The sequence below is a fragment of the Leptonotus elevatus genome, chromosome 19 (genome assembly GCF_054856555.1).
Source record: "Leptonotus elevatus isolate MCC_2025b chromosome 19, RoL_Lele_1.0, whole genome shotgun sequence".
Taxonomy (NCBI): domain Eukaryota; kingdom Metazoa; phylum Chordata; class Actinopteri; order Syngnathiformes; family Syngnathidae; genus Leptonotus; species Leptonotus elevatus.
Genome location: NC_141257.1, coordinates 14866613 through 15009606, shown reverse-complemented (window position 1 = coordinate 15009606; position 142994 = coordinate 14866613). Strand labels below are relative to the sequence as shown.

At 38.9% G+C, this 142994-nt stretch overlaps 11 protein-coding genes, 1 long non-coding RNA gene, 1 other non-coding gene and 1 pseudogene across 17 annotated transcripts in view; 5 read left to right on the top strand and 9 right to left on the bottom strand.

The window, feature by feature from the left end:
• The window catches only part of tspan13b (tetraspanin 13b), an 11190-nt gene extending 9393 nt beyond the window's left edge, over positions 1-1797 (bottom strand). The window contains exon 1 of the mRNA XM_086062399.1: positions 1532-1797. Within this exon, the coding sequence (XP_085918525.1) occupies positions 1532-1594 (63 nt within the window). The 5' untranslated portion in view covers positions 1595-1797. The remainder of the gene's footprint in view (positions 1-1531) is intronic.
• A 4422-nt stretch (positions 1798-6219) lies between these two features.
• LOC147158124 (ankyrin repeat and MYND domain-containing protein 2-like) lies at positions 6220-16691 on the top strand. Of its 2 annotated transcripts, none has more exons than XM_086062389.1 (10): positions 6220-6364; positions 6990-7054; positions 7607-7745; positions 9425-9523; positions 9593-9753; positions 12898-13112; positions 14019-14127; positions 14299-14427; positions 14875-14998; positions 15601-16691. In XM_086062389.1, the coding sequence occupies exons 1-10, from the start codon at positions 6298-6300 to the stop codon at positions 15753-15755; spliced, it is 1263 nt and encodes a 420-aa protein (XP_085918515.1). In that variant the 5' UTR covers positions 6220-6297; the 3' UTR covers positions 15756-16691. The 2 variants fall into 2 exon arrangements, with proteins under 2 accessions (XP_085918515.1, XP_085918514.1); XM_086062388.1 differs by having other exon boundaries at positions 14019-14154.
• A 3082-nt stretch (positions 16692-19773) lies between these two features.
• LOC147158123 (E3 SUMO-protein ligase ZBED1-like) lies at positions 19774-20630 on the bottom strand (annotated as a pseudogene).
• Positions 20631-31017: 10387 nt separating this feature from the next.
• On the bottom strand, positions 31018-33907 carry LOC147158122 (sclerostin domain-containing protein 1-like). The gene is made up of 2 exons (XM_086062400.1): positions 33670-33907; positions 31018-31970 (listed from the first exon to the last, which is right to left on the bottom strand). Exons 1-2 carry the CDS (start codon positions 33863-33865, stop codon positions 31570-31572), a joined length of 597 nt encoding a protein of 198 aa, XP_085918526.1. The 5' UTR covers positions 33866-33907; the 3' UTR covers positions 31018-31569.
• Positions 33908-35788: 1881 nt separating this feature from the next.
• On the top strand, positions 35789-40747 carry ilf2 (interleukin enhancer binding factor 2). Its single transcript, XM_086062391.1, has 14 exons — positions 35789-35888; positions 36295-36354; positions 36926-36968; positions 37290-37394; positions 37516-37593; positions 37687-37789; positions 37866-37931; positions 38037-38153; positions 38226-38304; positions 38392-38479; positions 39955-40016; positions 40094-40208; positions 40278-40368; positions 40442-40747. The coding sequence occupies exons 1-14, from the start codon at positions 35884-35886 to the stop codon at positions 40591-40593; spliced, it is 1164 nt and encodes a 387-aa protein (XP_085918517.1). The 5' UTR covers positions 35789-35883; the 3' UTR covers positions 40594-40747.
• Positions 40748-41472: 725 nt separating this feature from the next.
• On the bottom strand, positions 41473-44054 carry pex11b (peroxisomal biogenesis factor 11 beta). The gene is made up of 4 exons (XM_086062394.1): positions 43676-44054; positions 43112-43227; positions 42697-42898; positions 41473-42627 (listed from the first exon to the last, which is right to left on the bottom strand). Exons 1-4 carry the CDS (start codon positions 43936-43938, stop codon positions 42213-42215), a joined length of 996 nt encoding a protein of 331 aa, XP_085918520.1. The 5' UTR covers positions 43939-44054; the 3' UTR covers positions 41473-42212.
• Positions 44055-44842: 788 nt separating this feature from the next.
• On the bottom strand, positions 44843-55998 carry LOC147158119 (uncharacterized). Its single transcript, XM_086062390.1, has 3 exons — positions 55742-55998; positions 49692-50003; positions 44843-47571 (listed from the first exon to the last, which is right to left on the bottom strand). The coding sequence occupies exons 1-3, from the start codon at positions 55911-55913 to the stop codon at positions 46811-46813; spliced, it is 1245 nt and encodes a 414-aa protein (XP_085918516.1). The 5' UTR covers positions 55914-55998; the 3' UTR covers positions 44843-46810.
• A 3850-nt stretch (positions 55999-59848) lies between these two features.
• Positions 59849-63435, bottom strand: LOC147158118 (uncharacterized). The gene is made up of 2 exons (XM_086063360.1): positions 62793-63435; positions 59849-59856 (listed from the first exon to the last, which is right to left on the bottom strand). The coding sequence occupies exons 1-2, from the start codon at positions 63433-63435 to the stop codon at positions 59849-59851; spliced, it is 651 nt and encodes a 216-aa protein (XP_085919486.1).
• A 5878-nt stretch (positions 63436-69313) lies between these two features.
• Positions 69314-112345, bottom strand: smad10a (SMAD family member 10a). The gene is made up of 13 exons (XM_086062424.1): positions 112025-112345; positions 103498-103573; positions 94984-95227; positions 86440-86614; positions 86320-86343; positions 85980-86192; positions 81778-82032; positions 80268-80369; positions 78177-78230; positions 77567-77750; positions 76747-76915; positions 75368-75506; positions 69314-74401 (listed from the first exon to the last, which is right to left on the bottom strand). Exons 1-13 carry the CDS (start codon positions 112026-112028, stop codon positions 74190-74192), a joined length of 1851 nt encoding a protein of 616 aa, XP_085918550.1. The 5' UTR covers positions 112029-112345; the 3' UTR covers positions 69314-74189.
• Positions 112346-116202: 3857 nt separating this feature from the next.
• On the bottom strand, positions 116203-119179 carry snapin (SNAP associated protein). 2 transcript variants are annotated; one of them, XM_086062774.1, is made up of 5 exons: positions 119014-119179; positions 118822-118868; positions 118511-118629; positions 117698-117835; positions 116203-117000 (listed from the first exon to the last, which is right to left on the bottom strand). In XM_086062774.1, the coding sequence occupies exons 1-4, from the start codon at positions 119133-119135 to the stop codon at positions 117728-117730; spliced, it is 396 nt and encodes a 131-aa protein (XP_085918900.1). In that variant the 5' UTR covers positions 119136-119179; the 3' UTR covers positions 116203-117000; positions 117698-117727. The 2 variants fall into 2 exon arrangements, with proteins under 2 accessions (XP_085918900.1, XP_085918899.1); XM_086062773.1 differs by having other exon boundaries at positions 116203-117835.
• Positions 119175-126231, top strand: chtopa (chromatin target of PRMT1a). Of its 2 annotated transcripts, none has more exons than XM_086062771.1 (6): positions 119175-119467; positions 120084-120512; positions 121124-121274; positions 123751-123922; positions 124012-124158; positions 125561-126231. In XM_086062771.1, the coding sequence occupies exons 2-6, from the start codon at positions 120400-120402 to the stop codon at positions 125749-125751; spliced, it is 774 nt and encodes a 257-aa protein (XP_085918897.1). In that variant the 5' UTR covers positions 119175-119467; positions 120084-120399; the 3' UTR covers positions 125752-126231. The 2 variants fall into 2 exon arrangements, with proteins under 2 accessions (XP_085918897.1, XP_085918898.1); XM_086062772.1 differs by having other exon boundaries at positions 119176-119467; positions 120084-120173.
• Positions 126232-127770: 1539 nt separating this feature from the next.
• Positions 127771-130706, top strand: LOC147158113 (uncharacterized). Of its 2 annotated transcripts, none has more exons than XR_015091338.1 (8): positions 127771-127848; positions 128716-128764; positions 129037-129065; positions 129245-129303; positions 129595-129665; positions 129888-129928; positions 130284-130320; positions 130579-130706. It is a non-coding gene; the product is annotated as an uncharacterized LOC147158113 (long non-coding RNA). The 2 variants fall into 2 exon arrangements; XR_015091339.1 differs by lacking the exon at positions 130579-130706 and adding an exon at positions 130405-130572.
• Positions 129368-129506, top strand: LOC147158114 (small nucleolar RNA SNORA8). Its single transcript, XR_015091484.1, has one exon. It is a non-coding gene; the product is annotated as a small nucleolar RNA SNORA8 (small nucleolar RNA).
• Positions 130707-138068: 7362 nt separating the features above from the next.
• On the bottom strand, positions 138069-141348 carry txnipa (thioredoxin interacting protein a). Its single transcript, XM_086063276.1, has 6 exons — positions 140978-141348; positions 140806-140881; positions 140273-140420; positions 139834-140193; positions 139120-139404; positions 138069-139044 (listed from the first exon to the last, which is right to left on the bottom strand). Exons 1-6 carry the CDS (start codon positions 141228-141230, stop codon positions 138997-138999), a joined length of 1170 nt encoding a protein of 389 aa, XP_085919402.1. The 5' UTR covers positions 141231-141348; the 3' UTR covers positions 138069-138996.
• Between the last annotated feature and the right edge of the window lie 1646 nt (positions 141349-142994).

Below are 142994 nucleotides of genomic sequence, written 5' to 3'. Positions count from 1 at the left end.
TTATGCATTCACTTCTGAGATGCATTAACAAAAATGTAATGCACTTTTAATGTCACATGAGATGAAAAGCCTTTAAATGAGAGGCTTTGTGAAATGAGTTCACTCAATCAGTCCAGTTAGCTCTAAAAATAGCATTAGAAGGTAACACAAGCAATTGCAAGTCACTTGAAGTAAATATTATGTAACTTCTAAAAAGTGTATTTCTGGATGTCTCACACATTACCAAGGAACTGCAACATTTGAACAACAAAACAAAACGTGGCAAAGTTAGTAAAAAAAAAAGGTGTGATAGCGACAATAGAATCTGAAAGAGATAGAGGTAGCATAGCAACAAATTTGTTCCATTGCAATGTAGCTAACCTAACAATGAGGCTGGATTTCCACTACACATTTCTTATTTTAGTCTCCCATATATCCTGATTTGTCTGTAAAAAATTATGTAACATTCTTGTTTCTTAGCTGTTACATTTGTTCCCCGAGAACAATAATAATGTTCATAAGTGAATTTGACCTGTGGTGTGTAGAATTATCTCAAAGCGTCAACAAACCTTGTTTATATCCCAACATAAATCCATAAAACCAACCAAACATGAACTTCCTGACATTTTATTGCAAATACGTGAAAGGACCCATTTTAATTGTATTTCTTGAATTTTAAGACATGTGACCCACAACAGCCTTCTGCTCTATTGCATCATTGTGTGTCAGTGTTCCAGCTGAGGGTTCCCAGGCCTGCACCTTACTCACTCATAAGCAGGTGCAATGTCCACAACAGGAGTTCAGGTTAAGTCATAATGGAGCTCCCTTTGAACCGAGCAGCCAAGTGGCACAGTAGATACAAACGTCATGTATGTATATATATATGTATATATGTATGTATATATGTGTATATATATATATATATATATATATTTAAAAAAAGAGCAATGATGATGACATTTCCGAATGAACAATACTGAGCTCTTAATAATGAAAAAAGAAAAGGGAAAAAAAGAAGAAAAAAGAAAAAAAGAAAAAAAAAAAAAGATACAAACGTCATGCAGCTGTTTATTATCTTCCTGTCTGTTGACTTCTCAAGTTTTTCTCGGTGGATCAAGCTTATTGCAAGTCACGTGTCAATCAAGATTCTGATGTGATTTGTAGCAACTGATCCGACCTGCATTGACTCTTTCAAGCAAATTATATAGAAGGTGGGATTACAGACAAAGATAAAGACACAGGACATCCTCTGGAAATTCAGTTGAAAAAAAAGGGGCGATGGGAGGAAATGACCTAAAACGCTGATTCTGCTACTGTACTGTAACAGCAAACAAGCTGCTTTTTTTTCTTTTTTTGCTTCTTTAGTTACACTGAACACCTGACAAGGTTCTGTCGTGAATAATTCATTTAGCAAGTGTGTGGCCTGATCACAAGACGTTTTCCATTCCTACATTTACGCCTTCCCAGAAGAGGAAACGCACATCGTTTGAAACTTCATCGATTTCGTAAAGACATAATCCATATGGTGCAATGTGCTTTGTTGGATACTCACAACATAGAGGATGTTGAGCGCGCACAGGGAGTGTTTGGAGCAGGTGAATCCAGCGCAACCCATTTTGGACAGTAGGTCAAACTAATATAAATAAATAGGAGGAACAATCTTAAAAAAAATAAGTATTTAAAAATATATTCTATATCAGAAAAAGCCCAATGGTCTCCGGGGAATATTTCAGCAGCGATGGGAGGCAATCCAGCAGAACGTCCAACATAGAAACGATGGTCAGCGTTACGTCGCCTTAAAATGGGAGTGGATGGGAGAAGACAAGAAACGGAAGTGGCACAGTTACTTTTCAAAATAAAATATTGGAACAAATGATATATATATATATAGAGGATAGAATCATCCAACTGTAGTAGTTTCTGTAAGGGTTTAAATTTTCATGGTCAAAAATAATATTCTTACAAAGCTTTATATAAAAAGTACGATATGTCACACCTTAAAAACAAGACAAGATTAAATCATAATTCTAATGATTTTTGTTGTGAGCTTAATTTTATTCATTCAAATATATTTATTGTGCATTTATATTAATGTACCCCCCCCCCCCTTCCCCACGCACACACACACACACACACACACACACCAACACCAACACCCCACCCCCATAATACAATACGTACATTTTCCCGTCAAATAGAGAGCTTTCATTTTTTCAAGATAGAGCGTATTTCCGGTTGTAATGCACGTTAACTAGACGCCATGATAGCGTATGACTCGAACAGGGCGGAGCATCCAGTCCGCTTACTGGCGACCCGACAGGCCTGTTATTGTTATTGTTATTTCCTTCAAATATCCATTAAAAGTGCTAACGTGAAACATGTGAAACATATCTCCATCACTACGAGTCACATACAATTCATTGGGTTCATACAGGGAGGTAGACAAACGCAAGCATGCACATATTCTTTCTGTAATATATATTTGATGGATGGATGAATAAATAAAATATTCAAAAATATTTGAACTGACATCAGCAAAGATGAAAGAGCATAAGGCACATTTCATCTTGAATGTTGGCTCAGTTAGCCAGTCTGTGTGTGGGAAGTGCCTGGATGTGAGTTTAAGCCAATAACAGCTCTGGCATGAATGTGCAGTTGTGCATTCTGTTCCCACTCACTAATAAAGCATTTGAAGTGCACCACACTAAGCCATTACAGTATGAAACATCAGTTTGCATTCCATATTTGTTTTGATACTAAAGTGCTTAATAAATTCCATAATAATGAACAGTGGAAATATTTGTGGAAGAAAGTAATTATTGCAGACACGTAGTATAAGGCCACTTTATTCATATAAAGATGGTCCATTGGTCTTTTAAAGAGGACATGTAATAGAAAAATGACTTTATACTTGATTGTATAACAATAATTGGGTATCTGAATTGTCTGCCTTGCATTAAGTATAAAATTATTTGACCAAGTAAATCTTTCTAAATGTATCTATGAGGGGCCACTCAGTCTCACAAGCACCTCCTTCTCTCTCTCTCTCTCTCTCTCTCTCTCTCTCTCTCTCTCTCTCTCTCTCTCTCTCTCTCTCTCTCTCTCTCTCTCTCTCTCTCTCTCTCTCTCTCTCTCTCTCTCTCTCTCTCTCTCTAATAATTGACATAATAATAGTACCACCATTCGGTTCTCAGTCCATGATTTAGCAGCTAGGCTGGCTCATTTGCAAGTGTCAGAAGGTAAACAACGCTTCAGTGGTGGGCCAAGCAGATTAGCTTTAACCAACAGCATTATCAGCTGATAAGCGGTGAAGTTGCCGATATCATCCACGCTGACTAAAGCATGTGACAGATGTGATTTAGATACCTGTTCGGGGGGGGGGGGGGGGGGGGGGGTTTGTAATTTATGCCTTATTTAAAACATATCTGATAGAGAAGGGGGGGGGGGTATGAGGTCAAGGCCTCATATACAATAAACGCTTCCTCTCGTGTAATTTCAATGCTCCAGGTGGGAAGAGGTCCATGTCATTAGAGCTCTAGATGAAAACCCAGGCATGATAAATACTGCTGACAAAAGCTTTAAATGGAAGTAATAAAGTACAAATACTTAGTTACTGTACTTAAGTAGTTTTACTGTTACTCCCTACACTTATAGTTCTACTTTGTACTTCTTAATTTGTCAAAACAAAACAGTTACTTTTTTAAACCTTCATAATGACAACACCATGTAAAAAAATAAAAAATAAAAAGCATCAACCTTGGTTGAGATCTGGTCATGAGTAGAATAATTGCTTATGTACAAAACAATTGATACTGTTGAAACATTCTCGTGATGTTTGTGAACAAATACTGTGAGAATTCAGTTTGCTGGCACGCTTATGTGACAAGGAGAACAATTAAATTATCTTCCACTAGATGTCAGAAGGTGCTTGCTGTAATTAAACTGCGTGTTTTTATTTTGTCAAATCTTGGCTCAATAAAGGTTGGGAACGACGAGTAGGAGCAGCACTCACATCGTCACTGAGTGGGATAATGTGTCAGTGAACACAATTTATATTCAGGCTTGATGTGTTTTATTTATTTATTAAAGGTCTTTCACATACATAACAATTGCAAATCACATAATAAAGGAGACAATTGTTATTTCATTGTATTTACTAATTATAGACAGTTCTCAAAAATTCTAGAAAAAATATTTGCATATAGACTGGATCATTTTATTGAAAAACATAAGCTTTTAAGTGAAAATCAATATGGGTTTAGAGAAAAACGGATCACCTCAATGACAGTCATGGAACTCGTAGAACCATTTGATACTATAGATCATTCTATACTAATGAAGAAATTAGAAAGATATGGCATGAGAGGTTTGGCATATAAATGGATGAAATGTTATTTGGATAATAGAAATCAGTACTTACAGTTTAACAATATACAATCAAAACACTTGAAGATTACTCATGGAGTCCCCCAAGGGTCTGTGATAGGCCCCAAATTATTTATATTGTATATAAATGATATCTGTTGTGTCTCAAAAATATTCAAAAGTGTCTTATTCACCGATGACACAACTCTATACTGTTCAGGAGAGAACTTGAAGCAGCTTCTGACTACTATGGAGTATGAATTAAACACATTTAAAAAATTGTTTGACTTAAACAAATTATCACTAAACTTAAATAAAACAAAGTTTATAGTTTTTGGTACAAGATAAACCACACAACAGGTCAAAATTATGATAAATTCAATTGAAATAGAAAAACTATATGAAAATAAATTTCTTGGAGTAGTTACAAAAATTATGTTGGAAGTCACACATAGATAATTTCAAAAGGAAAATGTCAAAAATTATAGGGATACACTCTAAAACTAAGGATGTCCTGAATAAGAAATCATTATACACATTAGATTTTTCATTGTTATTACCATATCTGACCTATTGTGTGGAAATCTGGGGAAATACATATAAAACAAACACAGATCCTGTTTTCAAACTGCAAAAAAGAGCCATAAGAATTACAAATCAATCAAAATATATAGAACCAACTCATTCTCTATTTATTAAATCAAATACAAGGAAATTTTACGACTTAGTTGAATTTAAAATAGCACATGTATAAAGTACACAACAATCTACTCTGCCACAGTACTCAGAAGCTGTTTGAAATTAGAGTCCTGATAACATAAGGGGTACAAGTGTCTACAAAAAAATTCAAACAAGAACAAATATTAAGCAAAGGTGTGTTTCTGTATAAGGTGTTAATTTGTGGAATAATTTTTGGAACTGACCTGAAAAGATGTCAGTCACTTGCTGAATTAAAAAAAAAAAATGTTTAAAAGCAAAGTAAAAAAAAAAGAGTCAGACATGAGCTGTCAAAATTGTATATATACACTGTAATTTCTTTGGATGTATCGGAATGAGTGTAATGAAAACTGTATATGTGAGTATGAGGATATGATTCATAAATGTATAATGTTTTATGCCTATGAAGTTCATGTACATATGTTGCTGGCAAATGTGCGTATGTTAAAGTGCACTTGTATATATGATTAGGTTTTTACATTTTATTTTGTTGAAGTACATTAACCTTATCATTGTATTAACATAAAACGAATAAGGGGTAGGATTAGATACGTTTTTAACTTCCTCCTACCCCTTTTGAACATATAAACTCTTTTCTTTCTTCCTATTCTTGTTTTTCTTTTTTACTAAAACTTGTATTTTATACTTGTAATGTGTTTTGTGTTTTGTTTTTGTTTATATGTTCAATAAAACCATAAAACCAACCAAACCAACCAACAATTGCATAAATACACAATTCAATAAATGCTACACATGACCAGCCTTGACTGGATGTCATTGGACAAGGTGTAAAACGGTACATAGCTGTAAGTAAACAATTATTGAAACCCATACACAATATTATGGATAGTAACCCACGCACGTTATGAGACTTTAATGTACACTCAACCAGAGGAGATACATTCCTCCCTCACAAAGTTTTACTGACATAAATGATTCTTTCTATTGCCAAATTGCATAACCATGCAACTTTCACAAAACTGTAATAGTCTTAGTATTTTGCATGTACTGTATACAGACCCAATAAGGTATTAGTATCCATTACCAATGCAAATAACAACACACTGTATGACTCCCCCCCCCCCTTTTTTTTGTGTTAATGGTATGATCCAGGAATAGCTCGTCCTTCTCAAGCACACTTTTTTTTTTCCTGCACCAGCCCTTTTAGAACAGTTCTTACTAGAATTTGAGAAGAGTTTGTCCACATCGACTGAAGGGAGTGACCAGAATTTGAGAATGGCTGTGCCTAACAAGGGTGAACTTACAGCATCTGAGAGGAAACTTTTGCAACTAATTGAAGCTGGTGAGTAGAATTTTTGCACGTTTTCAGGGTACTTCCATATTTTATATTGAACATCTTGTTAGTATCATATATTTATGTTACCAACATATTAAGTCAATCTTTATTATTAACATGAACACTGAACATATATTGCTTCTCTTGGCATCAATTATATGCTATTTTAACTGATTGTAATATGTAGCAGTGGTCTTTATAGAATACAACAGCAACAACAATTTTTATTGAATTTACTATACAACTTCAAGCTCCTGAATGGAACAAGTGAACAAGCATGTCATCAATAGTTGCTATTTCCTAATTATTATCTGTAGCAGTATACAAATGGAGTGACATTCTGGTTTTTAAACCCAAGTCCAAAAATGTGAAAAAGGTGGGGAATTAATTGCCGATTTGTGACTATAACACAATAGCTGAACTCAGAGCAGGATTGGAGCAGGGCATATACTGTGTTAAGTATTAGTGCCTTATATAATTTCTTGCTTTTCCATGTACATGCCTTCTCGACTCCAGCTAGACATATAAGAATTGCATACATGTTATAATAATAATAGTTTATTAAATCTAAGCATTGTATATATTTATGTTGTGTGCACTGTATAAATTAGATATATTTTTTGGTCTGTAGGTGATGTGCAAGAGGCGGCCCAAATACTTACAAGTGAAGATGTTCGAGTCAACTGTTTGGACCAGGTACACACACACAGAGAGAGAGAGAGAGAGAGAGAGAGAGAGAGAGAGAGAGAGAGAGAGAGAGAGAGAGACTAATTTACTAAACACTTGACAATTTTTTTTAAAGGAAGCTTTTGTGATCTAAAATCTTAGTTGTTTAATGCACCATTGATGATCATATCTCAAACAAAGCAATACTGAAATCCAGCATCAACCACTGGGCTTTCCGGGGCCAATGACAAATTCTCTCGTCCAAGTCTCCCTGCATGCAACAGTTATGGCAGCTATTGTAATCGAGACATATGGAGATGACTCATGAGAGGCAGATGTCGCCCTCAGAGCTTTTTGATAATAGAATGGCTCCACTACACAGGCTCCTTCAAGCCGCCTGTCTGTCACAGGTGACAGAGTTTCACTCCCACATTGACAAAAAAGAAATGTGACATTATGTTAAGAAATTGAATTAATGTCCTTTTAAAATATGTGCGAGAAAATTGGAAATTGTTTTGTTAAATCAGATTTTTTTTAAACACATGCATCACCATTGTTGTATCTGTACCTTGTTTCAATAAGTGCGGGATGACACCACTGATGCATGCGGCCTATAAGGGCCAAGCCGATATGTGTTGCCTGCTGCTGCAGCATGGGGCTGATGTCAACTGCAACCAACATGAGTATGGATACACGGCTCTCATGTTCGCTGGCTTGTCAGGTAAAAAAAAATTAAATAAGAAATCACCTGCCATTTACCAGTATTTTTTAGAATGTTACTGTGTCTTGTGTAACAGAAATGTTTTAACGCTGAATGCTTTAACAGTGTGGAGTGTGGATATATATAAATATATATATATATATATATATATATAAAGTTTTTTCATTTTATTTTGTTAATGAAAATGTGTGTGTTTTTTTCATTTTAGTTTTTGTCATTTCATTTGTGTTAGTTAGTTATAATAACCTTGCTGTGTACACACGTTCGTCTTGTCACGGCTCGGTCAAGAAGCGGTGGGAGGGACCGGGTGGATGCAACGATTTGTGAGGCAAAAGTGGGGGTATGTATTTTTGTTGATAAAATATTATGTGTCGACCAAGTACTTTATGGTTTCAACATTTCTATACCTTATTTTAAAAAAAAAGGTAATACAGTAAACAGAAGGTCAAGATCTCTTACATTTTAATGACACTTGGATTTACTTTAGGGATGCTTCAGCACCCCCAAAAATGACACATCCAACTTTACATGCCTGTAGAGTTGAGAGGGATCATTTGGATGCAGAATAAAGCTGCGTATCATCAGCATAACAATGGTAGTTAAAACCGTATTACGACATAATATTACCCGAAGGGAGCATGTAAATACAAAACAACAGGGGGCCAAGGACAGAATGCCTGCAGAATATTTAGACAGACAATTATTAAAACCAACTCACTGGATTGTGTTAGAAATATAAGACAAGAACCATGAGAGTGTGATAGGGTCAATGCACATGTCGTCGGCTTTGAGGCAGCTACCAATGAGATCAGTTCAAAATGTGAGAGTGAACTGATGGACAAGGATACTGGAGCCCTGATCTGTCATATTGCTGAAAAGCTGCTGGTTAATAATTGAGTTAGTTTAGTCTTGTTTGAGGGATTTTATTATTGAAAAACTGAAGAAAATTATCTGCTGAATAGGGCAAATTAGGAACAGGAGTGGACTGGGTAAGTTTGGACAAAAGTATCAAACAGGAACCGATGATTATTGTTATTGGATTCAAGAAAATTAGAAGAGTATGTAGCCCTGGCGGCAGAAAGTGCACGTTTATAACGTTTAAAACCTTAAGTCCAGCCAAAGCGAAGAGACTCTAATTTTAATTAATTATTTTAATAAATTAGAATTATTATATTAATTTTGTTTGTTTATCAGGGACAATACCATATTTTTAAATGCTTCCACTTTTAGACCCATATTTCAGCCATTTGTGTTTTCTGAAAATTACGGAAGACGATTAGGGCCAGTGAAGAGGAAAAAAAATAAAAGGGTTTAACACAGAATTCTGACTTTAAAATGAGAATTCTCACTTTATTCTCAGAATTTTGACTTTAAAGTGAGAATTCTGACTTTGTGACGTAGAGCTATGAATTGTGGGAAGAAGTCAGAATTCTGAAAATAAAGTGAGAATTCTGATGTTAAAGTCAGAATTCTGAGAGTAAAGTCAGAATTCTTATTTTAAAGTCAAAATTCTGGCTATAAAAAATTAGAATGCTGGGAATAAAGTCAGAATCCTGCCAACTTTTTTCCCCCTCTTAACTGGCCCTAATCCTCTTCCATAGAAAATAGTCAAGCCACACAAGAGAATATGATGAAAATATTGCAATTTCCTGTAATGAAATGATTACTTCACCCTGCAGGGAAGACAGACATCACATCTATGATGCTGGACGCTGGGGCTGAGACAGATCTTGTGAATTCTGTGGGTCGTACAGCTGCTCAAATGGCAGCATTTGTAGGTGAGACAAGCACACAAGTCTAAAGTGCCAAAGAGGAGTCAAATACATCAGTGTACGTTTTATTGGCAGGCCAGCACGACTGTGTGACAGTCATCAACAACTTTTTTTCACGGGCAAGACTGGAGTACTACACAAGACCTCAGGGGCTGGAGACGGAGCCCAAGTTGCCTCCGGGGTTAGCCGATCCCCTGCACAAGATCATTATGACAACCAACCTCAACCCAGTCAAGGTGAGGCCTCTTATAACAAGAACATTTTGCCCCTAAATTTCAAGGCAGGGCAATTAAAATGTTCATCTAATCGCGCTTGTGTGAGCAGTACATTTTTGATGGTCCTGAATACTGAACATACATTCTACTTAACATTCTCATTTCATTATTCAAAAAAGTAAAAGCAAAAAAAAAAATGGATGAAGGAGCACATTTGTTCTAAAAACTAATTGTTAAATATTTGGAGTGGTGGAGGTTGACGTCATGCTCGTCCCTGTGGACATGTAGTGTTATGTTAGCTATCGTACGACGCAATTGGGATGGAAATTGAAAAAACAACAATAGACCAAATTCGAGCACAGCCCAAACTCCAGCTCAGATGCCAAGAAAAAAGAAGAAAAAACTAAGCGTGTATTCAAGCGCATGTACTCGCGCCATGCATGAGCTTGACAAAGAGGCTGCAGTTACACTTTACGCCAGAGGTGGCAGTCGCGAGTAAATAAAACTCCACAATCCACCAAGGTCACAGCAGGTGCAAGGTGTACAATAGAGTTTTAAACTGAAAAAAAATGTTCACGGCATTGGGGGACAAGAACATTCCTCCACAGTGGCTTACTGACTTTTGAACGTTTTTGGAAGAGAGTTCCAGAGGATGGTAACAGCTTTGGAGAAGGCTCTGTCACCCCAGGTCCAGGGCTTGGTTCTGAGAGGTGGAGACAGGAAGTTGGCAGCACAGGAGTGGAGGCTATGGGAAGGGGTGTGGTGATGATGACCAGACAGAGCATGGCTACCAGACTGCTTATGATGTTTGACATAATAGACGGATGTTTCTCTAGCCCGGACGCTGGTCACCGGGGCCCCGCTCTGGAGCCAGGCCTAGAGGTGGGGCTCGTTGGCGAGCACCTGGTGGCCATTGGCAAGGCCTGGCACATTCCGAAGAGGCACCGTGTTGGCGCCGTTGTGTGTTGTGGCTGTAGCAACTCTGGGCCACCACATGTGCAAGGTGTAAAATTGAGTGAAACAAGGTAATTCCATTTGGAAACAATGAAGCCTCCACAGTGGCTTACAGCCTTGAACTTGTGGGCCTAGTGGCAAAACAGAGCGTCTGCAGGTTACTTAATAGGATCTTGGTTGGAGTGGAGAACCAGGGTGTGATTGTATAGTGGTTAGTACTCTTCGTTGTGACCGCAATAACTCTGGTTCCAGTCCGGTTCATGGCAGGTGCAAGATATACAGCAGAGTTTGTATTTGCTGTTTACTGAAAAAAAAAAACTAGCTACATTGGGGAACAGAAACATTCCTCCACAGTTGCTTACAGAGCACTACTTGAACTTGTGGGCCTTGTGCAAAATGATCATGTATCCGACTACCACTCTAAGGTGGATCAACCTTAGTCTGTGAACACATAGTGATTAGTACTCTGCGTTATGGCCGTAGCAACCCTGGTTTGAATCCGGGTCGCAAGGTGTGCAATATTGTTTTCATTTGCAGTTGACTGAAAAAAAGTTAATCTATTGGGAGACTGGAACATTCCTCCGTAGTGTCTTTCAGAGCACTCCTGCACTGCAGGGTTAGTAGCGAAATGGATCATGCGTTTGACAATGGGTCAGGAATCAGCGACTAAATCAGTTGTCCTAAAAAAAAAAAAAGACAACAAGAAGCAAAATCAACAACAAATCAGTGAAAACAAATTCAGTACTGTCTGTCTATATTATAAATGCACTTATTTTTAAATTCCAGATGTAACGAGACACATACCTTCCAAAAAGTAAAATATTCGTCTCGTCAGTCCATAAAACATACTCTCATAAGTCCTAGGATATCTTTATGATGTTTTTGGTTTTCTAAAACTAAGATGGGCCTTTACGTCCTTTTTGGTCAGCAGTGGGGTTTCACCCTGGAACTCTGGGCAATAATCTCTGCCTTAGATGCTGAACTAAAAAAAGGTGAGGGAGGCCACAGTTTTTAAAATGTTGTCAAGGGTTCCATTGTGACCTGGATATGTCGTCACAGTGCTTTTGGGGTAAATTTTTGTAGGATGGCCATTTGTAGGAAAGCCAATTCACCACTGTTCCACAGTTTCTCCATTGGTGGATAATGGCCTGCGATTGGCTGGGGAACAGTTCAGGGTGTATGTACCTTGCCTCTTGGCCAAAGACTGCTCGGATACGCTTCCAGCATTGCCGCAACCCTAGTGAGGATAAGTTAGGAGAGTGAATGAATGGTTAGTGGCTCACATCAGGGTTCATTGGAATCCTGGCTTCGTCAACCCTTTGCAGACTGACAGATGACAGTGACTGTATTTCTCAGCAGTTCCTAAGTTTTTTTGAATCGTGACATTTTGTTGCAACTTTTTCAAATCTAAGGTCAACACTTCACACAGGACCAGGTAGCTTTGAACATATTTTTCATCCTAAAAAAATATTCACCATTTAAAAAATTCATTTTATGTCTACTTGTGTTATCTTTGTCTGATATTTACATCAAGTAAATCAAAGCATCAAAGTATGGAATTTGAAAAAGGCAAGGCAGAGAAAATACACAAGACCAGAAATCACAGTTGAACAAACACGGATGACAAAATTAACTATACTTGCACGGAAGCAGACGTAGGAACATACTAGAGTGTATCAAGGCAGGCAATAGGAATGGCAAGTGGCAATGTGCACTTTTTCTGGATCTTCCTCTTGTCTCCGGCATCTAAATACGCTGCTGATAATCATCAATTGGTGCAACGCAGGCAATGCCGCCAACTGACACACTCCAAGGACTGTAAAACTAAAGGAAAAGCCCCATAGCAATGAGAGAAAAAAAACTGGAAATTACATTTAATTTCACGGGGACACTGAAATGTGAGCCGCCAGGCTTCCAGTTTTGTTTGGGTTGTGACTGGGAGAATTGCCCTTTTAGTGTTCAATAAAGTAATCTGACTCTGAATCGGAACTTCCTGCTTCGAGTTGGATCTGTTGGGTTCCTGCATTGCCTGCAGCTCCGTCGGCTTTATCAGTTTTATACAATACAGCATATGACAGTACCTTTTTTTTTATTTTATGATTTTCTGACATCTGTAATCAATATCCAATATTACCATGAACGAGACTGTGGCAGTTGCAGATTAACATACATTACATGTCCAAATAGTTATCTAACATTCTGATCTGACAGATAGTAATGCTGGTGAGGGAGAACCCAGCTCTGGTGGACATTGGGGCCCTGGAGAAGTGTTACCAGGTTATGGACCTGCTGTGCGAGCAGTGTGTGAAGCAGCAAGACATGAATGAGGTTCTAGCCATGAAGATGCATTACATCAGCTGCGTGCTGCAGAAATGTGTGACCTTCCTACAGAAACGAGATGATAAGTTGGATGCGTTGGTGAAGAGGTGAGGCCTAACAAAAATTGTGTTCTTATAAGAATAGTACAGATATACTGACCAAATATACAGTTACTGGTCCACGGATAGGTTAGTTGGGACTAGCGATGTTTGATACCATTTTTTTTTAGGCTGATACTGATACGATACTCAAACCTTCAGTACTTACCGATCACATCAACATCGTGTCTGCCTACAGTGACTCGCTCTGTGATTGGCTGGATGGGTAAACATTGCCTTTCCGCCCAGAAACGTCCATCTTATGACAAAACATAACAAAATGGCAAAATACATGTTGTGGGGGAGAGGGGGGGGGGGGTGAGTCCTGAGGTGTCGATTGAGAAGGATTTCATGTGTATACATCCAGTGTTTATTTAGTGTTTATTTCTGAATGAAAACTTTGTACTCTACCTTTAAATTGTTGAGTACAACTGAAGACTTATGTGCTCTCTACAGGAGCCCCCTGTGGCGGTCAATAAATGCAAAATACCCATTTCAGCCTTTGATATTACTCACAAGAGTACTTACTTATTCTCAGTAAAGCACGCCGAAATAATGCTGCCGGAAGTAATGAAATGAAGTGTTACCTCATAAGGAGACATACAGGAAACGAACGAGACGGAACAAACGTTTGCCCCCCCCCCCCCCCCCCCGTCTTTCTGACAGTTTCTGAAGAAATGGCCACGAGCGCAGGCCGATACCAGTATCGATAGCCGTCGCGAGTACCGATACCATGAAATGTGCCTGGTATCGGCCCGATACCGATACCTGGTATTGGTACTGTGGTTTTTACAGTACAAAACCACAATCAAGCACCAGAAAAAAGACGGTTTGAAGAAGAAATACAGAAATCTGGACATAATCAATATCATGATGTCTGTGAATTTCCTTACATTTCATATCGCTGGACCCCAGCCTTCTAAGGGGGAGAGACAGTGATGGCTTCCCACAGTACCAGGAGAAATTCATTCGAGACTGCATCAGGAAGTTCCCTTACTGTGAGACTACACTGCTTCAGCAGCTGGTGAGGAGCATTGCGCCAGTAGAGATTGTAAGTGAAGAATATAACAGAGCGTTGAACTATGTAGCGTAAAATGTGTGCATTTTAAAGATCAACGAGTTGAAGATGTTAGAACTATTAGAGGAATTCCACTGCCATTTTTTTCCTGTTAAATGTCATTTGCTTTATTCTCAGGGCAACGACCCCACAGCGTACTCAGTGTTAACTCAGGCATTGACGGGTCAGATGGCGTTTGTGGATGCGGACTACTGTGCTACATGTGGAGAGCGGGGAGCTGACAAGCGGTGCTCTCTCTGTAAATCTGTAAGTAATGTTACAATCATCCACCCATCTAATAATACTTTCAAAACAGGGTAGCCGGTCACCAAATGCAAATGTGCAAAGTGTTGATTCTGATCTCTTGTACTTTTCCCGCTACACTAAAACTAAAAGCTCAATATAAGGCCAATGTATTATTGCAGGCAGTAGTAGTAGTCATAGTAGTGTTCAGGGGCGTTGCACTCATCGAGGTAGTGGGGTTCACAAGCCTTCCACTCAGGGACAGTGCCCTGCTCAAAGGTACCTAGTCAGTAAGCACATTAGCATCTCCAAAACAACTAGTTGCCTTTCTTACATTTGTCTTTAGCTTGACCTCCCTTAGCTCCAAAGTCCAAGTCCCTCACAGGGCCTAATGAAGACCTTGGGTCAGAATCAACCGATGCTAAGCTACCTGTGTGTGACATGACCTTATTATTTAATTTTGTCTTGAAGGTGACTTACTGCAGTTTGACATGCCAAAAGCTCCACTGGTTCACCCACAAAAAGATGTGCCGGGCTATGCAGGAGCAGAATGCAGACTTGGAAAGGGACGCCCCAAGGCTGAAAGAGCTGAAAGGTGCTCACTTGTTATTTCCCTTAAACTAAAACCATTTTAGCGACCGTCACAGGCCTCTGTAACAACTATCTAAAAGTAAAATCTAGTGGTTTTATTGCTACTGGAGAATTCTGTTGACAGTTTGGCTTTAGCCCTTTAGCCCTTATCGCTAATTGTGTCCATTGTTGTGCTAGCTAGCAGGTAAACAAGCTTGTTGTTTTTATTTCCATTTATATAAATTTTTTTAATTTAAATTTTGAATTATATTTTTTATATCTGTTTTTACTCACTTTTATTTATTTATTTATATAAAATTTTGACAGTTTTGGTCCTCCATACTACTCAACTGAACTGAAAAAACCCCAGATTTTTTTACAGAGCACGTTTCATTTTAAAAGGATAAGATTTGGTAGGAGAAACTAATAGTCCTCATTGATGTTTGTTATACAGGGACATTACTAACTACCTGCTGCACAACATTAATTACAGCATTTTTAGTGTTGTCTTTCTGAAGAAAAAACCCCCCGCAAAAATCTAAAATCTACTTTTATAATATTGTTATTGTTGTCATTGTAAACCTCGCACCCTTAAATACAAGTAAAACATGAATTACACTTTGTTAGAGGATGAAAGCGACCTGGTGATGGAGACAGCCAACTTCCTTCAGGAGTTGTGCCTGCGGGCTGAGGAAACGGTGGCTGCCGTCGGCGGGTGCCCTGCTGAGCTGTTTAGCTGCCCGTCTGCATCATCACAGAAACCGTCCAGATCCCAGGAATGAAGAGGAACCATTACAGGCACTGAGGATATTGTTTATGTGATCTTTTGTCCCAACAAATATTTGCAGAGAGACGTGTTTTCTGGAATTTCAGCACAGTATTCTCAGGTTAATAATTGTGGAGAGAAAAACAAGCTCCCAAGCTTGGCCTCTTGAGGGTGCTAGAGAGCCAAATGTAAGATACACAGGAGAAGCTAGGAGCACCTTGGGGTAGATACGTTTCCAACCATTACGTAAAGCTATTTTAAAAACCTGCCCTGATATAAGAGCTAAATTATCTGTATTGTTATATTCTGCAATATTATTTTGGCTTGAAATTGTTAGGCTATAATAATTCTGAGTATATAAATTTCAGGTCTGTGATCAGATAGAAACTCAGGTCTATTATTGAATCCATATACGGTCTTGTGTGTTTGCAAATAATTATCTTCTTTGTAGATGTACCGGCCACATTATTAAGAGATCCAATTGTAAATATGAACACTGATTTTACAAACGAAATATTAAGGCGTATATTTTTTTTGTAACATGCTACACACATTAAATAACTACCTCATTTAACATTTTTGATACGGTCTTAATGTGTTGGACCTACAGAGGTAAATCAAACTGGTGTAACAAATGTTTTGGCCCAACCATGTTGTAAGTTGAGGCTTTTATAGTGTTCGAAAACAAGAAATACAAATCTTCAAATGCACACGTCTTTATTTAGAATAGGTCAGAGTTTTGTAACAATGCAGACACGATGTAAACATTTATCGACAGAGTAAGCAGTTCCAAAAATTGATGGATGGATGGATGTTTGCCTACCTTAACTGTCAAAAGTGTCAGTGCATAAACAGCAGCAAGTTTACATTATGTGAACTCAACAGTGTTCATCTGTAGGCTACAATCTGTGAAGCGCATTTTAGATATGTTTGTTGTTTAAATGTGACTGGTGTTACAGGGTGCCTTTTGTTTTGAATCCAATAAAGTTTTATAGCACAGTTGTAGTTGTAGCCGGGTCAACACTTTTTACACAGCCACTGTACACAAGAGTATTCCTGTAAACAAAAACAAACCAAAAAAAAAAGAAGAAAAAAAAGAAAAGAAAAAAGCAAAGGCTCACTGTGGACAAGCCAAAAAAAGCTTTGGTGTAGCAGGTCATTGTGCTCCTATGACAGCAGAGTGCAATGCCAGTCTGATAACTGGGTGGAAGAAACTGTTACACGTGAGGTTGTGGACCATAGGCTCCTGCCTGAGGGAAGAGGTGTGAAACAGGCTGGTTCGAGGTCAGGGTGTGTAGGGTCAGCTTTTATCCGACCTACAGGTCCTTCTCAGTGTGCTACAGTCATGTGCCTTTCCTTGGCAGTGGCACCAGCAGCGTTGCACTGAAAGCCAAACTGTGGCAGGGTTTTTATGTCTGACATGTTACCTGCCAGTTGAGAAAAATAACCTGTAGCTAAAGTACACTCGCAGAAAAAAGGGTACGATAGGAGTCAATTTTTGTTCTCCAAGGTACAGATTTTTGTGATGTACCCTGTACAATTGAATCCCTAGGTACAAATAAGTATTGCTTATGGTTATAAACTGGCAAAGGGACCATTTCTGTACCTTTTTGTTTGCAAGTATGGGTACAAACAAGTGGTAGGCGTAGGCCTATGCAGACCCGTCGCCAGAGCCCAGGCTTCACACATGAAATGCATTGGGGGCCTCAATTATTATGAATACCCTACAGACAGCATTAACTTGCCCCATATATTTGGATATATATATATAGTGCTGCTCAAAAGTTTGTGAACCCTGCTGGCATGGTCAGATATTTTGTATAAAATATATATATTTTTAAACTTATTAAATGTTTGTAATACCCCAATCTACAATGCTGACTGATGTGTTTCAGTTGTAGGGTTTGGGGTTTTGTTTTATTTTGCTGGGTTTGTTGTGTTTGTCTTGTTATGTCTTATTACGTCCACCTGTGTGTCTTCCCCTTCCCAGTGTGTTTGACCAATCAGTGCCCTCGCCCTATTGCGTTTCCCAGGTGTTTCTCATTAGTGTTGGTGTATTTGGTCTGTTGTCGTTCTCCAGTTGGCGTGGGATCATTGTCTGTCAGGTGTTGAAGTTATGGGTTGCGGGCGATGGTGAAGTTTTGTTGATGCTAAGTGTGGAAGTTGTGTTATGTCTCGTCTCAGTTTAGTCTCCGTTAAGCTTCTTTTGTCACTGCCAAGCCTTCCTTGTCTTCACTGCTAAGTCATCTTCGTCTTCATCGCCACAGCCAACCCAGTCGTCCACGTCAGTCATCCAGTTAAGTCATCTTTGTCTCAGTCCCGTTGATCAGGTCACCGTTAAAGTCATCCTTGTCATCGTCCTGTTGCCAAAGTCACCTTCAAGTTCGCCGCATTCTACAAAGTTGTCCACGTCTCCTTAAAGTCCTCCACGATCTACAACATTGTCCACGTTCCGCCAAGTTGCCCACGTTTTGCCGGTTACAGTCAAGCCAGCTCTCGGTCACAGTCCAGTCAGGTCTTCCCCAGTCCACGTCCTCTCACCCATCCCCACTTGTTTCAATAAAGTTTCTCCTTTTGTTCACAACTCCTGTCTCCTCGCCTTAGGGTGCATCCTCTGCTATGCACCCCGACTTGAACAAAAATAATATTGTAATTCATTCTTGAACAAAAGTTGTTTATTTAAGAAAAACTGCAAAAGTATGTGAACCTCTCACTTAATCAGACATTGTACCTAATTTTGCTATGAGAACTTCATCCAAACACTTTCTTTAATGGCTTCTCAGTCTTTCACATCTGCTTTAGGGGAATTTTTGCCACTCTTCCTTGTAAAATGCAGCCAATTGCGAGAAGTCTAGCATAAACTGCCCGCTTCAGGTCCCGCCACAGTATTTTGAAAGAATTTAAGTCAGGATTTTAACTGGGCACATCCAGAACATGAATCTTGTTGTTCAGCCATTCCTTGGTTGTATTGCTGGAATGCTTTGGATTGTCATGTTGCATAATCCATCATCTACCAGACTGTAACTTCACAAAGGATGGCTTCAGGTTATGTTCCAGGATTTCACAATATTCCTCTGAATTCTTGATTGCCTGGATTATGTGGAGTTGTCCAGGTCCTGAGGAGCCAGCCCAGAATTTCTCACTCTCACGCTTCACTCTAGGGTGAAGGTTATTTTGCTGGTATGCAGTGCTGACTTTTCACCAAACATGATTGTTTTAGTTGTGAGCAAACAGTTCAATTTTGGACTCATCTGTCCACAGAAGGGACTTCCAAAAAGCTTCAGTGTTGTCCAGGTACTTGCTGGCAAAGTTGAGATAGGCAGCTTAAATCTTTTTTGTGAGCAGAGGCTTCTACCTAGCAAGCCTTCCATGAAAGCCTTGTTAAATAACTTTTCTGATGACGGATTGGCTGTGACAAAGACTTGACACACTAACTTCCACACATAACGTAGTCATAGACAATGCACCCACACTGACTGGACAAATCCCACAAACTAAATACACCTGCTAATTACTTGACAAAACACACCTGGGAAAGACACAAGTGGCTGAGGGCACTGCAGGTTGACACACAGGGGAGAGGAAGACACACAGGAGGACGTGGTTACACATAACGAGACAAGGGAAAAGACAAGGAACACAAAACAAAGCACTAACCACAGACAAATAGGAACATGAACACCCAAAATCAAACAAAAACCCAACCCCACAGAACCAAAACGTGACAATATTGTTGTTGGTTTGAACTTGCACTACCTTAATGTAGTGATGGTAAACTGAAGCATCATGAAGCAATGAGGCCTTCCATCCAACTGGTTCGCTCCTGGGCCGAAGCATCATGAGGCTTCATTTGTTCTATTGCGCCTTCATGTGGAAAATAAATGTCATGACAGACAGAGTGATTAAAATGATACCATGGATTTGATGGGGTCAAAGGGCAGGGAGTTGTGATGTGAATGAATGTGCGTGTGGTACTTGAAAGAATGATTGCTTTATTTTAGACATTGACATATAAACAAGGAACAAGACACCTTTCATTCATTTTTATTGAGGAAAACTAGCATTTCCAAAGTTTTTGGCTTTAAACAGTTTCTTTTTTTATATAGGATTTCTCCTGCTTTTGAAAAAAGTCTTTCGCAAGGGACGGATGAGGCCGGGGTACAGAGAAAGGTTATTGCTAGTTAGGTTTGGGTAGACATGTTTGTGCAGCTCCCAGTAGTCCAGGGGGTTTGACATCCTGCTTATGTTGGGTTCCCCCAGGTAAGTGTGGACCTCCACAGTCGCATCTGCGGTCTCACTCTGGGTCCTCCTCTGCATGACTGTGTGGTCCAATCGCCGCCACAGTTTGTCACTTAAGACACAACAAACAGACTAACAGCCAACAGGCACTTCTGGCTGCCCATCGTAGAGATGGGAGCAAAAGAATGCCTTATCCCACAATAATGCACTGCCGCTCATTTCCTATTGCTTAATTAACACCATTAGAATGTATCGAATATTACCTTGCGCCACAGGCTGGGAAGCTTCTGATGTGTCCGGTTATGTTGATGAAGATGATGGGTTGGAGGAGGAGGAGGAGGAGGAGGAGGAGGAGGAAGATGCCCTGTGCCGGATCACTGTCGCACATTCAGTGAGCCTCCTCTCAGCCTCTTGTGCTTTATTGGGGCTAAAGAAGCCTATCTTCTTGTACCTGTAAATGACAATGAGACTCATTGCAGTTGTGAACTGTTCAACAAGAGGCAGTTGCTCATTTGTTGGTACTAGTAGACAGATGAGAAAAACAGACAACTGATACAAACCTGGGATCCAGCAGTGTTGCCAGTGACATGATGCTCATGGCTTGGAGGTTGTAGAGCTTGTCCCTCAGTTGTTTTTTAAGACCATCAGCCATTGCTTTTGCTCCATTTGTATGGCTCCCATGTCATCCTCCAAGGTGTGGTGCAGCATGGCCAAAAGTGGTATGACCTTGGACCCAGACACTCTCCTCTCCTCTGAGAGCTCTACGGTGGCATCATTAAATGGGGACAGCACCTGCAGACTCTTAGACATGAGCCTCAACTGGTGCGATGTGAGTGGGGTAATGTTAGTGTGGAGGCCTGCCAGGGCTGCTCCTACGGCTTCCCTGAGGTTGTACATGTGTTGCAGCATGTGGAAGGTGCTGTTCCAGCATGTCTCCACCTGAAAATAAAAGGTCATTATTGTTTGAAAGGGGAGTGGAAGCAGTTATGGATGTCAACTTACCTCTTGAATGAGCTTCAGCACAGGCTCTGTAGGCTTCATTTGCTCCTGCACCTGTGTCAGCCTTGTCTATAAAAAAATTAAATAGGAAACAAAACATTATTCAAGTCATTCAGCATTAATTTGAATACTGCTGTGTAATAAAGGAATTCACATTTGCAGTGGTACTGCTTTTGAAGTAGCCAACTATACTCCTACACTGAAGACGGATCTCAGACAGCTCAGTGTTTTCTGCCAGAGCCTTCTTCACTATTAGATTTAATGTGTGCGCCACACAAATTGTGTGGCGCAGATGAACGTGTCTGGCACATGCAGCCATGTTGGCTGCACCATCTGTGACAAGGCAAGTTACTTTGGTGGCAATGCCCCATTGTGCCATGAGTGCCGATTTAACGGCAGCCATGTTCTCAGCTGTATGGCGGTCAGGGAAATGGAGCACACCTAACACAGCTGAGTGCAGAGAGGTTTGCTCATCAATGAAATGACAAGTGACTGCCAGATATGCATCTGTGTTGATGCTGGTCCACATATCTGCTGTTATGCTCACTGCAGAGGACTTTGCTACAAGCTCTTGGGCCTTCTCCTTTGCCTGCTGGTACCTCTCCTCCACCATGGCTTTCAAAGTCTAAAGGAAAGGAGAAAGAACACTATTGGAAGAGCAGTTATGGGGGAATGGGAAATAATGATTCATGTGCTCTCATACACACCTGCCTGGTGGGGAGAACATATGTAGGGTCGAAAGCTTGGATAAGCTTCCTGAACCTTGTGTCCTCCACAAAACTGAAGGGCTGGCAATCTTCAATTACCATATTGATCAATGCCTCTTCCACTGCATTCTTATCCACTGCAGTTTCACAGAAACAGAGTAGGCCTATTAATGATAATGTCATTCATTTCATCTGTCACATTTGAAATATACATGGTAGGCTATGCTGTTTTTTCATTGCATGTTAAAAAATGGCTTACCTGGGCGTGGTTCTATTTGAGTTGTCTCCTTATTTTCATGCAGGGCCCTATAATGCCTCAACATAGATGAAGTGTTGTCTTGGTACCCAAGTTCTTTAGAACAAAGTTTACACTTCACCTTTTGAAATATCAGCAAATAGAAGAAAGACATTAAAACGAGGGATACACTGTGTTGTCACAATAATTTACAATATATATTCACACTGGTTATTAGAATTTGTACCTTTTTAGGAGGGATCTGCTCAAAATGATCCCAGACAGGGGATGTTCTCTTCTTTTTCGTTGCGGGTGCGTCCATTGCAAAACGAATCCGATTGAGGTTTGAAGATGCGAGTTGGGTGTGTCAGTGTCACCTGTGAGCTCATTGTCGTCTCGGTGCGCCATTTTATTTTGAATCACCCGCGAAACTATGTGTTGGCGATGACGTAGGAAGCCCGTCTCGCGATGCTTCGGACGTAGCAACGCGCGTTCCGAGGCTTCGGGCGTGGCCACAAGCGTAATCAACACATGCCTCGATGCGCGCTTTGCAGATTTTTTCCCGGTTTACTCGGCGCCTCGGCACAGTAGGGCACATCACTACTTCAATGTGACTTTTGTGATATTTGCATGAAAGTGCATGTTGTTCAATAAAGCATATTTAAAAAAAAAAAAAAGAAAGAAAAAAAAACTCTAAAAAGACATTAAACAGGATCAGAGACCGAAGAGATGGGTTTTCAGAAGACAGAAGACTTATCGGCCTTTCTTTGTGCACAATGAACGTCCTTCGGCGATGCCATGGATTTCTATAGAACCCCGTCCCCCAGACTACATTGTTCTTCATCTTCCCCAGCTCATGCTCCCATGGGAGCCAGGTGACCCTTGTCACAAGGGTGCTTCATATCGCACAGCGGCACAAAAAGAAAGCATGGCTGCTGTCAGACTGTCTGTCAATAGAGTCATAACTCTTGTGTTATTCCCTATCCTCTCACCTGTGAATCACACTTACTCACAACTGCTTGGAGCACCATAGCTCAAGTTCAAATTTCCGGTTTGTGAGATGTAAAAAAATCAAGAAAACATTCTGTAGGATCAAATGACTTGAGATAGTCTTCTTTCAAAGACCCTCAGGTCCTCACTCCCCTCGTGCCCCTGTCCCCGTTTTTTTTTTTCAACCAGACTGCTATTATCTAAACTTTCTCTGTGATGACGGATTATGACAAAAAAATGTTTAGGTAACTGGAGATCATTTTAAGGGTGAAATTGAAAAACTGTGTAACGATAATGGCATCAACCACATAGATTTAGAGTGGATTCGTTTTCAGTGGTATCAAAAGGGGAGAATGAGGCGACGTTGCGTGAAGTAACTGTCAGAGGCCTGGGAAAGCATCGTAAGGAGACACCTTGGGTCACCTTTGGGCAAAGTTTTCAGCAAGATGAAGGTAGAGCGGCTTTGTCTGTCTAGTGTATGATTTGGATAATGGACACACACATACACCCATAATGATGAGCACATCAGCACCGCTTGGGCTTACAAACATACTGAAGTGTCTTTTAGACTCACCCATGATTTCACAATATCGCTTCATTCCTTCAGCTTAGAACCATTTTTGGACTTAATATCCCTGCCTCCTTCAGTAAGCAGTACAAGTAATACCAGAGGTGTAAGATGAAGATTCTCTCTCACTCAATCTTCATACTCTTGCTTCAGCTCTATGTGTCTGCCATTCTTCCGCCACAGCACTAAAAACAAACAAACAAGGGTGTTCTATTTTCATGCCTAGTGTAAGTCTAGTGCGAGGCGCTGTCAAAATCTGCGCAGGGATGGGATAGACTGGGTTTAGTAAGCAAGAAGGAAGAGGACCTCCACAAGCGGATAATGTAAAGTTTGCCAGGGCGATCGCCACTATGAAATGGGTATTTGGAGACTGTCTTCCACCACAATTGTACAGTACGTGTCTGTGTGTTAGGTGAAATGACTAAAGCAGCGCTTGGTCTATATCTGAGGCAATGATCGGTTAGCATTGCTAACAGCGTTATCCACTGAGCCATTATCGATACTTTGTGAGAATGTTACCTTAAAGAGGAAATCAACCATAAACATGTATTTACAATAATATGTTATATGTGACCTCACTTGTCTAAACATAACATTCTGATTAATATTACATTTGTGGAATATGAGTTATAAAGCAAAATCCAGCCATTTTATCCACCTCAGTGGGCAGCCATTTTGCCACTAGCTGTCGACTGAAGATGACATCACAGTTGCAGTCACAGCTCAGCTTCAGAAAACAGGTGAGCTGTGATTGGTTGTTACCTGAGACCTGAGCAACTGTGATGTTATTTTCACTCAACAGCAAGTAGTAAAATGGCCCCCTGAGATAGATAAAAACTGCTGGATTTTGCTGCTGAACTCATATTCCACTAATGCAATATTAACCAGAATACCGTATTTAGACCTAGTGGGGCTGTATGAACATACTATTGTCAAAAATATTTTGGGGGGTTCACTTCCCCTTTAAATGTACTGTACTGTAACATTAAATGTTCAAAATGGCAACCAGCTTCTGCTCTTCAGCCCACCTGAATCCAATCTTCAACCACTCTGCTAGGTCAAAATAATCAACCCAACTTTAGAAGGTTGGGTTAAACACCCAGCATTTTTTAGTGTGTGTATGTTGTTGTTATTTTATTCATTGATAAATTTTCTCAAACAAAAAAAACGGGACCATTCAGGATGAAAATACATCTAAAACAGAAAACAAAATAAACATACATATCAATACTGAGTCCTGTGGGCATCATGTTTTGTCTTGGTTTTAACGGTAATTCAAGAGCACTAGAAGTATGAGATCATTGTTAGTAACAAGGCTATCAGATGCACTTTGAGCTTTTCTGCGTGTTGCCACCTAATACCTGATGAGGAACAAACAGTGCTGTTGTTTTCTGCTCCTGTCTGCAGGGATAGCGGCTGTATTACAATAAGTCAGCCTCGTGGATAGGAAACCCTGTATCCTTAATGTGTGTCGTAATGGGCAACCTCAGTCTTACCTTTACTTTTTACCAAATTTTCCTGTCATGATCAGTGTGTGATGATGTGATGTGATGAATTGTGTCTTTGAAACGCTTCTCACATTCACTTCACAAGTACGCTTGCACATTACAACTCTTTTTCAAAGGTCTAATATAAAACAATGAGCTGACTAAGCCCCTGTATTACACTGTAAACCCAAACGTTAAAAATTATCAAATAGATTAAGTACACTATACTCTAAGTTTTACAAAAAAGTACTACTAACATAACTTTGTCAAGTTAGTGTTGGAGCTTTGTATGCTTTTATGAGTAATTTGTTCTAATAATATTAGATTAAATTGAACTACACTAGTTTTTTGGATATGTATACCTAAAAAACATAAATTAGCTGTAACTGAATAAAATGTAGTTATTTTGTGGTAAAATCTTATTTCAATTGTTTCAAAAAATTTAACATTTAGGTAAAATGTATTTATATAGCACATACTAAAAATACAACTAAATGTCAAAGTGTTTTACCAAAGTAAGTAATCAATCCTATAAATAAATAAAAATCACAATCCATCCATTATCTGCCGCTTATCCGGGGTCGGTCTCTCTCCCCAGCCACTTCAACCAGTTTCTCCTGCGGGATCCCAAGGCGTTCTCAAGCCAGCCGAAAGACAAGTCTCTCCAGCGTGTCCTAGGTCATCCCCGGGGCCTCCCGCCGGTGGGACCCACCCGGAACACCTCTCCAGGGAGGCGTCCAGGAGGCATCCGAACCAGATGCCTGAGCCACCTCAACTGGTTCCTCTCAATGCGGAGGAGCAGCAGCTCGACTCTGAGTCCCTCCCTATCTGTAAGGGAGAGCCTGGACACCCTGCGGAGGAAACTCATTTCGGCCGCTTGTATCCGGGATCTTGTTCTTTCTTTAGGAAGGTAGATCGACTGGTAAATCGACCTCCTTCACCACAACGGACCAATAAAGAGTCCACATCACTGCAGACGCTGCACCGACCCGCCTGTCGATATTTTCTGTTCCCTCCTGCCCTCACTCGTGAACAAGACCCCAAGATAATTAAACTCCTCCACTTGGGGCAGTATCTCATCCCAGACCCGGAGAGGGCACTCCACCCTTTTCCGACTGAGGACCATGGTCTCGGATTTGGAGGTGCTGATCTTCATCCCAATCGCTTTACACTCGGCTGCGAACGCTCAAGGGAGAGTCGGAGATTACGGCTTGATGAAGCCAACAGCACCGCATCATCTGCAAAAAACAGATACTAAGGCCACCAAACCCGAACCCCTCAACGCTTCGGCTGCGCATAGAAATTCTGTCCTCCTCCTCTCCCCTTCTCTCTGCGGCCCTGCCGCTGCCCCTTGCCCTTCTTGTCGTCTCCTTCCCCCGTCCCTTCCACCTCCCCTGTCCGCCTTCCTTCCCCTCCACTGGGCCGGGGGCTCCATCCGTGGCCTGGGTCTCGGCGCTCCGGGGGCCGGGAGGGTAGGTGGGTTTGGTGTTGTGCCCGCCCTGCTCCGGTGGACCTCCTGGCACCTCGATGGTCGCTCCTCTTAACTCACTGCACTAGTTTTGCACAATACACTTTTATAGACATATAGGGCACATAACACACTTTGGGGGGGTGGGGTAGGGTGGAAACACCGTCTACGCCCTACAACTCCCCTCTGGGGGTTTGGGGGCCTGGGGGCGGCTGGGGCTGGGTTGGGGTGGATGGCGGGGGTGGATAGGGGGCGTGGGGGGCGTGGGGGGAGCGGGGGCTGTGGACCGGTGGGGTGCCTGGCGGGCCTGCAGTGCCCCGTCCTGCTGCGTTGGGTTGGGTGCGCGGGCCGTGTTGGGGTGGGGGGTGCTCCTGCTCCTGGGTTTGCTCTGCGGCCGGTGGCCCCGACGGGGCCCGGGAGTCGCCCTTTGGCGCTGCCGCGGCCTGGGGGGCCCTGAGGTGTTGCGCTTGCTCTGTCCTGGCAGGGGTCGACGGCCCCCCTCTTTGGTGGAGATTTTCATGCATGCCAGATCCACCACACCAGCATCTATCGAAACTCAGACACAATCTGCTTCTTCCTCAGGTCATTGAATCGGTGGAGGCTGGTGTCTGTGGATCTCACTCTGCTTCGTCTGTCCTTCCTTCCTTTCCTCCCCTTCCTTTGGTCTCTTGAGGTCTCCCTGATTTGTTGGAATTTAGATGTTTCTGGGGTTGGTGAAGGACTCTGGTTGGTGGCCCGGTGGGTGGTGTCTGGTCGGTGCTGGATTTCACTTTCCTTTCTTTTCTTTGGTCCTTTCTCGGGTCTCCTGACGGCGGTGTTCGGTTTAGGTGAACGGTATGGGATTTTTTAATAGGTTTTTGGTGAACTAATGAATACACACACACTCACACGCACACACGCACGCACACACGCGCATCCACATCCACACCCACATACAAAATAATAAAAAATAATAAAAAAAAAAAAAAAGAGAGCAATGATGATGACATGTCAAATCGGTAAAATTACCGAATGAACAATACTGAGCTCTTAAAAAAAAATATTAATAATAATAGTTCTGTCCATATAAGTTATGAACAGAATCGGTGACAAAGGGCAGCCTTGGTGGAGTCCAACCCTCACTGAAAACGAACTTGACTTACTGTCGGCAATGCAGACCAAACTCTGACACCAGTCGTACAGGGACCGAACAGCCCGTATCAGGGGGCTCGGTACCCCGACTCCCCGAGGGACACGGTTGAATGCTTTCTCCAAATCCACAAAACACATGTAGACTGGTTGGGCAAACTCCCATGCGCCCTCGAGGATCCGGCCGAGGGTGTAGAGCTGGTACACTGTTCCATGGACGAGGACAAAAATTATAATCCTATATTTATTATTATTATTATTATTGTATTATATTTATGGTTAGTGAAGATTTCAATCACCCACGAATCTATAGTGAGTATAAGCGGTTTGAAAAATTACATTATAGGTGACAATTGTGCATGGCTTCTACAGTATGAGGGCAGAGGGGCTTTTTTTTCTTTTACATTTTGAGCGTTTAAAAGCATAAATACATGTTCTCAAACTTTTTTCAACACTGGTGTGAATTGTTTAGTAATATAACAGGTGAAGTGGAGACAGATCAATAGTATCAATTTGAAAAAACACATGAAATAGACAATATTTGGACATGATGAGCTGAAGCCTATCTCAGCTGACTTTGGGAAAGGAGCAGGATACACCTTGTTCTTTTAAGAAGAGAAAACGGGGGTGAGGAGAGATGTACCCCACTGTGTCGTTGCCATGATGTAGGCTAGCATTCTATTTTATTTTTTATCATTGTAGCTGTTGTGTAACAGGCGTGTCTGCAGGAGAGAGCTTAAGCACTCCTTGGCGACTATTTAAAGCCATTGATCGCATAACAAAATGGTCCTTTGTATAATTCTATTTTGGCTCTCAGTTTGTTTGAAGAAGGGCAATTTCTGTGGCTTTTTCATGTGGCTTACATCCTGTCTTTGATGCATTGATTCTCCAAAACAGACTACTTAATCATGACTTTTGTAAGAATAGTAGTATAAATGTCATGGTGGCACTATTAGACGAACTTTTCATTATTAATTACTTTCACTTTATGTGAAGGCAAGAGGTATGTTCTGATTCCGTTGTCAGTGAAGATTCATGATTTGAGATATTTTTAGAATTGTTCAGCTAGAGTTAGAAGAAGTCTGCGCCAGAGGTGGCAAATCCAGGTCCAAAAAGTCAAACCCTGCCACAGTTTGACTTTAGCCCCAGGTGCTAGCTCGCTAGCTAGCTCCCATGGTGCTTGTTTACCTGCTAGGGAGCTAGCTAGTGTTAGATTATTAACATTGTTTTTCTGTTTCAATTTATATTTTAATCGTTTTTGATATTAGTTAGAGCTGTGTAATAATAAGACAACAGTTAATTCATATGTTAGTCAATCTATAGTCTTTGTTCTCTTCCCTGGGAAAGTAAGGTTTCTGATTTATCTAAATGAGGGGATGTTTGAAAGTGCAAGCAGAGGTCTGTCCATAAAAATCCCTGGTGCGAGGAGGCGCCGGGGGCCAATTGTTACCCACATCTGGAGTGGACTAAGATAGGAACTGAAGTAGGATTATCAAGTTGTGTATTTCACTCTGCTGACAGGACAAGATGACAGGGGGGAGTAAACTGTTTTTGTATAAGTGAGGGAGAGCGGAAAGAGAGGGCACACTTCTAGACCAGATGCTCTTTAAGCAAGGTTCTAAAGTGACTTCAGAATTCTGAATTAAGCTGGCAAAACTTCTCCACGAGATCTCAACTGTGAGTTTTATTTGAACACGCAGGAAATCTAAAGAATGATTTCTAACACTAGCTAGTTAGATAGCGAGCATCAGGGGCTAAAGCCAAACTGTGGCAGGGTTTTTACTTTCTGGAACTTGATTTGCCACCTCTGGTCTGCGCTTGACTGAGAAATTAAAGTAGTCGCTACCTTCTGCTTCAACCCTATTGGAAAAGTGAGGCCATTGTTACACCTTTGTTTTTGCTAGAATAGAATGGCTGAATGTGCAGGATGTGGTGTCTGTTCAAATTTATTTTAAGTTGAAACATAAATTATGCAACTTTTGGCCCTTTCAACTTTAGAGGTTCCATTGTAAAAGTAAAACATTCCTGAGACTTTTCAAGACAAGTATATATTGCATAAACTAATATTTTTGACTCTGGCTCTTGTCCTGTATAGACTTGAACACACACTGAGGTAAATAACAACCTGCAAGTGGGTGACACAAACTGCAAAGAGATCAGATCACAATGCTTTTTCTCCTTCGCAAGTAATGCAAACATCCTGTTGCTATCCGGCGCAGGTGATTCTTTTCACTGTGTACCATCACCCACAGCTTTCAGAGTTAGAAAAATGAGAGGCTACGCCAGACAATGAAGTCTCTTAACATGTTGCCGCAGCTGGAATCAGCCACTTCACTAGCCTGAAGGTGAAGGTATTCCCTTCACAAAGCAAAGTATGACATCTGCTGAAAAGAGCGTTTCATCAGTAGACTAACGCCTCTGTTATTAGTTTGTTCCTGTTTGGAGGGTTGGGTCTGGCTGGAACAGTCGGCCTGCAGAATTATCTCACAAACACTACTATGTCTTAGCTAACTCTTTATTTCAGTCAAACTATTGTATATGAAAAGGACTCTACATGGTCTTCATGTATAAAAATAAATTACACACTATTCACTAAGAAGAGGCATACAAACATTATACAATACAATACAGTTACACCACTGCTGGAGGCTCAAATTGCATTTATATTTCAATTGTATTTCTCAGACAACAATCGTTAATTTATGCTAAGTTAAGATACAAATTATTACTTGATTTCAGCGCTAAACAAATAAATTCAAATCGACATCGCAATGTAGTAGAATGAAAAAAAGAAAGGAAAGAAACTGCTTCACTTTGGTCAGTCATCAATGAAACAGTCCAAGCCCCAGAATCATATATTCACTGCCCATCTGCACTCATCCTCCATTAACCAACAAGAAGCTTGCTAATTAACGAACATATAAACAAATGTGCTGATACGATGTTTCTCTAATGTTTTTTCCCATCACTTTTTAGTGAGGTCTACACTCTATTCAATGACAATGAAAACAATTTCATCCACAAATTATCTCATTTAACTACCGTAGTCTAGCACATACCAGCACTTCATGATCTAAATACACAAACAGTCATCTACAGAGAGAGATGCAGACTGATAGAAACATTAACCTGCATCTTTTAATCACACTCATTTATTATATACTGTATTCAAAAATAAAAAATAACCCTAATTGGGTAAAAAAAAAAAAGAATGGACTCAACTTTTTGAGTTATTAAATTATTAACCCAAAATGACATCCAATATTTGGTTGTTTTGTGGGTTATTCATTTGACCCAACTTTTTGGGTTGATTGACTAACCCATTTGAATTGGGTCAAATATTAACTGACTCAACTTTGTCTTAAATAACTCAAAACGTTGGGTGAAATTAAATTAATAAGTGGGTTATTAATTTAATTTCACCCAACGTTTTGAGGAACCCAATAATAACCCACGGAGAAACCTGTTTTGGGGGATTGTTTTTTTTGGTTTAATTTGATCCAACTTTTTGCATTAACTAAATAACCCAGTTGAATTTGGTAAAAAAATGAACCCAACCAGTTATTAAAGTTATTAAACCCAAAAAGTTGGGTCATAAATAAATTAATAACTCACAAAGCAACTCAAATTTTTGGAGTTGTTTGTGGATTATTCTTTGACCCAGCTTTTGGGTTAATTGAATAACCCAATATAATTTGGTCAAAAATGAACCTAACCAACGTTTTGAGTTATTTAACCCAACATGTTGGGTAAAATTAAAATAATAACCCACAAAGTAACCCACTTTTTGGGGTTATTTTGTGGTGTGGTTTTTTTTACCCACGTTTTTGGGTTAATAACCCAACTTTGAGCTTTTTGGGTTAACAATTCTAAAATTGGGTTGGCCCCTTTTTAACCCAATTTGTGTTATTTTTTTACCCCATAGTTTTTAGAGTGTATGCACATCTTGAGAACAGAGACAGCACGGGCTTTAGGGTATTTTCTTTTGTAGTTGCACTAATTGTCTAATTTACTCCTCGGGGAGTTGATCCCTCCTGTGTTTTCTCTTCTGTTTGCCACTGTGGACTGAAGTGTCCTTGTGTCCCGAGTCATTCTGCTGTCTGGAGTACCGTTTGCACTTGCAGGAGGTCACCACGGTTATCTTGTAGGTCCTGGCGCTGCCGTCCTGGCACTGGAGCCAGATGCGCTGTGTCCGGGTTCGGTCGATGACGCAGCGCCATTCCTGGGCCTCTCTACGACTCCAGTACCTTCCAGTGTAACCTCCGCCAATCCAGTTGGGCAGCAAGTGAGCCGGCAGACACTCGCCAGCGCAGACTAACTCTTTGATGGGGTTGATGCTTGTGCACTGGCCATCTGAAATATACTTGGTTGATCTCAACTCTCTGCAGCCAACCTGGCTCTGGTCTGGTCCTGGGGCATAGGGAAATAATTAGTTAAAATAAAGTTAATAATATGTTTATCATTATGATTGAAATCTGCAGGGATGCTAAATTTCACTGCATCATAGTAAGAAGATTATTTAATATTGTGGCAATCTTATTTAGCAACATATGAGGGTGAAAACATAAGAACCACTGCTCAGTGTGCTGTGTTATTCTGCAGTATTACAAAACACTACATAATATATGGCTAAATTACAATAGATATAAAAGTCTACATACACATATTCAAATGCCAGGTTTTTTTTAATGTAAAAAAACGTGTACTATATATAATAAACACCTAGTAATTGAACATTATCTTTGTAAGTGCCAAATTTTTAGTATTGAATCTCCATGTTGTGGCCTGCGAGTGTATCAGTTACTTTGCGATCAAAAATGTGTTGCTCATGCTATTTATAACTGGACACATTTTCAGTTAAGGGGATTTTACACTGAATGAGCATCTTTTAACTCAAAATGACACTTAGAAGAAAAAAGGCACAATTATATTATTATTATATGTTATATTAAAATAATTTATTTTATTTTTTATTTTTTTGGATGAAAAGTTGTGTGTCCAAAATTGTTCATTCTGGCGCATCCAAATCCAATGCTGTAAATATTAGATGTATAGCTACTTCCTGGACCGGTTAAAACAAATTGACACAAGTCTGATCCACACTTCCGAAATATCAATTTTGTAAAAATTGTCAATTTAATTTTGTTGGTAATTATTAATGATATTCATCTATGAAGACACTGATCATGTTTAATGGTGTCTCATAATAACTATAAGAGTGTAATTTAACAAGGTGGGAAACAGATATTTAAAAAAGTGACAATTTTGGAGGTACAAGGTTTTGGCCTGACGTCAGCGATATAACCCTGAAAACTGCTCAGACCACTGACACTGGCACAGGGTAGACAACTGGTCTAAATTGATGTAATTCATCCAGAAATATGTAAACAGGGGGCATCAAGATCTCTGAATCATTGTATTCTTTTTATTCTATTTTTTAAATTATTGTCCAATTAAGCAAATCATTGTGGGTGAGGAGTGGTTCCCAAATGTCCAATTCACAGCACAAATGTGCCTGTGCTGTGTCAAGAATCTAGTGCACGACTAGGACGCGACATTTAAAGAGAATGAAAGGAGCCTTGATTAAAGTCAGCTGTGAAAGTACAAACACTGGGTCTAACCAGCCTCTGTGCAGTTACACCGCACGCCTCGTAGGATTTACACCGGTCACAAAAATAGAGCCCCATATTTCTCTAAATCTTTGCTAGTGTTCAAATTATCACTTCTTCGTAAAAAATCACAATGTCCCATCACTAGTGAACATGATGTGAACTCATGCTAGAAGCTAGCAGGATCCTGTGAAATGGAACAAAAGATAGTATTTCATCAAAATTGCTTTAGAGTGTGAAAAGCTATGAAAATAGTCGATATTTTTTCTGAAACCCAACTTATGGCACAATATTGCGTATTTTCCAACTAATTCCAGCAACTACAAAATCACTATTCAAAGTCCAATTATTTTTGTTCTTTGTTCAGCCTGTTGAAGGGTTCGAATTCAGAGGCAATAATCTTAACATATTGTAACTCTTCATAAAAACAGATTAGACCAAACTACCAGACACAGTAATCTACTAAAACATTAGTCAGTACGTGAAGATCCATAACTCACCATTATTCGCCGGTTCAGATTGCCGTTTACCACCATTCCTTGCTTGGTTTGTATCTTCCTTACGTGGCTCGTCCTGCGTGATGTGGGTCGTGTGTGCACGGAGTGACTCAGTGGCGTCGTTGGAGAAAGCGGTGCAACTCCTGCTCAGCAATAGCAGAAGTGCAAGGAGTTGGACTGTGATAGTCAGGTGGGTCATGACTGCAGCACACTGACGTGATTGACTATGTGGAAGCGCCTGGTGCAGTTTTTGCTTTTACAGGTGTATGGCCCTCACTCCACTTTATGAATGAACAAGACACACCCACCTGCCCTGCAGCCTGCACTGGAGTTCAAGCTTCTTCTTCTACTTTTGTTTTAATTGAAATTGCTCCTTCTTCTTCTTCTTCATCTTCTTCAAATAGTAATATTTTTAACCACAGCTATACTAATGACCTGGAAACCCATATCTTGGTAACTTTAACTCACTAACTCATCAAAATCTTGACCCACTGTGCTGGGTATAAATAAACCCAGTATTGGCTTGGACCCAGTGCTGGGTTAGCTCTTTCACCCAATTTGGGTTATTTTTAACCCAGCTGTGGAAGTGAGCAAAATATCGTTTTAAGAAATTATATAGGTCATTCCAGAATTGGAGGACATTTGGGCTTTAAAATTCTTAGGAAATGTACCTTCACTTTTGGAGTAGAAGCTAGCTGTTTAGCGAGCGCTGTTATTGCTGACCAAGAGGACAAACTTATTTATCTAAATAAGTAAAGAAAAATATTTTTTTTAAATGACAATAATTGTCTTATTCTGATCATATGCATAACAGATTTGCATGAGGTAGAGTGAGACACACAATCAAGTCCTACTATATTATTTTAAAAAAAAAAAGTGACAAAAGTAGAGAGGACATACCTTTGCTCTATCCATTATTTTGGAAAATTGTTGATGAAGTCCAGCATATCATGTGTTTCACTGCTTTCTTCTTCGTCTACCATGGTAAAAAGGTTATAGTAACAGGGCTGCACGCATCATGTGGAACACGCTTCATGAATAATAATTATTATTTGAAATATTATGTTTATTCAAATGAATGTTCCTACAGTTGCAAGAGACAGCAATACATACACCAAAAACAAAAAAAACCATGACATTTAAATTTCATTTTAACTGCTTTATTTGAGATTCAATTTGATCATTAGCCTAATGGGATAGGACAAGACAAAATGGCATTTTAATGGTGTATTTAATTTAATTTAGTGTATTTATTTATTTACTTATGTGTTTGTTTGTTTATTTATTTATTTAGATTTGTTCTCAGGATAAGTACATTTACTCTGAAACGGCATGTTTTAGTGTTTTGTATGTGGATTGTTTAAAATGTAATGGGTGGGATGTAAAGTGTCCTCCAATTCTGGAATAGCCCATATGATTGGGCTTGCAAGATTTATATTTTTGATGAACACCATTATTTTATTATTATTATTATTATTTATTTTTTTTAGCAAATATCTCATTCAAAATTTTTACTTTTTTTGTGACTCTTTTACAAACGTTTAAAAAACAAACAAAAAAACAATCAAAACTTTCTTAGTAAATCAGTCAGCACTGTTGACTTCAAAGGCATTGGGCAGGTTACATTGACATGGTGTCACATAGAAGCTGGAATCTTGATTTTGGGGGGGGTCAAATCCATACAAATACATGTATTGGAAGTGCAGTCCAAGAGAAACACTACAAAATGACTCAATTTCACGGAAGAAATATTATAATTTAGGTTATAAATGGAGCTCAGTGCTTCTGATCGTGTTTAGGCCATCAGAGAAGGCCGTATTCGCTCTGCCAGCTCACCACAGTTAAGAAGATGTACGACAAATTGAATGTTGTTTCCTATAATATCTAAAGGCGTATAAGGCCACAACTAAAAGGAACAAAAATACGAGTATAAAGTTATAGAAGCACAGTGATAAATATAAATTGCCTGTTTTGCGGCTAAATAATATTAAATACTGGAATCAAATGTTCTCAAACATTTTACATCACATTAGTAACTGTACACGTGTACCACCCCAAACCAAGCAGTGGCAGTATTGCATCGCCAATGGTACTTTTCCGACATCTGTAAATTTCCAAGAACAAGAAAGGGGAAGTACCGTCGTTGCCGGTTATTTGGAGACGATTATCAATTCTCCTGCATTTGTTTGTCTTTTCATTGCCAAAACGTCGTACGCAATGAGGTAAGAAAAACATCGATGTTTTGAAACCTTGTATTTTTAAGTGATTTAGTGGAATTTACAGGAAATATGTGTATTCTCTTCGTAATTTTTGTTATCCTGGCTCCAGAGCAGCGCGGCCGTTAGCCTTGCCGAAAACTAGTCCATGAAATTATTATTGTTATTGAGATGTATTGAATGTTATAAATCAGATTTAGCTGGAGCGTCTTGATGCAACGGTTGCTATTGGACTTAATTTAATTCAGTTTATTGTAGATGAAGAACATACTAACATGTTCGCGCATGCGTTCACATAGCGCTGCTAGCTAGCTTCTTGATTGAATGAATCGATACCCATTCGATAGTTTACGTCCACAATTATCTTCAGGAATGTCAATCATTTTCGATTTATTTCTTTGTTTGTGTTCAGAGGGGACCGCGGCAGGGGTCGAGGAGGCCGCTTTGGGTCCCGTGGAGGACTGGTCCAGGGGTGAGCTACCTGATTGCTACGCTAATCATGCTTGCCACATCTGATGACCCCATTTCCAACCTAAATGATCGACTTTGTATTGATTTATCACCAAAAAGTCAATTGTCTTCATTTTGTAACATTTCCCTTGACTAGCAAGCCCTGGTCAATGTTTTTTTTATGATATATTTTGTCCAGAGTTCAGCCCACTGTGCTGCTATGCCAATCTAATCTGCCCAGGCCCTTCAGAAAATCTGATGTAAATTCAACCAATATTCAAATTGAGCATTTTTCTATCCTTTGATTGGTGTGCAGAACAAGACAAGTTCACATGAGAACACCAACCTGTATTTTTGTGGAATTATTTACTTCTGTGTTGTTTTATTGCATTTTTGTGCAGTGTTGTTTTTATTTATTTATTGATTATTTATCATTGTTGTTGTTGTGGTGAAATTAATGTCAAAGGCCCAGAGAGCAAATTCTAATACTGTATTAGGGATATCCCGCAGAATCTACCCAGTATTTGATGAATATGCTGCTTCCCTGTACTTTTACAGTAATAAATGAGTGTGGACATTTCATTCCTGTTTAGGTATCGTCCATTTGTTCCACACATCCCATTCGATTTTTATGTGGTGAGTAAAACTTTTTTTCTTTTTTCTTTTTTTGCAAGTCACTAAATATTCAATGTATCTAATTGTGATGTGGTATTTGCGTTATGTTGAAAGAAAAAACCCCCAATAGATATTCTTAAGTAGTCATATGAGAGCTTTAGGCTGTTGCCATGTACTAGATACTTTTTTTCAACTGAAGTAATGTTTTACCTAGACCTTAAGACTGAATTTAAATTATAGGTCCAATTATCCAATACTGATTTAATGCCTACAATATACCCATCTCTTTCTGTGTACTTTTCAAGTGACAATGATTAATTTGGAAGTTGTTGTTTTCGCCAGTGTGAGATGGCGTTCCCCAGAGTGAAGCCCGCACCCGATGAGAGTGCGTTCAGCGAGTGTCTACTGAAGAGAAACCAAGACCTGAGTCCGACACCTACCGAGCAGGTCAGTACAGACACATGAGATTATAATCTTCAGTATAATTTAAGGTTGTTCAAACATTTCACTTGCGTAACGCTAACTTTGTTATAATGGTCTGGATGGATCTGTATTTTCAATTTTACAGTCCTCCATCTTGTCACTGGTCACAAAAATCAACAACGTTATTGATAATCTGATTGTTGCCCCTGGTAATTTTGAAGTGGTGAGTCATATTTCAATCAATATTACTATTATGACTATCAAATTTTATATAAATTTTATATGTGAATATTGAGCGATGTGTGTTTTTTTGCAGCAAATTGAAGAGGTGCGTCAGGTGGGCTCTTACAAGAAGGGTACCATGACAACCGGACACAATGTTGCTGACCTTGTTGTGATCCTCAAGATTCTTCCAACATGTGAGTGTTTGTTTGCTGTCACTGTCTAGTTTTTGTCTAGAAAAGATGCTTTGTATAATGTCATTCTGTGTTTTAGTGGAGGCCGTTGCAGCTCTCGGCAACAAAGTAGTGGACACTCTTCGAACCCAGGACCCAAGTGAAGGTACCACTGAGGGATTTTAAACATACTTTCCAAACAAGCAAAGCTAAATAACATTCAAAGTAGGGTTATTACTAACTACTGCACGTGTGTGTCCATGCGCGTCAGTGTTGTCCATGCTGACCAACGAGACGGGCTTTGAGATCAGCTCAGCAGACGCAACTGTCAAGATCCTCATCACCACCGTCCCTCCCAACCTACGCAAATTGGACCCTGAGCTGCACTGTATGAGTCATACTCACACTTATAAAAACATAAAAGTCATGCCCATCTTAAGTACTTGTGTGTGTTTTGTAGTGGACATCAAGGTACTGCAGAGCGCCCTCGCAGCCATCCGCCACGCCCGCTGGTTTGAGGAAAACGCTTCTCAATCCACGTGAGGGGAAACTCCCCTTTTGCTTTTAGCGATACTTGACATTTTTGAAACACTCACCGAAATGTGATGTCACTTCCTGATTTTCAGGGTGAAAGTGTTGATCCGCCTCTTGAAGGACCTCAGGTTGCGCTTCCCTGGCTTTGAGCCTCTCACTCCTTGGATTTTGGACCTATTGGTAAGATAGAGAAGTGCAGTGAATCCTCCAAAATGAAGCAAAATTCATTCTTCAAATACCTTTTATAAAATTACTGTATCAAAGAACTAAAAGATATAACCACATTTGTATTTCGTAACCATATCTGCCCTCTTTTGTTAATTAACTAGTATGACAAACTTGGCGGAAGGGGGAAATTATTGTACATTTAGCACAGACATAAGATACAATTAATTTTTGATTAATTGCGAATTAGCTATGGAAATTGTCCTATTAATTATGATTAAAAATGTATTTATTTGACAGTACTAATATCTAGGGGTGTGCCAAAACATCGATTATTAGATTCATCGCAATGCAAAACTTGACAATTTGATTACGATTCATTAATGTTCAAAAACGATTATTTTCCACAATAACTTAATGACAGGAACACGAAAGTAAAAGACACGCCTGCTGCCCGCATAAGATGATGATGATGGCGGCAGCAGGAGTTACTGAGCGTCAGATTTTCTCGTCAGGATAAAAAGCTAGCAGGAAACGTGTAACAGCACCTCTTGCGTTTCCACCCCAGTTTCGCGGAGAAGAATCCGACGGTTGTTGCTGCTAACCAGCAAACAATAGAAGGACTGTCAAAACTTCCCCGCAGCTTTGAAAGGGCGAGACGAATGTCATCATCCACCGCAACCTTTAGTCCATATCGTTAAATAATCAAATCGTAGCACCCTAAATCGTAATCGAATTGAATCGTGGGGTGCTTTAGATGGCACAACCCTACTAATATCACCCTCTTAAAATTTTTTTGCCTAAATCATCATCTCGTGATGCAAATGTTTTATTTGTTTCCTGGAAAATCTGAAAAAAATGACTTGAGCGATTATTTTAAGTCGTCGTCAATATATAAAGTGGGTGTGTACACGAGTACTCCCTCTCGAGTTACATCGTAAGTGACCTACGTCGTTTTGACTTTACGGCGTCATCATTAATTTCCCACAGTAATCACGTCATTTTTGTTATTTAAAGTTGTGTTATCTCCAGCAACGGACGTCCATCGAGCAGGTCGAATTGTCATCAGGCGCGTCACATTTCCGTGTTTAAGTTTGAATTAGCTCCGCTCTGCTGTCCGCCAGCAGAGAATGTCCGCAGAAACACGAAATATTGGTTCTGTGTCGCGCAAATATGTTTTTTTAAATTACTGTACAAAGTATTTTGATGTGAATATCAACTTTAATGGGGAAATCCGACTTAAGTCGAAATTCAGGTTACATCGCCAGCGTAGGAACGGAACTCGGACATAACTCGAGGACTCCCTGTGTATGCAGTATGACTTGGGCATTAAAAACGGCACACATTCACTGCCACAGACGGCTATTGAAGTCAAAGATTCATTTTGACTAGGCTGGCAGTGAATGAGTTAAAAAGTATGAATTTAGATTTGCTGATAACCTGCAGAAACCCTGTTGAACAATTACATAGCAAAACCTCTGATATTCCAGGGTCACTCTGCAGTGATGAACAATCCATCCAGGCAGCCACTGTCCCTAAACGTGGCCTACAGGTCAGTTCATACTCTCCTGTTTTACACATCCATTGTTATTTAACACTTTTTTTCCCCCCCAACATTTTATTTTGAAGGCGCTGCCTGCAGATGTTGGCCGCTGGCCTCTTCCTGCCCGGCTCGGTGGGCATCACTGACCCCTGTGAGAGCGGAAACTTCAGAGTGCACACAGTCATGACTCTGGAGCAGCAGGTAGGTAACTTTTTTTAATATAAATTTTTTTGTAATAATAACTGTTAATGTTACGTGTGTTATGTGCAGGACATGGTGTGTTTCACAGCTCAGACACTGGTGAGGGTCCTGTCACACGGAGGTTTCAGGAAGATCCTCGGCCTAGATGGAGATGCTAGCTGTAAGATCCCGTCGTGAATTTACCACACATCTGAACAATGTGCTATGTAATTATTTTATTGATAATTTTGTAGATCTGGCTACCGAGATGTCCACTTGGGACGGTGTGATAGTGACCCCTTCCGAAAAGGCCTATGAGAAGCCCCCAGAGAGGAAGGAGGAAGAAGATGAGGCTCTGGAGGAGGGAGGGGATGCAGAGGATGACAGCATGGAAACCCAGGAGTGATATACATGTTAGAAAATCGTTCAAATCTGTCAGCTGGACAGAAACACCAGCAGGATTCCACCGTCACATTGCGTTCAAGAAAAAGATTGGCTACAGTTGTGGTTTTTTTTATGTTTTTATTGCTGTTATTCTGAATAAAACTTTTTTTATTGTCTTTTTAGTCTTGTTATGATTAAACAAACCCAAAACCCCCAAAATGGTCCAGTGAGAATGGTAAATATACAGGTGTAAGTGATTTACAATTGCAATGTAAATACTTTTCCTTTTGTAAATAGAATTGAGTTGATCAGTCTGTCAGATGAGAAAATGTTTCACAAATTGAATTATATACAATACAGGCCTCAAATGGACATTAAAGCTAATGTGCAGAAGGGTCATGTTGAAAAGTAACTGAATATTAATACATTCTCAATATATTCCAGTAATGGTGGAATAGTGCCACCAAGGCTTAATATGTTATATGCAAAATTAAAGCATTTCTGACGTGTACGACTTGCGAATGAGGGCCACGTATAAGTATATTTTTTTAGACGGTGGGGGCAATATTCCGTGGCAGATTTGCGGGGGGAGGTCTGAAATTTACGAGAAATACGTCGCGTAGCTATAGTCTAATGTGAGGATTCGTTGGTGGTTAATGGGACACTGTTTATAAAATGAAAAGGTAGACTGGAGACATTCATTCTTAATACTTTGCTCGTCATATACGGCAGCTAGAGCAACACTTCCTGATTCCCTATCAGCTGACTAACACTAACCTATCAGAAGCTAGCATACTTAAGGTAAATGCAAGTGAATGACAGAGAGCAGCAGATTCGACAACTTAGCTACTTATACAAAAAAATATCAAAATGTATGAATGTGTAAATAATTCTGCAAACATAAATGTACAAGTAAATATTTATTTTAACAAATTAACTTAAATGCTTGATCCTCAGTGTGTGGACCTTTGCAAAGCGAGGCATCTTTGTCGCAAAGAGCGAATGCATTCATGCTTAATGTCTGCTGAAGCAATTACTATCTCCTTATTTAAAGTCGAAAATGTGTGATTTTTTTTCTCGCAAATTTGGCACTTTATAAAGTGGCAAATTTACAAGTTTTTTTCTCTCTACTTTATAAAGTGGCAAAATTGCAAGTTTTTTTCTCGGAATATTGCCCACGCCCTCTAAAAAAAAATTATATATATATATATATATATGTATATATTCATACGTGGCCCTAATACACCATCGTATATGTCAAACAACATTTTCAATTACATTTTGTAACTGCCAAATATGCACTGGCTGAAACCTGACTTGCCATTGGAGCTCCTAACCTCCATACACACTAAACATGAACTACACATGGATGAAAATACAAATATTAACAAGCAAAACACATCTGTAGGGAACTGCACACAAGAGTATGATGTACTGAAAATGTTTTTGTCACATTTGATGAATATTCTAAATGGCTCCAGATTTTGATGATTAATTCTGATAGTGGTGGCATTTTGATGTATTAAGTTAGGTAAATCCATACTAAAAGCCCAAGTAGCATATGGACGACTCTTCACTGACCAAAAACAAAAAGTCAGTCGCCAAAACCTGAGATCCTGCTCCTCCTCACTGTCCATAACTTCATGGCTTAAGTTTAAGCCAAGGGTGGACAATAGTAAGAATTGATAGCAAAGATGAGGCCAGCCCACAGGCACCGACAAAGCCCGTCCCAGTGGGGTAAATGGCCAGTCGGTCCAGCGGGATGAAGATGTCGCAAGTGTTCTTCAGCAGATCCAGCAGCAGTGGCGGGTTGTTGTGTAGCACTGTCGCCAATAGGTAGAGCCGCCCGTGCAGCCACTCTGATAGGTAGGGTAGGACGGCTGAAGCAGCGATGGCCGGGGATGACGGCGAGGACAGGTCGGGGGCCATCAAGGTGGGGCCGGGCTCACGTGAGGGGGGGGATTTGGCCGCTCTGTGGCGGGCTTCTCGTTCCATAAGGAGGTGCAGTTCGTACACATCTCGAGTCAGGTTGAGGATCAGAGCAAATAGGTAGTACCTAAAACACACAGTATAAATAAACACACACATGATGGGGACAATTGACACGCAGTCAATGTCGACTCACTTAAAAGATCTCTGGCTCCATTTCTGTTGGTCTAGATTAGATATGAGGCCAGTCTTGCTCGCCCAGAGGACGTTGTCACAGGCGAAGTACATTGCTCTGTTGAGGTGGCTGACGGTCAGGCAGAGCCTCAGTATGCTGTCAGACAGATGAATAGCCCTCTTTGCCGCCTCCACGGCCTCAACCGAATTTCCCAGACGCAACACTGAGACACAAACACAACGTATTCAGTATTCACCATCTTGCATGACTTGGAAAAATACACCTATGAAGTTACACTTGAAGCTCAAACAAGCCAGACATGATTCTGGATGTGTGGTGGTTAGCGGGCTCCCTCTAGTGGTATGTGAAAGACTCAACCAGTAAAGTTTTGTTTTTTTCCTTATCAACTTGAGAGGTTCGACTACATTTTACTTACACTTTCTTGTCAGGCTCATGTGTGCTTCCAACTGACTAACAGTTCTGCGAAGTTGTGCCCCTGCACCACCTTTGTGCAATGTGTAGCCCAGCAGTGTGCAGGCATATTGAGCAGCCCTGTAAAGCACAAAATAAATATATGCAATATGTTTTTTTACTCTGCCATACAGTTGAGAGGATCTTGGTTCTCTGTATGGGGGTTCCAGTTTTCTTGGTTACCCCTGCAATTTCCAAAAAAACATGCATTTATGGAACTTAAATTATCCATGGGAGTGGGTGTATGTTTTTTTGTTGGAATTGGAGTGTTTAAAAAAAAAAAACAGACGTCCTATGACAGGGCCATTTATTTCATGAGATTCGCAGGGATTCTATTGCAGAATTAAACTTTTTATTTGTAACAGTTCATAAACATTGGCGTAAAAATGGAACATCTTACCCTTGCAAATCATTGTCTACCAGTAGTGGAGTTCAAATACCTGATTAGTTCCGTAGCATTGCTTAAAAAGTTGCTAATTCAATTTATTAAACATGAGCGTGCAGAGAACACATTGTGGCGTAACGTTACCGTATTAGCCTCTCCTTGGCTTGGCTCTGCGAATTGAACCGAACCCAGGAGTCCATTCTGTCGTATCGAAACAGCTTCCAGGCCCGCTGATCTGTTGCTAGTTTGTTAGTTTTAGCAGCTAAACGCCAGTAATCTGTGTTAGTGGTTTTCAAACAGCGAATATCCGATAATGTTGAAATATTTAAGTTTACGCATGTAGTGTTGTAAAATACGAGGAAAGCCCTTTTTAAAGTGCACGAACCACCGGGGCTGTGTCCGAACATCCACCCTTACCCCCAAACCCCTCATTTACCATAGCCTCGTACTTTAGCATAGATATCAAATAAGTAGAGTCGATGTCTGGTCCGTGCTGCTGGCCAATGGAATCAAACGTCCGCACTGGCGGCCATCTTGCCACAGTCACCTCGCTCCGCCTCTCTCATTCGTTACTTTAAAAAAAATGTTTTATTGAACAACTGTTGCAAACTAACAACAAACATCATCAAAGCGATCAAACTATTGCAACAAAAACACACACTAAAAAACACAACAAAAACACAAACCAAACAAACAAACGTTAAAATGCCAGGGGGATACTACACTCATAAAACAAAACAAAAATATATTAAAGAAATTTAAATGTCAATTTTCATCCATTGGCTATAACTTAAATCTTGCATTCAAAGTCCTCTCAACCTTTTTAGTTTGGCAGGCATTGACTGATTGCAAATATAACTCAAAGTCTTTATTAAATACAGAAAAAAAGTGGTTTGTGAGTTCCAAATTTACATTTATGTATGTAGAACTTTGCTAATATAATTCGCAAATTTACCATTAAAAAAAACTATTTCTTTGTCCTCTTTACAAAAAATCCAGACCCCATTTTTACAGGAATTGATAACCACAGATTTTCTAATATAATGGATGCCACAAAAAGTTAAATAACTGATATTTTTTTGTGCAAATTTATTTTCCAGAGACACACAGGATGCAGTACAAATAAGTCTCGAAATATTCTCAGCCGCTCAATGACAGATCTTGCTGCAACCATTGGTTAAATCTTTTTCTCATTCATTACTTTGCCCGTGTCCAAATTCACAAGGCTGGGTCCTCGAAGTTAGGACACACCTTCTCATGAAATGCATCTCTCTCGAGAGAGTGAGTGAGAGAGATACATTAGGACAGGGGGAGTGTACCAATGATCAATATTTATTTTCTCCAGCGAGACATAAAAAAAACCCTGATCATCACAAAGTGTCAACTCATCCTAACAAAACAATATTCCAAAATAAGGTAGTCTGTTATGAAAAAGAAACAACTTTTCTCCACGTTGGGTGGGTTTATTTGAGTCCCTCCAGTCCTTCTCCAACCCTACCTCAGTCTTCCTTTGCTCCTTTGTTCTCTCCTCATTGCAATCAGCCAGGCCTGCTTTAATCAAGGGGTCAAAGTGACTACACCTGTTGGTGTTGTGAGGCATCCTGGGAGATGTAGTGTCCAGATGGGCGGCCATTTTGGTGGCAGTCACTAGCTTGTGAAGAGGAATGTATCGTGCCTCCACTACACATCCCCTCGTGATGCCACAATACATACACTAATTATTCATACCTGTTTATTAAAATAAAAACTATAATTGTGTTGGAATATTGGTGTTTTAATTACAACTTATTTCATACTGATACATAGAGTACTACATATAGTGAAGACAGATGCTAGTGTAACACAATCAAACCAACACATGGATCAATCATTGTGTGTGCAGTGTTGTTTCCAAGTGGGGACATGACATGTTTTGGACCTGAAAGAAAATTTGCCTCAATGAAGATTCTGGACTGGCTTCATGATTGGAGGAACAACAGCAGTCACACATCATAAACATTTCGACTGTTTTGGTGGTAGGCTTTAGTAAAATGCCTTTTCACTAATGGGCAATCACAGGAAGATTTTTGATTTAAAAAAAACAAAAACAAAAAACACTTGCTGCGTAACTCATATTCCACCAACGCAATATTAACCAAAATACCATATTTGGACAAGTGGGGCTGCATAGAACATATTATTGTCAAAAAAATTTGGGGGGTTGGCTTCACATTTAAGATTGACCGGGCACATAGGGCACTAATGCCGAAACCTAGGGAAAATCAACCTTTATTGGGGTTAAACTCGCTGCCTACACAGTGATGGAATAGATTCTACAGCAAGCCTGGAAACAGCATACAGTGATGATGGACGAGAGGCAGATATACTTTGATAACGATTATTCTCTGGAGTTGCAGAGGAAACACGCCCAGGTCAGATACATCGTCAAACAGCAGATACGCCCGTGTCAAAATTTAGCAGAACTAAATTTAATAATAAAGCATATATTTGTGGAGACTAGGGTCAAGCTGTATTTTACAGTTGTAAAATGTGCAGAATTTCACAACTTAATGTTAATGATTAAATAGCTCCTAATATCAAAAGGAAAATGCACTGAGCTGTCACTAAAGTATTACAGATGCAACTATGCCATCTAGTGGCAGAAAAATGACCTCAACACAAATAATATTTCACTCGTTTTTACAGTACAGTACATTTTTTTAATTTTAACTCAATTTTATGAATTAGTATGAAATTACTATATATATGACTAAAAGATGCAGCCATATTTCTACTAGTCTAACATTTTCCCCCCACTTTTATGCTAACGTAAGTATGAAAACTTGGAAAAAAGTGTTATTGTACATTTATTTGAAATTAATTGTGAGGTACCCATTGAAGTCAAGCGAATAATTACGATTAAGAATTTTAATCGCCTAACACCCCCGGTTATAATTATAATTTATTTCTTTTTTTTCCCCTTCAAATGTGAATGTGTCATACAAGAGTGTCACAGTGATTAGCAGAAACAGGATTTTTGTCTTGTCTTTGTTCATGAACTAAAATGATCGAAGATTTTAGTCCAGTTTTTATTAAGTGGAGTAAATTGTCTTTTCATCTTTATTAGTCGTTGAAAATGCATACTGATTTAGTCCCAGTTATTGTTTATTAATGAGGCTTTTAGTCTAGTCTGTTTTTGTCCAGTGAAAAATGTGTTGACGAAAATATTTTTGTTTAGTTTTCATTAATGACATTAACACTCTTGTGACCAGAGAGAATTTCCTACCACAAACTGAGCAACTAAAGAGTTTCTCTCGTGTGTGTTCTCATGTGCCTGATCATATATTGTTTTTGAGAAAATTTCTTACCACAAACTGAGCAAATGAAGCGTTTCTCTTCTGTGTGTGTTCCCATATGTATGACCATATTTTGCTTTTGAGAGAATTTCCTACCACAAACTAAGCAACTAAAGGGTTTCTCTCCTGTGTGTGTTCTTATGTGCTTGACCATAACTTGCTTTTCAGAGAATTTCTGGCCACAAACTGAGCAACTAAAGGGTTTCTCTCCTGTGTGTGTTCTCATATGTCGATGCAATACTGACTTGTTTGTCAAACTTTTACCACACACTGAGCAGGGAAAACCCTTTTTCCGCATTTGTGTCATTTTCTTGTTGCCAATTTTCCCTTTTTCAGAGCATTTCAATTGCTCGTTGTCACCTTCACAGTCTGTGTCGCTCCTCAAATGTACTTCCATGCCATCACTGTCAGACAGTGGAGCTAAGAGGCCGACTGGTGGTGGTCCTCCACAGTGGTCTCCACTTGGGCTGTCATGATGAAGCTGTGACCACTCAAGTGGTTTGTCTTGGTAGTCTTCACTCTCCACAGAAACACCAGTCAGTGGAAATGTGCCCACTTGAGCATCTTCCTCTTCAACATGGCGGAACTGTGGAGCTGCAGCTTCCTCCTTAACGTGGAAGGGCTGTGGATCCTTTTGCCCCAAAATGGGGCTTTTCCCCTGCGGCTCAGTGGGAAGTTCTTGACGACCAACCAGTGGATGGATGCCTGCAGGACGTAAGTCAATTTTGTTACGATACCCACTGCCATACATTCAAAAATATTTTCCAACAAAAACATCATCATTGTGTGATGAAGTAGTAATCTTTCAGAGTGGACATATTGGTGGAGAGCCCAAGCACACATTCAGAACGTGGGACCATTTTAAACAAACAAAAAGACATAATTCCATACATTTGTGAAACACATACTAGATGGAAGTGAAGGCAGGGAAGTTTAGCGCTTTAGCTCAGCATCACCCCAACTTCAGTATCTTAGGGAATATTTGGCCATGGTTCATCAAACTATTCCATTGAAAACAACAAAATGGGGACTTCTGGCCAGACTCTGACATGGCGACAGTACAAGCTGCGAGCTCTTTGACACGGAGACTAAGAAAGGCCGATTGAACATTGGCAAACCACGCCCAAACACACACAACTCTAACATGTGGCTCGTAGCTCCATTGACTTCTATATTAAAATCGATCCACAAAATTGAGCTTCATTAAAACTAGACCAGAGGTCAGCTGAACGATGATCATTTATATATTTCGTGTTTAACTTTGCTCCTTGTGATGTTCATTGTACAGGACTTTGCTTTACACTTTCTTTTTTTGTAATATTAATTTATGTGTATTATTTATATTTCAGTAATTGTAAAATGTTATACCTTTATTTTTACTCCAGCATATCTGGCTCATTTGTTTTAATTGCCAAGTTTGATATATTGCAAAATAATTGTGGTGTGAGTGAGAGTGAGAGTGAGAGTGAGAGTGAGAACCAAGAATTGGAACAGAACCGGTTCAAATGTGAAAGGTACCCATCCCTAACGGTAACCATGCTGATCTTCCTCCAGAAGAATTGTTAACTGCTTTTGCCCAACTTATGCACTGGTCTTGTTGCTTTACAAAACAGTTTCCTTTTGCATTAAATCATTCATATCTTTAGCATCATAATTTGTTCAAGACATCTATTTTTCTGTAAACCTTTGTTTTTATTTATTTTACATTAGTGTTGTTGCAGTTGCAAGACATGCTAATAATTTTTTTAAGTTCGTTTTTCTTTATAAAAAAAAAAAGATAAGAATACCGTTAAGACACTGGATTGATAAGCAGTACCGTTAAGAGTAGTAGTATTGATAAAATCTTAACAATCTCTAATTATGACACTTCCAAACAAATTACATTCAGGCTACAAGTGTTAACAGGAAAACATTTCTGTAAGATTTCCAGCTGACTTAAAGTACTTTGTACTTAAAAATTGCTGTCTCACCCGGAAGGCAGAGCTTGCTTCCGCGCTCACATGGCTACTTTGCATATCGCCATCTTGTTTTCACCCGCTTAAAAGGACAGAACAGGTCTCGCTCTCTCTTTTCCTGCTCTCTTCCTCACCATCACGTTACTGAAACTACGCCACCCAAAATAGTTTATAAATAGAAATTGTAGCGACTTCAGATTATGAGCATTTGAGGATTTTGGTCGTTTGTTTGCTCCTAAAACCAAGCAAAGTCGAACATGTAGCGGTAACTGCAGGAATTACAACTTCCCTCAGTACCGTTGCATTTACTAGTCCGTCCTAACGGCATACATTATTACTATTATTATTAACTCTATTATGGGAGGACAATGCACATAATTTCAAACAGAAATCAAGGAATTCCCACATGCCACATAAACTGACGGAGAGGACTCAGACACATGTTCTTACTCGGATGAAGCTAACATGGGGAAGCAGCAAGTTAAAAACAATGCTTTTCTACCCATACTTTTTGAAAAAAAAATTCTTCCAAAGTCATGTTGTTCTTTTAGTCATTTAGTAAGTTAGGTTTAATTTCTTTAATTTGCTTTTAAATGTCTTAAATCATTTAGTTTCTAAATGCTTTTAAATGTTTCACTGTTAATTATGTGAAGCACATCGAGTTAATTTATGGATAAAATGTGCAATATAAAAACAACTGCCTTTCCTTGCCTATAAGAGGACATCTGTTTAATGCATTAAAACAAGAGCCCCAGAAATGGAAAGAACTCCACGTGTCTTGTTCTATTCTCATTTTGCGCAGATATTTTTTTTAACCACAAATTGAGCGTCTGTATTGTTTTTTGTCTTCACATGCCGGCCATTTCCTGCCTTTTTGAGATGTCTTCTTTTTGGAGCATTTCGATGGTCTGCCGTCACCTTCACGGTCTTCGTTGCTCCTCAAAAGCTCAATTTCTTCTTTGTCGTCACTTTGTGCAGGTGGAGCTTGGAGGTCTTCTGGCACTGGTTCTCCACGCTGATCTCCATTGGGTTCCTCTTTACACTCCTGCACCGCCGATTCGCCAGCCAGTGGCAACATAATCGCACTGGCCTCCTCCTCTTCCTTTAGGGGGCGCTGTGGATGCTCATGCAGCTGAGGCTGATGAGCCTGATGAGCCTGATGAGCAATGAGCCTCTGGACATCTACAGGATGTGAGCAAAACAAATATTTCAACTCACATAGGCTAAATATGATATGTGGTATGAAGTCAGACTGCTCAAAATTATGTTTTTCAAAGAGAAATACTGTCACTTTCAACTGGATTAGACACGCCAACCTAAGCAGTCCAGAGGTGGAACTAAGTTAAATTTTTGCAAGTCCCATATGAAGCTCAAATCTTAACCTGAACATTTCAAGTAAGTCCCAAGTTACTGTCCCGACAAACAAGTCAAACTGCGTCTGCACTAATTTCAAGCTGGTCAAGTGTTATGCAAGTCAGACATTCTTGTGTAATTACAATCTATGTTTGCACTAAATCCTAATCGTGTTTTTATCACCATTTATTTGATGAACTTAGCTTCTGTAATAGAGTATATAATAAACCCATTTAGTAATCATTTATTTATTAAATGATCATTCATTAAAAATACATTTACCTTTAATTTTTTTATTGTGATATGTTGTTGTGAAGGAATGCAATTGATATCGTGACATGAATTCTGGGCCATATCACCCAGCCCTAACTCACGCTCAATACGTGAGTGATGACCGACCGCTCTGATTTAAGAGAGAAGTCACCATGGTCTATAACAGGGGTGGGCAAACTCAAACCTTGAGGGCCGCAGTCCTGCAGGTTTTGCATGTTCCCTTCTCAAACACAGCTCATATAGGATCAGCAAGCTCTGCATAAACCTGATAACGATCCTGCTGATTGGAATCAGCTTGTGTTGGAAGAGGCAAATCTCCAAAACCTGCAGGACTCCGGCCCCTGAGGACCGAGTTAGCCCACCCCTGGTCTATAAAGACAGTTATACAGCAGACGAGGCATTACATCTGCTTCAAAATACTTCTATTTCTACAATGCAACTCTTAATTTTCACAGCGTACTGTATTGCTTTTTCCTGTGCCTGGCATACAAACCAGGCATGTTGTTATAGTAGTCAAACAACATTTTATCACGTTTTCTAATCAAAATGATCCTAACAAATCAAATTACAACGATCCAAAGTCCAATTCTTTTCAATGAGCAGAGAGCATCGTTTTACCGAGGAAAAAGGCTGCATTCGTGGGAAGTGGTAAATCGGACTGATCCCACTCGTATTGTGTCACTGTGTCAGTGCCGACCTTAAAGCGAGGCAAATGTAAAAACAAGACATATGCTCACGTGACACAAAGTGATTTGGAATGACTGTGTTAACAGGAACAACAAACAATTTATTGGAATCAGCCATCTTTGTTGTTTACATTTGCCTCAAATGCCTTGAGGGCGGAACTGGGACACTCCAAGTGGGATAAATCCGATTTCAAACCCTCCTCAAATGCAACATAAGACTTGTGACAATTGTGACGTAATTTCGGAATTGTCATTAGCAAAATATTGGCTGTTAGATGTGATAGAGTGGACATATTTTGGGCTGTAGAGACAGTATTGACCATTTGCACCGACGTCACGTGATCACGTGACTGCCCTTTGACAGACGGCGGAAGGAAATGATTGTTGAATGCAAGTGGACGTGACCCGGAGCGACTTAGTGACTGCTATTTAACAAATTAAAAGTTAGTATTGCCCATAGAGCCATGGAATCTATTACTTCAACCGAAGGTCGCCTGTCAGTCGAAGTTGCACATTTAGTCAGGACTCATAGAGCGCGATATTTACTTAAGTTGGAGATCGCTAGTTTGAAAACAGCCCCTTACTTTCTGTTGCCTGCTGTTTTTACCAAGTTAATCAAATCGCAGACTTTGCCGGAATTCACAGCGCACGACCTATATCATTATGTAGTCAATGTCGTCTGTTCTCCTTACATCGGGGCTGATTCAAAAGTTTGTCGCTGGCTTTGTCTCTGGGACGAGATGGTACGCTCACACTGGGGGACAATATACCTCATAATGCAAAGGTAAAACTTGTTAACCATGCTAATTGACTTATTTTTACATAGTCCATTATATATTGAAACGCTGTGATGATGTTATGTTACTATGTTTAATAGCATGGAACAAATGACTATCGTAGTGGCAAACTATGCAGTAATTTCATGAATATGACTCTGGCTCCAGAGTAGAAAAACTCCAAGCACAAAGAGGAATCAAAATCAAAATAGTCAAATGCACTTAATAGTTTTAAAGAAGGTACATTTTAAAACTAAGCTGTTTGTTCCAGGGATGTGATTTGACCAAAGTGAAATTATCTGAAAATTTAGCCGGGGGTCTGGGGGCCGCGGGCACTCAGCTAGGTCCAGAGCTCATGGGTTTTCCGTGTTTTTAAGTACTTTCAATGCACTCAGATGACATAGAAACAGACAAAACAACAGCATAAATTTTCAATGTATATTGAACTATCCCATATAAAATTGCAGTTTTAGTCAACTCAAAATCAGTCACATTCAAAAACATTGGACTGCCTTTGCTTTTAAAAACTATCACTGAGAATATCATCATATATATTTACCATGCAATAAATAATTTAATCAATCATTCTTAATTTAATACATAATGCATAACAAAAACATAAAATACCTCATGCAGCAAGCTCTGGTAAAAACACAATCATGCATTCGTCGAATGCATGATTGACTAAGATCATCTCTGTAACTGCATACATCAAGACAGTCAACATATTGAAACCTGAAAAGTGCAAACATGCAGCATTCATTTGAGTTTGTGTCAATGATTAACCATGTTAAATATTTAAGGCCATTTTTATTACGTTATAATATTTTCGAAAATTAGATTTCGATTAATTTGAAAAGTTTACCACCGACCTCAAAATTCACGACTCTATCAGCAACTTGTACAGGTTGTTGGGGTGGATCACGTCTCTCTATTACCGCTTCCGATTGTGATGTCAATAAGGGATGGAGGCCGTAAAGTTTTGGAGTTTTCGTTTGGGCACCGAAACTTCCAGCGATGGAATAATTTGTTCTTGACTGGAGTTCTTTCACGTGTTTTTTGCTCTTTGCGTGACTTTCAAGAGCTTTGAAACCTCTCCCACCATAGTCAATGGTATCATGGCACCAAATGCAAAAAGCGCTTTCCCGGCACGATCGATCTTCCGAATAAAGTCACTGAACAAATTTGTCACAGTCTTCTTTCCAACATTTGTAGATATATCCTTCTCTAACCAGTCCCATCGAAACTTGTTTTTTACGATCTTGTCCATTTCCTTAACTCGCGGAGCATCTTTGCGTTCGATCACGGACATCTTTCTTTAAACACCCGGCAAAAACGTCTGAGAAATGAACAATGGCATACTCCTATGCCTTTATAACAAGCGCGTTTATTGGTCAACAAACAATGGCATACGCCTATGCCTTTATAACAAGTGCGTTTATTGGTCAACACGGAGACTTCAGCCAATCGCAAGATCCGTTTCATTTCAGTTACGGAAACACTAAAATGGAATGCTGTCGAGAGACGAAATCGGATTTTTTACCACTTAACTCTTTGACTGCCAGACGTTTTCAGAAAAGGGATGCCGCCAGTGCCAGCCGATTTAAGCATTTTGACTGATTTTCAAGGTCCACAGAAAATGTTCTGTTTGGACTATGGAAACACACGTACTACCAAATGAAAGATTGGACTTTCATCTTTCATCAGAAAAAAAGAGTTTGTTTCTACCTTATTCCGTTCTTTAGTAATCAACAATAGAAAATGGTTAGTTTGACCCAATTTCGCCCGTGTTGGACCAAAATACGGAGAAATCAAGCTTTTAGTGAAACGATATTATTTCATGCATTCTAGTGAATTTGACACTTCTTTTTGTCCATGAATGATGCCACAAACACCTAAATAGTGCTTTACTTCTATAAAACACTACCACCAAGAATGAAAAAGTGTTTTTTGATAGCAAAATACGTTTATTTACATTCAACAGTGTAACAATTTGACAACAATTTGGCAAACTATTTACAAATGTGTGCAACTGTGGTGCTATTTACAAATATGTGGATGTTTCAACGACAGTTTTTCTTTTTGTAACACTCTCCTGCGTGCAAAGAGACGCAACAGCATTTGCACAACAGATTGCCTCTTCGCGTTTCTTGCCGGCCGTTTTTTTCCGGGGAATAGCAAGTATATACTGCAGTGTGTCATCAAGTCTAATATCAGGATCATGCTACGGTTACGTTACGGTGGTGTTACGTCTCGCTTCCCCGTGTCCTTCAGTTGCTATACCGAGTGGTAGATGTTCTGATCCATTTCATCCACTCCATTCATGGTGGCATCGTAGTCCAGAAACAGTGTCTTCTCCGTGATCAGACTGTACCCGCTCCTCCGATGAATATGCATTGGACTCGGGGTACTCTTCATTGTCCGATCGAATGTCCGCTTGTGCAGCTCCGCGTTTTCCGGCCTTAGCAGCGCTAGCCGCGCTAGCCGCGCTAGCCGCGCTAGCCGCGCTTTGCCGGTGGGGCTTACTACGTGTTCATAACAGTCACGTTGGCGTAGAGTCATCTTCATCATCATCATCAATCTGCATTGGTCGATGCCAACTCTCCATCGCCCGATCGAATGTCCGATTGTGTAGAAGTACCCGGCCGGCTATTGTGCGCGTTTTCCGGCCTTAGCAGCGCTAGCCGCGCTAGCCGCGCTTAGCCGTGAGGCTTACTACGTGTTCATAACAGTCACGCGTAGAGCTCGTTGTCATCATCATCGTTGACATCAATGCGCTTTTTAGTATTGATTGATGCTTTCCGTCTTTGAAAAAAATGCTCAAGCTGAGCTGCTTGTAACCGGTTGCTTGGTCAAGCCATTGTGGCTTGGATCAGCCATTGTCTCCTCAACACTCTAGCTCCGCCTCACGTCTTCTACTGACGCCCACGGTGGGCGGCCCATCCAACCTTGTGCAAAGAGAGTCATCGCTGCCCTCTAGGGGCCAAAACGAGTCTTTGACTAATCAGATCAGCCTGATTCTTTCAGCACAGCTGCCCAAGGCTTTCCTGCACCCGTTTTTGAAAAAAAAAAAAAAAAACATAGGGGACGTCTTTTAACGTCCTCGGCGCCCTTCCCTAGGTTTATGCTAAACGTTTTATAACGTTTATGGCAGTCAAAGAGTTAAAAAATTGTAACATTTTATTTTTGGAGATAAAAAAAGCGGAATTCCGCGAATTAGCGGAAAAATCACATCCCTGTTGTTCGTGCAGTTGGAGTGGATGCTAACTATCTGGCTTGTTAATGTGATTTGAAACACGCAATTGGACACCTCTGTTACAATCTTTGTTAGAGTGTACGTTTACTAGTAAAATGTATGAACATTTATCTACTAATACAACATTTATCTACTAACCTTATCTACTAACCTCGCAAAAAATGACCGCTGCAAATCCGTGAATACTTTGTGGGCTGCCAGTCCTTTCTCTTGATTGCTGCTACCAATCGACGTCTTTTGTCTTCATTAGTAGGTATGCGATAAAAAGCAACATTTTGTTTACTCATTTGTCTGTCTGTACAAACAACCGCACAGCGAGATATGACCATTTTATAAGATAATCGATTAGATAAAGGAATTTACACTGTACGAGATTCAATGGTTACAATGGTACAATACAGGCAAGTGGCTCTTTTGCCGTCCACAGCGTCCCCATGACCCTGACGTCACGTGCAAAAGGTCAATAGCCCCGAAGTACTGCGTGCATACATTCCATTAATGTATATATATTTTTAAATATGTATATACATACATACATGTATTCGTAAATGTTAAGTGGAAGTTTAGTGAACAGACCCTGCATGCGTGTGGCAACTTGAGTCTTGCAAACAGCTTCCACTCGTTGTTGCTCGGTCTCCGCTCTCGCTCGACAAAGTTGCTCCTCGTACGACGCTATCGCCGTTTCAAACATGCCGAAGATTTCGTCGGCGGCTGCAAGCAGTCGCTCCCTTACCAAATCTTTCAACATTTTGATGTTATAGGTGAACGCTGACACATGAATACAAGCTGAACCTCGCGCTTGACCTAAGACGGTGCTAACATCCGGAAGTTGTGTGGGCTCTTAACCGGAAGTGTTTAAAAAACGTTGCTATTTCAGTTTCAAAATGAAATGAAAGTTTTGTTTTTTTAAGAGAAAGAAAGAAAATACTACATTCTATTCTACAGATACTTGACTAGTGTAAAAAAGAAATACTAAAAGCAGAAGAATTGATTAAATCCCTGTCCATACATATAAAAAGCAGAAATTGCTCAATGGACTCTATGCACAAAATCTCATAACGCAACGCCTTTTCCGGTAATGCGATCGCTGTTTGTTTTCCTTCAGAGAACCTCGACCAGTTGTCAACGTTTTGGAGTATTTTTTCGTCATTTTTCTTTATGAGTGTGGTTGCGTGCATTTGTCAAGGCATCGAAGAAGAGGAGAGATGAAAGTACGCAGAGTGATCACCGCTGTGTACCCACATAGACAGGTTATAACTCTGCCTTGTTTTTTTCTCTTATGCTGACCACCAGAGACAGTTTGTTGTAACTTGTTAACATTCACAGGGATAACTATAGTTGTCGACCACACAGGGGCGCCGTTTGTGAACAACAGAGCTGTATTTTGAAGCTTAAACTTTGACGTGTTGTTACTCTGTTTACGAAATTATCTAATGTTTATGCCTTTCTTGCGTTTTGACTTTTCATGTGCCTGTGTGTATATTAATATGCTGCCATTTTATTGTATTAAAAAACATGAAAATATTTTTACGAGTCATTCTTGCACCGTTGACAACGCTGTCGGATTTCTAAAGCAACCACTTTTCAGCAAGGCATTAAGAGAAATGTCACCATGGGCTGACATTAAAAAAAAAAAACATAGTAGAGGCATTACATCTATATCTCAAAATATTGACGAGGCAGAGATCATCGGATCCCGTCGACGAAGAGGAGAAGACTTGGACGAAGAGGAGGCTACAGACCAGAGAGTTTTTGTTGTTGGCTCGTTGATTTATTGAACAAATTAGCCCGTTACAAATAAGTATATATAATTTGAATTAAGAAAATAATTAATCAATCATCCAATTTACATGTTCAAAAGGAGTAGGAAGCACAATAACGTGTACATATATATTTTTTTATCTAATAACGTATCATTAAAATAAAAAGGAAAAATCAAAAAGGAAAATGAACAGTTAGCTGGCAGGTTCCATCTGAAAGATCCGACACCTCAACCTTACCGTCTGACTGGTAGGGGGGAGGGGGGTACTGTGTGGACTCCAGTAGTCCCGGGAGAGGAGCTACAATACATAATTTACATTTACATTAAAACATTTAATAAACAAAATAGCTTTAGTAGCTACTCAAACGGCTTGTATTTACGTGTAATAATAATTTTAAGCAATGACATCATTACCAGAGCTCAAGACGTTAAAATTACGGCTCTGGGTGATCCTAATTCTGATAGACATAGTGTGGGTTAAAGATTTAGGCTTAGAGTTTTACATCACATCAACAGTGCGCTCCGCTGAAGTCTCCCCGCACCGGAAGGTTGGGTGCACTCATACATCGAATGCAGAAGTGATTTGTGCATGTAGTCCATAGCAGGGATAGACAAGCTCGGTCCTAGAGAGCCGCAGTCCTGCATGTTTTTGATGTCTCTCTCCTCGAACACAGCTGAGAGCAGGGGTGGCCAAGTTCGGTCCTCGAGAGCCACTATCCAGCCTGGGTTTGGAGGCAGGAGACACCGAAAACATGCAGGACTGTTGCTCTCTAGGACTGAACTTGCCTATCCCTGGCTTATAGGCTGGGCCGGCCGGCCCTGGAGGGGGGATGCTATAAAACATTTATCCTCCCTTGTTGTGTCATGTGTGTAGTCAAAGTGGACCTCCCAGCACAAACTAGAAGTGTTTCTCTCCTGGGTGTGTTTTTATGTGTGACCATATGTGAAATTCTAGACAATTTCCTACCACAAATAGAGCAACTAAAGGATTTCTCTCTTGTGTGTGATCTTACGTGCCTGACCAAATTTGGCTTTTGAGAGAATTTCCTACCACAAACTGAGCAACTAAAGGGTTTCTCTCCTTCTTGACGACCAACCAGTGGATGGATGCCTGCAGGACGTAAGTCAATTTTGTTACGATACATACTGCCATACATTCAAAAATATTTTCCAACAAAAATATCATCATTGTGTGATGGAGTAGTAATCTTTCAAAGTGGATGGACATATTGGTGGACAGCCCAAGCACACATTCAGACAGTTTGCTCATTGCTATTAGTTACTTGAGCCACAGAGAACGTGGGACCATTTTAAACAAACAAAAGTACATCATTCCATACATTTGTGAAACACATACTAGATGGAAGTGAATGGAGTAAGGCAGGGAAGTTTAGCGCTTTAGCTTAGCATCACCTCAACTTTGGTATCTTAGGGAATATTTGGCCATGGTTCATCAAACTATTCCATTGAAAACACCAAAATGGGGACTTCTGGCCAGACTCTGACATGGCGGCAGTATAAGCAGCGAGCTCTTTGACATTGAGACTAAGAAAGGCCGATTGAACACTGGCAAACCACACCCAAAGACCCACAGCTCCGACATGTGGTTCAAAGCTTTATTGACCTCCATATTAAAATCGATCCCAAAAACCTAGCTTCATTAAAACTAGACCGCGGCTCTCGAGCCGCATGTGGCTCTTTAGCGTCGTCCTAGTGGCTCACTGGAGCTTTTTCAAAAATGTATGTAAATGGAAAAAATCCAGGGAAAACATTTATGGTCTTATTTTAATATTGTTTCTATATGAGGATAAACATGACACAAAAATTATTAACCTACTCTTGTGCTGTAAAATGTATGGAATAAATATAAAATTTCTGTCAACAAAGATTTGCAACATTTGCACCTGTTTTACAAGTGCAGTACGCCGCCATCTCCCACCGGATCGGATCATCCTTGAAGGCACACAGCTTTACCATCGTTAAGGTATACACTGTAATTTGAAATACTACTTACTGGTGACCATATTTAAAGTAGCAAAAACTTGTGGCCAAAATGTAGCGAGCATTACAGACCATGTCGTGTACATTAAAATTATTAATTTGAACCCAATTATTCTCTTTGTTCACGTCATGTCCTCTTCCAACTGTCATGCAGCAGGCTTTACGTTCTTGAAAAACAATTGCACAAGAAACAAATATAACATTATTTATTAATTTATGTATTTACTGTTTAACTTTATTCCTTGTGTTGTTTATTGCACAGAACTTTGTTTCACACTTTGTTTTTTGTAATATTAATTTTGTGTATTATTTATATTTCAGTGATTGTAAATGTTACATCTTTATCCTTACTAAAGCCCCTTTGGCTCATTTGTTTTAAATACATTTGTTTTGGTACTTGTTAAGTTTTATATATTCCAAAGTAATTGTTAAATTGATTGAAAAAAAATATTATATTGTTAAATAAACAATGATGAACATTTATTATCTTTGTTGTTTACATTTGCCTGAAATGCTTTTAGGGCGGAACTGGGACACTCCGAGTGGGATAAATCCTACTTTAAACCCTCCTCAAATGCAACATAAGACTTGTGACGTAATTTCGGAATTGCCATTAGCAAAATATTGGCTGTTAGATGTGATAGAGCGGACATATTTTTGCTCTTGGTTTTTAGGATGTCACAGGACACAACATTTGTCACGAATCATTCTTCTCGCAGATAACAAACAAACAAACCGTTTTTAAGGCAACTACCATATAAGGTATAAGTAACAAGCCTATTTTGACAAAGTAAAGAGTGGAAAGTGCTTACTAATTATGATTTTAATACTGCTGGAGCATAGGTTAGTGATAGGCATTCCTAATCCTGACAGTGTGATAAATTTTTGATTACTTTGCAGCTGCAGGAACGGAATTCAGTTCAGGAAGCTGTAATGGAAATTGCAAGCAAGTCAAGAAATGAAACAAAGGAAAAATATGTCATAGCATATGATTGCAATACCTACATATACAGCTGTCAAAATTAATCAATTTATGGATAAGTAATAAATTATCAAATTAATGGAAGACATTAAAAGAAGACTTTAAAAAAAAAGTCAGAAAATTTATATTAAAAAGGCAGAACAAATGTTTAAAAAATAGCTATAAAAAAAAAAAAGGAACAGCGGGCAGAAAATGACCAAAATATGTCCATAATATTGACAAAAATGTCAGAAATTTGACAGAAAGTCTAAAAATGTATGAAAATAAAGTCTGAAAAAAATTACCCCAAATAAATTAAATAATAATAATAATGCAAAAACGGAAGACGAAAGGTAGAGTATTGGATGCTGCATATTTTTCTGTTATGGTGCAGCTCAAATTAGCTCCTGGGCCCTCAGTACAGGACAGACTAACACACAGTTTCGTTCATCACAATGTTCAAATATTTTGCGGCTCCAGACAGATTTTTGGATATTTCTTTGGCCTAAAATGGCTCTTTTGAAAGTAAAGGTTGGTTGGTTAATAGATTTAGAGCCCGTCTAACATTGTTGGTGCCGTACCGACCAGTGATGAAAACTGTTTGGCCAGAATTGATTAATTTCCAAATGTGTCTTTGTATTCTATCCGCCAACATAGAAGTCAACATTTTTTAAATCCTCCGGGATAATGTCACGATGTATTTGACCTGGCTGCGTTTCCTCTGCAACTCCGGAGAAAAATTGTTATCAAAGTATATCTGCCTCTCGTCCATCTTCACTGTACAGTTTCCAGGCTTGCTGTTGAATCTGTTCCTTCACTGTGTAGTTGGCGAGTATAACCACAATAATGCGAGGAGGTCCATTTTCCTTAGGTTTCGGCATTATGCGCCCGGTCAATCTTAAATGTGAAGCCAACCCCCCCAAAAACCTTGACAATAATATGTTCTATGCAGCCCCACTTGTCTAAATATGGTATTTTGGTTAACAGTGCGTTGGTGGAATATGAGTTAAGCAGCAAAATCCAGCCATTTGTATCCATCTCCATTTTGCCACTTGCTGTCGACTGAAGATGACATCAGAGTTACTCAGGGCTCAAGCAACTACCAATTACAGCTCAGCTGCAGAAAACAGGTGAGCTGTAATTGGTTGTTGCTTGAGCCCTGAGTAACTGTGGTGTCATCTTCAGTCAACAGCATGTGGCCTGTTTTCTGAAGCTGAGCTGTGATTGGTTGTTACCTGAGACCTGAACAACTTCCCATTATGCCACTTGCTGTCGAGCGTTATTGACATCACAGTTGCTCAGGTCTCATGTAACAAACCAATCACAGCTCAGCTTCAGAAAACAGGTATGCTGTGATTGGTCTTTGCTTGTGCCCTGAGTAACTGTGTGATGTCATCTTCAGTCGACAGCAAGTGGCAAAATGGCCGCCCCCTGAGATTGATAAAAATGGCTGGATTTTGCTGCATAACTAATCCACAAATGTAATATTAATCAGAATGTTATTTTTAGACTAGTGAGGTCACATATACTGTCATGAAATGTTTAAGGTTGACTTCCCCTTTAATGTCCACTTCAGTAGCTTTTTCAGGAAGCCCACCATGTCTCTCTCCTCGCCCTTCTCGCCCGGTTTTGGAGGTCCTCACACCTTTCCACGAGTTCCGCTTCTTGCCACAGTAAAAAGCTTCCCCGTGGATATCAGTGGTCTTTTCCGTGTTAGCTATGTGCTCCTCGGCATCAACAACTCGTTTTTCCAGCTGTCAATTGAGCGCTCAGGCCTTCATTTTGAAGTTTCAAGTCTCGTAATTGATTCCTTGGTTTGGCCTTTAAACTCCTTTACATCCATCCTCATCAGTGAAATGTCCTCCAGTATGTCACAGTTAGACTGGACGATAGTTTACAGCATCTCCTCCATGTTTTTAATTGTAGCTGTAGCGCCTTTGTTAGCTCGAGCCGCAACAAGTTAAGCAGGCTTGTTAGCGTCTGCTTTTTCCAGCGAATTCTCTTCTCCGTCTTTGCTTCTAAATTGATATCCAGCGAGTGTCTCGCTAGCGTCTGTCTTTGTAGTGTTGTTGGGCATATGTTTGCAGAGTATTCTTCAAATGTCGTTCATGAGTTGGGTTACTCAGCAGAGTTCAAAATGTTGTGTCTTACATAAGCATGGCGCCGCCGGAAGTCATATTTCTCATTTCACTTTATTATTTTTACTATTCTGTGTAGATCGCCCAAATAACATTACCATCAGAGCTCTTATCACTAGAAAACCAAAGTAGTTTCAAGTACAAACTCTGATTTTCTGTTTTGTGGTTAGTTTTTGTATCATAAGCTTAGGTACTAATTGTATGTGTTTGCAAAATTATAGAATTGTTTTTAATAATTTCTCTCAATTGTAATCAATGGTTTAATTTTGGGGAAATTATTTAATTGAATATTGTAGTTTTTACCTTGTAACTACCATTGATGATTTAAATTGTTACTTGGCATGTTTTTATGTATTTAATTGTAATTGGAAGAATAGCCATTACTCCCTCGAGGAAGTGGTAGCTAATGAGGATCCTAATAATTAAACAAAAGAACAACCTTCAGATTTAAAGAAACCCCCACCAAAACATTTCACTTTGAGGCTGTTATGTAACAAAATCGATTTTTATTAAGAGAAGTGAAGAAGCTTCATACTTTCACAACGTATATTACAGATCTTCACAATTACAAAATTTCCGAAAAACAGCATATGGTCTGCATCGGACAGAGCAGGATTGGGGGGAATACTATAAAACATTTATTTTCCCTTGTTGTGTCTTGTGTGTAGTCAAAGTGGACTTCCCAGCAAAAACTACTAGAAGTGTTTCTCTCCTGTGTGTGTTTCTCATGTGTGTACATATGTGAAATTCTAGACAATTTCTTACCACAAACTGAACAACGAAAGAGTTTCTCTCCGGTGTGTTTTCTCATGTGTACGACCATATCTTTCTTTTGAGAGAATTTCTTCCCACCAACTGAGCAACAAAAGGATTTCTCTCCTGTGTGTGTTCTCATATGTCGATGCAATACTGACTTGTTTGTCAAACTTTTACCACACACTGAGCAGGGAAAACCCTTTTTCCGCATTTGTGTCATTTTCTTGTTGCCAATTTTCCCTTTTTCAGAGCATTTCAATTGCTCGTTGTCACCTTCACAGTCTGTGTCGCTCCTCAAATGTACTTCCATGTCATCACTCTCAGACAGTGGAGCTAAGAGGCCGTCTGGTGATGGTCCTCCACAGTGGTCTCCACTTGGGCTGTCATGATGAAGCTGTGACCACTCAGGTGGTTTGTCTTGGTAGTCTTCACTCTCCACAGAAACACCAGTCAGTGGAAATGTGCCCACTTGAGCATCTTCCTCTTCAACATGGCGGAACTTTGGAGCTGCAGCTTTCTCTTTATCGTGGAAGGGCTGTGGATCTTTTTGCTCCAAAATGGGACTTTTCTCCTGCGACTCAGCGGGAAGTTCTTGACGACCAACCAGTTGATGGATGCCTGCAGGACGTAAGTCAATTTTGTTACGATACATACTGCCAAACATTCCAAAAATATTTCCCAACAACAAATACATCATCATTGTGTGATAGAGTAATAATCTTTCAGAGAGGACATATTGGTGGACAGCCCAAGCACACATTCAGACAGTTTGCTCATTCGCTATTAGTTACTCGAGTTGAGCCATAAAACAACGTGGGACAATTTTAAACTTGAAAAAACAACAACATTTGTGGCACATACGAAAGAAAGTGAATGGAGTGAGGCAGGGAAGTTTAGTTCAAGTTCAATGTTCAAGTTCAATTTATTCACATGTTGAAATACCACAGCTGGCATTTGTCATGAAAGCAATCTGAGTATACATTTACATGTAAAAGAGACACCCTTAGAAGCTACATAAAGATTATTTGATGGGTGCTTGGACCAGAAACGAGACAATAAACAAACTAAACAAATGTAAACAAACATACAAAACAAAGAACATCCTAACACAACACTAACAACAAACCATTTCAGTCGGTGGATTCAGCTAATTATAAACATGTAGCCAATAGTTCAGTTTTGAGTTTTCTTTTAAAGATGAGGAGAGATTGGGTGGTTTTGAGGTGTGTATCAAGCCGGTTCCAAATCTGAGGGCCATAACATGCAACATTTAAACTTGTCGTCTTGAGCCTTCGCTTTTTTCCCCCGTGATGATGCCTTTGTACCTGGTGTTATGTCCATGTTGGGAGGAACAAGTAGGAATAAGGTCGCTGAGATGAGGAATCAAATTATTAACAACTTGAAACATTAAACATGCGTTATGGTACAAACTGAGCTCAGGAAGTCTTAATAGTCGCGGGCGGGAGGGGGCATTGTATTCAGACCATGAAAAAATACACACCACCTTCTTTTGCAGAGCTTGGAGTTTCTTTGTAAGGCTTGGAAAAGTGTTGTACCAGATTACATTGCATTAATGTAAATGGGGTTCAAATTGAGGTTTGTATAATGTGAGGAGCGTCGGCTTTGGAAGAAAGTGTCTCAGTTTGGTAAAGAGGCCCACATATTTTGAGAGTTTTTTGACAAGAAAGTAAATATGATTTTTAAAATTTCGTGATTCATCCAAATGTATTCCCAGGAATTTGATAGAGCGTACTTGGGAAATTGTCTGTCCATTGATTTCAATTTGTATGTGTTTAGCATTAGGGGTGGGAACCTCTGGGTACCTCACGACACCATACAATATGCGATACAAGGCTTACGATAACTATTATCTAACGGTATGACGATACCGTGATTATCAATATATGGTCAGGTAATAAAGTCACAATAAACTACAATAAAACTACTCAAAACATAAATTGATGTTTTTTCAATTAGAAAATAGTTTTGTTTTGTACCATCACTGAAACAAAATATTAAAACTGGTGTCTTCTTCTTAGTGAGTATTTTTGGGTATTTAAAAAAAAAAAAACGAATACAAATGTCTTTTTAACAGAGACCACTTTCTGTGAACAAATTTGTGTCTTTCTTAAACACTCTTGTCATGCAACATGTCAGTCAGTTACATAGTGAATTGTTTCATTTTATAAACTGTGACCATTTTTGTGTGTAACATTGCAAAAGTAAATAAATAAAATTACTTAAATATTAAATCAATATTAATATTTCTTTGTGTGCTTCAAAAAGTTGAACCATAAAATATGTTTTAAAATGTTACGTATGCAAAACTGAGTTATTTGCTGGACAGATAATAAATGTGTTACACAAGTAAAAGTAAGGTCATGAGTCTTCTTTGCCTGAAGACTTCCATTCATTTCCCCGCCACTCTTATGAGGCGCTCCCTCTAGCGGCCTGCCAAGTATTTGCTCAATAAATAATGAACAATGGAGCCGTTATAGTGGCTGTTTATTAACTACAAGTATCGCGATACTTGCGTAGGCGTATGGATAATCTATCGGGAGACAAAGTATCACGATATCGTCACACTCCTATTTGGCATAATCTTGTTTTTGATAGGAGCGAAATATATAGTTGTTGTTTTTTGGACATTCAAAAAGTTTATTATATTTAAACCATTTGTCAATATTACAGACTTTTTGGTTTATGATTCGGTTGAGTTCAAATTAGAGCTGTCAAACGATTATTTTTTTTAATCAGATTAATCACATTTTAGAATTTTGATTAATCACGATAAATTGCTTAATAAAAAAAGGCTTTTTTAATCAACATTTTTCCCCGCCAAATTTGAAGAGCACCGGTTATGTGTTAATTCTTTTGACATTTAATGTTATGAAGACGTCTTCAACATTTTTTGATCCACTGCACACGCTCATTCTCCTTTTTCTAATCAGCTAATTACTTGCATAATTTAAAATGGAAAAAATTGAATACGGTATTTTGACATAAACAAATATTCTAAATGTGATACGCAAACATTCATTACATGCTTTACTTTAATGCATGAAATTATGTTTATTGCTCAAACACAACATGTGCTACCTAAACGTAGCCATCCGCTGTCACGCTAAAGGATAATCTATGGTCAAAATTAATAGTGTGATTAATCTGCGTTAATTAATGATTAATGCGTCGTCCGCGAATAGTACTTTGTGGAACCCTTTTGACGAGTTAGCAAAGTCATTGGTATACAAAATAAAAAGAAGTAGTCCTAGTTTGGATCCTTGTGGGAACCCATGTTTAATAATTGTATTTGATTATATGTAATCTTTAATAACTACATACTTGTAGAATTTTCTGGAATTCAGTAGTATTAAGATTGACCCTACGCAGGTACCGACCTGCTGCACAGAATGGTTGTATGTGCGCTCCCGTGAAGACGTGCTTGGTTTTTGTACTTTTTGTCCACTCTGGAATAAACGCCACGTTCTGCTGAAAACGCATGTCTCTTTTTTATTACTATCACACACAATACGGTGTCAGAAGGTCTCATAATTCTTGTAAGCGACTTCGTGTTGTGAGTTTTTTCATCGAGCGGGACCATCGTGCTACCGCGCAGATTTTTTTCACGACACGTAATGGCGGACGGATTCAGACGACCCAACCCGCTGATGTTCGATGGGAACATTGCCGAGAACCGGCGCAAATTTGAGCAGGAGTATGACATTTTCATCGCCGCAGCGCACTCCAATAAACCAGCACGGACTCAAGCTTACTTTTTTTTTTTAACCTGGCTGGATCCAAAGCCATCGAGCGAAAAAAGGTTTTTCGTTTAAGCCGCGGAGGTGTGTGACGACAGCGACGAGGGACGTGTCGTCGTTCCCGCGGAGTCCAAGGAGGACCCAGAATGCCTCAAAAGGAAATTCAGGGAAATGTGCAATCCTCAAAAGAACTTGACAATGGAACGACACAAGTTCAACAAACCTAACCAAAAGGCTGGTGAGACCATTGAATCATATGTGAGCGATTTAAGGATCAAAGCTAAGAGCTGCAACTTTGGTGAGCTGTGTGAAGAGCTTATCAGAGACCGACTAGTATGTGGCATAAATAACGACCAACTCAGAAAGACTCTGTTACATGACAGTAGTTTGACTCTAGCCAAGGCAATTTCAGTATGCCAGATTTATGAAATAACTGAAGAGCACAACAAAACTTTAATGTCCCCACATAGTGTTGTTGCTATGTGGATGCTATACAAACCAAACTTATGAAAAAAGCGAGAATATGACAAGGCGAAGTCTGGCAGTAAACCAAGCTCATCACTGCTAAACACCGACTGCAATAGTTGTGGTGGTAGTGATGCGGCAAAACGAAACAAATGCCCAGCTTTTGGCAAGCAATGTAATGTATGCAAGAAAATGAACCAATATGCAAAGTGCTGTAGATCTAAACCTCAGTTTGACAGGCGAAAGCAGGGATATTGGTCCACCAAGTTGACATGGGTCAAAAGGAGGACAGTGAAAGTCACAGTGATAGCGACAGTGAGACCTAGTATGTGAATGGAATAACACTGGAAATAAGAGTTGATTCAACTTGTGCACAGGCTGAGAAGAAAGAAGAGGCTTTCGCTTCTTTACAAATAAATAACAATTCAGTTGAAATGAAAGTGGACACTGGTGCAAAGTGCAATGTCATCTCTATAATGACTTTTGAAAAGATTAAAAGTAATGAACAAGTGAAGCCATGTAGGAAACCTACTAATCTTTTTGGTTATGGTGGTGGTAAAATAAGAACAAGAGGATTTGTTGACCTATGCTGCCATCTAAGGGACAAGTGTTATAAAATACCTTTTTTCATCATCAATGAGAATGTGCTTAGACTTCAAATCACTACGAATGGGACTTGTGTATGGAGGTAAATATGGTGCAAAACTAACTTGTAATATAAAAAAATTGTACCTGTAGAAAAAAGTCTAAATTTGTATCTGTAAAAGTCGTGATTTGTACCTGTAAAAAAATGTGTGCCTGTAAAAAAAAAAAAGGATCTGTAAAAAAAATGTGTACATGTAAAAAAAAAAATTGTATGTGTAAAACAAATTTGTATCTGTAAAAACAAATGTGTACCTGTAAAAGTCATGATTTGTACCTGTACAAATTTCTTTTTTGTATCTGTACAAAAAGTGTAAATTTGTATCTGTAAAAGTTGTGATTTGTACCTGTAGAAATGACAACTTGTAGTCAAAGAAGTCGCCACTAGGAGTCACAAGTGATTTTTCTGCTGCTGTCCAGTCACGTGAGTTTTGCACCATATATCTCGCTACAAAAGGTGCAAAACTGATTCGTACTTGTAGAGCGCCGTGATTTGTACTCGTAGAAGAAGAGGGCGGGCTCTGGAGGATTTGGGCGGGCTAAAGCTCAACCTCATTGGTTGAGCGAACGACAGTGGGTTGAACTCAAATGACGCCACGTTTTTATCATTAATATGCACAAAACCCGTAATTCCAAACAAACAGAGTTGCCGCCCACACCAGTTTACGTGTCATTTTGGAAGAAGACGTCCCAGGCGTGAAAATGTCAACATGGTTCAATATACAAACACCGTGTGGAACAGCTTAAACGTTGGTTGAGATGCAGAGCACTCCAAGTGGGCAGAAAGAAAGAAGTTTTAGTATGAAGGTAAGATTTATTGTACGAACATAGCTCGTAATCTGGTGCTAGCTAGCTAGCTCATCTCATGTTGTTGTCACGAAAACTGAACACATTGAAGTCACGATTTTTATTTCAAGATTTGAAGCCTACCAGTGTAAACATACGATCAATAGCTTGTACCTGTAAAAGAAAAAAGAAAAAAAAAACTCATAACCTGCTGCTTAGTGCTTAGATGTGAAAATTACTATAGAGCTACAGAACCCTATTGAATATTTTACAAGATAACCTAAACATATAACCAAAAGTGGACAGTACTCAGCTACTTGTATTTGATTAACATTATATTTAAGCATCTGTACTCTTACTATCATAATAAAATGAAAACAAAACGTTTTTACTGCGAGTGGATCTTTAAGACGCTACAGGTATTTTAACCTCAAATCTTTATCCTCTGTATTTAATCATTTTATTTTAAATATTACAATTTATTGATAAATGTCAGTATTTTGCAATGTATGCTTTGCAAACAGTTAAAATATTTTTCAATTGCTATTGTTTGGTTATGGTTTATAAGTTTGTGCTGTTGATGTGTAACTGTTTAAAAATTAATAAAATTGAATAACTGATAGATTAATCGACTCTAAAAACAGAAGCGTATTCAAAAAAGCTCACTAATACTTTTTTAATTTTAACTTTACTTACCATTAATTAAATCGTCCATTTCCTAATGTTTACTAACATTTATGGGCCCAATGAAGACCCAACCTTTTTGCAGAATGTTTTTCGCCTACTATATTGGCGATGCAGTAGCCTACCTACATTATGATATAATAAAACCGTATTGCACCCTTCATACATAAAGTAAATAAAAATAAAAACTATAACTGTGTTGGAATATTGGTGTTTTTATTACAACCTATTTCATACTGATACATAGAGTACTACATATAGTGAAGACAGATGCTAGTGTAACACAATCAAACCATCACATGGTTCAATCATTGTGTGTGCAGTGTTGTTTCCAAGTGGGGACATGACATGTTTTGGACCTGAAAGAAAATGAGCCTCAATGAAGATTCTGGACTGGCTTCATGATTAGAGGAACAACAGCAGTCACACATCATAAACATTTTGACAGTTTTGGTAGTAGGCTTTAGTAAAATGACTTTTCACTCTCAGCCAAACAAAATACTGAGCCGTTGATCAGAAATAAATAAAAACCTTAAAATGGACATTGTACTGATTCCCTTTAATTGTGGAGAATACATATAAAATTCCTAAAAGCGTTCGGTATACAATGACACTGAAGGTTGGTTTTAGCAGTTGCAAACTGCAACTTTACACCAACATTGTTCCCCAAATACATAGTGAAAACACTCAGGAGAATGGTGATGTTAATGTGATCTGATGGCAATGGAAAAAAAAAAGATACATTTGATCACTTGCTGATGCGGATGCCTTCTGGAACGCTTGTACTTGCCTGAATAAGGGCAAAGTGTTTCATTGGTAAAATGAGCTCAGTTACATTTTACACTCACAAAAAAGACTAAGGCAATAAATTACACTACTCTGATACAAAAGGTACTCTCAATAATGTCTATATCTATAAAGCAGTTTGACATTTGATGATTTGAGATACCTGAGGGAACCACAAGATGTCATCAAAACTTGGTGAAAACCAAATCACGTCGTGCAACATCAGGAATGGTAAAGAAGAGAAGACAAACCAAACTGTGTTACAATCCAGTGTTTAGCGGCGCATCTACTGTTGACAACAAAAGGCACAAATCACAAAAATGCATATTATGATAGTGGGCTCATCTTTGAAAAACAGCTGATTTCCCAGCAGACTAAAAACCTCCTTTAATCAGCAAGAACAATAATTGGTGCAGTTAGTTACATTTGGACCAAGTGCAAGCAACAACGTAACCATGTGGCACTTTTAGCTTTGGAATTAGTCTGTACCCTTCATATGAATCTGGCAGAAACCACAACTGCATGTTAAGAGACAGAATCTTGCAACTCCTGCGCTTGGAGCAGTTTAGTAGAACTCTGATGTGTTTCCTCCATCAGGTAAGTTGATTGCCTCTCATGTTCTCATTGATTGTACATTCCAAAAACCACAACATCAAACCGGTAACATTTCGTTTTTGGCAATACAGTACTCCATCATGAACAAGTAATGCTAGCAATGTAGCAGCCTTGGCGTGCCGCCGTACATGCGCGATAGTGAGCTGGGAGCATTTCGTTAGGCAGAGATGCAGGGGGAAGTGAAGTGAGGCTACATTCAAATCTTGCCATCTGCTTCAAGACTGTGCAAACTCTACTTGAAATAGTACTTACAGTATATCATTGTTTACTTATATACAATAATTGTTCTACTATGTTTCTAATTACAGTGGACCCCATCCACATACTCACCATTCGGCGCCCGCGGATCCACATATTTGTAAAAAAAATATTTCCCCAATATGTTTACATTTTTTGGTGTACCAACAACCCGCCAAATTCTAAACAGTGGTCACGTATGGAGGACCAAAATTGCCAAGATAAAAAATAAATAAATAATGAAAAGTGGAAATAAAAATGGATAGAAAAAAAAAATCAGAAATTAAATCCCCAAAATAAATATAAATGAAAATAAAAACATATATATATATATATATATATATATATATATATATATATATATATATATATATATATATATATAAATAAAAGTAAAAATAAATCCAAAACTAAAAAACAAAATTCAAAAAAAATAAAATAAAAATAAATGTAGAAATAAATCCAAAAATAAATATATAAATAAAATTAAATATCAATCAATAAATAAACATTTATTTATTTCATGCTGCACACGCTGTGTCAGGACAAAATGTTATTCAAATAAGGAGGGTGGTCCTAAGCGTATCTTGGGTGTCAAGGATGTCTTGCCGGCTTGCATGGAGACATTGAATTATATTTATATATTTATTTTTGCATTTATTTCGACATTTATGGTCATATTTATTTTTACTTATATATATATATATATATATATACACACACACACACACACAGTATGTATATTGTTGTTTTTATTTCCATTTCTTATTTTTGAATAGATTTTTCATATCCGTTTTTATTTTCACTTTTATTTATTTAGTCATTTATTTTTCTAATGTTGGTGGTTTTGGTCCTCCATAGTCAAATTTTTCGAGATGGGAGCCGTAGGTAATACCAATTTCATTTAATTTGTTTTACTTTGACTTACAGGCAGACACTTACGATACGAGAGCTGTATATCAGCAGCTCAAATCACATGTAAAAAGACAATATAACAGTGCTCAGTCATTAATTCCTTTTCCTCCACGAAGAACAACTAATATTAGCTGTACTGATAAGCTGAGGACAGCCAGAAGCAGAAAGAGTAGTCAGTTGATGCAGTGTAACAAAAATAAAAATAGCTATTTAATTATACCATTACTGTATAATGTCTTTTGAGTTACAAGCATGGGTATGAAACATTAGAACGTTCATTTCAAGTCATGACTGTACTAGATGTTGTCCAATACACCATTTAAGCAAAGGAAACATACCAGAGTTCTAAAAATCTTGAAAGAAACACTCAGTTCGAGATAGTGTTGAGCTACAAAGGCACTGGTGTTACAAGCACATTTTTGGTAAGACAAGACAAGCACTCATGCTTCTGTCTCTGGTGTTGGCGGTCATTTGCCAAACATTATTTATCAAATTAGTACTCTTTCCTACGTCTGTGATGCTGCAGAGTAACGTTCAGTAGAAAGGAATACGAACACCCATATGAGAACAGTGAGAACTTTGTTGTTTAATTGAGCCATCCTGAATTTTGAAGTCAGTCAGTGATGAAATGAGAAGTTTTGGTGGGAAAACTAGTTATGAACTGTAGCTATGAGGTATTCCAGCTTTGGTGATTCACACCAAACATTTGGTTAAATACAGGGTAGCACTGGTTCATTACGAAGACCAACAACACCACTTTAAAGCTAAATGTTTTTGGCTTTTTAGACTTTTGGTATGAAAAAAATAGATATATACTTGAGCAGAGCGTACTAAGAGAACCAACAAGCTATAGAGTTTGGGTCAACAAACAGTGACAAGCACGGTACAAGTACAGAGGTGACAAAACACTTGCTTCCCTCATCCACATTTACACGTCACTTCAGTTGTTCGTACGACATCAAGAGAAAAATAACGCTGTTTGTCTTCAGACATCCATTTATAGAGGTACTCAATTGTGATTTGGACTCCTAAGAAGAATCCTGCATTATTCTATACCTTATGTAGTTTCAAACTGATGAAACTGCACGATGACGATCCAAAGAGAGAAAATTCTAAGTGCATAAAGGGAAATGTGGATTTAGTGTGGAGTTTTATAAAGCATCCATATTTTCAATATTTTCGTTCTGTGTTGGCGCATGTGTGTGTTCGTGTAGCATAGCAAAAAAAATAAAAATTGCAAACAGTTTGGAAAGAATGTATAAATATAACGTCCTATCGTCCAACTGCATTGAAAACTTTAAAAACAGTTGGGTCAAAAATAACTCAAATTGAGTCAAGAATGGACCGTCCCAACTTTTTGAATTATTTAATCCAATAAATTAGGTCGAATTAAATTAATAACACACAAAGCAGCAAATTTTCGTTGGGTTGTTTTGAGGATTATTCATTTTACAATTTGTTTTGGGTTACGGTAATTGAATAACCCAATTGAACTGGGTCAAAAATAAACTGGCCTAACTTTTTGAGTTATTTCACCCAAAAAATTGGGTCAAATTAAATGAATAACCCACAAAACCAGAACAATTTTAGGGTGGTCTTGTGGGTTATTATTGACCCAACTTTTGGGGTAAATTGAATAACCCAATTAAACTGGGTCAAGAATGGAAGGACCCAACTTTTCGAGTTATTGAACCCAAAAAGTTGGGTCAAATTAAATGAATAACATACAAAACCACACCAATTTTGGAGTGGTGTGGTGGGTTATTAATTTGACCAAACTTTTTGAGTAAATTAAATAACCCAATTGAACTGGGTCAAAAATGCACTAAACCCAAAAAGTTGTATCAAATCAAATTAATAACCCACAAAGCAAAATGGGTTGTTTTGTGGGTTATTCATTTGACCCAACTTTTAGGGGAATAACCCGATTGAATTAGGTAAAAATGAACCAACCCAACTTTTTGAGTTATTTGACCCACCTTTTTCGGTCAATTAAATCAGGCCAAAAATTAGCCGACCTAGCTTTTTCAGTACTTACGCCCAAAATTCCAATTCAATTAATAACTCACAAAGCAACCCAGTTATATGGGTTGTTCTACGGGTTAAATTGAACAACCCAAAATGTTGGGTCAGTCCCTTTATGACCCAATTTGTGTTATGTTTGACCCAACTGTTTTTAGAGTCTAATTTTGCCAGTCAACACCATATGACTCACCCTTGTGACACACATTTCACTGGAGCATAGGTATCTACAAAAATGGAGTGTGATACTTCTTGTCTCGTATCGTACTACGATACAGAATGTGTTGTGTGTGTGTGTGTGAGTCAGAGTAGAATGCAGTGTAAATTGATTGTTACAAGCAGTACGTGTTGTTGGTCATTTTAGTTTGTGTTTTGTATTTTCATTGGAATTCCTTTCTTGTAAAGAAGCTATTTGGTACAAAGCAAAAACATCTAAAGGATTGGATCTGTGTGCACATTCAAATAATCCAAATGTTAAATTTCAGCATAAAGATTCTCAGTTAGCAGGCCCTGGATCAGCTAATGGCATTGTATGCAACACCTCATCTAGTAGCTGCAAAGCACGGTGAAGGTGGACTTCCACCCAACACGGCGTGTGTTTGATGCTCTGCCTGGGATAGTCAGGCCCCCAGCCCTTGACAAAGCTGAGACGCAAGATACATAGTCGTCGAAGGTCATCCACGCCAATCCCTGCTGCTGCAGACAGACCTGTAAGTGAGGAAATGTGTTATATTTTCCAGATTGGTCAATAAAGTTCAAATAAAAAGTTTTAATACTAAGGATATTTTGGTGTGGGTTGGGAGGGATTAATAGTATTTCAATTCATTTCAATATGGATAATGGGTTTACTCTACAGTAAACACCCCCACCTCCTCCACCCCACCCATTCCCCCTATCATTGCACGTTCCAGTTTCACAGTCCTGCTATTTCACTGATCCCCCCCATCTATTATTTTTCTTCTATTTCAGTTTTTTTAACGCTCCAGTCTATTGGGTGCACTGTAATTCCACATTCAGTCACTGTATGGCGGTACTTTTTTTTTTTAGTTTTGAGACCATGAACAAAATCACAAGTAGCCTACTGTATTTCAGCACAGACTTGTTTTTGTTGAAGATTATTGAGTGTAATCCAGTTATCTGTAATTATGTTTTTTATACATACAGAAAGTGCCAGCAATAGATTCATTTTATAATGTAAATCTTTGGGCATGATTATTGATGGATATTGTGAGGTGATACGTTTTTTTTGGTGGAAAAACGGGTATTTGTATACTGTTAACACACAGGTATTTGGTATACTGTTGCAATGTTTGTAAAATATTACTGGATTTTTTATCGCTCTTGCGCTCTACATGTACAAGCATGTACATTAATTTACGAGCTTGGTTATGGAACAAATTAAACTTGTAATACAAGGTACACCATCTTATCAGCATAGTTTAGAGTGTTTAAACATAAATTACATTATGTAGACAAAACAAAAATTCCCCCTGAATATTATTTCTTCAATATTCTAAGACAAACATCTTTCATGATTACGGGCAACTGTGCTCACAATGGATTGGAGAGGTAATTGGCATTTGTAGATTCAAGGGTTTATCCATTTTAAAAATGTAAAATTACATCTAAATGTATATTCTTGTGTCTGATAGCAGAAGGTTTGACAATACTCACTGACTGCAGGTGCTATGCCCCCAACACTGCCTGGTCCAGGTATATTTCCTGCCACTGCAGCGGCCTGTGCAGCAGCGGCAGCCTGAGCGGTCGCAGCCTGCTGCTGCATTTGTCTGTGGCACTGTCGTAGGTCAAACACCTAACACACACAAGCAACTATGTATTAATTTGACACCACGCACATTCACACTCACTTGGCTAATGTTGCCCCGATTTCTGATCCGAAGATTGTGTTGCGTTGTGTTGTGTTGGGCTTTGCAGCGAATGGCAAATTATTCAATACAACAGACCACTTTCACTTGTGGTTCATTTTAGCGAGCATGCTAGCCAAGCACTTAGCATAAACTGTATTCAGTCACTAGACAAAGTGCAATTTCTGCAGAAATTGCGTGGGAATGCTGAAAAGCTTAATGCTATTAGCTGAATGCTAAGATTTGAATGCATGATGTGCTTATGAAGTAAATTGAAAGATAATTTATTTGAATTATTATTTTTTTTATTGTAGTCAAATGACAAATGAATAAAAAGAAAACTTCAACTGCAATTGCGGTTGGAAATTATAATCCATTCCTGATATGATAGTCAGTTGGTATCGAACCATCGAATGTACTAAAATGTGGTCCAAGCGGGGTTTGAACCCAGGTTCTCCGTGGTGGGAGGCAAATGCGCTAAGCACTGACCTAACTTGACTTGTTAAAAGTCATGGCTAATGGCGTATTTATTTTTGAAAAGTGTCATCTGATGCTGAAAGCTAACATGCATTTAATCATTTCGGTGAAATTATTATCCATTTCCTGATATGACAATCAAATAACAAATAAATAAAAAGAAAACTGCAATCTGACTAAGGTTGGATTTAATCAATTCAGAGAAATTATAATCCATTCCTGCTATGATAGTCAGTTGATATCAAACCATCGAATGTACTAAAATGTGGTCCAAAGGGGTTTTGAACCCAGGTTCTCCATTGTGGGCAATTGCTCTAAGCACTGACCTAACTTGACTTGTCCAAGCTCATGGCTAATTTATTTTGAAAAGTGTCATGTGATGCTGAAACCTATTTAAAACCATTTAATGCTCCAGCATTCCCACAATTAAGATCACCTTTTGACATTTACACACAATAATTACGGTTAGGGAATACAGGGATATTGTAATGGTGAAGGAGACTACACTTCTATTAGTAACTTAACTCTAAATTTAGCTTAAAAAATAAATAAATCTAATAACTATTGTGAACGCACTGGCTTACAATGACAATCGTATCTATGGTGCACCATTGTGGGAGCCCGAGTATGTTCATAGTTGTTCGTAACGAAAACAGAAGCAGCAAACGTGTGAATAAAAATGTGACATGAGTATAAAAGCCTGATTCAGACCTTGATGTAGGCTCCAGGGTAGATCTTGTGCACAGCATCACCCGGTGCTCGGCCTGCCTCCCTGTCAAGATAGTAGCTCTGTACAAACACAGCATGGTCACTCATACACCGCATCCACACATCGCCTTCGCCACGACACTCCAGCTGCACCCCTTTACCGATGTGCAACCTGGAACAAACAGGAATGAAAAAAATTAAAAAGCTGAAATGGCTGTGAATGGCCGCCTCCTGATATTGATAAATAAAAATAAATAAATAAACGAGCTGAATTTTGCTGCTTAATTCATATTCCACTAACGCAACATTAACCAGAATACCATATGTAAACTAGTGGGGCTGCATAGAACATATTATTGTCAAGAAATTTTTGGGGGGCTGACTTCCGCTTTAAAAAGGAAACCAACCCCAAACATTTCTTTACAACAACCCGCCCCTACTAGTCTAAAAACGGCATTCTAATCAATATTGTGCTTGTGGAATACAAATTGAGCAACAAAATCCACCTGTTTTTATCCATCACATGGGGCGGTCATTTTGCTACTTGAGGCAAATTAAATGAAAATGACATCGCAGTTGCTCAGGGCTCTGGTAACGACCAATCATGGCTCAGCTCCAGAAAACAGGTGAGCCGTGATTGGTTGTTAACAGCAAGTGGCAAAATGGCCTCCCCCTGAGATGGATAAAAACAACTGAATTTTGCTGTTTAATTCATATTGCACAAACGCAGCATTAACTAGAATTCCGTGTTTAGACTAGTAGGGGCGCATAGAAGAAATCATTGGAATAACACAACTAGTACAGAGTAATTTTATGCACATACCGGGCTCTCTCACTGGCATCTGTGCGATGAACATTACTCAGCTGACCGAGACAGAAGCGGTCGCCTCCCGATGGGTCGACATAACCATCCACCGTCACAACAGGGCAGCTGGAGAGCACCTTAAACATCTCCCCAACCTGAACGTCCATTTCAAAATAGGAGATTGAGCACCAAAACTCTGGCCCTGCCCAGACAAAAAAAACAAACATATTGTCGCCTAAATAATGGCCTAAGTCATATATTAACACAAAAAAAACTTTTAAACATGTTCTGATTATGCTGGCCACCTATGCTGAAATTGCCTACATCCTTAGTTAAATAGATAGTTCAATTTTACCACTTAAATTAAATTAGTGCTAAATACAAAACAATTGGTATTTCATTCAGTTTTTTCATGTTTTCTGAAAAAAAAAAGACAAAATGTCTTGTCTTGGAACATTATTTTAGGAACTTGATGATATGTAACATGCAGTCATCAGTGACCTATTTACATTATATTGATGGAGAGGGACTGGATAGAAATTTTGTGTCACTCATAGAAAGGGCGTACCAAACCTTACATACTGTATATGCTTTATACTGCAAGAAGGGTATTGTACTTTTCTCTAACCTGGATGATTGGATACAGAAGGAGGGAAAGAGGTTGAACTATGATGCTGAGACCCTGTAAAGAAAAAAACAACAATTTTACAAGCAAGAAAACATGATTAATTAGCCCTGTGTGGTAGGTACTCTGTTATGATGTTCTAAAGCTATGCTGGAGATATTAGTGCAAAACATTTCCTTTTCTACAATAAAACAGAATAGAAACAGTTTTTCTACTATATAGAAAACACCTTGAGAATATGAGATTTTTTTTGGACAGTGTCATCCGATCTCTCTCTCTCTCTCTCTCTCTCTCTCTCTCTCTCTCTCTCTCTCTCTCTCTCTCTCTCTCTCTCTCTCTCTCTCTCTCTCTCTCTCTCTCTCTCTCTCTCCCTCCCTCACTCTCCCTCTCCCTCTCTCTCCAATTTAATTAAGCTACACAGTAAATTTTGACTCTATTTAGAGTGGGACCAAATCCAAATAGACTGTTTTAAAGTAATATTTACACTTGGAAGAGAGTAAAATAAAGAATTGAACAAATAACAAATAAAAGGCACTCAAGGGTTAAGGAACGAACTCACGACCTTCGGCTTGGGAGACAAACGATATACTTCCTGAGCCACGCAGCTTCTGCTTTGTGTTAGTATATCGCTCATGTCAGCTGGAATCTTCGTAACTCCAAGAGACCAAAACCGATGTTTTTGGTCTCTTGGAGATAAGCAAACAGTAGGAGGGGCATACCTCAGGTGGTAGTGTGGCAGTCTACCAAGCTGAAGGTCATGAGTTTGTTCCTCAACCCCTGAGTGACTTTTATTTATTTATTTTCCAATTCTTTATTTTACTCTTTTCAAAGTGTAAATATTACTCTAAAACTGAGTCTATTTGGTCCTACTCTAAATAGAGTCGAATTTACTGTGTAGTTTTGGACATTTTTACATAGGACAGAATTATTCATTATTTTTTAATCAACTATTTTATTTATATAACATTATTTTCTTGTTTCAGGTATTTCGGTTCATTAACATCAATATTTAAGTATGTGTTTGATATTTCCTTATGCATTTTATTCAATAATGGGTTTTTTTTTACATTTGCTGTTGCATTTTATTCAAAACAAAATTAATAAATCAAATTGTGTTTACAATAAATTATTGGTTTATTCTACTATGGTGGTACTTACAGTTAGCCTAGATGACAATCAGTGTCCCATTTAGTTCTGTATCAGATTAAATGAGTCCCAGATGAGTCACTGATCGTGTTGCTGAAATTGCTAACGTTTAAGATTAAAACATGACAGGCTTCTCTTTGGGGCTCTGTGTGGCCAGTAGGGGGATTTGCTGAATTTGCCAAATATTGCAGTACTTCAAAGATTTGCCTGCAAGTTTGCAAACAAGTTGTCTACTTTGATGGCCTTAATCATGGTGTGTTGCAATCTAACTACAACAAATCTCAGAAATAGCTTTACAAGGGTATTCATAATGAAAGAGTAGAACGTGAAATAAGTTTATAGGAGTAACCAATAATCATTATTATTGGCGGTAGGGGGCCCCAAAACCAAATTTTTCTCAGAGCCCCATTGAGGCTTGATTTAAGCACATTTGGGTGTCCTGAAAAGCACCATGAAACAGTTTTACTGTTTATATTGTATCAATGTAAAATCTAGAAAAAGCTGTAGGTTACACTACATGTCAAATCTGTGGTCACTTGTAATACATTTTTAATAGTCCAAGGCTTCCATAAAGCTGTTATTTAGACAAAATATCTATTTTCGAAATCATGAAATGCTAGCAAGGTGGTAAAAAGGTAAGCACGTTAGTTTGAATCTTCGTTTGAAAATCTCTGTGTGAAACTTGTACATTCTCTCCATTTTTGTTGGGATTTTCTCAAGGTTTCCTCTTATATCACTAAAACCTATTCATTAGGTTAACTCAGGATGCTTAATTGCACTTAGGTGTTAAAGTCAGTGTCTTTGTCTTTTTGTATGTGTCTTGTGACTGATTGCCGAGCAGTCCAGTGTAGTGTAGCCCACTTGCCCGTTGTCAGTTGGAATATACCCACAACACTAATGAGGATAAGCCCCACAAAAATGGTTGGATGGATTTGAGGCAAATCTCACAATGTTGGTTTGGATGGTGAAGGGGAGTTGGCTGATGACCACGTCCATTTTGCAGGGGTCCTATTGGAGTGTAGGAGGCTGTGCTGCTGCCTGTCCACACCGCTGCATTACAAGAAAGCAAAAAGCACAACATTGTTATTGATTAGTCAGCTAGTCACAAAACATGCACAATCTAATGACAACCAATCAACAATTCTGATCTGCTAAAGATAACAACTGAATATGTTTATAAGGGGTGGTGTCAATTAGAGATTTTCGCTATTTACTATAAAAACTAGGGATGGGCGACTACCGATACCAGCCATTGTATTGGGCCGATACCAGGCCACATTTCATGGTATTGGTACTCGTGACGGCTATCGATACTGGTATCGGCCCCCGCTCTTGTGGCCATAATTTCTTCAGGAACTGTCAGAAAGACTGGGGGGAACAAAAATATTATTCCGTCTCTTTCATTTCTGTGTGTCTCCTTATGAGGTAACACTTGTTCAATTCATTACTTCCGGCAGCGCCATTTCGACACACGTTACTGAGAACAAGTAAGTACTCTTGTTGTGAGTAATATCACCTATACCTGTGATTCAATGTGTGTTATATATGTTTGTAGCTCACGTAACTTCACAGAGTTTAATTGCCTCGTTTACTTTTGCCACACGCTTAATTGCCTCGTTAGTCTTTGAGCAGCTGTGCTAAAAATAGAACGGTGCCGTTTATCCCTGCATACGCTAATTCTTGCTCTTATTCATACATAATATTTGTAATGAACGAAGAACGTGAAACAGGAAACGGAAATACAGAGCAGCCTTCCAAATTAAAAGCATGGATTTCAAAACAAGCTAATTAAACACACTAAATAGCTTGAGGAATTCTTAACATAGGAAATATTATTAAATTGCTTGAAGCCCTGTTGTATTGAATTGAATTATTTGCACTTCACTGTATTCCTTAAAAAGAAGTTGTACAACCACATATTTTGATTGGGACTTTTTTTCTGGCCACTGTTTCAATTTGTTTGTTTCATCTTATTTATTGATTTTTTTTAAATTAATTTTATTGTGTGCTCTATGCAAAATGACTTTTATCAGCAAATTGAAAAAATATAATTGCCATTAATTTCATTCAATGTTAAGGAAATTAGCTGTAGCTGGGATATGTATGTCATTTAAATTTTTTTTATCTGTCATTGTTTTTTGGGAAATTTTATGTATCATAAGTACTAATGGTATCCGTATCGGTGAATACTGAAGAATTGAGTATCGTATTGGTAACAGTCTAAAAAATAAGTGGTATCGAACATCCCTAATAAAAACAATAAAAATACAACTATTGCTAAACCGCAGATTTCAGCAATTTAGATTTCTATGATCTACACACACTGACACACGCACACACAAAAATCAATACAGCGATATAGCAGGGGCATAATAGGTGAACTGTACGCCTAAAGTAATAAAGTCCCTGGTGAGTATACTGTAAATACATTGTACTATGTACATAATACACAACTCACTGTGGAAGGCAGCCTGGCTCTGAGAATGCTTGCTGCTGCTATATCCATTCTGTCCGTGGGATTGAGGAGGAGGTAGAGAAGATTGCTGCGGGTGGGGAGGTTGAGGTGCTTGGGGACCTTGTTGCTGAGATTGGGGCTGATTTGGAGTCGGGGAACGTGGTGCTTGAGTCATAACTTGAACCTGTGGAGAAGCAGTCTGAGGGCGACCATCAACATGACTGGCCTGTAGTGGCAGCATGGAGCCAGAGTTTGACACTGCGGAGGAGAATACCCAAGAACACACAATCACAAGTGTGACTAATACTAAGTATCATACTGGAACACAAAATGTGTGCCATCGTCAGTTATTCCACATCTTCTTCTTTTTTAACTCCCATAAGAAACAAAAAGGTTGTGCAGTTCTCAGGTTTTAGTGACTTTTCACATTGTGTGGCAACAACTGTTAATGTACACATTATTTAAAGTTTTTTTCTTTATCGACGGTGACATGATTTTCCCTCATTTACTTCTTCTGTCAAGTCAGACTCAGACTCAGTCAAATGGGGGTCTGTGGGTACGTGACATTTTACCTCCTTTGGACCCATAGATGATTGCAGTGGACATAACATATTTGCGTGTCTAAACCAATAAAAACGCATCATTTGGATGATGTCAACACTCCTGGTTCATGATTGCATCCTAGCTAACCAATTACAATCACAAGGTTATTTGCATGATGTTCATGTTAAAAATGTTACATATAAGCTTAGTAAGTTTACAACATGTTGCAGCCATACTATCCTGGCGTCCGCTATAACAAATAAAAACATGAAATAACCCCCCAAAAAATTCCCATGATGTTCTTATGTGAGGAAACAGTCAAAATCAGTAAAAAAAACAACAACAAAAAACAATTATAATAATACATTTTAAAAAGCCCAGTAGAAAAATGCAGGTCTGAAGGGGTTAAAATGGGAAAACTCTTTAGAAATAAATGTATAAAATTTTGTAAATATTTCAGGAATTTAAATTTAAATTCATAAAAATAATTTTATATTCAGTAGGCTATTCAATTTCATTGTCTTCCCCATAAAAGAATGGTTCAGCCCAACCTCTCATATGCCGCCTAGTATCACTGTCAATCATTTCAACAAGTACAATCTTCCACCCTTGCTCAATGCAGCAAGGACTGGTTCTCTGAAAGAACTCTTGAAAGTCACACTCTCGGCTCTGATGGATTGTTTTCCAGGGCCTGTGAAAATTCCAGAAAATTTGCCTGACCTCTCTCCAAGTGAGACTGCAGAAGTTCTGCAATGCCAGGGTGTGCATTGGTGTGAAGCGAATACAGGTCTTTACTCTCTTCCTGGAATTGGTTGCCAAGGTATTTTAGAGCTTGGGACAACTTATCAACCATCTCCTTGATTTTTTTCTGTGCCTGTTGAGTTTGCTCATGGTGGCTTCTGTGCTCACTGGCCTCTTTGGTTTGTGCTTCCATTTCATATTGGGACACCAAACATAACCTCAGGGCCAGCTACCATCCATCTTTTAAGTGCGGATGGGTCTTCAGTAAGGCCAATGGCACCACCGTCAGCCTTGATGGCAAGGGCGGAGAAATCCCTATTGGTTTTATGGAGAACAAAGTTGCCATTATTATACAGGAGGCAGAGCTGGAGGTGGCAGAGATGAAGATGTTGTGGTTCTCTTTGGGAGTGACCAGGATGGATAGAATCAGGAATGAGTACATCAGAGGGACAGCACATGTTAGAGGCTTTGGAGATAAAGTCAGAGACGCCAGACTGAGATGGTTTGGACATGTCCAGAGGAGAGATAGTGAGTATATTGGCAGAAGGATGCTGAGTTTCCAAATGCCAAGCAGGAGGTCTAGAGGAAGACCAAAGAGGAGGTTTATGGATGTAGTTAAAGAGGACATGAAGGTAGTTGGTGTGAGAGCAGAGGATGCACAGGACAGGGTTAGATGGAGGCAACTGATTCGCTGTGGCGACCCCCGAAGGGAAAAGCTGAAAGGAAAAGAAGAAAGTTGTCATTATTGAACTCTTGAGCCAGTTCTGGGTGTGTGTTCTCTAGCATGAGCATGTCCCTGAGGTAGATAGGAAGCATCCGTGCATAGTTGGTGGTGTTGTTGGCAAAGAAATAAGGTATTAATTCACTCACTGCCTGACAATAGAGAGCAAAAGTTGGCCCCACAGAAGGACCTGATGAGCAAGAAGATGGCTAGCTCCATAGTGAGCACCATGTGCCAAAACCGGAACTGTGGACTTTGCTTTTTGCGAATGTCACGCCACTCCTCAAAGCTCAATGTGTCATCAGTGTTATTTTTCCGAGCTGTACAGCTGATAGGAAAGATTCTGCAGTGCCAGAGGATGCTACATCTGCCTCCACCAAGGTCCCAGTCCAACCACTGTTGCAGAGAAGTGTGCCCAGGGACTTCAGGGCAGCCATCTCAATATGGAGATCACCAAAATGACGAGGTAGCCATCTTGGACACCATCTTGGTTTTAGAAGTTCATTTTATGATCCATATGAAAATAAAAAGATTATGAAAAGAAAATTTTCATATTACCATATTCACATACAGTCAATGTTACAAATGTCTTGTTCTCCTGAGTCTCTACAAGTATCTATATACTGTATTTCAAGCGCTGTAATGGATACAGACACATACTGGGTCCCAAAATATCCGTAATAACCAACTTTAATACGTTTTTTGGGGCTTAAACCTAATACATTTCGAGTTATTCAGGAAAAAACAAAAATTTCTGCAGATATCTTGGATTTTGTGGCCGCCATCTTGGAATTTTGCGTAATTGCGTAATTTTTGAAAAGAGTGGGGTTTGAAGAGCATATGTACCAAATTTCACGCTTGTATTACAATGTGAACGATTTCCACTATATTCAGTAGTCATCACTACCCGTACTAAGTACTACTACTAATAATAATAATACATTTGATTTATATAGCGCTTTTTTAGACACTCAAAGACGCTTTACTGATACCACTAGTACTTTTGATACTAGAACTGTCAAACGATAAAAATAAAAAAAATCAGATTAATCACATTTTAGAATTTTGATTAATCACGATTAATCTCATCAATTAAAAAGGCTTTTTAATCAACATTTTTTTGCCCGCCAAATTTGAAGAGCACCTGTCACATGTTAATTCTTTCTACATTTAATGATTTGAGGACGTTTTCAAAATGTTTTGTTCCACTGCTCACTCTCATCCTCCTCTTTTTCTAACCAGTTAATTACTTACATAATTTAAAATGGGGAAAAAATTACCCCAATAGTTCGACATGAACAAATATTCTGACTGTCATATGCATTTATTAAATGCTTTACTTTAATGCATGTAGTTATGTTTATTGCTCAAATAAAACCTGTGCTACCAAGCTAAAGGATAATCTGTAGTCAAAATTAATAGTGCGACTAATCCTCATTAATACATGATTAATGCGATATTTTTTTGTGATTAATCAATGAATTAACTCTTTATCTTTCACAGCACTATTTGATACAAAAAATACATCCCATATTTGTTTTTTATATACATAAAAATAATAAAAATTATTTGCATGAATTTAGTGGCACTTCTACTTCCTGATTGTAAAATCGCCACCAGAAGGCAGTCAATACTGGTATCAGCCATAGTAGTATATATAGAGAGAGTTTGGTTTCAGCAGGGTAACAAGATGTCATGTGACAATGTGTGACAATGGTTAGTCACATGACATATGGACGCCATCTTGTTACCCTGTTGAAACCAAGTTGGCCAAACTCTCTCAATATACGGCTCTGGTATCAGCTGCAATCAAAAGCACCGATACCTTGAAATAAGGCTGGGTATCGGCCCTTTACCGATACCTGATATCGATACTCGCCTATCCTTATTTTTTTTTTTTTATGATGACATTTGTTATCATTTTTCCCGCACCTTAACCTAATTGTGACTGGCTGAGCAACAAGTGGGTGTACCCATGCAAATGCCAGACGGAAGGGCCTGAGCCCGTATTCAAACCCAAGAACTGTGACTATTGTAACGTGCTGCCTCAGTTCCAACATCCATATTGTGAAAATATATTTTTATCAGGATATGAAACCAAATATCACTCATCAACAGTTTGTCAATGTTAAAAGTATCAATATCAGTACCATTGTCATATGTAATGTTTGCAATGTTAAAACTCCCTGGAACAGCCAACCTTTGGGTGAGACAGGCAGCTGTGTGTATCTGGTGACCGGTGGGGGTCCGTGAGGCTCAGACGACAGATGTGGAGGAGGCAGGGGTTGGCCATAGTGGTCTGGAGGAGGCATCTTTAGCGTTGCTTGGTGGTCAGATAGCGGCATACCAGGTGGGAGATCCATTTGGATGCAGTCGTGGATGTATTCTTCTTTGATCAGACCACCGGGCGCCGCTGTAGGATGGAACAGAAGGTTAGGTTAAATTTTTATCAGTGCAGTACGCATGCAAACACATACATTTTTTACAGTGTATTACTATATATGGTGGATCATAGTGTATTTGTGTAAGCTGGAATTTACCTGTATTGTGAAGACTGAGACCAACTGTCAAAGGGGGAAAATGGGAAATCAAAACAAGATTAAAGATATATCACTCAAATTTGCCTATGCCAATTTTGTGCTAAGATAATTTGAACCTACCAATGCCTGGAGAAACCACCCTCTCATAATGGTAGGGGTTTACACACACGTTGTCGTACTTCAGGTCAAAGGCATACTGGCAGAACTTGACATGCTTGAGTTCATTTTTGTGGAGGTCAGGCCAGCGCCACAGCCGTGCGTAAATCACATGAGGAAAGCCTTTCCTCCCTGCCACCTGAGAAGTAACACAATTAACACACACCATATATATCGACTCCAAAGACTGACAGACAACCTACTGCAAGCTACATTTGTGCTCCCCTCCCTCTACCTTAGTGTGGCATTCCCTCAGAGTAAAAAAACAAACAAACAAACAAAACGGTAATTTTCCAGTAGCTGGGGCACAAAAAAAAAAAGTGAAATAAAAAAAATTACTTCTCATAAATATACTTTTCTTCCATAATTAAAATACAATTTGTAGTTGTGATTTTAACAAGACTGTGCCTTATTTTCTGGTTGTTTTTAATGTTTAATTAGAAACATTTTCACAAAGAAATGTATTACCAATAGACCTTTTGCACCAACATCACGTGATCACGTGACTGCCCTATGGTGGACGGTGGAAGGAAATGACTGTTGAATGGAAGTGGACGTGACAAGGAGCGACTTAATCAGTTAGCGACTGTTATTTTACTAATTAAAAGTTATTATTGCCCATGGAGCCATGGAATCTACTACTTCAAACAAAGTTATCCTCTCAGTCAAAGTTGCACATTTAGTCGGGACTCAGAGCGCGATATCTACTTAAAGGTCTCATATTATTCAAATTTTCAACATACTACAATAGTTCTCAAATGTGTAAAAGACTTGTCTGTGACATGCATTCGTCAAAATTGACTTTGGATCTAATATTTTTGCTGTCCCTAAATCAGCCAAAAAATGCTCTGTTCAAAACAGCCTGTTTTAGGCGTGTGTCACTTTTATGTAAATAGCTGCACCAGGCCACGCCTAGGCCATATCCTTCTCTCTCGAAGGGGCAGTGATTTCAGTCATGGTAGCCATGTGCTAATGTTGTGAATAGAAACGACTGACCATGGGAGCAGAAGAAAATAAAAATACAGACATGTGTTTTACACATTTGAGAACTATTTTAATATGTGGAAAAGTGGCATAACGTTTTACCATAAGAAAAAGTAGTATAATGTTACTACAGAGAGTATGTTGTAGCGTTAGTTTGTGATTGTTTAGGCAATGGTTATTTTGCCGTGAATGTCTCTGATTTGCCGTGAATGCTTGTAGACATTTACAAGCGGTTATGAATAACACAAATGTGCACATTTAGGCCACTGCACGTGCAAGCCGTCTCATCGAGACCACTTAGCGGCCGGTTAGCATCACAAAGTCATGTCAACTAGGTAGCGAGTTGCCAGTCACGGTAATATAACCACCGCGGATTGTATCTTGACAAAACAATACGCAATCGCTCCATATTATCCAACCACCGGCTGCTTTATCATCTCTGACCTCTTGTAACCAAACAACCTCCACACGACAAATGTAGCTCCCACTTTAGGCACTAAAAATGCACCAGGAATATGGTAGAAAGTGCACATCTCTTATTAGAAAGGATAGGAAGTAAGGCTAAATAAAAAATGTTAAACTTACATCTTTCCCGTTTGCAGTCATGTCACACTATTGGGACGGATCCATTATGTTTAACAAAACAGTCCTGAAATGATGTCAGTACACGTCCTTCAAAAATAAAATTAATGACATTTAAGTTGGAGATTGCTAGTTTGGAAACAGCCCCTTACCTTCTGGCGCCTGCTGTTTTTACCAAGTTCATCAAATCTCAGACTTTGCTGGAATTCACAGCGCACGACCTATATCATTATGTAGTCAATGCTGTATATCTCCTTCTTACACCGGGGCTGATTTAAAAGCTTGTCACTGGCGGTCTCTGGGACGAGATGCTACGCTCACACCCGGGGGACAACATACATCGTAATGCAAAGCAAAGGTAAAACTTATCATGCTAACCGACTTATTTTTACACATTCCGTTCGATATTGAAACGCTATGATGATGTTATGTTATTATGTTGACTAGCATGGAACAAATGAGTATCGTAGTAGCAAGCTATGCAGTAATTTCATGATTATGACTCCGAAAGATTGAGCTCCAGAGTGAAAAACTCCAAGCACAAAGACCAAATCGCCATGTGTGCAGTTGGGAGTAGACGCTAACTATCTGGCTCGTTAATGTGATTTGAGACACCTCCTGTTACAATCTCTGTCAGAGTGTATGTTTGCTAGTAAAATATATGAACATTGATCTACTAACTTCGTAAAAGATGATCGCTGCAAATTCGCAAATACTTTTGAGGGCTGCCTCTCGAGTCGGGCTGCTACCAATGACGTATTTTATCTTTATCAGTAGATATGTGATAAAAAGCTACATTTGGTTTACAGCCTTTCGTGTCTTTTAGTACAACCGACCGCACAAGCAAGATATGACCATTTTAGAAGATAATCAATTAGATGCAGGACTATACGCTATACGAGATTCAATGGATCTGTACGGGGCAAGTGGTTCTTTTGCTGTCCACCGTCTGGGAGGGGGTCGTTCCTATGAAGGCTGTGAAGTCATGTGCAAATGGTCTATAGTAATGCTTAAAATTACAGGAATGTGCTGTTATTAGTTGTTTTTAATGACATTATTTTATGGAAAGAGGTTGTATAATAGTTTGTGTTTGATGTAATATAAATAATAAAAAAATAACTACTTTTTCAAAATGTCAAAAAAACTGTTGAAAAACAAAAGATATTGGGTTTAAAATTGCAACAATTTACTGTTATGGTAATTCATTTATAAAGTGCTTTACGAGGCTTTCAAACCTATTTACATTTTGACTACTCATTCAGCTTCTGATGACACAGCATCAGGTGTTCACTGTTCAGTATCTTGCTCAAGGACACAGCAGAGGTAGCATCCTTAAAGAGATACTTGACACTGAGTTATTTTCAGCAGTGAAAAGTTAATATTTTGTCCAGAATTAATTAGATGACTTCATTATTTTTCATGTACAATTAATACCTTTAAAAACAAATTTTGCCACTTGCTGTCGACTGAAGATGACATCACCTGTGCTGCGGAAGTAGTAACGACCAATCATGGCTCACCTGTTTTCTGGGTTTGGTCCGTAATCTGAGCCATGATTGGTCGTTACCTACTTCTTTAGCACAGGTGATGTCATCTTCAGTCGACAGCAAGTGGAAAATTTGGTTTTAAAGGTATTAATTGTACATGAAAAATAATAAGGTTATCACATTAATTATACACAAAATATTAACTTTTTACTGCTGAAAATAGCTCAATGGGCCTTTAAATTCAGATCCAATTCTTTGCTTTACATACTATTCACCCTCTCAAGCTTTCCCCTATCCTATATCTCTTTAGATGTCCTTTCAATGACAAGGAATGTTACTATCGAGGACATTACAGTAATTGTAGTTATTTTCAATAAAAACATTAGTCAATTAACAAATAATTTATTGTAAAATTAAAATTTTCAAAATATTATTACCTCTTCTTTTTTTAGTTTTTAAGTTGCATTTTACAGTTTATTCCAGTTGTGTCAAACATACGGCCCGCGGGCCGGATCAGGCCCACAAAGGGGTTTAATTCGGCCCGCAAGATGATTTTGTAAAGTAAAAGTTTTTTTTTTTTAAGAGGCGAATTAATCAGCCGGCCACAATCAAAGCAAATCAATTCGTAATTTCACAAGCAATCCTCAGATGAGCAATGCAACTGGTACACGGAATTGCTCTGGATGTCTGTATTTTACATCCAATTTAAAGTTAGTTTGTTTAAAAAAAAAAAACATGGACCAACATAAATCAAACACAAACATTCTGACTAAGAGACGCATTCAACTACACATATGAAAATAATTTACGTCCTTATAACTTCATTAACAATACCACACAATGCATTCTGTGAACAATATACAGGTATATGCATTTGTGTTATTTTTTGGGACAATATAATTACAGTTGCGCCTGGCAATTTAGGGCTGGCCCACAAATAGCAAAAAATCTGCGTATAATTGATGTTTTTTTTTTTCATTATATACAATGATTTTACAGATCTGACCCACTTGGTTATATATTTTCCTCCATGTGGCCCCTGAGCTAATATGAGTTTGACACCCTTAATTTATTCCCTTAAATAACAGACAAATATTTGCGAAATTAAGATTAATTTGTGAAAATATTGTAAAAAAAAAAATCCATAGGTTTGGCGCATTTCTTGAAACTGAGATGACGTTTTCAAAATACCATGGACAAATCCCTAAACTACCTTACAATTGGTCTCAACTGAATGCAATTTCTCATTGCTTTCATCAAATTGTCTCAATTGCCTCAGTGGATCTGTGCTAATGGTTGAGTACATTTAGCCTACAATTAGCACAATCTGCCCACATTTAGCACATTTTCCAAATGAATAGATCTTGCTGATCGAGCTGGATTAGTTGTTTTTCAGTCTAATGGCTATCCTCTCCAAAACATGCCAGCAGGATTTCAGTGTGTAAGACATAATATACTAAATCATCTATTCAATTGTCAAAATTAGTCCAGCATATCACAGGGGATCAGTGTAGAGCAGAGGTGGGCATCGAGGACCGAAGTCCTGCAGGTTTTGCATTTTGCCCTTCTCCTTTTTTTGTTTGTTGTTGTTGTTTTTTGTTGTTGAGCTCAGTATTGTTCATTCGGCAATTTTACCGATTTGACATGTCATCATCATTGCTCTCTTTTTATTTATATTTTTATTTTGTATGTGCATGTGCGTGTGCGCGTGTGCGTGCGTGTGAGTGTATATTCATTAGTTCACCTAAAACCTATTAAAAATCCCATACCTAAACCGAATACTTCAGAATCCAGCTAGAGTCGTGAGGTTGTCAGGAGAACCAAGGAAGGATCAAAGAAAAGAAAGGAAAGTGAAATCCAGCACCGACCAGAAATTACCTACTATCCACCGGGTAACCAACCAGAGTCTTTCACCAAACCCAGAAACATCTAAATTCCAACAAATTAGGGAGACCTCAAGAGACCAAAGGAGAGACTGAGGAAAGGAAGGAAGGACAGATGAAGCAGAGTGAGATCCACAGACACCAGCCTCCACCGATTGAACGACCAGAGGAAGAAGCAGATTGTGTTTGAGTTTCGATAGATGCTGGTGTGGTGGATCTGGCATGCATGAAAATCTCCACCAAGGAGGGTAGCCGTCGACCCCTGCCAGGACAGAGCAAGCGCAACACCTCAGGGGCCCCCCAGGCCACGGCAGCGCCAAAGGACAATCCCCGACCGAATGTACCCCCCCCCCCCCCCAGTTGTGTGGTGCATTAAAATTGGAGGGGAGTTGTAGGGCGAAGACGGTGTCTCCACCCTAACCCCCCCCCCCCCCCCAAAGTGTGTTACGTGCCCTATATGTCTATAAACAAAGTGTATTGTGCAAAACTAGTGCAGTGAGTTAACTCTTTGACTGCCAGACGTTTTCAGAAAAGGGATGCCGTCAGTGCCACCCGATTTAAGCATTTTGACTGATCTTTCAAGGTCCACAGAAAATGTTCTGTTTGGACTATGGAAACACACGTACTACCAAATGAAAGATTGGACTTTCATCTTTCATCAGAAAAAAAAAGTTTGTTTCTACCTTATTCCGTTCTTTAGTAATCAACAATAGAAAATGGTTAGTTTGACCCAATTTCGCCTGTTTTGGACCAAAATACGGAGAAATCAAGCTTTTAGTGAAACGATATTATTTCATGCATTCTAGTGAATTTGACACTTCTTTTTGTCCATGAATGATGCCACAAACACCTAAATAGTGCTTTACTTCTATAAAACACTACCACCAAGAATGAAAAAGTGTTTTTTGATAGCAAAATACGTTTATTTACATTCAACAGTGTAACAATTTGACAACAATTTGGCAAACTATTTACAAATGTGTGCAACTGTGGTGCTATTTACAAATATGTGGATGTTTCAACGACAGTTTTTCTTTTTGTAACACTCTCCTGCGTGCAAAGAGACGCAACAGCATTTGCACAACAGATTGCCTCTTCGCGTGCGCCACTTTCTTGCAGGCCGTTTTTTTCCGGGGAATAGCAAGTATATACTGCAGTGTGTCATCAAGTCTAATATCAGGATCATGCTACGGTTACGTTACGGTGGTGTTACGTCTCGCTTCCTCGCGTCCTTCAGTTGCTATACCGGGTGGTAGGAGATGTTCTGATCCATTTTATCCACTCCATTCATGGTGGCATCGTAGTCCAGAAACAGTGTCTTCTCCGTGATCAGACTGTACCCGCTCCTCCGATGAATATGCATTGGACTCGGGGTACTCTTCATTGTCCGATCGAATGTCCGCTTGTGCAGCTCCGCGTTTTCCGGCCTTAGCAGCGCTAGCCGCGCTAGCCGCGCTTAGCCGGTGAGGCTTACTACGTGTTCATAACAGTCACGCCAAAGCTTCCAACTTTGGCGTAGAGCTCGGAGTCATCATCATCATCATCATCAATCTGCATTGGTCGATGCCAACTCTCCATCGCCCGATCGAATGTCCGATTGTGTAGAAGTACCCGGCCGGCTATTGTGCGCGTTTTCCGGCCTTAGCAGCGCTAGCCGCGCTTAGCCGGTGAGGCTTACTACGTGTTCATAACAGTCACGCCAAAGCTTCCAACTTTGGCGTAGAGCTCGGAGTCATCATCATCGTCGACATCAATGCGCTTTTTAGTATTGATTGATGCTTTCCGTCTTTGAAAAAAATGCTCAAGCGTGAGCTGCTTGCAACCGGTTGCTTGGTCAGCCATTGTTGTGGCTTCATCAGCCATTGTCTCCTCAACACTCTAGCTCCGCCTCACGTCTTCTACTGACGCCCACGGTGGGTGGCCCATCCAACCTTGTGCAAAGAGAGTCATCGCTGCCCTCTAGGGGCCAAAACGAGTCTTTTACTATTCAGATCTGCCTGATACTTTCAGCACAGCTGCCCAAGGCTTTCCTGCACCCGTTTTTGAAAAAAAAAAAAAAAAAAAAACATAGGGGACGTCTTTTAACGTCCTCGGCGCCCTTCCCTAGGTTTATGCTAAACGTTTTATAACGTTTATGGCAGTCAAAGAGTTAAGAGGAGCGACCAGCAGCCCCCCCCCCCCCCCCCCAACCGGGCAGGGGCAGGAGGCGCACCCACCCACCAAACCCCCACCCACCCGGGGACCCCGGCGGGCATATGGGACCAGCCCGGCAGGGCGATAGGGCTCGCCCCCGGATACTGGGGCCCGCCCGAGGTGCCAGGAGGTCCACCGGAGCGGGGCGGGCACAACTCAAACACACCCACCCGCCCTTCTCCAACACAGCTGATAGTAAATTGTTGTATAAGCCTGATAACGATCCTGTTGATTGGAATTAGCTTGTGTTGGAAGTGAGACACCTTCAAAACCTGCAAGACTCCGGCCCTCGAGGACCGAGACTGCCTACCTCTGGTGTAGAGGATGGTTGAGACATTCACAAGGTTTTTTTCCTCGCTGCATTACAAGGGAAAATATCCGCTGCAATGTAGATGAAAACCTTTGACCAAACAGAGAGCAGCGTATGGATGCCCAAGAGAATGAGGATGATGTCCAAGAGGGGGAAGGCTAGTGAAAGTGAAAGTGTTACAGTAGTTGGTTCTTCATTTACGCTGTGTGCGAGATATGATTTTAGTTATTAGTTTTTAGTTTTTCATAAATATACAGAATTTGGCTTACACTTTCTTTTGTTGCACTCTAATGTGTAAGTAACTGTGAATAAAAACTGTTGCAATTTCCTTGACTGAGTGGAGTATGTCAAACCGCAAACTTTGAATACTGCTCTTGTAACCCCCCCCCCCCCCCACCCCCCAGTTTTATAAATAATTGTATTTTGAATGGCTGTTGTGAGAAAACATCTAATGATTTTGACTTGTGGTGCTCACAGAATGCCAAAGGGACGACGCATTTTGGGGGCACTGACTACTTGTATGACATAGAAATGTGATTTTGACACACAGATGAGCGGTTTTGGGAGAGACATGAGCTTTTGCAGATGATCCAAAGAGTTGTGCAAAATCATCCAAGTTATTTTTGGCAAAAAAACAAAGTGAATGCAGATGAGCCAAAGCAATTGAGAAAGATCTTTGCAGTTGTGACTGTACCGACTCTTTGTTTGGGAAAGGAACTTGGAGTGAAGCATGTGTGAGCAGTTTTGGGATAGATATGTGCTTTTGCTAATGAACTGTGCACAAATGTAAGTCTGTTTGGCCAAATGAGCTTGCAGTTTTGAAAATGTCATCTCAGCTTCAAGAAATGTGCCAAACCTATGGAGAAAAACTGTAACAACAAATACCTGTATATGTATTTCTAGCACTGTTCACAAGAACAGAAATATTGTGTGTTTTCACAGTTAAAGCAATTTCATGTTATTTTCCAATCCAACATACCTTGTAACAAATAAATGTAGTTCAAGTTTTAAAAAGTAGTACAAAAATCCAAAGCACTGTGAGGCAGTTGATGACTTCCTAATGACTGACCTGCAGTCGTCCATCAAGCGTCCTCTGAATGGTGACACACTTGCTTGGATGGACGCCATTGGTGGTGATAGCCGTGATGAGCGAGTCCAACTCGTCCTTCTTCTCCTTCAGCTTCTTGACCAGGCTCTCAATGGCCCGCTTAGCAAAGCCCTCGTTCTCCCCGCCCTGCCGATGGCACATGAGGCTGTGGACGATGCTGAGGCAGGCGTCATTGCTACTCGGAGGGTTCACTGACATGATGCTGCTGCAAAGACACAAAACAAATACATGATTATGGAGGACCAAAACTGCCAAAATTAAAAATAAATAAATGACTAAATAAATAAAAGTGAAAATAAAAACCGGATATAAAAAATATAATTCAAAAATTAAACACATTTTTTTTTTAATGGAAATAAAACAACAATATACATATATATCCCTAAATAAATCAAGTAAAAATAAATACAAAAATAAATCTGACAGAGCGTCTGCAGCATGAAATAAATAATAAAATATTTTTATTCATTGATTGATATTTAATTATATTTATATATTTATTTGGACATTTATTTTTATATTTATTTTTAGAATCTCGTTTTTTATTTATTTTTTTACTTGTATTTATTTATTCATTTAGGGATAGATAGATAGATAGATAGATAGATAGATAGATAGATAGATAGATAGATAGATAGATAGATAGATAGATAGATAGATAGATAGATAGATAGATAGATAGATAGATAGATAGATAGATAGATAGATAGATAGATAACAAAAACACTAACAGGGGAACTGGGTAAAACTCTAAATAAACAAAACCAACAAAGTTCTGAAAATACCAAAAATCAAAGTAACAACAAAACACAAGAGTGGTGACAGCGACAATGATCCAACCCAGACTGAATAAAACCTGCCAACTGACGAGACAACGAGAGACACCTGAACAAGACACAAGTGGCTGGGGGAGATTATTGGACGACAAGGGAACAGGATGACGAGTACAGGTAAGGCAAGACAGGACCCAAAGCCAAAACAACAAACCCAAGCATGACAGACACAAATCACGATCGATCGATAGATAGATAGATAGATAGATAGACAGATAAATAGATTTTTTTAATTGCCATTTATATAAAAAAAATTGTATATAATCTTTCAATAATTTTTTTTATCTGTTTTTATTTTTTACTTTTATTCATTTATTTATTTTTAGTTTTGGTCCTCCATACCATGATAAGGTAAAAAAGCACTTTGGACAAATGGAGGGTCCATTTGTCCAATGTGCTTTTTTACTCTATCTGTTCTATTCAATCTCAAAATGTGTGAAAGCCTTGAGATTTCAATGTGCTCTGCAGTGTTCTTTTCTTTGTACACCCGGCACAGACAAATTTGTTGGTAACCTTCAGCTTAAGAAAGAAAAACCCACAAACAATGGTTACTGAAATAACTGACGAGACTGGAATATGTTGAAATGCATATTGACAAGGCACAAAGCTGTTCACAGAAAGTTCCATTTACATACAAACAGTGTTAATTTTGACAAGAAATTAATCTTTTGACTAAAATCAATTAAAGTTGTAGTCATAATTTAGTCATCTGATTGTATTTGATTTTTAATTCAATTGTATCCATCCATCCATTTTCTTAACCGCTTGTCCTCACAAGGGTCGCTGGAGCATATCCCAGCTGTCTTCAGGCAGTAGGCGGGGTACACCCTGAACTGGTTGCCAGCCAATCGCAGGGCACACAGAGACGAACAACCATCCACACTCACGATCACACTTATGGACAATTTGGAGTGTTTAATTAACCTGCCATGCATGTCTTTGGAAATGTGGAAGGAAACCGGAATACCCGGAGAAAACCCACGCAAGCACGGGGAGAACATGCAAACTCCGCACAGGAAGGCCGAAGCCCGGACTCGATCTCACGTCCTCTGCACTGTGAGGCAAACGTGCTAACCAGTCACCCACCGTTCCGCCTAATTCAATTTTAGCCGATGAAAATAAAGAGCAATTTTAGTCAACTAAATTGATAATTTAGTTGATGTTTTCCTTCAGCATACATTTAAACTTCTATACAGAAAATTATAACACACCTATTTGTAACTGTAGTTTAACACGCAATGCAAGACACATTTAAAACAACAGTGTATTTTTTAAACTTAGTTTCAATGAAACATGTTGAACTGACAATAATACGCCATCAAGTGTATAATTGACAATAATCTTACAGCTGTACAATGAATGTAAATATGTTTAAACATTAAATAAAGTGCAGTGAACAGTTTCTGAGTGGTTCATTTCTCCCACAAGCGTTTCATTCTTGCTTCTGATTGGATTTTGTGAATTTTCGTCACTGTGTTGGTTTCGTTTTAGTCATTTACAAACTTGTCAGTCAATTTCAATTATTGTCACCGTCTCAATGAATGGCTTCTATTTTAGTTTTCATTTCATTTTCGTCTGACAGAAAATGTTCGTGACGAAAAATATGGCAACAATTTTTTGTTAATGAAATTATCACTCCACACAAATGAAGCATACATCCCACACATGGTGTCTTATGTGAAGGGAAAATTGTTTCACAAACTTTATATCGGCCCAATTTTACTTACCGTGTATAAAATGTACCCATGTATAATATGATACCCCGAATTGCTGGTTTCCTTTATCATCTGGTCACATTTGTCCAAGTGCATGTTTTTAATGCCCCCATAACACTTACTTACTTACTTACTTTTACTGTACATAAAACATGATGATTGCCCTCTTTTTTTTTACTGTTTAAGACAATCTTGGGGGTTTAATCTACACTCAGTCCAGTGCGTCAAATAAATTCTAAAATGTTTTCATGTACCCCATGCAATGGGCTCACATACAAGTGAATGTTGTTTGGTGCATTGAATGAGTATTTCTATGGATGTTTGAGATGTCCTACTCTGTGAGTGGTCTGTGAACGCACCTCAAAGTCAAGTACCGAACGCAAGTGAGAACAGTGAGCGCAGCTATCGTTTGTTGAATGCACTTTTTGCAAAGCCTTGTTTATAAAACTGAAAATCAAAGTTTACAGACGGTCGGAGTGTGCTCGGTGCATGTTTCCGATCGCGCCCCACATCAGCACAAAACAAGACTAGCAAGCAATATCTGTGTGTGCTCTTCATGACTTGCTGGTATTTTTTGTCCGCTATTTAGCATAGCAGCTTCTTTTGTTGTCAATAAACAGAGTTCACTGACTCGTTCCTGTGATCCTTCGATGACGTCGCTACAATAGGGTAACGGGTGTTAATACAGTGGCGCCCATGATACTCTTTGAGTCACGGTGAGCAAGAATAATCTTATATGATGTAAATTTGTAACATTAGACATGAACTCATTCACTCCCAGCCATTTTCACTGAAGCAACCTTCTTCCCTCCCGGTTGTTTTACTAGATTTTGACTGATTTTGCGAGCCCCACAGAATATTGTGTTTGATTACTATAAAAACATGCAACCTACCAAAAGAAAGATTAGAGTCTCTTCGTTCATCAGAAAAAAAATATGTTTTTATCTGTTTCCATTTTGCAGCAATTAGCATTAGAATATAGCAGAATAAATATTATAGAATATATAGAATATAAGTCTCATCATTATTCACAAACCTGTTGAAAGCACTGGAAAAATATTTTGTTGCAACATGGCCCTGGCTGATCTCTTATACTGTGCTGCTGCCTGCTGACCGTTTTTTGTAATAACTACCATTGATTTAAGCGAACTCTTCATGTCAGAAGCTGTATCAAAGCATTCTGTATGCTCTAGCATAAAAAAAATATATATATAAAAAAAGTATAAATATATTTTTGGAAGTGCAGGACAAAGTATTAAACTTTTTTTTTTTTTTACAACAACTAGGTCATAACAAATTTTTGTTTCATATAAACTACAGTGTCCCGTGTATAATACTCCCCCCCATGATTTGGGATAATATTTTTTATAGGGGGGAATGCGTATTATTCACAGGATTCACAAGGTTTTTTTCTCTATTTAAGCGCGACGTCAACTGTAACAAAACAGTGGCTTACAATAATAGTAGTAAACAGAGCTGGGCACTTCCATTAATCATCCATTCCCGTCGATGACAATGCGACCTTTTGCTTCTGCATTTTCAGCGAATGTTTTATGACGCTTTGCAAAAATACACGGAATGAGACCATCTGTATGGATGTAAACCTGCTTCAGTCGGTGCTCAGTCCATGTATTTTTATGAGGCTTCGCGTCATTCTGCACTCGCCGAAGTGACGATTAACGGAAGTGCCTAACTCTAGGGCTGGGTATCAAGTCTAATTTCCTGAATCAATTAGATTTTCATTCACAAGAGTTCATTTCGATTCGATTCACTTCAGTTCAATCCGATATTGATTAAATATGGAACATCAATTTTTCTTGAACAGGGTTTATCTTGGCTCAAATTGAGGCAGAGGTGGTACCATCCTAAACATAATGGGCGACTACCAATACCAGGTATCGGCAGTGACCGATACCAAGGCACATTTGCATTTGGTGGCCATATTTAAAAGTATAGAGTCATGGTTTTATGAATCAATATTGGGCTATGAAAAGGAATATCGATTAGATATATCGATTTTTTTAAACCCAGGCCTAATAATGATGATAATGATATCGATATTAATGATGATGATAATAATAATAATAATAATAATAATAATAATAATAATAATAATAATAATAATAATAATAATAATAATAATAATAATAATAAACAGCCAGCCAGCATCATGTTAAATATGCACAATATATATATATACAAACTACAAACATTTTGCATTTCCACCGTGGATGAAATATTGCTCTCATGACACTACAGGCACGCGAAGCTCAACGCGAGTGCAACACACCAGCAGTCTCATTAATTTTGGCCGCGAAGAGTCAACGGCTAATCGTCCTCACTCACCAGGCAGCTGAAGGATTCCTACGGTCTCTAAAGCTGCTATACCCGAAGATGGAGCCATGACCATAGCGGAGGCTCCGTGCTGCAACTTGGCTGGAGCACTGATTAAAGTGGATGGCTGGGTGTGCGTCGGCCGCAACCCGCGTTTTTTTTATTGTTTTTTTTATTACGATCATACATGCAATTGTAAATATTGTTCAGCGATGTAGTATTATTTTTATTGTATATACTGTGTTTTTATGACTTTGGCGATGGCTGGAGCGCGCCACCTCCGCCTCAAAACCAGGAAATAGCCGTGTGCAACGGTTGCTTCGTGACTTGTTTCTTCTTTGGTACAATAAAGTTTTTTTGTTTCTTTGGTTTTTGCTTTAAGTCTTTCTGGTGCACTGCTGTTGATATTGCGCCTCCATAATGGCACAATGCTGCAACTGCAGGTAAAATACGTTGCTGCCAAGCTGGAGCGCTGCGGCTGTGTTGAGCGATATCAACAAATTAGGTGGCGGCGGCCGCCTCCCAATTTTCTACATAGGAAAAACCCTGTTAAATGTACATAATAAAAACTCCACAAATATTAAGTGCCAAAGTGAATTTTGCAGAGGCAGTAACTGGTCAAATGATTTAGTTTTTTAATGTAAGTAGTAACACGTGTTATAATGAATTAAGTGTTACACGAACATTGACATCAGCAAGGATGAGATGAAAATATTTTCATAATTCCAATTTAATAATTGTAAATACAAACTTAAAATATTCTGAATTGTCCTAAAGAGCAATAAGTCAGGTCTTTCATAAATGTAAGAAAATACTTTTAAATTTATGTGAACAGTAAATTTCAAGAAAACAATTAGATACAAAAAAATATATACCGTATATATATTTTCTTCAGAATTTATGGGAACGAATGAGATATTTAAATAATCGATTCATAGTTTTATGAATTGATATTGGGCTCAAAAAGGAAAATCGATTCGATATAGATTATTTGATCTTTTAAACCCGGCCCTACCCAACTAGTAGTAGATATCGTTTTTAGTAGGGATGGGCGAGTACCAATACCAGGTATCGGTATTGGGTCGATACCAGGCTTTATTTCAAGGTATTGTTAGGCCGCCCCCCTATGGCTGTTTTATGATTAGGAACTATAAATTAGAATTTAGAAGTATAGAAAATTGCCATTAATTTCATGCAATTTTAAGGAAAAATGCTATAATGGGATATATAGTTTTTTGGCGGGGGGGGGGGGTGTGTTATGTATCAAAAGTACTAGTGGTATCGACACTTGGTATCATAACAATGACTACTCAAGAGTTGAGTACTCGTACTGGCATCGGTCTGAAAAAAAAAATGGCATTAAACAACCCTATTTTTTAGGTATAAAACTTCTGCTTAGGAACACTGACACAAGCCTTAGTCTTGCGTTTGTTTTGCTACTGTATTTCAGTGTTGGTCTTGAAGATAGTACTTTGAGAGCCAAGTCATTTTTTTTATTTTTAGGTGATACTTGGTGTAAAAAGTTTGGCAACCGCTGGTCTGCTTCATTCACCTCTAACAAACACACTGCTTATTTAAATACCACTGTTGACATGCTGTATATTACATTCAGACAAGATGCTGACTTATTTCCTGTTTAAGTTTATCTTGGTTCTACTGCTCCTCTAAAAAAAACGTTGACGAATGGTTTTCACGACAATGAACTCAACCATCATTCAAACAAATCCCTTGAGTTTAGGTCTATAGACAGTGATTTAGATGGCAAACTGAGATAAATGATGTGTTAAATGTAATTTTGGGTTAAGTCGTGTGCGGTAGTTATTATTGTTCCAGACGTGAACAAACCCAAACACATCGCAGACTGATAGGAAGGACACCAAACATAATCATCAGCCAACTGCACATTCAAGACACCACTGAGCATGCTTGTATCAAAAAAACTTTGGCATGCTGGCAAAAACTAACGCAGCAGAACTATAGAGAAGGTTACATTCGCTCCCAGACAATTTCTAATTGCAAATACATTTCCCTGTCAAAATTAAATCACATGAGTGAGTCACATGAACTCCTCCAAGTAAATGCTGAGCCTTCCTTTCCTTTATCTTGGTAAATATTTCAGTGAGCTGATTCAGGTTTCTACAAGGCCACATGCCCTTCCATAGTTCTATGGCAGTACACTGTAGTTGCAAAAATCTGGTCTCAATTAAAACCATTCCCAAACATTCACATACTGATAATAAAACAGTCTTAACTTCAATGATGAATGAACAACATAACAAATGACACAAGTGAATAAATCAGTGGGGGGAAAAACTGACAATTTAGAAATACCATCACAAAAATAGCACCCTTTGTGTGTAATTACTTTATTATTGGTACAAGTGCTTCTATGATTTGATTTGCGTGCGATAAGAAAGCATAATTCAACCACTAATTGTGGGAATGCTGGAAGCAGTCTCACATGTTATTGAGATTCTTTATTCTTAATTATTACAGTATTTTATTCTGCTCACTTTTTTGCCGTGTAATAACTACCACATTAATACATCCGATTTACACCGTTCGAATTTCAACTTGCTTCAAAAATTCCCGCCTTCCAAGGTATTTATCGTCTGATTGATTCCACATTACATACAGTATGGGCACAATTTAACGTTAAATATAAACTTTTCCCCATTCATTTTCAATGGGATTGACATTGAATATTTTCTAAGTCCCACTTTCCCCGCCCACTTACTTACATAAAACTGACCATCATTACAAGCTGTTGTATACTGCTCAGTGTCCAGTAACCAGGTCACGGGTTCGAATCCCACCTCCGGCTGTACATTGCAAATCTGTCCATGGCAATTACGCTATGGGATATAAATGTATCCCAACTGATTATCATAGTTCCACTTTTCCATGTAAATAAATGGAGGGTACTTTCAGATAACACTTTTCCATATAAATTTCAACTTGCTTCAAAAATTCACGTCTTCCAGATTCAAGTGTTCTTTTTATTCATTTATCTTTCATCTACAATTAATACTTTGTAATTTTGACATAATTTATCTTTCAATATGCTTCATTAACATTCAGCTTAGCATTCAGCTATTAGCATTCAGCTTCCAGCATTCCCACGCAATTTATGCAGGAATTGCACATAGTCTAGTTGCTTTTTGGAATGCCGAATAACATAATTTTCTGCCAAATGATGAATTCTAATTTATACACCTCTTCAATTTAAGATAATGGAAGTTGTTTGTTCATCCATTTTCTATAGCACATAAGCTCATGGGTGAGCTGCAGTCTATCATAGCTGACTTACATCTGTTATTTATTTGAATCATGGAAATATGGGACCTTACAAATAGTACTGCTTTAAAAGTGATATGTAGTCTGACAGTTAAGAAATAAGATGCATGTACAATCAAATCGCATCATAGCACGTGAAGTGACATGAGATTCCTCTGTCTTGTATATCTTTAGAGGTATATGTTTCTGAAAATGTTGAATTAGGAATTATGTAACTACAGGCACGTTTAACTTGACATAAGTTTAAACACGTTATTAAATTAAAATGCTAAAAATGCGTTTGTGGTCTTGCTTACCTGGTATTAAGTTGTTCAGCCAGTGAGTGACCAGAAGGTTCACTGGGATCATGATGGCCCAGTTCTGAATCAGTCCCTGTTAATAAAGTGGATGGAGATGCATCGTTAAAAGATGCAAGATAAGAATGCAAATTCTATTGGTATTGTTGCAATATAAAATATTCTTTGTATGTTCACATTTTGACATTTCACTTGCACTTTCACAGGCCAAAGTCAAGACCATTTCTATATTCACAACAAAAATTATCTCAAGGCTAGTCCACATGCAGGAGATCTAGAAGTGGTCATTTGTTCTGGCTGCTGAGAGCAACAAGGCTACAGCAACAAGTAAGGCAACAAGAAGAACAAGTAAAAACGATAGGGACAGAATGGCCACCAATTAAGGTGCATTTAGTCTGTATGTGAAGAGTCATGTCCCAAGCACATGCAATAATCTGACTCTTCACAATTATTTATAAGGGATGTAACGATATCCAAATGTCACAATACTATATTATCACGACATTAAACTCACGATACGATATTTATTACGATATTGTGGTGGTGTTGGCAATATATATATATATATAAAACAAGCTCATGATACTATATACAGGTGCTTGTCAAAAATGTTGAATATTCTCTAAAAATTTAATAATGTCCGTAATTCCATTAAAAAAAATCTAACTTTCATAAATTATAGATTCAGGGCCCACAACATAACTTAAGTGATTTCAAGTATTTATTTGTTTATTTTTACATTATTTGGGCTTCCAGTATAGTAATAGTAATGTATTACAAAATTAAAACAAGGAACACAAATACAGTACTATCAGGAAGAAAATGAGGGCCAACAGACCCAAAAAAAACAAACAGGCAATGCCACGGCGCATTAAGGCAGTGATTAAGGCAAAGGGAATCCAACCAACTATTGAAGATTGACATATCGTTTTGAAAATACCATCCATCCATCTTTTTTCTCATGCAAAACAATGGGAAGTATGCATGGTGATTTCTTCACATTATTCACATTTTTTGACATCCTGTATTCATGTTTGTTTGTTTTTTTAGCTGGAAGACCAAATAATGTAACAATTAACAAATAAATACTTGAAATCACTTAAATTGTGAGCCCTGAATCTATAATCTATGAAAGTTTGACTTTTTGAATGGAATTACGGAAATTATTCAACTTTTCGGGGATATTCAAATTTTTTGACGAGCACCTGTATATCAACCTCTGAGTTTTCTGCTATAAGTGGGTTTCATGTGACGTCACGACAAGCAGCCCAACCCCAGATGGGGGCAGGAAGTAATTTGCCCATAGGAAAAAGTTGAGAAAATGCTGTTTATGGCTGTACCAAGCAGTCTAAAAAAGCAGTCTAAAAAAAAAGCTACTTTCGCGCTGAATCGAATCGCAGACCCAAAAATCGGAAATGAATCGAATCGTGAGACATTCAAAGATTCCCACCACTAAAATATATACTTATACTTGAGCTTTGGTTCATTCACAAGACGTCTACATAATTACAGAACTGACTGATGAGTCACTGTTTGACCGTTTAAGTCATTTAAGACCAGTCGTAACAGTTAGCCAGCTAGCTTGTAGCCTGATGCCAGTGAAACGTTTGTGTACATTTGAGTTGAAAAGAGAATGATTCTGAATCATTTACTCACCCGAGCAAAAACAAGATGGCAGTCATTTAGTGCTTCTTTTGATCGGAGTTCGCTGACCCAACCACACACGAAATAGTTGTAAGCCTCCAGGCTTCTATACGCCTTCATTTGGCTAGCGGTGTAGTACGATGTCTGGAGGACAAGGTCGCTCGTGATGTCGATTGCATCCACACCAGGCAAATCCGACACGAGTTCGGAAAAATATATTTTCCTCAGAGTGTAAGGATCATATCCCACATATTTTACTATTTTTAGAGCGTACCGGCTATGTCCAGACTCAGCCAACGAATGAATTTATGGCAGTTTTGCATAGTCACTTTTCATCATTTTCAATGGGTGTTCCCTACTTTCTGACCCCCAGTTGAATTTGAATTGCGCGCCGCCGGAATCACGTGATTGCAACCCTCCTATATCCATGTATCCATGCCACTATGCCAACATGGTCGCTGCCCTCCGCCACCTTTAATTGCTTTGTAAACAATGCACAGCGTATGTTACTATTGGCTCAGCAGCACAAAGTATCATAGTCTATGTAGTTCATAATGCTGTGCTTGGCTGAAGCCGGTGAAAAATAACGTTTTTTGATGGACATTTGGTGCTTTAAATATTGTAGCATGACAACGACAATATTGTGACAATTTTAATATCGCGATATCACGATATTGCGGTTATCGTTACATTACATCCCTATTCCATTAGATCAATGCTCCCGATATAACATATCACATTCATGTATATGTTGACTTTGTGCTGTATCATTTTGTGACCATTGGGGGGCACTTTGGGTCCACGGGAAAATTAAGTCTGTGACCCTTTGCTCATCTGAGATCGCCCCGGCCATGAACTGACAGAGCTAGCAAGCTCACGTGTAGCTGCCTGATTGTAACTTTTGTGGATAAGACATTTTTACGAGTTACACCTGCTTTGGTGGTGGCACTGACTCTTTCCTTCGGCCCGCTTACCAAACTTTCGACAAGATACCCATTGTTAGGAGGACTGTTAAATCATTTCTAACAAGCTAGTTATCATTTTTCCGAACCAGTGGGTCAATGCACTTCGTACAACTTATCTTTGCAGAATGCCTCCAAGGTCCAACCAGACGGCTTTAGGAAGATTACATTTGTTCCAAACTTCCAACACAATGTGATAAACACAAGATAGCTCTCAATTTGACATACACAGCGTCACTAAACCCACATATTCCTTTAAATTCGCTGAGATACATCAGTAGCAAATTTAAATTAAATGTTCTGCCTTCAGTAGCTTTAATGCCTGTTTAAAGGAAACTAATGGAAAAGCGCTCCAATTTTTGGTGGTAAATGTTATGGTAAATGTAAGAATTATATATAGGAAAGACAGGTTTATTCTTTATTTTGATTCATTGGTTTACCAACAACTAGAATGAAGGATGGAAGTGTTGAATAGGTATTGTGAAAAGAAGTGACTAGTTGGACCAAAGCAAAGTGATTTCACACCCATCATTCTTCTTAAAGGTGGGGTCTTTAGTTTTGTCCGTTTGTGTTTGTAAACACAACCGTTTGTGTTTGTAAACACAACCGTTTGTGTTTGTAAACAACCAATTCAAAACTGACTCCTCTCATGGCTCAACCCCCACTCTTCTCAACATTGCGCCTGCCTTCAGCGACACGCCCCCCGCTCTGTGATTGGCTGGAGGGGTAAACATAGACTTTCCGCCCACAGACGTCCCTCTCATGGCAAAACACAACAAAATGGCAAAATACAGGCTGAGGTGGTGGTGGATGATGACAAAATCACCACCACACATTAACAGAAGCCCAGAGGTGTTGATTGAGAAGGATTACATGTGTATACATCCAGTGTTTAAGAAGTGTTTATTTCTGAGTGAAAACTAAAGATCTCCCCTTTAATGTATGTCAGCTTTTTACACTGATAGAAAGCCCACATTGTTTAGACATTTGCAATTATTAGCGTTTAATGTTTGAAATGTTCAACAGTATTCGAATGCAGCTTGCGGCTCACTGAACGCTGTCAATGTTTACGCTCCCGTTAGTGGCTAGTGGAAACTTGTGCCATATCATACAATGAATGATGATAATGACAGACTAAGTAACTAGCAGTTTCTTAGCGTCTTTAGGGCCCGACCGATATGCATTTTTTTAGGGCGATGTCGATACCGATTTTTGGCAGAAAAAAATACCCATTACAGATTAACTCTTTGACTGCCAGACGTTTTCAGAAAAGGGATGCCGTCAGTGCCAGCCGATTTAAGCATTTTGACTGATCTTTCAAGGTCCACAGAAAATGTTCTGTTCGGACTATGGAAACACACGTACTACCATATGAAAGATTGGACTTTCATCTTTCATCAGAAAAAAAAAGTTTGTTTCTATCTTATTCCGTTCTTTAGTAATCAACAATAGAAAATGGTTAGTTTCACCCAATTTCGCCTGTTTTGGACCAAAATACGGAGAAATCAAGCTTTTAGTGAAACGATATTATTTCATGCATTCTAGTGAATTTTACACTTCTTTTTGTCCATGAATGATGCCACAAACACCTAAATAGTGTCTATAAAACACTACCACCAAGAATGAAAAAGTGTTTTTTGATAGCAAAATACGTTTATTTACATTCAACAGTGTAACAATTTGACAACAATTTGGCAAACTATTTACAAATGTGTGCAACTGTGGTGCTATTTACAAATATGTGGATGTTTCAACGACAGTTTTTCTTTTTGTAACACTCTCCTGCGTGCAAGGAGACGCAACAGCATTTGCACAACAGATTGCCTCTTCGCGTGCTCCACTTTCTTGCAGTATATACTGCAGTGTGTGTTGCCATCAAGTCTAATATCAGGATCATGCTACGGTTACGTTACGGTGGTGTACGTCTGGCTTCCTCATGTCCTTCAGTTGCTACACCGGGTTGTAAGAGATGTTCTGATCCATTTTATCCACTCCATTCATGGTGGCATCGTAGTCCAGAAACAGTGTCTTCTCCGTGATCAGACTGTACCCGCTCCTCCGATGAATATGCATTGGACTCGGGGTACTCTTCATTGTCCGATCGAATGTCCGGTCGGTTATTGTGCGCGTTTTCCGGCCTTAGCAGCGGTAGCCGCGCTAGCCGCGCTTAGCCGGTGAGGCTTACTACGTGATCATAACAGTCGCGTCAAGGCTTCCAACTTTGGCGTCAAGCTCGGAGTCATCATCATCATCATCATCATCATCAATCTGCATTGGTCGATGCCAACTCTCCATCGCCCGATCGAATGTCCGATTGTGTAGAAGTACCCGGTCGGTTATTGTGCGCGTTTTCCGGCCTTAGCAGCGCTAGCCGCGCTAGCCGCGCTTAGCCGGTGAGGCTTACTACGTGATCATAACAGTCGCGTCAAGGCTTCCAACTTTGGCGTCAAGCTCGGAGTCATCATCATCGTCGACATCAATGCGCTTTTTAGTATTGATTGATGCTTTCCGTCTTTGAAAAAAATGCTCAAGCGTGAGCTGCTTGCAACCGGTTGCTTGGTCAGCCATTGTGGCTTCATCAGCCATTGTCTCCTCAACACTCTAGCTCCGCCTCACGTCTTCTACTGACGCCCACGGTGGGCGGCCCATCCAACCTTGTGCAAAGAGAGTCATCGCTGCCCTCTAGGGGCCAAAACGAGTCTTTTACTAATCAGATCTGCCTGATACTTTCAGCACAGCTGCCCAAGGCTTTCCTGCACCCGTTTCCAAAAAAAAACCAAAAAAAACATAGGGGACGTCTTTTAACGTCCTCGGCGCCCTTCCCTAGGTTTATGCTAAACGTTTTATAACGTTTATGGCGGTCAAAGAGTTAATCGGCCTATTATTTAAAAAAAAATATATATACATATATAATATATATATATATATATACATAAATAAATACATTTGTATTTAATTTGTTAATTATATTTTCACATTTAGTCATTTATTTATTATTATTATTTTTAATTTTGGCAGTTTTGGTCCATACTGCCAGGTCGAAATGTTATTCAAATGACGGGGCGCTCCTAAGCGTGTCTTGGGTTGGACTCAAGACAGAAAATAAAAACGGATATAGAAAAAATATAACTCAAAAATTTAATACACAATATTTATTTATGTATATATATTTATTTAATTTTTTTCATTTATATTTTTTACATTTTTTTACATGTAATTTTTAATTTTAATTATGTTTTTTTATATCACTTTTTATTTTAACTTTTAGTCATTTATTTATTTTGAATTTTGGCAGTTTTGGTCCTCCATAAAATAATCGGCTATTTGGCTCAATTGGCCGATTGTTTTGGCAGATGTTTGAAGGGCAATAACCGGCCGATTAATCGGTCGGGCCCTATTAATTAGCGATAGAATATGATTTCAGGATGGCGTTGTGTTGATGAAGTTGAGTGAGGACGCTAGCCGCCAGTTGAGCCGCTACGCTTCCATGCGCTGTGAGGATCAACTTTAAAATACAAGTCTACCAAAGCAATTGCATTGACGTTAATGTATTAGTTGGCTTCTGTTTTGAAGTCCTTCGCAGCACGTTCCACGGACTATGTACGACCAGAACCGTGGTACTTGATCCGTACAGATCATGGCTCAAAGATGAGCCGATGCACCACTAAAACATATGTACTCGTGCTGTGTGAACGGATGAAATCTTTTACCAGCACACACTGTCAAGTTGGCTGCATTTGCGGGTGAATTGGTCGCAGTGTCAAGCCCTGAAAGATCAGAGTCTTTGGACCTGAGTTGGATTATGTCTGACATAAGAAGTTCCATTATGTATATATTTGTATATCTATAGTCTTGTAACCATCCGGCCACAACATACACACTCAACCGAGATGCAATACAAAAGCTGTTTCTACAAAGATAGAGAGATTTGGCAATAAAATTTTGTCTGAGCTATGAATTTGTACTGGATTATTATCATGTATTTGTCTGTTGTCTAAGTAATATGTTCTTAAAACAGCAGTTATATCATAGGAGCCATTAAAACTCGATTACCAAAGATAACATTGATGTAATGTCATGTGTGTTGTATACAACAGTGCTTCCCAACCATAGGTACAGAACTTGTACCCCTATATGCAAGCACATTGCAGGGGGTACGTGGAAAGTGGAAACATTTAATAATTTATTCCCAAAATGATCAGTAAATAAATAATTTCATAAGCATGTCAATACAATGGTATTAGTGCGCAACAACTTGTTTCTCCGGGGAGACAATAAGCTGTGGCACAGCCGCATGTCAGCTCAAGGGTCTCATTAAACCTCAGTTAACTGACTCATAGAAGGATAAACTTCTATAGTGGGTCTTAATATTATTTTCATAAAGTGTTTTGTTTCTGTTAAAGGTTAAATGCCTGTTTAAAGCGAAAGTATTCAAAAGAGCTCCAGTTTTTGTGGTAAATGTATTTTAAATAACAAAGGAAGGTTTAATATTTATTATGATTTCATTGTATTATATTACTTATTTATTTTAAGGCAACATATTTATTTTTATGTTTAATCGGATTAAAGAAGAAAATGCCTGAGTATGAAATGTTAAAATTTAGGAGACACATCGTGTTACATTCTACTTTTGGAGAACTATCAACGCGTAAGGGTGAGTCTGAAACTCATGACATGAAAAAAAGGTTTGGGGTACACAAGACACTGGTAGGCCTATACAACACTAACAAGAACTTTGAAATCCGTACTGTATACCAGAAAATTACAGCTGTATATCGTAGCAGTCTACGCAACTCTACTTGACAGAGGAAAAAAGAAGCTTATTGATAACGTGTGCATGAAATACTAATTGGTGGCCCCAAAATACTTAAAATATGCGATTGAAATAGTAAGTTGCGCCCTTGAAGTAGCTGTGGCTCCGTACTGGACAACTGAGTAAGCAAATCAAGCGTACCATCTGTAGAAATGACAAGGTAGAAGTAAATGCTAGGGCTAAAGACAATGGACAGGTGACATTTATTTTAGGCTGAGGATGAGCTACAAAGACATTCTGAAAAACCTGGCATTGTAGGCTAGGTGGTAGGAGGTGCACTCCGTTTGCACGTCCAAGTTGTTTATGGAATTTAATATAATAATAATCAATATTTTTATTTTTGTGCGTGCTCTTTTGTGGCCACCAATTCATATATTGTGACCACTATTCAGTATTTTGTGGTCATAAATTATTTATGTCGTGGCATCATTTTTTCCATGTCATATCTGGGGCTCCGTAGCAGTCTCTACAGACAGTCACAGGTTTTTGTTGCTGCCCCCGCCCCCCTCCCCATCTAATACACTCTTCTGTATGTTCATCCTACAGGCCCTGAGCTCGACAGCTGGACGACCCAGTAGTAATCCAAATGAAAACTTAAACCAATAATTTCCAGTAAACATAAAGTGATACTGACTGTCACCTATCTGATCAAATAAATCTGTGTGTGATGTCCGGGTTTTTTCCCCCCATTGACTCCATAATATCGATATACACGCGTCACCAACATGTAACCGGCGCCGTCGACATCTAAATATATATATATATATATATATATATATATATATATATATACATACAGTGCTGTACTGTCCATCCATGACAGAAAATGTGCAGTCCGTTTAGTAATATTTAGTACTATGCCTGAAGTTTACCTGATAAAATACATGGCCGATTTGAAGCGTTCTAATTAAATAGTGAGCACAACATCACCTGGAATGAACCCGGGAAAGATTGAGGCAGCAGCGCGGCGTTTGCTCAACATAAGGATAACAATTATTTATCGAGCTAATAACACCAACTTCCACTTCCAAATCTAGGTTATATCTTCTGTTTGGAACGTAAGCGAAAGCTGGTGGAACAACGTTCACATTTAATTGATAATACTTACACATCAGACGGAGAGAAGAGAAGAACTTGAAGGAAAAGACCGCCGACAATTGCCTCAAGTCTACTGAGTGGTGTTGACCAGCTAGTATTAATGTTTACTCGTCTCTACATTAGCTTGGTTTTAGCACTGACTATCACACCAGCGATACTTCCATGAACTGTTGCTAAATGGTTTAAATGTCTCATGTGCGACACTGCGCTAGCTTAAGTGTCTCACACTAGCTTTATCATTTTATCAGTCTTGCTGTCTCCTCGTGCATCCTGCCCGTTCCTCACGCGCACAACACAATAACAATAGAGGGGAGACATCGTGCGCGTCAGTGTCGCGACATGCTTCAGCCAATAGCAGGCCAGCTCTCATACGCACGGTCGCTCTCAGCCAATTACAAAGCGTTTTTCACTGCGACGCTGCCAGCCAGGGTCTGTCTGGTTCGTCGAGATTGACAGGCCCGCGAGACTGTTTTCTTTAAGGTGGCGCCGCTGAGATTAGCGCTCCCCCAACATACATTTACATGGGCGCGAATTACAACTATACCACAAAGTGGGACAGAACTCAACATTTGCACATGCTTTTAACTTGATTCTCGAACTTTTCGGTCTATTATCGTGAATGCACTGATTAAACATAGCTATGTACCGTGAAGTGAAATTGTTTTTGAAGGTAACTAGTTACTAGTTAGTTAAGGTAAATGAATACTGCAGTATGTTTTGATAAAATACAACTTTAACAATCGACCAGGCATACAATAGCAGGTAAAACATAATTACATTTTCAAATGACCATTAAATAAATATGCATCGCTGTGATTTATTTTTCTTTTTTACATTGTTATGACGACAAGCATTAATGAAATGTTTTAGTTTTTAGAAAAGAAGGACACATGTAAGTCACCATTGTTGTTAACATGCTTACAGTAGACTGAGAATATTGGTTTTCAGTGATGTTTTTTTTTATAGTATGGACTGCAGTGGTCAAACTTTTGACATATTTGACACCACTTTACCAGAGATTTATGTCCTAATAAAGAAATCCAAACTGCAACCTGAGGTGATTTTAGTAATGAATTTATGAAACATATAAGACGATATAAGACATATTGGAATGTGAGAGTTGATCAATCAAAGGAGAAAATGTTTAGCTCATTCAAAACAAGTGATCAATTAGTTTCACCGCTCATTCACGTATTGGCTTCAAAATACTGGCATTTTTCTGCATGGTACGCAATTGTAAACTCAGTGTCAAAAACCTAAGGTACAGCAATAATGTCGCTATGGTCATTGCACAGACTTAGCACTTGAGATCAGATTCCTCTGGTATCATCACTCTACTGCTTGCAGCTCCCCGAGGGAATGGATGCATGGATTGCTATTGCAAACCCAGATTCCAATTAAGTTGGGGCGTTTAGTAAAACGTGAACATAAAAACAATACATAACTGATGTACAAATCCTTAACTATTATTCATTTGAATACTAGAAAAGATATTTAATGTTCAACCTGAACACCATTGTTTGTGTTTTGCACAAATTCTCTCATTTTGAATTTGATGCCTGTAACACATTCCAAAAAAGTACAGAGGCAACAAAATAGGAAAGTTGAGAAACCTGTATGGAGCATTCCACAAGTAAACAGGTAAATTGTAAACAAGTGAGTGTCATGCTTGGGTATAAAAAGAGCACCCCGAAAGGATCAGTTGTTCACAAACAAGGTTTTGGCGAGGTTCACCCCTTTGTAAACAACTACATAAGCAAATCCAACATTGTACAATTGCAAGGAATTTGGGGATTTTATCATCTATGGTCCATAACATCACCAACATTGAATGCCCATAACCTTCCATCCCTCAGGTGTCAGAATGAGAAATAAGTTAGAAATATTAAAAAATCTCATCTTTGTAGTGTATTCAAATGAATATTTAGTAGGTTGAAAATGTTTTGAAAATCATTGTATTCTGTTTTTAAAGGTGTTTAAAGGCACATTCAGTGATCCCTAGCACCTATATAGTGGTAAACTAATAATTCATTTAAAAAACCGACTGATTGCCAATAGTATGCACAAAAATATGCTGAATTGCATACACATATTTTATATATATATATATATATATATATATATATATACATAATCGTAGGTCTAGTAATCAGTAATTATATTACATGGCTGGAGTCTCACCTTACTAGAGCTGCCAAGTTTCGCCGCAATCTTCCTTTCAAACGTCCTTATTTCAGTTAATATCGAAATAAATATGCTTTAATCACATTTAAAATCAACCCCAAAGGCTCATGTATTAAATTAATTACCAAAGACGAAAACTAAGGACATTTTGACTATAATTATTAGTTTTAGTTAATTTTGTAAACGTAAAATGTAGATTCAGTGAGTTTGTTTTTTAAAAAGCATTTTCGTTTTCATTTTATTTCGTTAACGAAAATGTTTTTTGAATTTATGTTTTTGTTATTTCGTTGGTTTTAGTTAACTAAAATAACCTTGCTCTAAGCCACCTTATAGTATGTGTGCTTCTAATGCTATTCTTCGACCACTAGATTGTTCTAGGGACAACACACTGGGTCTTTAGGTTTTACATGTATATACACTGTATAAGATGTAGATTACAGATGTAGAAAGGTGTTCAATTCAGTGTCCCATTTATTTCTTTGGCCTTTTTCTTCTGCATCATAAATATTATTTGCACATTTATGGACAATTACATTTTGTAGTTCTATGAAAAAAAAAATTTGGGCTAAATGTAGCTTGAAGGTGCCTGAAGAAAAACAGTCCCAATGCATGAATCTTTTGGAATTCCGGCCAAAAAGTTCAACCTTGGTTTCATCAGATCATTATCTCACTTTTGGGATATTTCAAGTGTCTTTTTGCAAAATGGAGCCAGGCTTGTATGTTTGTTTCTGTTTTTTGTATCATAAGGCTTCCATCTTGCCATCCTACCCCACGGTGAGACATACTGTAGGGAGAAGACAGGAGATTGTTGTTACATATACTAAACAGCCAGTACTTACCATAAATTTCTGTAGCTTATTCAATGTTATTGTTGACCTCGTGGCAGCCTTAGTCTTGTTCTCGTATTTTCATCAATGGGTTACAGTTGGAGGGACATCCACTTGGGACTGACACGGTTGTGCCATATTTCCCCCACGTGATAATGACAAGTGTTTACTCTATTCCATGGTATATTTAATTTAATGTCTTTGAAATTATTTTGCATGTGTTTCCTGACTGGTGTTTGAATAATAAGAGCCCTTTGATGCTGTTAATGCTCTCTACAGACCATGGCTTGTGTTTTAAGATTACATGTGATTACAAAATGCCAGGAAAAGCCTACTAGAAAAGTTGGACTTTATTTTAGGCTAATCAGCGGCACTTCAAATAGTGTCAGGTGTGTGCAGCCTCACTCTCATTTAAAGCAGAGTTTAATATGAGGTTGGTTAATTCTGAGCACAGCCGCATCGCCTGTTTCAAGGTGTCCACATTTGTGCAGCCACATTACTTTAATTGTTTACTTTTGTCCTCTCAAACACATTTATTGTAATTTCTCAATGAACCCAATTTCCATTTATGATTGGTGTCAACTGTTATGACATTTTTGTAAATTAAGACTCTTTTTTTTTTAAATATCTAAAATCTTTGCTTTGCTAGACTTTTATTGGCGTAGTATTCCATTCGGAAAAATGTCATTTGCAAACAGGAAGGTGTATTTTGTAATTTTGTAAGCCATGGATTGTTTAAGGAAACTCAAACTCTTCTAACAAACCTGTTATCATGTTGTGAAATACAGCATATGTACCTAATATGTATCACCAGATAGTAACTCCAAAAAGTTGAGCAAGCAATGGGCTCCCTCTAGTGGTCCTTGTAAGAATCACTGCCTGAGTACAGTTCAGTTGTATTTAGCTTTGCATTTAATCTTTAAAAAATCTATTTTTAATAATTGATTCAGGTACAACTTCTATTTATTATTTTTAATTGAATAATAACATACTTTTCTAGTTTATATATTTAAACTCAGTGTCATTGTTCAGGCTGTGTCCATAAAAGTGTCTTTTACTATATTTATGAATAAAATGTATTTTTTAGGTCTACTACATTTTAACATTAATCGTGATGTGGTATTTGGAGTACACAATATTTTTGGGTGGTACTTATTGTAAAAAGTTTTAGATCCAATGGATTCGAACATATATTTTTATTAATATTCATTTTTAAAAAAAGACTCAAAGCAAACAATTGAGTGGACGGCTTCGGAGGAAATTCCAAGTTGCATGATCATTAACGTTTTATTTGAGTTTTGCTAGAGGCATCGTAACTGTTCCAACTTGCAGAACTAATATAGTTAATTCCAGAAGTACAGTATTTAGATAAATAACTTTTTCAATGTTGCCAATGTACATTACCATAATAGATTTGAAATATCGTTTTTGACAGGAATAACATTTACAATTCAAGAAAACCATACTTTTTAATGCTTAGCATGCTTTATTAGCACTGAAATCAGGTGCAAGACAAAGACAAATATTCAGAGTATTTGCCTTTGAAAAGTCTTCAGATGTTACTTGCAGTAATTCACAGCATGAGGAATGAAGTGGAGGATGGTTGAATGCTTAGTGACTAAAATAAAAAATAAAATAAAAAACAGGTCAAAGTTAATAATATGTTGTTCCAAATATGTTTGGATGCCTGAAAAAGAAATGTAACAAACAGATGACTACCCGAATAGTAAATCTCATGTACATGGATATGCATATGTGAAACCTCTTGAAGTAAAGTTGAGTTTTATTTCTAATCCACTTCTGTGGTGTGCAGGGGAAAACCACAAATACGCTGCCACTCTGTTAGAATCAATGTACATAAGTTATCCTATATTTACTCTTATAGTATTGCAAAGCATGACTGGTGCTCTTGCGGCTGCAGAACAGGAACTGTGCCCTTATCACAAGGACTGAAACATTTTGTTGTTGGAACGCCCTGTAAAAAAATAAATAAAAAATAAAAAAAATAAAAAGAGAGAGGGCTCGGGAGAGTGTGCCTCAGAGCAGCTAGGAGATTGTAACTGAGCACATCTCTGTCCGTTCTCCTCGCGAGCAAAAAAATGATCTTAACAAAGTCTCTTGTCTTCCTTCCTTGTATGTTGTTTATTAAATGTTCTAGGTTGCTTGAACCTGACACATTGTCAAGGTAGGTAGACATACTTATATAGATGGGGTTAGAATAACTGGAAACACACACTTCATCACAAGACAAAACTAATCAGATAACGCAGTGCAGGACATCCGCATATCACTAGAGAGCACGCTTCAGTTCAATGGAAGAGTTACCTTTCTCAAGGTACAACTTTCTGGGATGACGTGTCCTTCCTGACAATTCTGAACATTTCTGATATTTCCCCAATGCAACACAATGCAAACGCTTCCTTTATACGGTGAAAATGAACGGCGTATTGTATTGCTTTTGCCTGTGACTAGCATACAAACCAGGCAGATTATTATAGTAGTCAAACAACATTTACCGCATATTGAAATCAAAATAATCCTCACAAATCAAATGACAACGATCCAAAGTCAAATGCTTTTCAATGAGCGGAGAGCTTCCTTTCATCGAGTTCACCTTCATTTTGATTTTGATTTGTGACGTAAACTTGGAATTGTCAATAGATTGGGACAACCTGTAGTTGCTGTGTAGAGGGCGTGGCTGCTCAAGGCTTAGTGGGAGTCCGTGAGGTGAACACTCCTGAGGTCTCCAACATGGTCTTTCTCCGTGCTGTCTCTTTGGCTACATTATGGTTTAGTCTTCTTAGACGTTCCTGAAAACAGAATGTTATTCTTTTTAATGGTTGTTTTGCTACTTTTTTTACATCCATTTTTATCTGTACAACTTGTTTATAGTATCGCAAACCTGCCAGCTACTGCTGGAAAATGAGAAACTACAAAATGGTCAAACAAACCCTAATTCCATTATATTTCACAATTCAGAGCATCTGAAGATCAGCACTGGCATTTTCCCAAAATATGGCCTGCCACAAACATACACATCCAGGCCTTCAGCATTTTACACAAATGCCCAAAAAACTCAGTTCAGTTTTTAAAGCATTTTTGTCAGAAATCTTTTATAAAAGAGACAAATAGTTCGGTGTCTGAACAGGGTGATTTGATTACCTATCAAATGTGAAATTAAACAACCAAGTAAATGTCTTACTATCTTCCTATTTCTGACAGTGTGACTATAAGCAAGAATTCGTAATTTTGCATAGTGAATTGGCCCTCTAGGCTCCGCCATTGGGGTCAGAAACATGTAACAGTGGAGCAGGAATTCAGAATGTCTTGCTCACGAGGCACATTTTCAGAAATTGGCAGTTAGCCAAAAATTTACTTAGTTGTTTAATTTCACACTCAACGGCCACTCGAGAGAATTATTTGTACTCAAGCAATTAAACAATACATTTTACATAATATGTCTGCCAGAGACATGCAACACCGACCTGAGCATTCTGCAGTATGTTGTTTACAAGTACAACTCTTCGTCTTGCATTAAGAAGTTTCTTTACATATGGGTCCAAATCAAGCGCCACCTTTTGATGTTCATTTATTCTGCATAATTCTGTAAATAATACATGTCAAACACAAAGTCAAATATTAGTACAATAATGAATTCATGTTACATTCTTCACGGCTGTACACTGGGCCAAGTTACATTATAGTGAAATTATATTATGCTATCTTTATATGCGTATGTATATAATCGGGGAAGTCTCATTCAGGATTCAGCCAGGTCAAAAATAAAACTAATTACCTGTGGCAAGATTGTCTATGTGTTCCCTTAGTTCGACTTGGCTCTCTCTGTAGATTAGAACATAAATACACATGAAAAATAAATACTTAACGAAGATCCGGACATGGGTCACGAGACAGAAGTTAGCAGCAAGGTGATGCAGATGACGATCAGTTATCGTCAATTGAATTATTGATTATGATGCACGTTTACCTGACAGAGTGTACATGCAGGTCTAATTGTTGGATGGCTGGCTTTAGAAGGTCTAACATTCCCTCAGCAATAACATCTTTACCAGAGGAACTGTCAACAACTGCCGCAGAAGCCATTTTCATTGTCGAGCAGAGACACACAGGAAACTACGTCACCGTGACGTGTGACATAAAGCCTCTCCATTTTCTTCTCGGGATATATTCAGCTTCACAAGCAGCACCATTTTAAGAAGTCGCTTCGTCAGAGTCGCCTTCTCGTTTTCTTGTCGTAGTATATCAGAAAACAATTAGTACTCGCCGTTCTTTTTTTCTGCGCTTAGTTTGGTGGAGAAGTGTTTTTCTTCGACCTAAAGGGACAAATAAAAACACCCTCTCGGCCTGGTGGTTTTGGAACAAGCTAGCTCTTGACGCTAAGTTTAGCTAGCTGGTTCTTCTTGACCAATGCAACGTTCATTGTAAGTCAAATTATTAATTATTGTTTAACCCACTGAAGTTTAAATGAAGTTACGTGACTTACTACATTTTAATGCTGTTTATTCAGGGTGATCTGATAATGTATTTTGCTCAGTGGATTTTTTCTCTCAAATAAATTACGTGCTACTAAGCTCATGTGTTTTAGGGCTGTGTAAGACGTGGGCAAACGATTGAATGACAAAAACAGGTGGTGTTGGTTATTTCTGCTTTACGCCATAAGTGATTGAATTTTTGCGGTTTGTGTTTATCTGTGGGTCACGACTCACCAATAAGTAATCAGTTGGTGGCATTCTTATCCAAGCTGCTGAGCATACGTTATTTCCCCAGTAGAATTTATATTATGTTGGACCTTTTATATGGGTTATATTATAAGTGACATTTTGGTGCTCTCAACAGTTATCAGGGTAGTATGGTGGGTTGGAATGGTTCTACATGCTGAACTGTGGGGGCTTGTGAGCTTAGCTGAGATCTTGAAATGTCATCTGTGATTCATTTATATTCGTATAAGTCAGTCACATTGATCCTTTATGATATAGTCTCATTATTACCATTTTCTATCACTTTAACATCTTTCTTCTGTTTTCATTGTGTTTCCAGGAACCTGCAACAGAATCCAATCAATATGAGTGCTGCATCTTCTCAAAAAGTGGTCCTGAAGAGCACCACCAAAGTGTCCCTGAACGAGCGGTGAGGCGCCATGCACCCTGTCGGCAGTTTTAACACCAGAATCGAGGGATTTTGCTCCCTGAAGAAGGCCACTGTCAGCGACCTGGCCCAAAATGGATGCGGTTTTGAATTATCCGTGTGTGTGCACTGCTCACTCAGCTTTGTTGGACCTGTAAATATTTTTGGGTGCATAAGCTGAGTAAAGAAAGTTGCTAGGCACCACAGGAGCTTGCCCAGGCCGAACGCTATGTGTGAGCAGTGCACAAAGGGAGATGAAGTGGTAATACTTGCTAGGCCTATGATGGACCAGACCACTGTCCTGAAAATTCCATGGCACTCGCACTCCCTGTTATGTACACGGTACAGTATACATGAAGTATACACAATAGAATGGAGTGGGGATGTTGCACTTTATAAAAATCCCAAAAGTTTCTTTCACTCTCTCAAACCAGCTAAAGTTAAGCACATTTCCTCTTTCTGCTCTGTTACTCTTTTCTCTTTGTCTACACAAGTTCTGGCACTCGGTCCTCGCTTGGACGTGACTGCGCAGCCTTCCCCTGCTGCATGTCATCCTTGTCATGGTCCTTGCTGTAAGAGGCCGAGTAACCAAACGTAGTCCATGGCCTCTGCTACTGCAGGATGACCCAAAAAGCCAGTCAGCTCGAGGCCAGTAAGTGGCAATTGTACTCACTTTCTCTGTCTTTCTATTCTTAAAATCAAATCTTTCTCTATTCTATCTCTCTCTCTCTCTATCTATCTATCTCTACCGTGTTTATTATGCTTGGTTTGAGAAAAAAAAGTAGTGATATTTTTGAGAGAGAGAAGAGTGCCTTCAAATGGAATCTTAAGTGACATGAGCCACCACAGTAAGTGTGGCCGCATCCGTGACTTGAGAAATGACTTGATTTGGAACCCTGCTTCCTCCTCTTCTGTGTCCCATGTCCTCGTCTTTTCCCTCCCACCTTCCAAAGCTTCACTAACATGCTGAAGAACAAGCAGCCCACAGCGGTTAGCATTCGGGCCACCATGCAACAACAGCATATGGCCAGTGCTCGCAATCGCCGGCTTGCCCAGCAGATGGAGAATCGCCCCTCGGTGCAAGCTGCTCTGAGTCACAAACAGGTATGCGCCTTGAGGATCGTTGGGCTTTCTTATGGCATAGGGTGGTGTTGTAAACATACAGTGTCTGGTTGGTCAAAAAATACTTAACCACTGGTTAAGTCGATTTAACCGACCATTAACTTTAACAGCACCGTCTTATTGTTCAAAACTGGTTGACTTACAGCGGCCGCTAATACAATTTATTTAGTGGCTAACACTGACTTCATGGTGCCTTTGGGCATCAAAAAGTCTAATTATAAATCTTGTCATATATTATGTCAATTTCAAGGTTAGTAGTTAAAAATAGAAGTAGATTGCAAACAAGAGCATTTGGTTTTCCGACGTGGTCAACTATATAAAATTTGTGTCTAAACAATTTCACAGTAATTTGGGTATCTTTACGATCTATATTGCTACTTACAATCTGTTAACACTTGCCGAGTCATGCATAATGTCTATTCGGGATGTAACGATATCCACACATCACGATATTATCACAATATTATGGGGAGGTTGGCGATACAAAAAAGGTCACAATATTGTAAAGAAAAAAAGAGCTCATATAAAAAAAAACACAATATTGTGCTTTTGTATTTATCAGCAATACATATAAACAACCTACAATCTCTAATAACACTTAATATTGAGGCGCTTACTTGCTAATGCACGCACACATTGAGTTCCTCCACATATTGACTCACTTCACAAGCATATTATGTTCCCCTTGATCTGACCAGTAGCGTGGATTTTAAACATAGAAGGGCCAAAACATGCCTCGTGAAAATTAAACTGCCCCCCCCCCCCCAAAAACTAGCCATCAGAGGTGCTAGAACTGTACAAATGGAAATCAACCTGACTTTTTTTTAACAGATGTGCTGCTTTTAATATCGTGACTTGACGACGATATATTGTGGCAGTTTTAATATCACGATATTGCCGTTATCGTTACATCCCTCAGTATGATGCGGTTCATGGCATGACTGAGTTCTGGCAGTGGTGGTCCTTCCGATCTCTGCGACTAGATTCGGTGCAAGTTTTCTTGACCTTTGAGTCATGTTGGTCCAACAGTGGGTTAAGAATTTAACCAGCAGTTAGGGGTTAACCAGTGGTTAAGATAACCAAAAGTTGAACAACCAGGTCCTGGTTGTTTATAATGAGCGATGTTGCTCTGTTAGTGAGTGGTCTGTATTAGAGCTGTCAAAATTAATTGATTAATCGGCCAGTAATTGATTATCAAATTAATCTTCCAAGTATTTTATTAATCGAGTAATCATTAGGAGCCATTTTTTTTATTTATCGGCGTTGATATTTGGCTTATTATTTTGACGAATATCGTATCAGCCTCTTTTTTTCTTTTTTCTTTTTTTTTTTATGGGCCCATTTAAAACTGTTGACCTCAGGAAACAAATTTATTTAGGTTTTCAGTTAATTTTATAAGAGATGCTGGTGACCCTGGGAATTCTCTGCATCTTTTGTTTTTGTTTGAAAGTAAAACAAAGATACCTGAAAGTTTAACATTTTAGTTACTGGTATTTTTGAAATTTTCGGAAAAAAATATTTATAGTAGAAACGTATCACGTTCTATGATATATATATACTTGTTTAGGTTTTCATTTCATTTTTAAAGACATACTTATAACCCTGGGAGCTCCCTGAAGTTTTTGTTAGAATTTTAAAACATATGACGATTGTCTAAGATTTTAAATAAATAAATCGACATTTTGCAAATCTGAAAAGTTGTTCAATTAACATATGCTTTAAGACATTCCAACAAAGTTAAGAGTTGGAATTTATATTTCAATTAATTTAATTTTTTGACCGCCAATAATTTTTCCCTTGTACTGAAATTGAATATCGTCTCCAAATATTGGTTATCAGTCTCCTTGACTAGTAATAATTGGTATCATATTGGCCCTGAGAAAACCATATCAGTGTATCTCTAAAAACCTCTGATTTCAGCATATAAACGGTAATTATTCACTGACTTCTGTAGTTATTGATAAACAATAATCAGGAAATGCTTTTGTAATCCACTTTAATCTGAAAAGAAGCTACCTTGTAGTGAGGTTGTCTTGAATCTGTTCTTCGCAATTGCATGTGATTTGTAGGAAAATACTGTAGACCATGATCATGGATCAGTTGGTCCTTGCTTCTTCCCAAAGGTACTCATGTTCATGCATATCCAGTCTTTTTTCCTCCCCACATTATGTTGCTCTGACGCATGCATACACAGGCAAAAATGTGAGGTTTTCTTCACAGGTATCCTATCATTTCCTAGTACACCATAAATCTAAGTTGGAATATAACACTAATGGTGGGTGTTGCGGTAAATTACTGTATTTCACTGTTTTTATACATTAAACAAGATCTGTCGGTTCAACATCAAGATGTTTCTGCCATCTCCTGGTGTGTGACACAAAAGTCTGGAAAAGCAGCACAAGAGTGAACACTGACCTAAGCATCATCGGTTTAAACCATGTTTGAAATAATTTGTCAGAGCCTGAAGCAACGACTGGGGAAGAGCAACATCCAAGCCAGGTTGGGTCGGCCAGTTGGCATGGGGATGCGCGGAGGCGTCATCGGTGGCAGAGGAGGAATGCGTGGGATGACCAGAGGACTTCGCGGAAGAGGCAGAGGAGGAATGATGAGGGGTGCTCTTTCCCTCAGAGGTGCCGAACAAGTTTTATACGTATATTCAGATCGGGTGTCTTTTCAGTGCATGAAAGTGTCGTTTTTCTTCTTCTTCTTCTTAATGCAGGAAAGCGAATGGCTCCTGGTTTTCCAATGCGAGGCCGTGGCTCTGCTGGCCGTATGGCAATACGCAGAGGTGGCCGGCAGCGTGGGGGAATTCCTGGCCGAGGGGGAGCTATGGGGAGAGGAGCACCCCGTGGAGGAATATCCAGAGGTACTCTTTCTGCATGTGTTGATTGGGGCCCGACCGATATGAATTTTATTTTAATTTTTTTGGCCCATGCTGATACCGATTTTTCGGTAGAAAAAAAGTACTGATTACAGATTAATCTGCTGATTATTAAAAAGTGTGTGTGTGTGTGTGTGTGTGTATATATATATGTGTGTGTATATATATGTATGTATATGTGTATATATATATATATAATACATAAAAGTTGCCCCCCAATTCCTTTTCAATGGGTGTCTCACACAGACTTTCGCTATTAAGATTCTCTGCTTTGAATGACCTTATCAAAAATGTCATGAAGTATACAAGGTTATTGTGTAGATTTATGTGTCAATAATAAAACCATTCTTTCTTGTTTACAACTGCTGTAAAGCATTAACCTTTCCTTTTATATATTTTTATTTTGTGTTATTTTCACAAGTCTTGGGATTTATTGTGCTAACCTGGGATCTCGGGGGTCTTAATACGTGCCATGTCATGTGGAAATGTGTGTTAAGAAATCCTTAGATGTTTCCATCCTTGAATTTTGAGAAAAAGTATTTGAATTCTTGAAATATCAACTTTAAATATAACAAAATAAAACTATAACCAAACAATAAGAATAAAATAAACAAAAAAAAATAGCAACTGAAAAAAACGGTAAGGACAAATACTGACTGTTCCTGTGCATTTTGGCCTCTTAGGGGCAGTGTGGTGCCATGCATCCATGGCGTACACACTTAAAGTGAGTACAGAAGAAAGTTGCTGTTGATTGAATTATATTAAAATAACTCGTTTTTCACACATTGGGAAGAATTTGTGCCTTTGCGTAGTGTTATCTCACCTTGTGGGTATGTGTTCCCACAGCATTTGTGTGTGAATATTCGTCATTTGAAGGAAAAATACTCCCGAAGTCGATGCTAACTTCCTGTTAGCATTTGAATGGGATCCTCCCTTCGCGTTTAGCATTAGCACTAGTCTAGCAATGTTTTAAAAATGAAGCATGTTTTGTATTTAAATAAATGGTGGATGTAATTCTTAACGTCGTGTGTTTAGTTTTCCAGTTAACTCCAACTGCGGTGCCATTAAACAACTTAAAGGACGCTTAGGGACAACAGAATAACATATGCTACATACTTGCTAGTTGCTAATGCTACTCAAGCAAAATGGTGCATACAGGGTACTTTCGCGGCGTTGGAAACTTTCTTCGTTTTTCTTCAATAATGTTTTAAGGGGTACATAATCAGCCATTTGGCCCAATTGGCTGATTGTTTTGGACTATGTTTGAAGGCCAATAATTGGCTGATTATAATTGGCGGCCGATTAATCGGTCGGGCCCTATTGTTGATTGAATTTTCTAAAATGTTTTTTCTTTCCACTCACTATTTGGTTGTTTGTTTGTGGACAGGGCGTGGTGGTCTCCGCGGGCGTGGCGGTTTTGCCGGCAGACGTGGCCGTGGCAGAGGTATCGGCCGACCATCAGTGACCCGCGAGCAACTAGACAACCAGCTGGATGCTTACATGTCAAAGACCAAAGGTCACTTAGATGCTGAACTGGATGCCTACATGGCGCAGGCAGACCCAAATAGTATGGAGTGACACTGGACTGGAGTTGCTGCAAGAACTGTTCAGCTCCTTGAACACATACTGTTGTAGTGTTGTTAACTTGTTCTCAAAAAATGGGATGAATCATTTTGATGGGAGCATAAGCAGTCCAGGACTCTTTGGACAAGCAGAAAATCGGTAACACTGAATGTGCTTTCATCCACATGTAATTTCTACAACTGTTCCATTGAAGCCCATTTTTAGTTCTAAACAGTATGAAAGGATTTTTTTATAAATCTTGGAAGAACTCAATTGTTGTTTTTTTTATGTCCTTTTAAAACCAGTTCAACGTCTATTCATGTGTAATCATTTTTGTAATTATGTTATGAGGCATCTTTTGAGTTTGTTTCTGGCACTGCAAATGCTATGTTTTCTGCGCACCCAGAATTTGGTCTTCTGAAGCATTTTCGTTGGCACTGTTTCATAAGTTATGTCAATAGAATGTGTAAACAAAGCATTTTCTTCAGCCAACAATGATTTTGTGTTTTCTGTGTGTAAAGGAATATTTTATAGACCGCTTTGCCTTTCAGCGTCTCTAGCCATACTGAAATATTTCCAGCTGAATTTAAAGATATTTCCAACTCAACTGTTGGTGAATGTAATTAGCAAAAGCTTAACTATTCATTATTTGTAATTATTCTGGAAGTAGAGCAGTGGTCTTGTGTATACTGGACGCTGTGTGGATAGTATCAAGAGTTGCTTGTCGCCTGGCAGGGATGGCTCCTGATTATTTTTTTCTCTCGCTCGCCGAGCTAAAAGCGAGCTGCAAAAAAAAAAATCATTAATGTATTTTAGGATATCAAATAAAATGGGGGATGGGCTACACAGATTTCTCAAGTGGCTATAGCCCCTCATCCCCAGTGTCGCGCCATTCATGTTGTCTAATGACGCTGGTGTTTAAAAAAGATGTATATAATTGTAAGAATGATGCAAGTGATTTTCTGGATATTCATGATGAACCAGGTGCGACAACCACTTCAATTGCTTAAACTTGACTTAACAGCATAAAATGTGCAGCTGCCTGCTGGTCTTCGGAGCAGTGGAAACATAATTGACATTTATTTTAGTCTGGTGCATTTGACAAAGAACTTAAGGTCACCAGCTGAATTTGGAAACACCAATTGTGCCAAATGAAAAGTTTGGGTGAATATTATATATTGAGGTAAGAAGGTTGGGGTTGACTCCTTTAGTTTCAATAAATCAACCTCGCAAGACATTTTGGGCAGTTCTGCATAAATTGCAAAAGCCTCTTTACTGTTCAATTATGTCTACTGTGTACCAGTATTCTAAAAAGCCAGGTTGCTCAGGGCGTGTTTGAGTTCAGCTTGACTGATAAATATCAAACATCTTTGGGGTTGAGATAAATCCAAACGTGGTCTGGCTTTTACCCAACCATTAAATGTTAACTAACAAAATTAGAGAAATTTCTCTTAAATTAATTCATAGGTTTTACCCCTCAAATGGTCATATTGTTAATAGATTCAAGAAAGATATTGCTAAGAAATGCACTTTCTGTTCTGTGGATGTCGAAACGGTGACTAATTTATTTTTGGCTCTGCCCCTTTGTCCAAACTTTTGGTGTGACCTTTGTAAATTGAATGCTGAGAAGATTGATAGAGATTTTGAACTGTTTTGGAAGAATGTACTGCTTGGCCTATATGGCTTTAAAATAAATATGTTAAAGCCCAAGGAAACATATTAATAATCTTATAATTCTTATGGCAAAATTTTACATCCATAAATGTAAATTCATACATAGGAAAACTTTTTTCATTGCTTTCTTGATTGTGAAGTCAAGCAGTAATGCCTACATTGATTCCATAAAGTTTTCTCGTAACCAAAAGGCTATCAAGACCTTTTGTTATGTATAGTCAACAATTGATTCAGTCATTGGTTTGTCATTATTGATAAGAATGGCTATTGTTATATGTTCGGCAATAATAATTAAATTAAAATAACTCAAAACGTGCAGTATCGTAAAGTACATGCAAATGTCGCAAAGCACAGTATAAATACTATTGCAGCACCGTCAATCGTTCCTTTCGACTCGGCGCTTCCGTGGCGGTTGCGGCCAATTTCCTTCAAGCTGAGGTACAAAGTTAATTCACTCAATTCGTAATTTTATGAATACGAAAATATCGCACGATGATTTAAGTACTTTGCTGTCATTTCTAGACGATTTGTTTGTTTTTTAGTTGGCTTGAAATTCGGCGTGTTTTACGACAGTGATGTTAGCGTCCAGTTAGCTAGATTCCAATGTGTTACATGCGGTTTCTATAATGGTGCAGATCTCTAATATATTTACTTAACGCACCGTGCCTTTACTTTCTAAAACATTTGACGTCTGTAAGAGTAGAGCGACTTGTTACTGGTTAGTGGACTGTTGTTTTTTGTGTGCGATTAACGAAATACTAGAAAGAAAAGGCCTCATGGACTGGACACGTGGGTTTTTGCATGCTTGCTAATCAAGTGACCAAGATGACTTTGATATTGAAACTGTTTACATACGGTATTATTGGATAGCTTAAATAGGCTCACGTTACTTTTCAAAGGAACTGTTACGGGTAAAATAATTAATGCTCAATGTTGAAAAAGTCAATTTAAACGTTTTATTTTTAATTAGTCTCTCAGTCTATCTTCACCGCCACACGTTTTTCATATTTTTGGGGATTGTCCTATTTAGTGGGTTCTTCCCATGTCAGTTGTGGCCACATTACATCAGGTTTTGCTTTCACCTCTGCACTACTGGTTGCTCATGGTGTCAATGAGGCCTGATACATTACTATTCTCTGGTTACACATGCAGATTGTGTGTTTGTTGGTCATTTGAATGAGGCCTGATAAATTACTATTCTCTGGTTACACATGCAGATTGTGTGTTTGTTGGTCATTTGCATGAATAATCTCCTAAAACTGCACTGAATGTGAAGCAAAACCTGATTGTGAAATTCCCTTGCAGGATGGGATGACGTTGAGTTTGTTGCTGGTTGTAGATCCAGAAATGTGAGGTTAGTACTTTGTCTTAAATAAAAAAAAAAAGTCAGCTACCTCTTTGCTTTATGTAGTGGCCCTGTTTGGCACAGCAAACGCTTTGGTCCCATTTGGTGGGCTGGCAAGCTGTTGCAGTGCAAAGACAAACTAATTCTCTTGCAACCCACTGTAGTAAACCCTCTGCTGCAGTGTTACTAATGAGAAGTTACACTTCTAGTTTCTAGACATTGTCATGTATTGGTCTCTTGATATCTTTGTATCTAAAAGTAGTCTTATCCCTTTGTGCCAGGTAAAGAAGTGTGGACTTCTAACCAGTGGGTAAGTTGCCTACTTGTATTTTTGTTCACTAGAGAATGGTTGTATGATGATTGGCTAAATATGTTCAACTGCTCTGAATCATGAGTGACAATTGCCTTTCTGAATAATGTGGCGACTTTTTGCTTGTGGAATAAGTTTGGCGTCAAAAGTTTACCCTTATCTTCCGCTGCCTCTTTCAGGAGTTGCCTACTCTGAAGCAAGGCCTCCCTGACTTTTGGGATGCAACACACAAAATAATGTAAATACAACTGATGTTGTGATGACTTTTATTCAATGCCACTGAGCATCTGTACAAATGAAACGGCACTGTGTGGTATCTGCAGCCTGCTGCTCCATCAGCAGGTTTGTTCAAAAGTCAGTGCGAGAGTAAAGTCAGCACGTGGCATCGTTGGTCTCCTCACTATGTGTGTGCTGAGTCCTGGTATGACTGTTGATACATCATTTTGTCATGGAATACTCTTATGAACACAAGTACAGCTTGTAACTTGTTCAGATGGTCTAAATGGGTTTTTAAACATTCCTCCTCAAGGTGGCGCTGAAGCCAAGCTGAATCTGCCCGTAAGCTTCCAGCAGAGGTTTCACAGCGAAGGTGAATAAAATGTAAGTCTGAAGTGGAGTCTCAACGTGAGGTATATCCCGACCTGGCCTCTTAGAATCATAGGCCTGTGTTTCGGAAATGCCTCCAAAGAGCAATTGTAGTTTAGCTTTACCCACACCATTCTTTGCCATGAGCTCTGTGGGATGCAACTGCAGAACAACATTCCTACAGTCAACCATTTGGACAAAATGTTCTGCGGCTCATTACACTCATCTTGTTTTTAGGGCCTGACTGAGTCAACTCCTGAACTTGCATCAGTGCCATGGTTTGTGTTTACAGTTCTTATTAGCGTTTGTCTAGAAGACTTGAAATATATATATATATATATATATTTAAACTATTTTATGGTCAACATAGTTATCAAAATGCTGGCATTTTAAATGCTTAAAATTCTTGTATCAGCACTGTTTGGTGTCTGCATCCTGCTGCTGGATCAGCAGGTATGTTAAAATATGTGCAAGAGCAAGTCATCGGTCATCGTTGGGCTCCTCACTTATGTGTTTGGAGTCCTGGAATGAATGAAACAAGCGGGTCCTCAACCTTAATCGAATACTGTTCACATTGTACAAGCCGATATATATATCTATTTATTTATTTATTTTTTTTTTTTTTTTGGACAGATAGCTGATTTGCCTGTTGAAGAAGCATAAACAAAATGTAAGTAGTAAGCTCTTATAATTAAAATTTGTATTGGTCATATACCAAGGCTATAATTTAAATTTGTATTGGTCATATACCAAGGCTTTCAGGTAGTTCCGTTCCTGACTTGCTGTGGACTTGACCAGAAATTAAAAAAAAAACATCCCAGTGGGCTTCTACTGCAGTTTGCTGAGAAGATTTCGTTGGGAACACATTGTTAAAACTGTTAAATTTGTTTTGTGTAGTTCTGATTCCCCTACCATCTCTATTTCACAGGGCCTGTGGTGGAAGTGAGGAGGCATGTGAAGTTGGCTTTGGGTTATATATATATATATATATATATATATATATATATTTTTTTTTTTTTTTAATTTGTAAGCTTCAAATAAAACAATTTTTTACTTTGTCTTTGTGAACTGGCTTTCTTTTTGGGAAGAAGGAAAACATTTGTCTTCATCTGAGGTAGTACACTTTTGTGTCCAGTATGTGGCAGTGTAAATCCAGTAAGAGTCTACAGCAATTTCAGTTCTAGGATATGACCTGGGGTATATTATATACACTCACTGTGGTCTTTGTAAAATGTAGGACCATGTATGTACGTTTTGCTTTACATGCTTGCAGTTGGATTTAGGTCCTCTGTAATTTTAAAAGTAAAACAAAAGCTGAGCTACTTCTGCAGTCATTTAAAGTTCAAAGTTGCAGAAATAATTTCCGTTGCTCAATACAGGACTTGTGCTAACGGAAAGTTACAACAGTCTTCCCTAAATACTTCTGACCTTGAATTGTTTGGACATACACATGTACAGTTGGGCAAAAAGGAATTTGGCCAGTTTTTCAAACTTCCTATTGGATTTTGGTCAAAAAAAATTATATAATATATTGTTTTTTTTGACCCACTGTATTTGGCTGGGAGCGGATGGGTCTAAACAAGCTGTACTGAGCAGTATATTCGCTAATCATGTTATTAGAAAGGTATTTATTTGACAAAATGTTGACAGTGGTGTACAAGTGCATATCCAGCGCGTCGCCTAATGAATTAGCTAATGGCTACCTTCATTGGTTAGATGTGTCAAGGTCTGAAGTAGAACTAAACTGCTTACACTATCTAAGAAAGAGGACAGTGGTAAGTAAAATTGTACAATTTTCACTTGTGCCTCTTAAAAGTGAATCAATGCTAGTGAGTGCAGGCATATTAGAATTGTTCCTATGCTCTTGTACAGTATAAAATTAGATGGCAGGTGGCTCACCCTGCTTATATTTACCTCTTGTGCAGTCAGTTGTTTTTTCCATGTATTATTTACACTTGTGCACATTTGGGACTGTCACAATTGGAATTAGAGCTCCAAGTCTAAACCACATCTGTCTTCGACCCATTTTTAACTCAAGTTTGTTACATCATTGTGCTGTGCACTTGTAAACGGTGCGACTGTGGTATTGGAAGCCTAAATTTGGAAATGGCTTCCAATGCTAGTCTTTCTTGGAAAGCTGACACGTTGGCAGGCACAGACCGACTCCGTTTACCCACCAAGGTCTATCCTCTGTCCCACAACCCTTTCACCTAATTACTTATTACACCTGTTGTGCTCTGCACACGAGGTACTACTGTTGTGTTTGTACTGCTCTTACTATGACAACGAGAAGGGAAAATAATAAATTGGTCACAATATGTAGTCTGATTACCATCAAAATCGCAAGAATCAGTCTGCTTAAACTATGTCAATTTTTTCATGTCTTAAAAAAAAAAACTAATAATGCATCGGATTTATATAGCACTTTTCTAGACGCTCAAAGACGTTTTACAATGGAATGGATACATTATGAATTCATTAATTATTAATGAACATCAAGATCTTTGCATGTCGCCTTTTCCAACTTTATGCAAGTTTTAAGTCCTGATCTGATTGAGATAACTGCAGGGATGTGATTTTTCCGCTAATTCGCGGAATTCCGCTTTTTTTTATCTCCAAAAATAAAATGTTACAATTTTTTAAGTGGTAAAAAATCCGATTTCGTCTCAACAGCGTTCCATTTTAGTGTTTCCGTAACTGAAATGAAACTGATCTTGCGATTGGCTGAAGTCTCCGTGTTGACCAATAAACGCGCTTGTTATAAAGGCATAGGCGTATGCCATTGTTTGTTGACCAATAAACGCGCTTGTTATAAAGGCATAGGAGTATGCCATTGTTCATTTCTCAGACGTTTTTGCCGGGTGTTTAAAGAAATGTCCGTGATCGAACGCAAAGATGCTCCGCGAGTTAAGGAAATTGACAAGATCGTAAAAAACAAGTTTCGATGGGACTGGTTAGAGAAGGATATATCTACAAATGTTGGAAAGAAGACTGTGACGAATTTGTTCAGTGACTTTATTCGGAAGATCGATCGTGCCGGGAAAGCGCTTTTTGCATTTGGTGCCATGATACCATTGACTATGGTGGGAGAGGTTTCAAAGCTCTTGAAAGTCACGCAAAGAGCAAAAAACACGTGAAAGAACTCCAGTCAAGAACAAATTATTCCATCGCTGGAAGTTTCGGTGCCCAAACGAAAACTCCAAAACTTTACGGCCTCCATCCCTTATTGACATCACAATCGGAAGCGGTAATAGAGAGACGTGATCCACCCCAACAACCTGTACCAGTTGCTGACAGAGTCGTGAATTTTGAGGTCGGTGGTAAACGTTTCAAATTAATCGAAATCAAATTTTCGAAAATATTATAACGTAATAAAAATGGTCATAAATATTTAACATGGTTAATCATTGACACAAACTCAAATGAATGCTGCATGTTTGCACTTTTCAGGTTTCAATATGTTGACTGTCTTGATGTATGCAGTTACAGAGATGATCTTAGTCAATGCATGATTGTGTTTTTACCAGAGCTTGCTGCATGAGGTATTTTATGTTTTTGTTATGCATTATGTATTAAATTAAGAATGATTGATTAAATGATTTATTGCATGGTAAATATATATGATGATATTCTCAGTGATAGTTTTTAAAAGCAAAGGCAGTCCAATGTTTTTGAATGTGACTGATTTTGAGTTGACTAAAACTGCAATTTTATATGGGATAGTTCAATATACATTGAAAATTTATGCTGTTGTTTTGTCTATTTCTTTGTCATCTGAGTGCATTGAAAGTACTCAAAAACACGGAAAACCCATGAGCTCTGGACCTAGCTGAGTGCCCGCGGCCCCCAGACCCCCGGCTAAATTTTCAGATAATTTCACTTTGGTCAAATCACATCCCTGTAACTGGCAGAGTGCTATTCACCTGTGACATCCTAAGAATCTAGCACAAGTTTTTTGTAGAGAGGAGTGGTCAAAAATTCATCCTGATCTTTGTGCACGTCTATTTTGTAGCTAAAGTTTGGTTAAGGATATTTTTGCCATTGGAGGGTCAACCAGTTACATTTACAAGCTTTCTCCTGCCTCTTTATATGCTGCTTCTTTCATAATTCTTCACACAGTCCATGATCTGGAATCCAAGCCAAAATAAGTAACAAGATCATCTGTCCAGCCGTGTTCCATACCGCTTGTCCCGTTTGGGGTCAGGGGTAACTGGAGCCTATCCCAGTGACAAGGCAAGACCAGATGATCTGGTCGCCAGTCCATCACAGGGAATTTATAGATTAACATATGAGCTCTTTACTCTTGTTGTGAAGCATGTTTTGGGGATGTGGGAGGAAACTGGATTTGAAACAGATACGAACACAGATCATTCAACTGTGAGGCAGACATGCTGTCCACTACCACACGAGATCATAGTGACTAAAAATATGAACATGAAGTACAGTATGTTCACCAGAACATCATCTGGGAGGTGAGAGAGGCTGGTTTACAAAATCTGTTCTACTTTGTCCCGAAGGTGTTAGATGGAGTTGAGATTAAATTTATTTTCCTTTATAGACCGTAGAGCAGAAGTGTAAAATAGCCAAGTGTCAGAGGTGGCAAATCCAGGTCCGGAAAGTAAAAACCCTGCCACAGATTGTCTTTTTAGCCCCCGATGCTATCTAGCTAGCTCCTTAGCAGGTAACAATCACCAATGAAGCTAGCTAGTGTTGAATTATTAACATTGTTTTTCAGTTTCAATTTATATTTTAGCCGTTTTGGATTTAGTTATAGCTGTGTAGCTCAATGAATAGAATTGTCTATTGTATTCTTATCTGTCTCTTTCGCCTGAGAAGAAAAGGGCAACAAGTTATTTTCCATGTTATCTAGAAGGGAGTGTAGTCTAGTACCGGTCTCAGCCGGTCGAAGTGAGACAGGCTGATTTATTATTGTTTAGGTCTAATCTGATTTGTATTCCTGAGAACTTCTGCCTTTTTGTGAAGGGGAGGAGGCTTTTCGTATTCACCCACTTTTCAATAAATAATGATGTGCAGGAGAAGGAGGGGCACACTTTTGAACAGAACACTGCTTGGGTGACTTCAATTGTGTGATCAGAAGCTTCTGACTAATTACCTTTGCAAAGGGACTTCTTCACCAGAATCTCACCATTCAGTTAATTGAACACACAAAGAGTAGAATAAAAATATTCTATACTCTAACACTAGCTAGCTACCACCTGGGGCTAAAGCCAAACTGTGGCTAGCTAGCTAGCTCTCTAGCAGGTAAACGAGCACCAATGGAGCTAGTCAGCTAGCACCTGTAACTAAAATCAAACTGGCAGGGTTTCTACTTTCTGGACCTGGATTTGCCACCTCTGCCGAGTGAATAGTTGTCTACAGATACCCTGTAATAGGCAGGCGACCAGACTTGCCCAAAATTACCTGGGATTGGGCTCACGGCTCATTATGTACTGCAGTCTTACACTGCTTTTCTGGTACAGATTTTCAGTCATCCAGGTTATGGCTGACCCCAAGGCAACTCTACTCCTCTTGGTTAGCCTCCTGAGAGTGCCAGCAGCTCTCTCCAGTGCCAAGCAACTGTACCTCCCCTCCAACCTTACCCTGCCAGAACGGAAAGCTGTGACACCCCTAAAGTAAGACCACAACATTACGATTCTCCCAGCAGCCAAGTTGTGATGATCACAGTGATTACCAACAACACCGTGGACTACAAGGCATAACCGATTGGACAAAGACAATTAATGTGAAAGGCTTTAAGAGGGGTCCCACACTTGGATACTAAAATAAGATACCATAATCAAAAGTGTTCAATAGCTAGAAAAAGAGGAAGTAATTGACCACCACATGTATGTACCCAGGGGCAGCAATTAGCTTGTAATAACGGACAAAAAATTCATAAGGAGCTCCGCTCATGTAAGCATCATTAACTCCCCCACCTACAGCATTGCCAAACATCTAGCCACTATTGTAACACTAGAGTATTTGGTTGGGAATGCCCCACACCATATCCGCAGTCACAGAGTGTGCCAACCACAGGTGTGTTATTTGGCCAAATTTTGGTCAATCAGGTCAAATTATATCAGGTGTCTTAAAACAATTATATTGAGGGATTATATGCTTTTGTGTGGGGTGTTTCCAAAGTGTTTTTTGCTGATTCATCCAAAGGGCAAAATCCCATGAGACAAAATCAGCATTGTTGTTGATGCTGTGCATGGTAGTGAGGAGTGTACTGACCATGACGTTGCAGAGACCAAGCAACTTCCAGAAAAATAGGCAAATGGGGAGAGCAGCCACGTCATGCCAATCAGAATAAGGCCAGAGAGAGGGTGAAAGAAGTCGCCTTTGTCAGATTAGAAAGGTCCTCACATCTCCCTTAAACATTGTTTTAGGACCTGGGGGCAGGGACTGCAGGAGAGACGTTTGGTAACAGGAACGAATGAATGTTAGCTATGTATAATAGTCATTCGTCAGTCAGCAGCAACAACAACGCCACCCCCTAGAACACAACCAACAGAGACATAAATAGAGGAACCCTACACCTAATATTTAGAACTGTATAAGGCTTTTGGGTCATAGCCATGGTGAATTGTCTTCAACAACCAAGAAGTCCCGTTGTCTAAATGAAACTTTCAATCCAGACTTTCAGTTGGAATCAAAAGTAGAATATTTTATGTTATACATTTCAAAGGCGACTAAGTGTTATCACCACCTTAAATGTACAGAAAAAAATTAGAACAATAAATGTTAAGTTGCTCTTTGGGAAATTGGTAGATCATGATCATCAAATCTAACAATCAGAAATTCTCAGTAACAAATGGACATATATGCGAGACATTTATTCGAATGAGTGACTTTTGGATAATAGATTAGCTGTACAATATACCTACCTTTCATGAAAAAATTGAAGGTACTGTATTATATCAAATTTTCAAACCCATCCCTACTGTTTAGTATTTAAAAGCAGTTCAGCACGAAGCAGTGTAGATGCAGAGGCACGGCCACTTTTGACGCTTTGAGATAAACAGCTGCCTTATCTGTCACAGCAAATTAAACAGACGTCAGCAGTCCAGAGAAGGGAAGACATGCAAATGTGATGTTTTTACATGTTTCAGTCCAGCAACAAAAATAAAGCATGATCTGTAATTGCTGATAAGAAAGATTGGATTTGTAGAGTTGGAGAATCCAGGTACAAAAAGTAAAAACCCTGAAACAATTTGGCTTTAGCCACAGGTGCTTCTACTCAACAGGCGGAGACAAGCTTGTTTACCTGCCAGTTGAGTAGAAGCACCTCTGCCTAAAGGCAACCTGTAGCAGGCTTTTTACTCTATGTACCTGGATGCCGCAACCCTGATAGTGAATGTGAATGTTGTTTATGTGTGCCCTGCGATTGGCTGGCGACCAGTTCAGGGTGTACCTGCCTACCGCCCGAAAACAGCTGGGATAGGTTCCAGTATGCCCAGAAAATGGATGGGATGGATTGAAAAAGTTTATTAGTAACAGTCTACCAGTCACTCACAGAATTCATTCTCACCTTCAATATATTGATTCAAACAAAACTCGCATCATGGAGCGAAATGGCAAACTAATCGGTTCACCACAAACTCTGCTGTCATATTTGTACAGCATGAACACTGCTATCAGGAAAGCCACCTTGATTACAGAAGGAACCCACTTATCTTCTCAATCAGTCATTAGTCTCCTCCTGTCAGGCAGGATTGAGGTACGAAGTCCCAATGGTGGTCAAAAACAATTCAGAAAAATTATTCGTTCAAGGAATCACAGTTCAACTTTAGAGGAATTTTTTAAAAGCAGTAACCTGATCTCCTCAATGTGTGTGTGTTTTCAGTTGGTTTACTGCTATTATTTGTCATGTTCACTTTTGTTTTTTATGTTTACTTTCATTTCTAATGTGAACCGTGTCAAAGACATCTATCTTATCTAGAGAGATAGCTAGATAGTAATAGTAAATACGAAAGCCTACACGCTAGCTAGCTAGCAACAGTGAATATAAAATTCTAAACGTAAAAAACAAAATCCTGCTTTATGACATTATTGATCGTTATGCTGATAAATCTTATCAGTAAAGGTTAGGTAAGGCCTCTATCAAATTATTTTTCAACGTGCACACAATGTACAATATTTACTCATTTGATAACATTAATTTCAAATCCTTCACGAATACAACTTCAAAATTATAGCAAAAATAACATTTGTATTATTAAATTACATTTTAATAAGGATCTGTGCACTAGACTAGATTCATTCAAGGTCTGTTTTTGCAATGTCATGTTTACTTGTGGGATATTTGACAATTCTACTTCTGTACTCCATTTGGAAAATATCTTTACCTATCTGTTGTTTCAATGCTTCATAAATAAAATGTGATTTAAAGAAAAATATCTGTGCAAAATGGACAGGTATCTTTCACAATTTATTATCAAAACATGAAAAAATACAAGTATCAAAGATGCATTGCAAACACTTTTTTCTCTCTTTACAAATCAGTCTTGGTTTTGTGTCCTGAAGACAGAAAGCTATGATACAAAAAACAGCAAAATATTAAAGTGAAATATTGTCTAGGACAACAGAAAATTACATACAAATCAAGCTTTCTTTTTTCCATTATCCCAACATCCAATTACCAAAATAGTGGAAAATATGGCGAGTAGATCAATAGTATGTGACCTTTCAAAATCATGTTTGGCCACTAACAGGTTAAACAAAGTGCATGTGGGTATGCTAAGGTTCCACACATCTTAATCCACCAAAATGTCTAACTCAGATTCAAATAAAAAGCGCTCTGAGGCAGTAGTACAGCAAAATGCATCCAAAAAAAGTGCAACGACCTTCACGAACAAACCTTTTCAAACAAAACCATGATTGAATATGTTCAATAAAACAAAAGACATAACAATGAAGTTCTTTCAGCATCCAGGCAGGATTCATCTACCATCAAGTGTAATCCTTTCCAAGACCCAAACAAATGCTTATAAGAGTAACAGTATTGATGACCCTGGAATGACAAAGCATGGTGGGGTAATAAACCCTCCCCATAATCGAACAGCAGGCAGTTGGGGCTGCCACCGCGATAAAGCAATAAAGTGACCGCCAACGATAGAAGTGGGACATCTTATTCAAAAAGGTGGTGAGGGGGGGGCACTGCACGCTCGCCAGCTCTCGGCACCACAGAGGAAGTCTCTGGCAACCAAGTGCAGGGAGAACAGCTCACGCGATTGGCAAGCACGTTTCTTGTCCGCCGCAGCTCCCAACGCTCGGGAGGTTCCTTCTCTTTTCCACCAGCCTCAGTAGAACTTGGACCACAAGTTGTAGAAAACACTGATGCACTTCAGCACACTGGCAACATGTGAGCGTTCATGTTAAACTCCTCCTCAGTCTGAAAACGAGGGAATCTTCAGTTAGAAAATTATAAATATTCTCATTAATGTGGTTGTTTTGAGTTAAAACATACCTCGCTGTAGACCGGAGGTGGCGGGTAACAGAACAACGGAGGGTTCATGAAGATGGGGCTGTCGTCGCCGTCAAAGTCGTCCAGGAGCGGTGTGAGCGGCTGATCCATGTGGACGTCGCGAGTGATGTCGCGGTAGCTGGGGAGCTCGGGCATGGCGAGCGACACCCAGCTGACTGAACCGTCCTGGCTGCTAACACTGCTGCTACGGCTGCCCAGACCGGCCGTCCCGATCACCAAGGGCAGCTCCAGGATCAGCTTTTCACTCCCGGGAATGTGGACATAAATCTGTTTTGAGACAAAATTGGTAAATCAAGGGTCTACTCTACGGAAGAGGATTAGGGCCAGTAAAGACGGGGGAAAAAAAGGTTGGCAGGATTCTCAACATTCTCACTTTAAAATCAGAATTCTGACTATAATCTCAAAATTCAAATTTTAAAGTGAAAATTCAGACTTTAATCTCAGAATTCTGACTTTAATTTCACGATTCCGACTTTAATCTCAGAATTCCCACTTTAATCTCAGAATTCTGAGTTTAAAGTGAGAATTTAGAATTTAATCTCAGAATTCTGACACTTTATTAGTGCTACTATTATTTTCAGTCAGAATTCTGAGAAGTCAAGTAAGAATTCTGAGAATAAAGTGAGAATCCTGCCAACCTTTTTTTCTCTTCACTGGCCCTAAAAAAAGTCCTGATTGATTTTTTTTTTATCTCACCATTAGCGCATACTCCATTCGGATTAAGTCACAGTCCAGTTTAGATGGTTTAATCTTGGGCACGCGGATGGTTTTACCCTGCCAGGCGTCGCACATCCCGGAAATTATGTGATTGCCTCGCACAGACGACAGCTTCTGGCGGAAGACCTTGGTGCGGCCATTGGCTTGGTAGGTGTGCTTGGCGATGATGGCTGCCTTGGGGACCACGATGCGCGAGCACGTGTTCTCAAACTTGGCGTTGATGCAGATGTCCTCGCCCTCGCAAAACCCCCGCCGATCGATTTTGGCATTGAGCGACACCTGGCCGTCTGGGATGAACATGCAGGTGACTTTCTTCTCTTGCATACCCCCGGTAGGACACTGCGCAGAGACGTTACGGGTTACAATAAACGTCACGACCCTACTGGGAAACATTTTTGATTTTGTTCAGTGAACCTACCAGCAGGTCTGGTGTGTTGACATCGAGAGGTTCTTCCACCTCAAAGTGTTTTTTGCACTCAATGCTGGGCTGCTGTGGTCTGTCGAGCTTGGCCTTTACATAGTAGTGGACATACCCAAATTTGCCTTTGTAAGACGACACCAGCTTCCTGTAACAACATACACGAACGTTAGAACAATTATTTCATCGCAGGGTAAACAATCCAGTGATTCCCAACCACGTGTGCTGCAGGAAATTATCCAATTTGACTTCATAGGTCTGAATTTTAAGTTTGTTGATTTTTCTATGTAGACTGCAGAGAATGACGATGATAATTAAAGGATCTTGGTACAATTAACCTCTGTATCAACTTGTTGCCACTTATACTACACAATAGCTTTGGGTACAAACAAACAGGCACTGATTTTGCACTGTATAGGTACGATGAAATCCTCATTATATCAATATGTATACTTTTTTGTAACTTTCAATGAAGGTTGTAGCACACTGGTCAAGCTAATGTCCACATTATAAGTCAAAGATATGACACTAACCCTTGTTCGGGTAGGTCGAATCCAAAGTTGTACTCGTATTTGTTGTTTGGCCTCAAGAGAACTGAACCATCGGCGTCTGCAAAGAAGAACGTGAATGTGATGAACTAAGCATTGCAGTCAATGTTGTTGTTTAGCCGTTATCGTAGGACGTCTGACGTCGAGTTGTTTGTACCTGTAGGTTGATCCTGAAGACTTAAAACAACTTCATGTCGGAGATATTCGGCTTCCTGTCGGCAACGCTGCGTGCCTTTGGAGTAGTGCACTTTGGCGCATCCCAAACCGAGAATCGTGACTGCGGACACGCGTGTCACTTCGTTAACTTCCACTTCCACTCGGCCGGACAGTCTGTCCCCGCCGCAGTAAAAACTCTTCGCGTCATTGAAAATAATCTGGAACAATTTTACTCGCCGCATCATAGCCACCATGTTTTCGTGTTAGGATATCCGATGAGAAGTATTATAAGTGAGTGCTTCTTGTGGAGTCCCGCCGTGAAGCGACAGCACCTTCTTTTAACTGCAGTGTAAACAACGCTGGCTGGTTTGTTACCCACTCGTCCCAGCTGTCCATGCGGAGCGAGCGTGAACACGCGTGCACAGCGCGGCGATTGGTGCATAAATCTTGTTTTCGTCCGGCTCAGCCAATCAGCGCCCGGCATCGACGCGTGAACACCGCATGCTCAGCAGCAAGAAGAAGCGTGCTCGGCTCATGTGCACAGGAAGTCGACTAGGACTGGCAGATATTGAAAGTACATTCGGAGTAAACAGAGGGGGAGCAGCTACACGGTTGAATTGATGACGCATCAGTAACAATTGTGCCAAGTGTAATAAAAATCGAGGAGGGGTTGTTCTTGTAGTCGAAACGAGTTTCTGTTCGCTAATTGGCTTCCAGGAATAGCGTTTTAGACTAAATGTCTTGCTCATAGGCAGACTGACGGAACAAAATGTTCACTTGGATTGGGCTCATTTGTACATAGTTTTTGTTCAGTGCATACCACCACAATAGTAATACCTCGGATTTGGTAATACCTCAGCGTTATTTGCACCAACAAACATTGTCATTCCTGATTGAAGCAGCTGACAAAACAATTCCAACTCAAGGTCTGTTTCCAGGCATGTTGTGGCTCTTTTTCAACCATAACAGCATCAGAGGATGAAGTCAGTCACCTCTTGGAAAACCCGGTGTTCTAGCTGGGACTATCCCAGGAAAAATCAGTATATCTGGGGATTTCTATCCACGAGGAGCTTACAAAACTATTATTCAAGTGGGTCACAAATCTTACAAACATGTGTTGTTTGTCAAATGAAACGGCAAGTCAATGCTTCCAAAAGTCAGTCTAGTGCATAAACTTTCATGTAAAGTACTGCTTAACGTGACACCGTTATTTTCTTGCATTGATCTGTGTGGGAAAGAGAAAGCAGCTCCACAGTCGACTGCACTAAACAAACACAGATAATATCACGTTATCTCGTTTCTCACAGACACACTGTAGGATTAACAGTTCTGAGTGCAGCCTTTTAGTAACCAATCATTGAGATTCAGATTTTTGTTGCCTATGGTGTGTGTGGAGTGAAAGTATTAAAGAGGAAGTCAACCCCAAAAATGTCTTTACAATATGTTCTATGTAACTCCACTAGTCTGAACATGGTACTCTGAATAATGTGTTTGTGAAATATGAATAAAGCCACAAAATCATTCAGTTTTCATCTATATCGGCAGAGTTGCCAAATCCAGATCCAGAAAGCAAAAATACTGCCACAGTTTGGCTTTATATATATATATACACAGTTGTTTTTATTTCCATTTATATTAATTTTTTTGTATTAAATTTTTGAATTGTATTTTTTATATCCATTTTTATTTTCACTCTTATTCATTTATTTTGTCATTTATTTCTTTTTAAATGTTGGCAGTTTTGGTCATCCATAACCTAAATGCCGAAGGCGAGCCACAAGTTCTCATCAGTGCTACATGGGGGCCACATAGGATCACATATGGATGTGACAAAATTGCCTTTTTAAATACATAAACTAAAACTGTGGAACCCTGCTATTCATGGGGATAGGGACTGGGCCAGCCTGTGTATAGTGAAAATCCGTTAAAAGGCATAAAAAAACCTACAAAAAACATTTGACCTCACTGTAGTTATTTATGAAGGTACTTCTTTCATTAACAGTATTAACACAAACTTT

Excerpts from the sequence above, each read along its gene's own strand:
- LOC147158124 (XM_086062388.1), top strand. The coding sequence starts at position 6,298 with ATGGCTGTGCCTAACAAGGGTGAACTTACAGCATCTGAGAGGAAACTT. Across the intron at positions 9,524-9,592 it reads TCAAATGGCAGCATTTGTAG|GCCAGCACGACTGTGTGACA; the intron begins GTGAGACAAGCA and ends TTTTATTGGCAG. Across the intron at positions 14,428-14,874 it reads GGTGCTCTCTCTGTAAATCT|GTGACTTACTGCAGTTTGAC; the intron begins GTAAGTAATGTT and ends TTTGTCTTGAAG.
- LOC147158122 (XM_086062400.1), bottom strand. The coding sequence starts at position 33,865 with ATGACCCACCTGACTATCACAGTCCAACTCCTTGCACTTCTGCTATTG. Across the intron at positions 31,971-33,669 it reads ATCTGAACCGGCGAATAATG|GACCAGACCAGAGCCAGGTT; the intron begins GTGAGTTATGGA and ends CCTATGCCCCAG.
- ilf2 (XM_086062391.1), top strand. Across the intron at positions 37,395-37,515 it reads GTCCGACACCTACCGAGCAG|TCCTCCATCTTGTCACTGGT; the intron begins GTCAGTACAGAC and ends TCAATTTTACAG. Across the intron at positions 40,369-40,441 it reads CCTAGATGGAGATGCTAGCT|ATCTGGCTACCGAGATGTCC; the intron begins GTAAGATCCCGT and ends ATAATTTTGTAG.
- pex11b (XM_086062394.1), bottom strand. The coding sequence starts at position 43,938 with ATGTTCGGACACAGCCCCGGTGGTTCGTGCACTTTAAAAAGGGCTTTC. Across the intron at positions 43,228-43,675 it reads GCCAAGGAGAGGCTAATACG|GGCTGCTCAATATGCCTGCA; the intron begins GTAACGTTACGC and ends TGTGCTTTACAG. Across the intron at positions 42,899-43,111 it reads CATGAGCCTGACAAGAAAGT|TGTTGCGTCTGGGAAATTCG; the intron begins GTAAGTAAAATG and ends TTTGTGTCTCAG.
- LOC147158119 (XM_086062390.1), bottom strand. The coding sequence starts at position 55,913 with ATGTTGAAAGATTTGGTAAGGGAGCGACTGCTTGCAGCCGCCGACGAA. Across the intron at positions 50,004-55,741 it reads AGTTGCCACACGCATGCAGG|ATGTCCAGAGGCTCATTGCT; the intron begins GTCTGTTCACTA and ends CACATCCTGTAG. Across the intron at positions 47,572-49,691 it reads AAAGAAGACATCTCAAAAAG|GCATCCATCCACTGGTTGGT; the intron begins GCAGGAAATGGC and ends TACGTCCTGCAG.
- LOC147158118 (XM_086063360.1), bottom strand. The coding sequence starts at position 63,435 with ATGTATCGTAACAAAATTGACTTACGTCCTGCAGGCATCCATCAACTG.
- smad10a (XM_086062424.1), bottom strand. Across the intron at positions 86,344-86,439 it reads GGTGGTTTCTCCAGGCATTG|TTGGTCTCAGTCTTCACAAT; the intron begins GTAGGTTCAAAT and ends CCCCTTTGACAG. Across the intron at positions 78,231-80,267 it reads TCACCATCCAAACCAACATT|GGTCTCAGCATCATAGTTCA; the intron begins GTGAGATTTGCC and ends TTTTCTTTACAG.
- snapin (XM_086062773.1), bottom strand. The coding sequence starts at position 119,135 with ATGAAAATGGCTTCTGCGGCAGTTGTTGACAGTTCCTCTGGTAAAGAT. Across the intron at positions 118,869-119,013 it reads CTGCATGTACACTCTGTCAG|AGAGAGCCAAGTCGAACTAA; the intron begins GTAAACGTGCAT and ends TCTAATCTACAG. Across the intron at positions 118,630-118,821 it reads CATAGACAATCTTGCCACAG|AATTATGCAGAATAAATGAA; the intron begins GTAATTAGTTTT and ends TATTATTTACAG.
- chtopa (XM_086062771.1), top strand. The coding sequence starts at position 120,400 with ATGTGTGAGCAGTGCACAAAGGGAGATGAAGTGGTAATACTTGCTAGG. Across the intron at positions 120,513-121,123 it reads CACTCCCTGTTATGTACACG|CTTCACTAACATGCTGAAGA; the intron begins GTACAGTATACA and ends CACCTTCCAAAG. Across the intron at positions 121,275-123,750 it reads CTGCTCTGAGTCACAAACAG|AGCCTGAAGCAACGACTGGG; the intron begins GTATGCGCCTTG and ends ATAATTTGTCAG.
- txnipa (XM_086063276.1), bottom strand. The coding sequence starts at position 141,230 with ATGGTGGCTATGATGCGGCGAGTAAAATTGTTCCAGATTATTTTCAAT. Across the intron at positions 140,882-140,977 it reads TCTTCAGGATCAACCTACAG|ACGCCGATGGTTCAGTTCTC; the intron begins GTACAAACAACT and ends TCTTCTTTGCAG. Across the intron at positions 140,421-140,805 it reads TTCGACCTACCCGAACAAGG|GAAGCTGGTGTCGTCTTACA; the intron begins GTTAGTGTCATA and ends ATGTTGTTACAG.